This window comes from Mugil cephalus, chromosome 7 (assembly GCF_022458985.1).
Source record: "Mugil cephalus isolate CIBA_MC_2020 chromosome 7, CIBA_Mcephalus_1.1, whole genome shotgun sequence".
NCBI classification, from domain to species: Eukaryota; Metazoa; Chordata; class Actinopteri; order Mugiliformes; family Mugilidae; genus Mugil; species Mugil cephalus.
In genome coordinates this window covers 15977300-16080023 of record NC_061776.1, presented here as the reverse complement: position 1 = coordinate 16080023, position 102724 = coordinate 15977300, and the positions used below count along the sequence as shown (strand labels likewise).

Genomic DNA, 102724 nt, shown 5'->3' with positions numbered 1-102724 from the left:
CAAACGATTCAGAAATCAAATTTGCGTGTGTGATATGAGGTTGAAAATTTCCGCTTGTTACACTTTACAGATGTTGTGGGGTGAACCTTTAATCTGACGGGAGCGGCTGTTTTCACACACTGGTTCAACCATAACAGATTTTTGTGTATCTTCAGTTTCTTGCCAAGCTCCCCAGGCCCCCGGAGATCAGAGGTGACGCCATGTTTGTGATTACATGAACTTCACAGGCTTTTTAAGGGGATTTGTTCATGTTCCACATCGTATTTGTGACTGCAATTAATATAAGTAGGAGGTTTTTTTTTTATTAACAGGTTTATGGACAATGTGCAGATACATTAAACATTGTCAAAGACGTGAATAGATGTGTGCATCAGATTTAGCAGAAAGCCAATTTCCATTTGTAGTCCGAGTTTAATCGTTGATGCCTGTACTTCTAATTCATTAATACCTCTTTTAAGGGAAATCTGTGATTTAACAGTTAAGTTAAAGGTGACCGGGCCCCATCTGTGGTTTTGAACAAATCATTCTCACTTTTGCGTTAAAAATAGATTCACTTATTTCCCTCTCACTCCCGCTTAGAAATAGCTGGTCTATTTCTACTGCTTTACCTGTTGCCCCCCCCCCCCCCCCCCCCCCCCCCCGTTCCCTGTCAGAGCTCAGCGCTGCGATCCATACAGACTCGGTTTCAAGCGTTGTGAAGAGAAACGGCTTAAGTCAGCGTTTTAAAATTTAATTGTAACACTTCTCTTTAGATGAGGGCCCCTGGCCGATAACAGTAACTGTGTCTGTTCGGAACAACGGTCAAGAGTTGAAAGAAAAGCAGCTGTACAAACAGATGAGGACACTGACTCTTTGACTCCCCTCGCTGTGTGGATATGACAGTACGTGACGTGCATTCCTTCACCGCCTGCTTTTTGTGTGAAGGACAAAAGGTGGGTGAGGGGGAAATACCGCTGAGGCGTACTTTCCACATAAAAAGACAAATAAAGTGTTTCACACACCGAACGAATCAAAACAGATTTTTTTTTTTTTTTTGATATGCTGTATGAGAATTTCCTCATTTAAAGAGATTCTCTCAAGAGGAGATTAAAAGTTTCCGCCTTGCAGCAACGACCCACATTCATTTCACCCTGAAGCTACGCTTGTTAATCAGTGCTGACGTTTTAACGAGGTGAGCAGGGGACGGGAGCCCTCAGACCTGGGTTGTTTTAGGGGTTTTGCCTGTTGCATCAAAAGTCTGTTGACCCCGGTAATCCGTGGACCTTCCAGCTTGTTCTCAGAATGAAATCAATGGAAGTTAATGAGTGATCGGGGAGCCATCTGGTTTTTACACATGAAGTTCAGTTTACGCGTGACACCCGCGGTTAGGAAACGGCAGTATAACGTCTTCCGTGGCTCTCGAGGATCTTTCCAGTTAGAAAATCGGTGTCAGTGGGTTTATTTACTTTACTTTGGGTTGAGGGCGACGTGTAGAGAAATGGTCAGTTCACTGGAAGAGAGGCTCTCATGAAAGGAGATGTTGGAGTTTGACCCTTAATACAGTTGTTGTCTCAACCTCGGCCGCATTGATTTTAACCATCATTTTATTTACATGTCTCACAGGAGTCCCCGTTGTGTGGCTGTTCAGTGTAAAATCTTTGGCGTATCCTTTAATATAAACAGACGACAGGGGCCTGTATGTCTGTGGCTGAAAGAGTATCTGCAAGCCACCCCCTTTAACCTACATACTGACCGTAACATTAGGAACAACTTGGAGCAGCAGTGTCTTTAATTCTGATCAAGAAGTCAGACGTGTTTTGGAAACTTGTCTTTTTGTTTTTTGTTTTTTTGTTTTTGATGAAGAGTGACATCTTCATGTGTGGGTATCAAGATGAATCATCGCCGCCTGAGCGTTATGTCACGTTTAACTCGGTTTCAACCTCTCAGTCAAATGCAGAGCGCACCGCAGTTTGCCTCCGCAGCTCCTTCCTTTCTAATAGTAGCACATTTTCAGGTGTTACATAAAATATTTTACCCACACCTTGAGGGTGGTTGCTCTCATGTGACGCGACGGAGCCTCGACGGCAGCAAAGCTCACTGTTCTCCGTGGAACGAGAAGACCATGACTGTGCATATGTTTGACCTTTAATGCTTTGTTAACCTCCTGCTCTGCATGCTGCAGGACAATAATCGTGGATGATAAGCCAATCTGATCTGATTTAGCACAGTCAGGATAGCTTGGTGGACTATAATCACTGTCAGACGTGCGGGTCAGTCACAGGAATCCTTTATTCTAGTTAGTTAAAGAAGTGAAGTAGAGAAATTCCGTTGATAGAAACTAACAGCACAGGACGCAGGGGGATCTGTGATCTCTAGTGGGTCCATGGAAGTACAGCGGGGGGGTCATTTTTTTATATATATTTTTTCACATTTAAATACACATTAACCTGAAAAAAAGTTTATTTTCGATCAGAAATCCACACATTCAGCAACACTTTTATTACACATTCATTCATTCATTATTCACTCTTTTCCTCGTTCAAATACTTATTTTTGCACATTTGCACATGCACTAAATATTGCTGCTGGGAAGCCATTATTTCAGCTGATTAATTGAGAGTTGAGTGCTAGAGTTGTATGTATAACGAATGACTGATTTAATGATTGTTGTATTGTGCTGGGAGCTGTGAACTGAATTGAATCCCCATGGGATAAATAAAGTTTTCTGAACTGAACTGAGCTGAGCTGAGCCCTCTCAAGTCCACTCACAGAACAAGACAAGCCTGGACTGGTACCTCCGAGCCCTCCTGCACACAAAGAGGAGGACCCACCCCTCTCTGCTGACTGTGCCGATCACGTTACATACTCAAGGACTGAACAGCACAATATTTACAGAGTCCGAGACATCGTCTTGGGTGGGGTCAGACTGGGAGATGACCTCTTGGTTGGAGTCGGGCCGGGAGGTGGCTGCATGGTGCCGCCAGCCCGACGCCAGTTGTGTACCTCGGCGTCATCAGGGGTTTCGGCCTTGTAACCACAAGACGCACAAATGGAGGCAGACCCTCCCCAGGCTGATCAGGCCTCTGTGGGCTGATTTGACCTATGTGGTGTCAGAGCATGCTGGAAATTGTGCAGCAGAAGTGAGCTGCTGTCCACCTAACAGCTCTGCCGTCCACACGGCCCCTCGGTAGCCCAAACCACCGCCTTCCACTTCAGCCACAACCAGTGACTGCCTCTTTTGGTGGCACTGGCGAGCTCCTAGATGGTCGTACGTTGGGCCTTTCGATCTGATCTGATTTAGCAGCCTCGCACTGGGACCGGCTTCAACCCTATCCTTAACCTGCAGCCCACCTCCACTGGACGCACCTTAACATTCCAGCCCTGATCCTCTGCTTCTGCTGCTGAGTTGACATACCGCTGCTTTTTCCTTTCGTATGCCTCACCGATGGCTTCTTCCCAAGGGACTGTCAGTTCTGCGGTGAAGAAACAATATTATTAGAAAAGAAGATACGTCTGCAGAAAAAATTTACTTCACCCGCAGATCCTTTTGCAATCACTTTTGCAAGACATGCCTGGCCAAAACACTGCGACTGTCATCCACGAAAGCCAACCAATGAGGCTGGTATACTATTATGCCGAGTGCATGGATATTGTTATGAGCAAAAATGGATCGTTTTGTAACTGGATCAAAAAAAAAAAAAAAAACTCCCCAAAACCATGGAACAGACTCGCTACTCACTGTACCTTGGTCATATTTAAAATAAAAACATGATTATATGAACCTCTGTATTACTTGAATAGGTTACTACTAAAGGTACGTTTGCACATGGCACCAGGCCCAGTTTATAGATAGGAGTCACTGCTCCCTCTCTTTATCAGTTTGGGGGTCCTTGGCCTGAAAAATGTGTCAGGCCTGGTATAAATAATGCTGGCCGTCAACCTGTTCAAAGTACATTAATGTTATTGATGTTAGTATTATTAATGTTGCTGATGTTATTAGCTCACCGACTATCAAAAAAGCGTCACTCTAATCACGCTGGGTGAAAACACAGCGGTCTGTGAGGAAGAAACTGGATACATAAGATGTACAATGAGGACCAAACTCACCAAGCTCTTCATTTGGACTAGGTTCAATGATACAGTCGTTACTATGGTGGAAGCAGGCAGACTAGTGGCTACCAAAGCAAGCAGGCAGTTATCAAACTGTTTCAAGGATGTGATCGGTGCTGATGGCTTTAACTGGAAACGGGGGAGGAGGGGGAGGAACAACAGGCTGCGTAATAGCTAGAATAAACACATTTAAGCCATAAACTAGATGAAGATATGGCAGACAAATATAAAAAAGAGGGCGTCAGCCACTTACAGCCTTAACATTTGTGCCCAAAAGGTTTCAACCCCATTGTCTGGTCATTGATGGGTCATTAGAGTACTACTAATAGGACAAAAACTAAAAATAAGGATCAAAACAAATACCCCTTATTACAGGTGGTTATCTGGGTCACTCTCAGACTTTAGTCATTTCGTGGCAGCTGCGCCCCCCCACGCACAGATAATAAGTTTGTTTTGGACTGTTTGTGGTTCCTAGAGTTTCGGAAAGCCGAATGGGAGGTAGAGCCTTCAGCTTTCAGGCTCCTCTCCTGTGTAAAGAGCTCCCTGTTTGGGTTCAGGAGGCAGACACCGTCCGTCTCTACTTTTAAGTTCAGGCTTAAGACTTTCCTTTTTGAGCTGGACTTAACCATCCCTTAGTCATGCTGCTATAGGCCTAGGCTGCAGGGGGAGGATCCACTGAGGACATGTCCTCTTCTCTCTTATGATTTCTTTTCTATTACTAACGGATGTGTTTCCCTCTTATGTCTGGCTGGCCTTAGGCAGATGGGTCCCTCCATGTGAGCTGGGTACTGCTCAAGGTTTCTTCCTGTTAGAACGGAGATTTTCCTTGTCATCACCTTCAGGCTGCTCTGGAGGCTTCAGGCCTTTTTTTTGTAAAGACAATTGCTGTTGTTATTGGTGGTATACAAATAAAACCGAATTGAATTGAATTAGATAAACAGGTGACCTGGATAAGACATCTGCACAGACATAGACGAATACAAGCATGCGTTTCAAGTTTTCTAAACTTAACTTTAATTTTAAGACAGGACATCAAACTTTGCTGGCATGTTATTTGTGCCACTACAAATTATTGTAGACTCAGTGCACTGGGGGAAAAGTGGGGCCAGATGAGGTCAGGGTGACAGGGTGTATAATATGGACAAGTCATCGACTTTCAGTTCTTCAGATAAAGTGTTGCGTGATATTCGGAATCTGCTTGATTTTGCTGATAAAGGATTTTTCTGCTTTAATATTAAGACTCTGGTCCTTCAACAGCTATGACGCCTTTTAATAGTCATTCTTTCCCACCATGAGCTTCCAGCATTCTCATTTGTTTTCATGTGGATTCAAGGATTTCTTGTAATTAATTGGACCTCCTGCAACAAAAAGCTGTCATAAAAATTATGCAAACAAACAGTAAAAGGTTTTTAATGAGTACAGTAAAGTCATAACATGAATAATAATGTAGTAAAAAAAAAAAAAAAAAAAAAATATATATATTGCAAATCTGACTTTAGATTCTGTTTTATAACGACTATACTGACAATCTCCTATATTAATGTTTTCATTGTTAAATTACAAACCTCAGAATAAGCTGCTGGCATTGTAGTGCACACATTTATGATCTGAAAGTTGTTTCAGTTCATCCATTTGGGGATATCAGTGATTATTACCAGGCAGCATCTCCCCTCTGCACCCCTGCATCACCAATACTCCAACAGAGTGAGATTTTCCACAGGCAGAGTTACACAATAGGAACTACTGAACTGAAGAAGCTACTCGGATGAGCGGCGAAACGTCTCCAAGAAATTCTACAAGTCCAGTTGCCTTTATTCAACGCCTTTCGCATTGCACAATAGGAAATGACAAAAAAAAAACATCAGACATACAAATGAATAAAAAAACATTTTAGAATAATTTCTTGTTAAATCAGCTTCGACTTACTCAGCTGTTGGCCTTGGAGACAGGATGGTTCGGGCCTCTGAGTGCCATGCAGGCTATGTAAAAAAAAATGGAAGTTAATTTTGCTGTAATATATACTTTTTGTTCCTAATTCCAGAAATAGTAAATTACTTTCTTGATGCCACATTCCTCTTTCTTCTCGTATGGATGGGTGACGACATGTTGGCGCCCCATTATATGTTAAATCCACTCGTCTGGAATCACGTCTTGAATCTTCCCAAGTTGCACCACCAAAGGTTAACATGAAATATACAGTCAAAGGTATTTAGGTGATACTTCGATATCTGGCAAAAGAAAGAAGGAGGTGTCATTGGTTCAATTTGCAAATCAACATGAACCTTAGCTCTTGAGTTGGGTAATATTGACTCTGTAAACACGACTCTTACGAGTCACACAAACTGCAGCGCTTACAATTTGGGGATGAATGTGATTTTTCTCCAGTTCAGCACGTCACAGTTTATCTTTATGTTTGAAGTGGCTAAATTATTACTCACAAAAACAGTATTTAACTTTTTGATGTTTAGGCCATTGTGCTCGCAGTAAAGTAGATTTCACGCAGCAGTTCCAAAACATGTCAACGTCTTCGTCATCGCAAGTGGTGACAACTGTAACATCTTTATTTATTTATTTTTATTTCATTTTACTGCTTCAAACACCATTGCCTCTCATGCAAAAGTGAACCGTTTAGATTTTGACACATCTTAACTTGTTTAGCACGTTAACTTATGAAGGTGCTGCTAAAAGATCTGTGTGACCAATGCATTTAGAGAGATTATGATGTTTAAAACCTTAATAAATCTTATAAATCTGATTGAGTAGCTATATAGGACCAAACATTACTTTAATCAAATAATGGATCCACAAATGGCAAAAAAGTTTGAAAAGAAACAGAATAAATCCCCAAAACACAACATCAGATAATCAGTCCTCACTGTGTATATGTGCCCATGCATGTTTTGGTTTTCTGCATCTCCTCTGGATGATTTTAAAGAGTGCAAACAATAGCTGCACGGTTTCAGATCAGTGCCTGTGAGTTTCCATTATGTGGAAATTTCGGTTTTTCTCCCTCTATCTGTGTGTGTGTGTGTGTGTGTGTGTGTGTGTGTGTGTGTGTGTGTGTGTGTGTATTCCTCCCGTGTCCAAGCAAGCGCACAAAAGTACACACACCCACGCATTAGGAAACCTGAGTAAACTGTGCCATTTAATCTTTAGTCCCAGTCAAGTCTGGTTTGCTATAAAAGCCCGAGCTGCGTCCCTGACTGTCTGCTCTGCTGATCTGGAGACCCCGCCGTCCACAATGAAGCCTCTCCTCCTCCTCGCAGCTCTGCTCGGCTGTCTAGGTAAAGACTTTTAATCTTGCACGTCTCATTTAAACCGCAGCCCGGCCAATCAGTCAATCAATCAATCAATCAATCACTGAGCTCAACCGATATCCACCTGTGTTTGCAGCCACCGTCCTCGCGGCCCCCGTTGAGAAGGTGAAATGGTGCGTCAAGTCGGACGCAGAGCTTCGGAAATGTTTGGATCTGGTGCAAGCGGCTGATTCCTTCGCCTGCGTGAAAAAAGAAAGCACGATCGACTGCATTATTGCAATTAAGGTGAGGAAATTGGCATCATCCAGAATGCGCATTTGAAGATGCGCAATGTAAGCAAGTCACCCGATTACTGATCCAAACTCATTCAAACTTTAACCTCATTTTATTTTTATTTATTTATTTATTTTGCCACGAATCGCCAATAAAATAAACCTTTTACCGATTAATAGATCACAGGTGAAAAGGGGATTCAAGTAGTTAGCTTGAGTAAAAGTATCAATAGTACAATGCAATCCACTATTAGAAGCAAAACGTGGAAGAATGTCTGCTATGGTCCCTTAAAAGATTTAATTGACACATTTTTAAAGTGAAACTACGATGAAATTCTGAAGTAGACTACCTGTAAAATATTTGAGTAAATTGATTTAATGTGCTGATCAACAAATATTTCAATTACGATATTACAGAAATGCAATCTAAATGTTGTAATGATAAATAAATGAGTGGTAAAAGAAGGATTTTAATTCTTAAGGAAATGTAGCAGAAGACTTGATAGCTTACAAGACAAATATCACACACTTTGTTTATTACGTCTCATTATACTCATCAGAGCTTGCACTTAAAAACATAAATCAACAGCATCAACAATAATTAGTAATCCATCCCCAGCAGGATGCAGCTTGATACAAACGCACACACACAAATTGTTTAGGAACAGCTATTAAAAAAAAAAAAAAAAAAAAAAAAAAAAGGTATTGACCTGGCCTCCAAATTCTCTAGATCCCAGATTGATCAGGTATCAGTGGGATGCACTAGAACAAGCCAAAGGCCCCCACTAACCACATCCTGTCGCCAGACACTACAGGACACCCCCCAAGGACACATGTCATTGTTCTCTGATGGGTCACAAGAGGCAAAAGACCTATACAATATTAGGGAGGGGGTCATAATGTTATGCTTAATCGGTGTATGTACATTTACTCTTGTTAGTTTGAGGCATTGCAGATTTTATTTAAACTGCTATAAATACCGTTGGGCAATGAGCAGAGGAATCTTTGAAACTGTGTCATATAGTTTGATTGTTGGTCTCCAGGCTGCAGCTTAAATGTTTTTGAATGTACATATGGTATATAACCGAGGCCACATGCTTCCTGTTGGTTGGCTGTTTGGTTGGTTGATGATGTGCATTTTCTATCAGGCTGGTGAGGCAGATGCCATCACATTGGACGGAGGGGATGTTTACACAGCTGGACTGAACAACTATGACCTGAAGCCCATCATCGCTGAGGACTACGGCCCCTGTATGTTTTACTGTCTTTACTAATGAAATGAGCACAAACAGGAGGTTTTTTTTTTAACCTGAACCTGTGCATTTTATAATGGTTTGTTCTTTTGGCACACCTCCAGCTTCGGACACCTGCTACTACGCGGTTGCTGTGGTGAAGAAGGACACTGGATTTGGTATCAGGGACCTCAGGGGGAAGAAATCGTGCCACACCGGTTTGGGAAAATCTGCAGGCTGGAACATTCCCATAGGAACTCTGGTGTCCATGCAGTTAATTCAATGGGATGGCATTGAAGACAAACCTGTGGAGGAGGGTGAGCGACATATTTATACACATTCCTCAGATATAATGGCTTATAGGTGTAATGGTCAGGGCCCTTTTATTTCCTCATAGGAGCAGTAAAATGGACAGTTCGGTGATTTCAGTATTTTCACTGCTATTACATTTTAGATTCAATATTACCCCAGACTGCACATTAAAAAAACGTTAATAAAGCACAGCGAAGGCAAAGACGGCTTGTTTTTGTGAAGACCGAGCATGACCTAGATGACTGCGAGTCTTCACAAACCTGATTTGTGTGTGTGGGTAGGGGCTGCACTGCAGGGATCAGTGCTTCTAAAATCCTGACTCTTTCCTTGTTTTTTGGGGTTTTCTTTCTTTTTGGTTTTCCAGCGGTGAGCGGCTTCTTCCAGGCCAGTTGTGCCCCAGGGGCCTCACAGTGGCCCAAGCTGTGTGAACTCTGCAAGGCAGACTGCTCCAGATCTCACAAGGAGCCTTACTATGACTACGACGGAGCTTTCCGGTCAGTATCAGTCCTTCATTGATGGTTTACATTCATCTTATGGCCAATCTGTACCATTGTGAAGGTATTTGTGAGTTGATTTTTATGTGGAAATGCCCATAGCTGATCTCGGGTCTACTCAACAGGTGTCTGGCGGAGGATGCTGGAGAAGTGGCTTTCGTGAAGCATCTCACCGTCCCTGGTCAGTATCACCGCATTACCTGTTCCAATATGTATGTGGTTTCTTTTCAGTCCATACTTTATCATATGAGAAGAGTTAAAGGGAGGCAAACTAGCTCCTGTTTTCATTATTCAAATGAATTGTACAAGTCACTTTGTGGTCTTAATAAAAATAAACTAAATATGGATGGCCTTTATTTTTTAAAGTCTCTGTTTCCCAATATTGTCCCTTTTCGTAAACAAATTGCGGTGGCGAGAATGAGAAATATATTTTCAAACTCAGACAGAAATATAAACTGTTATGTCACTCTTTCAGAGGCTGAGAAATCCAAGTACGAGCTGCTGTGCAAGGACAACACCAGAGCACCTATCGACAGCTACAAAACCTGCCACCTGGGCAGAGTGCCAGCTCATGCTGTCGTCACCCGCAAGGACCCACAGCTGGAAGAATTAATCTGGAAAAGCCTCTCTGCAGTACAGGTCAAATAAGAACTCATTTTTACAGCATATGACGCAAGTTAGCAGAGTTTCCTGATATGAGAGAGCGTATAAGACGCAACTGAAAAATTTCAAAATGTGACTTCTGTTCCAGTCGCCTCATGCTGTGCCCACTGCTTTCATAATCAATTAGCTTGCGTGGTGTCTTTTCAGGGCTTTGACCTCTTCTCTTCAGCTGCGTACACACCTTCCAAAAACCTGATGTTCAAGGACTCAACAGTGAGGCTGGTGAAGGTGCCCACGGACACGGACTCCTTCCTGTATCTGGGCGCTGAATACATGAGCATCATCCGTTCCCTCAAGAAAGGTACTTAAAAACACAAGGACAACGTGCAGATGAACATAAACACGTCTATTTAGCGAGTTTAGCGAGCACGTGTTTTGCTCATGTTGGTGTTTTTACTTGGCACTTCAGAACCCACTGCAGCCACTTCCAGCTCTGCCATTAAATGGTGTGCTGTGGGCCACGCTGAGACTGTCAAGTGTGACGAGTGGAGCATCAACAGCGTCGCCGATGATTCCACCTCCATTGAATGCCAGAGCGCTCCTTCAGTTGAAGACTGCCTTAAAAAAATTATGGTAAAAGACTATAGAAATCTGTTGAAATATATATATTTTCTGGCGTTTTGTATAGTTTGTCTCTGAACACCTGCTCTTTGATTTGCCCTGTAGCGCAAAGAGGCTGATGCCATGGCAGTGGATGGAGGGCAGGTGTACACAGCTGGGAAGTGTGGTCTGGTTCCTGCCATGGTGGAGCAGTATGATCAAAGTAGGATGCTTAGATCGTACATACAGCCAACGCACAGAAGCCTGTTTAATTTCACCTTTTGTTCATGAGTAACATTTGCATCTTTTCTCTCTTTCCACAGCGCAGTGCAGCCCCACTGGAGGTATAGACAAAATATCATTGTTTTCACTCATCTAGAACAATTACACAGATTATTACTCAAATTAATGTAGTCCAACAAAACATTTAACTTGTCTCACTCAGACAAAAGCCAGTCATACTTTTCTTAATTTCCAATTCTTGGGCAAGTTTCCTGGAGAGCGACCTGTCTTTAGATTCAGATTATTACAAAAATGGGAAGTACATATCGTCGGCTGTACACTAGCTAAAAGAGGTTATGCTTGCAGTGACTGGAAGTTGGAAATGTACCAGCAACTGTTGAATACTGTTTTTCTTTATGATGAATGGCTAAATACTTTTTCAGGAAGCATAATGCAGGTCTTTAGTAGATAAAGTGTCACTAAAATAAAGAGTTTTTTTTTTTTTTTTTTCTACCTCCGAGCTATAAGTTAAACTAAATGAAGTCTTCTGATCCTTCATCCTTCCTGTGTTTACACTGTGCAGCGGTTCCCTCCTCTTACTTTGCTGTTGCTGTGGTAAAGAAGGGTTCAGGGGTGACCTGGGCAACCCTGAAGGGCAAGAGGTCTTGTCACACGGGCATGGGCAGAACTGCTGGCTGGAACATCCCCATGGGTCACGTCTACAAAATAACTCAAGACTGTGACTTCAGTAAGTGACTGTGTGCTTCTTCTTCTTCTGCAGTTTTAAAGTAAAGAATTTAATGTAGCCCAGAGGAACCGTTCCCGGTTCATTCTTTTATGTGCGGTTACTGTATGTTTAGGCCACTCACAGCACTTGGTTAAATTCAGGAAAATCTATGGTGGTTATAGTAATGATATGCTGCACATGTACTGTACAGTACTTCACCAATAAATATTTAACCAGAACCATAATGCTTGATATTGAACCTTCACCAAAGTGGCCTTGTTGCACGAGTAACATCATTTACAAGAGAATAAGATACTCTTTGTTGACTGTGTCTCTTGCTCTCTTCAGCTAAGTTCTTCAGTAGTGGCTGTGCCCCCGGAGCCGACCGCGACTCACCATTTTGCTCTCAGTGTATTGGCAGTGAAAGAGCAGTAGGAGATGAGTCCAAATGCAAAGCCAGTGCAGATGAGCGGTACTACGGATACGCAGGAGCCTTCAGGTACAGGGAAAAAATAGAATTTTTAAAGCAAAACACACTGATTGGACTCAGCAACTCTACAGCAGACTCATTTATATGCTGTCTGATTTGTTTAATGTGTATGCAGATAAAAATGTGTTTTCCAGTAAACTATTACCCTCCCTTACAAACACATGACTATTTTTTTCCACTTCTGTTCATGTAGTATGGGACATGGTGTATTAATTAGCAAAATTTAAAGACGCTAAACTGTCTAGTGGTTTCTCTTAGTGCCATTCTTTAGTCTGAGCTAACAATCAACACGAGACACACATGGAAGAGTATCAACATTTAAATTTAGAGGGAGTCCACTATCATCACAGTGCCTACATCTACCAGGATTCACTGCACTCGGGCAACTTGGTAGATGTAGGCACTGTAATATAATAGTATTGGAAAAAGTTAATTTCAAAGAAAAAAAGGTAATTTAATATACCTTTACTTTACTGTGTTACTTAATACTGTATCTGGGAACAAAATGAACCTTAATAAATTTTTTTCCCCACCAAAACTGAAACTAATTGTTCTGCCAGAGAACCATGCTTAGGTTAGAAACCTCATCTTCATGTTGTGTAACATGATATTTGGAATTTCATCATAGATGCCTGGTTGAAGGTGCTGGTGATGTTGCCTTCATTAAACACTCAATCGTTGGGGAAAACAGTGACGGTAAGAGGCCGACAATGTCGTTACTCTGTCTCTGTGGTGTCTTCTGTCTTATGACCCTCTTCTAAAGTCCTCGCCCCCTCTTCTCACCACAGGTAATGGTACAGGCTGGGCTCAGTCTGTGAGGTCGGATGAATATGAGCTGATCTGCCCTGGGAGCCCCACTCCAGTTCCAGTCACAGAATTCGGGCGTTGCCACTTGGCCCAAGTGCCTGCACACGCTGTGGTGACTCGTCCAGAGACCCGCAGCGCCGTGGTCACCATCCTCCAGGCCCAGCAGGTCAGATAATCCTTAACTGTCAGGGTTGTGGTTACCTCGACGAGGACTTGAAATTTAAATTTAGAGGAAAGTTTTTACTCCACTTTATCAGATTTTTTTATTTTTTTATTTTTTTTGCACGGCCTCACATTTTATCAATTTAGAATTGAATAGAAAGAAAATGTGATATTTCTCTTCTATTTTTATTTAAACATCCGTGCGATTCGAATATTATTTGCTAAAGAAAATCATCCTATCCTGATATTTTTAGAAGCTTGATCTAATAAATGTTGCCATTTTTGCTTTCTTTATCAATTTAATTACTTACTTTAATCAATTCTATTCATTCATCATTTTTAATGTCCAAAAAATATTTATGGAAACTGCAGGGTCGCTGATCAGTCTTTCTCATTTATGGGTTGCGTGTCCTGTTTGTCTCTTACACAACTTGTTAATAATTTTAGTCAGCAGGAAACTGATTAGCAAGAATCAGTTTGTCCTTTTCCTTGCGATTTATGCCTTTGAAGGGAAAGTAATGTTGAATGTTTGCATAGCACTACTTCACTTTAAATGCAACAAATTGGTTTAGCCATTTTGGAAAGTGATCATTTGATGGTAAAAATACAGGATTAACGCAAGCATTGCATTTTTGTTCATCTTATTTTTATATCTGATAAACACAATTTGCCATAAATCTACGGCTAATAAACAAATCTGTTTTAAATTTGTTCTTTTGTTACAGGCTAAGTTTGGACCTAGCAGCGACTCGACATTCAAGCTGTTCCAGTCAACCACTGGAAAGAACCTCCTCTTCAAGGACTCCACTAAGTGTCTGCGGGAGATCGAAGGCGGAAAAACCTATCAACAGTTTTTGGGAGAGGAGTACATGTCTGCTATGAGCGCACTGAGGCAATGCAGCCAAACTACTCCAGGTTTGAACTACCGTGACTTCAAAAAAAGAACAGGGCAACCGTTCACCAAATGTTCTTCTTGCAGCATCACACATTTTTGTCTTTTTCTCTCCCTAACAGAGCTGGAGAAGTCTTGCACTTTCCATACCTGCCAGCAAAGTTAACATCGACACGGACCACACGGCGCCTGAGTCGACTCTCAGTGATTCAGCCTCCTCACCCTTACTTCCTACACTCGACCCAGAAACTGCATTGTGTTTTTTCTTACTGATCTTGTTGCAGACCGGTTGTTTTTAGAAGGACAGTCAGCACAGAGAAACCCCTACTTACAGATCATTACATGACCAATCACATCACATGTAGTTTTTCTCATGCTGTTAAAACTATACCATACACTGCCTTTGTTAGTGGATCATCTGTTTTGTTAACACATGCCTGACTTTTCTCAAATAAAGTCTGTTTAATGCTCTTTCATTATGGGACTGTCCTTTGACTTTTTGCTTTTATTTCTTATCTTTGATATCTGTTAATCAAAAGAGTAGAAAGACTCATTACTATTAATATTATTGTCACATCCAAAGCCTTGTAATGTAACTTTAACGTAAGTTTTGCTGTAATACAACTGGAAAGTTTAAGGGTTTTATGAATAAGGAAAACAAACACGGATTAGTTTGATGAATAAGTCACTGTAAGAGTTAAGTCGCAACAATTCAGTTCATTTCTAATAACTAATCACTTAATAGCCACCGTGATATCACGAGGTGAAAAGTGTCAAACTGCATTTTTCCATCTACATGAACAGTCATCTCTGCAGTCCGCAGTCTCTACCATAAGCTGCAATTTCTCACAATCATCAGCATAAATGAATAATTACACACACATTAGGCGAAAGCTGTTTGCAAGCTAAGAATAACATAGGACTTTTTGTGGACTATTTGAAAAGCCTCCAAAAGTGCTAAAAACTTAGCTTATGAAAATTACTGGATTTAGCGTTTGCTTCAAATAACTGAGAAAGCTGTTGATAGAACCGTGTTTTCATTTTGGAGGCTGTGGTTTGTGTATTGTTGAACTGCGAGAGTTTAATTTAATACAGTGCAACAGCACCACAAACTACACCCTCCTCTAGTCATGAAGGGGGATTTACTGCATGACTGACACCTAATGAACTGGTAACTGAATATAGATGTGATCTAACAGGATAATGAATAAAATGGCCAATGACAGGAGATATGAATTACATCGAACATCTTGTGACAATACAATGTTCTGCTGGGAAACTGTGGGACCTGGCATTCATGTAGATGTTACTTAAACATGTACCACCCACCTAGAGCAGACCAAGTGTAACCAGGTGATCAGGAGTAATTTAGATAACCATAAACTCACAGTCTTGGTACTGCTGGATCAAACCGCTGTCTTCGATAAACAGACTGAAGCATCTGATCGACCTCTCTGGTGCTTTTCTTAACTGGTTAATCTCATTCCTCTCTGATTGACGCTTCTTTGTAAGTCTGGATACCTGTTCTTCAGGAACCCATGAGATTGAGTGTGGGGTTCTCCAGGAGTCAATTCTAGGCCCAACTCTTTTTTAACTTATACATGCCACGGGGAACGTCATCAGGAGACAAGGCATCAGCCTTGTCATCAGGAGACAAGGCATCAGCTTCCATAGTTATGCAGATGATATGCAGCCGTACATCGCCGTGTCTCCTGATGACACACGGCCTACTGATGCCCTTTTTAACTGCAATTTAGATATTAAGTCATGGATGACAGCTTCCTGCAGCTTAACCAGGACAAAACAGAGGTTTTAGTCATTGGCCCTGAACACTAGAGAGAGAAACTTTTATCAAAACTACAGGATTTTAAGATATCACAATCTGTAAAAAAAAAAAATAAAAAATAAATAAAAAAAATTTGGGTGTGATTTTTGACTCTGGGCTTAGTTTTATTCCACATATCAAAAATATAACAAAGATAAGTATAGAAGTATTACAGTATAGCCAGAAACTGCCCATTTCTATCTCAGGCTACCACGGAGGTGCTGATTCATGCTTTTATCTCCTGTTGTCTGGATTATTGTAATGCTCAGAGCCTTGCTCTCCGGCGTTCCTAAAAAGACCATTTCCAATCTACAACTATTACAAAATTCAGCCGCACGAGTCCTAACGACAGCCAGAGGGCGGAAACACATTATACCTGTTTTATAATCTTTGCATTGACTCTTCGTGTGCTTCAGGATCGATTAAATTTCTTATAGTTGTTTTTTAAATGTCTTAGCAGTCTTGGGCCTTCTTACTTGTCTGACTTACTTTTACTATATCAACCCTCGCAAACCCTGAGGTCCTCTGGTGCCGGCCTTTTGACAATACCACAAGTTAGATGTAAGACTCATGGGGAGGCAGCATTTGGTTATCATGGCCCCCGGCTGTGAAACAGCCTGCCGGAGAACCTCAGGGCCGCAGAGACCGTTGATACTTTTAAAAAGAGGCTCAAGACTAATCTTTTTAATCAGGCTTTTACATGATTTTAATTCCTACTAACTCTATTTTATCACCATTTGATTTTTATTTATGTTATTAGTCTTTTACATGGCTTATTTTTACGTGGTTCATTTATGTACTTTTATAACCTATGTTTATCGGGTCAAAGTTGTTTTAAGTTATTATTATTATTATTTTCTTTCTAATTATTTATTATCTATTTATTTTAATTTCTTACCACATCTCCAGTGTTTCCTCTGGGGGGCCTGCCATGCTTGGGACTATTACTGTCTGCCGGTGGGGCTGCCGTCCCTTAGATTCCTTAGGTCCCTTCGGCCTGGGTGGTTGGACACTCTTCACCTAGGTGTGGGGCCCGCCTCTCTGCCCTGGCTGGGGTTATCTTTGTGGTGGCGCTCTTATGGTCAAGGGACTGGGACCCCTCAGCGTGGACGGGCCCCAAAGGTATTGTCCGCCTTGCCTCTAGCCTCAGTGTCCTGCCATGTCTTGTTGACAACTCTTGGTGTGTATATTGGTGTGAGTGTTGACATGTGTGTTGTCTGTTGATGTACTGTTTGATGTTTTTATTTGTGTAGGCACTTTGGGTTGCATGTTTTGTAAGAAAAAGTGCTATATAAATAAAGTTTGATTGATTGATTGATTGAACGCTGGTCTGGAGGCACAAGGGAGACCTACACAATATTAGGTGGTCATTGTTATGCCTGACTGGTGTATGAATCCATATATAAATGTGCTGTTTGTATAGCAGGTGGAGGCCGAGGATATATGTCTGTTGTGTAGATGGTAGGCTTATAACTGGAAAGCTCATACTGAATATGACATATTTGTTATGACGTCAGTCCTCTATCACGAGACGTGAATTCAAACATTAGATTTGCAGCTACAAAAAAATCATACTCCCCTTTAAACAAGAGACAGAAAATCAACTGCATCACAAAGTCTATTTAGTGAAATCATCCTTGTTGTGGCAAGTATGTGGTGTTTTCCCAGTGTCATGGAAATGGCCTTTTAATACATCATTTGTGACATTTATATTGTGTTATTTGTTATCTTTATTAATATTTAGCGAACTTCTTGTCAATAACTCCTTTCACTTGCCAAACCCACCCTACTTTATGCAACATTGGACTCAATTCAATCTGCTATGTGCCTTCATTTTTATAATTGTATTTACTGAAATTCTATTTTGTTTATATCTCCGAAACATTTCTAGGTTGCATAGAGGATCTTAAAGTAACGCAGTTGCAAACATCTGTATGTGCTGCACATGTGACAGAACTGACAGTAAAGCAGACTGTGATGTATCTGTAAATTAAATTAAATACATACGGAATAAATAGGACTGTTAGGAAGTTAGGCCTCAAATTAGGCCGGTCTTTACGCGGATTGTGTAAAATGCATACGCGCATTGTGCTTACTTCAGATAATGTTTCATATTTTCGGTCTAAGGTGATTGTAAAGCATGGGTGGATAAAATGAGTCAAGCTCCAGTATCACATGACCAAGGCAACGGCATCAAATTTTAATTTCCCCGGAAGTCACCCATGCGTCTTGGAGGCGCACCGGCTCCACTCCGCAGCAACATCGCAGTATGGCCTCGCTCTGAGCCTCCTACACGGCAGCTGTGTACACACCTTACCGGCAATCCGTCACCATCGACGCCTTGATCATGGACCTCCGGTCCAGAGGCTTTTTTCGGGGCCATCGGAATTGTCAATAGTACTCCCGAAGTACTATATTATTTGATTTTGAGCACTGTCACTTTTGCACGCCCGGGGATTTAAACCTAAGTGACAGTTGTAGCCATACTCACCCCATCTGCCGGTTAGCTAACTAGCTCGCTAAGTCATTAGCCAAGAAGGGCATCTCTTTTCTGCTGGAGTAAAGGACAAGGAAACTACGACACCGCTACTTAAATTAACAGAAGACTGACCCGAGGCTGACTCCTCGAGTTTCTATCTTACGACACAGTCGCTGTTAATTCTTGGTAAGGATGAAACCAGCTGGCGGCGGTAATGCTAGCTAAGTGGAGCCGAGCTTCATTTTTGTCCGAGGCGCTCAGGCTGGAGCAGGCCCCACTCATAGCGGCTCAAACCAGGCTTCAGCAGGCTCACAACACCGACACGACCAAAAACTACACGTTTAACCATAGTGCCGTGGCTACGTGAACTCTGGGCTTCCTTTGGAGCTACTTGGCTAAACTTAATCTGACGTTAGCAGAAATGACAACCAGGGTGACTCGCTGTCCTGGCTAATCTGCCCTCGGAGCTAACGATGGTTAAAAGTGAGCTAACGATTGTTAAAAGTGATTTTCACTGTGTTACGAGACAGCGGCGTTGGGTTAATACTTTGACCTGAACATGAACATATTATCCTCGTTGGCAGAGTATAAAGTCAAGTTAGCCCCGGATGACAGGTTGAGGGTTTCATGTGATGGAGGAGCTCGCTGGGCCTGTAGTTAAATAGGACACGGCTACAGAGCTAGCCAGCGTTAAACAACAATAGCTCTACTGTGACCTAATCGGCCTCGGCTGTTGCAGCACTGTAGCCGGGAGGTGCTCATCTACTGTTGGTGTGTTTTGGTTTAAAAAAAATATCACCCATCAAGACAGTAACGTCGTGAGCGTGTGGGCTCCGAGGTTAAATGTGAACTCAGCCACGTAGCGTGAAACTAAAGTGAAATGTCTCGTGATGGTGGGACACGTATCGTTAGCCGTTCAGGGGGGAGCCGCCACGCTAGCGGGCCCATAAGTTGAATTTTATCTCGTAATCTGAGCTATCACGCAGTGGCAAGCCGTCTCTGGACTACTTGTCATGTTTAAAAACCGATCCACAGGCCCAGTGGCCGTCGGTGCTGGTTGAAGCATATGGCAGCCTCACTCCGGTTAAAGGAAGCATGGCACCAGCTAGCGGCTATGCTAACCTTAGTTCCCGTGTCAGCAGGTGGACAGAGAATGACACGTCTGCATTGGTTTATTTATTTTATTTTTTTTACTAAGCACGTTTTTAGATTTCTGCTATTTTAACAGCAGTGGTTTAACCAGATTATAACATTGCACTCTGGACGAAAATGGTTCTCGAGTTATTTGAATTTGTTATTTGCACATGCTGCTAGCACGAGAGGGGGCATTGACGCCACTGTTAACACACAGTACATGAGCTTTGACCTGAGGTATCCATTTTCTTACGTTTACTCCAAACCTGTTCAGGCTGAGCAACATGGTGTCAGAGATATGTGTGTAGATCTCTACACTCATCAGTATCTGGCTCCTATTTGCCTTTTGTATGTGTTTAGTTTTTAAGTGATTTAATGTCCATTACAGATCTTATCTGTCAAAAAGTGGGAAGTTTAAATATGATGACACACAGATATGTCCATTACAAACCAATTTGAGCAAAAAATCCTATAGGGTTAGTGACCCCGATTGCTCATAAGACTTCATACATGAGCTAAGCAATATGCAAGTGAACAAGACAGTGGGAGGTGACAGCGTTATCATAGGCGAAACCTCAGACCACACCCTCGCTGCTTGCTTAGATGATTCCACACGTAAAGGATGATGCATGTATTTCGGTATTTGTCATGTTTAGCGAACTGCCAAACCCCAGCGTCTGCTTTTGAATATGGAGACCTTTCTAAAAATAATTAATTGTCCTCTCTCTTCCTCAGGAAGGCTGGCAACACACCTGCCACCCTAATGCAGAACCATAAAAGAACGTGAAATGAACAAACCACCACAGCCTATAACGGGACCCACTTCTGTCCCAAATCCTGCCCCCTCCCCTGGATTGACACAGGTGAGACCCTCTCGCCAGGTAGAGTCCGTTGTTTTGGCAGATTAGAATTTGGTAACATCTGTTTTCCCTCTTTCCTCTCCTCTCAAGGCTGCCTACGGCCCTGGACAGCCCCCTTCTCTTGTTTTTGCCACCCCTACACCACCACAAATGAGCTCTGCACCACAGCCAAGACAGGTATTGTGGACGGCATGGTTTTCTTTCACTTTTTAGGTTTTTGGATCCGCTATTTTAGTGGATATGTATGCGAACTCTGTCTTCCCTGCTCCTTCAGATAGATGTCTGAAATGGCTTCCTCTGCTCAAAGGCTTTGGCTCGATATGTATGCGTGTGTTTTAGGCTGTGTGCCATCTTTCTCCTTGAATGTCAATCTTGACTTCTTTCCTCTTTTCTGCTGTCCTCCCAGTTTGCTGCAGGGCCCCGTACTTTGCACCAACAGGTACTAACGCCCCTCACTTTGCCATACGTCCCCTCTGTCTCTGTAGTTGAATGCATGCTTTTAGAGCCTGATGTAGGGGAATTAGATGAGAATGTCGTAGTATTTATTAGAGTTGACTCTTCCCGAGGTTGAGTACGGTTGAATTTTACATGTCATTCTGGAAATGCATATTTCTCAGTAGCGAGTTTTCATTTTTCAACTGGGCCACAAATGTTTTGAAAGCAGAATTTACCTGGAATGAATTTCTTAAATCATTGCGCATTTGCTCATTTCCACATATTTTTTTTTTCGCCCCATACTTATCTGCAACTTCAAAATATCATCTTGTTGTTTTAATTGTTGTTTAATTGAAATTAAAAGCAATAATCAGCTTTTTGGCACTGACTAGCATATTTTACATGTAGTCTATGCGACAACCAGAATCCAAGAATGCAGCTTTATTTCGTATCACGCTTGGTGAAATAAAATCTTGTGCTCAATTTCTCTGGGAGGGTACAATTTAAAATTGACTCATGCAAATTAAGAGATGAATGTTGGGTGGATTGTAGTGCTATAAAAAGAAGGAATGATTCTAAAATGACATGACACACGGGTCAATACTTTCTGCATCGGTTGAGGCTGTACTCTGATTGGTTCATGTGAAGACATGAGTCATCTCACTGTGAGAACTTTAGTCCAAAATTTCTGGCACAGTTTCGCAAAACAAAATTGCTGCAAGCTGTTGGTCGGTGTGTCTCATAGTGCAGTGTATTAGCAAAGTTTTGGATAAATGGCCACAAATTGGACCGTGATGCCATGACAGGGGTCGACTTCAGAATTTCCTATTAACATGAATTGAAGTTTAAGATCAGTTCCTGCATGCGCCTGCAGCCCTTACAGTAGAGTGGATCCTGCTTCTATGCAGACCTGTACAGAGTTGCATGTGCATCTGTAGTTGTCTGGGCTTCATGTTCATGGCTTTGAGATACACTGCTGCCCCCCCCCATACTCTACTCTCTCACATCTTGTAATCTCAACCGTCCTCATTTTCTCTAGTCCTCATTTTCACCTTAATCTCACTCCCTCTCTTGCTCTCTGCTCATGTGTGCGCGGCTGAAGGGTGGATACAGAGCGTTACAGGTAACAGCTTTTCTCTTCGTCCCTCCCCTCTTAACTTGAGCTAACCTCAGTGTGCCAGGGAGATTTATATTTGCCGTGCGCTGTAGCAGCTGCTACGAGTGCCATGCTCTCAGCTGAGGGGTGTGTGCTGCCGGACAGATTTAACACATAAGTTAGGACTAAGATAACTGAGACCGTAAATGCACGCACTAACAACTTTGCCTTCGCTACGTCGCATTCTTCATTTGTCTTTTCCTCTCACCTTTTCCGCAGAGTTACTATCCAAATCGAGCCACCATGGCCACCAGTGCTCCGAGGGTACAGACGAGTAGTGGCCCTCGACCTGTTGGACCCACTCACGTCTACCAACCTGGCTCACAGATGATGATGATTTCACAGCAACAGCTGAATTTTGCTGGCTCTCCTCAGGGCTACTTCATCCCTCCTGGACAGGTCGGCTTCCATTTTTAACGATGCTCACATATTATCGGTCACACCTCCCCACATGTCGGACGGTTCTGTTTAGGAAATTACATTTGAAAGAGGAGTTATTGTCCTTGAATAGCCCGTGTACCCGCCTCTACAAACTGCATCGCATTGCAGCTGTAATGTTGGAAGTCTTACAAGTTCCTTCATGTCGGTTTAGGGAGTGTCTTTTAGGGTTAGTCAGCCTTAAAATTGTTTACAAACCCCACATTAATCTCGAGGCTTTTTTGAAGGCTCGTGTGGAGTATTTTGTTTCTGCAGAAGATTTAAATTCTTGCCACGTGAAAATGGAATTTCCAGTAAAATGTACTGCAGTCAGTTATCTTATCAGTAGCAAAGTACTACTGGTGTCACAGAGTATTGTGATGGATTTCCCCCCCGACTGATTCTTCTTCTCGATTGTGTGAGGATGTGACTGAAGCGAAGAACTAACTACATTTGAAAATTTTAATGAACAAACTAAGCAAATGTGAGGATATAGTAGACTCACTTCTTCATTTTCTCTATTTTGTTCCTCCAGTACCGGCCCCCATACATGCCACCTACCCAGCAGTACCCAGTGACCAGTGGGACAGCAGGGTTCTACCCAGGAACCAGCCCTGCTGAGTACCCTGGCTTTGGTAAGGATTTTAACCCAAGACCGGCAACAACCAAGCACAACCATAAACCACGAACACGTCGTTTTTCTGTTGAAATTAGAAGCAACTTGAACTGAGATTTTAAGTTGCAGCTCAGCATTTAATCTGCGTCTACGAGGTATCGCTGGGTGTGTCATGGTTTTGCTTGGATGTTTGGCGTCTAATGGCTTTCTGGGCCACAACACAACACTGCTCTATGTGCTGAACTGCCAGTTGCATGTGGTCTGGCTTGATTGTGCTTTGGCTGGTGTTCTCTCTATCTGCAGTTTCACCTGACACTGCCTTACGGGTTCCATGAAATGACTTTGAGACCATCATTTTGAACAGGAGAAATAGCCGGGGTTTAATTTTTTATTTTTTTTTTAACCAGGAACATTGTTTAACTGGTTAGAAGTTGGGGGTGAACGTAAAAATGGCACGCAACACTTTGTGCTGGCACCATTGAAGTTTTTAGGTTAAAACCATCTCGCCATACATCTGCCCTGTGTTTCTGATCCAGTGGTTAGATTTTTTTTTAATATATACATACGTAGTTGTTTGATTCTAATCATAAATGGCGTATACACACACTTAAGAGCTGGATGGCTCATTAAAAAAAAAAACTTTCCAGCAATTCATTTTAAAAAGTATATTGACCTACATATAAACGTAGTCTGCAGCCGGCAACACGAGGTGAGACTACGATGAAGCCACTGCTCATTTCATGGGACCTTCTTAACACCCTGCTTCCTCTGGATCCTCTCATTAACTCATTCTGCATCTGTCTCTTCCTGCCCTCTCTCTCCTTCTTTCCTCCCTCTCCCGTCCCTCACTCCCCTTCCTCTCCTTTGCTGCGTTGGTTCAGAGCCCTCTCTTGCTGCGAGGGAGAGGCGGGGTGGTGGGGGGAGAGGGGGCGGGCGAGAGAACGGCCGTCTCTCTCTCCACGGTGCTCCTCTCACCTCCCAGCGCTACCCCGGTGAGTAGTGTGTGTGTGTGTGTGTGTGTGCGCGCGCTTGTCTGGTGGTCAGCAGGCTTCAGTGGCAAAGATCTCTGTGGCACTTCCTGTATCTAATCGTGTCATAATTGTTTTTTTGTCCCCTTTTGGTTACACAAACATGTACCTGCACATTGTCTACCACGTGGAAGTTACTACAATAGAGTGCACACGGGAAAAAACGTTCATTCCTTTAGTATTTTGAATAATAAAATTCTATCAATGTGCGATATTTGTCTTAAAACTGCTGCGTCTATTAATGTAAATCATTTGAAACACATTCTTTGGGTTTTAAATATTTGTACCAGTGTAGTTTCATGACTCAGATTTCAGATGCGCCTCATAATGAATTCGCTGAAAGTTGATATCTAATCATAAGCCAAGTAATGTTGGCTAAGTTTAACTACATAACTCCTGGCTGTTGACGAGGGATGTAACATCGCAAAGTGCTTATGGAAAACATACTTAGTAGAAATATATGAAGTTTTCTGTGTTTGAGTTTTGATTTCAACAGACAGAAAGTAGGACTTTCAAAAATAAGGTCCTGTACTTATATAGTGACTTATACCCTTTATTAAATACTTTATCTTTTCTGTACACAAAGACGCAATGAGGTCACTGAGTCGGTGTAAAGCAGTATTTAACTTTAAAATTCAAATTGGTTTAGAGGAGGATCTGAATATTTGTGTTAGAGAAACAGATTTTTTATCATAAAACTTGATATTATTTTAAAATAATGTAAAACTGTTCAGATTCCACATCTAAATACAATTATTCTCTATTACGAATAAAAAGCAGCTTAATTTGTACCAAAGAAACTAGCATAAGGTGGTGGCAGCACAGAAATAAACTGGTAAATGAATTGTATATATTATTATTCTTCATATTTGTTCACATCTGTGTGTGTACAAGCAAGTGTTGAGAGTTGCACCTTGAAATCATTTTATAACGACTCACAATTCCCACAAACTGCCTCACAATCAAGAAATGCGACGTCAATACAGCATATTTGACCGTAACCCCATGAATAATAAAAGTGGATCCTGAAATGGGTTTTTATTTTAGTGTGGAGTTTTTCTTTTCTATTTATAATCTTTATTTATTTATTTTTTTCTGCCTTTACAGCAGGAGCTTACTATCCAGCTCAGCCGCAGTACTCCCCATCTGTCCAGCCTACACCGGTCATGATCAACCCCGCCCAGCCGCAGCAACAAGCCCCGCCTCCTCAGCAGCCACCCGCACAGTCACAAGGCCCACCAAAGAGGGAACGCAAACAGGTAGTGAGTCCCAACAAAAGAGCAGCGCTCCTCTACGGTCTGAATGAATGGAAAGTGTATTGTCTGCTCCGTGTGGAACTTTCCCTTTTTACCTGAAAATAATAGCATTTGTCATGACGGCTGGCAGCTATAGATCGGTAGTGGCAGGAAAGTGGCATACCAGCTGTATTTTAATGTCGGATACGCATTTTAACCAATATCGGCTTTGTGTCTGATAGATAAGAATACGAGACCCCAACCAGGGCGGCCGTGATATTACAGAGGAGATCATGTCTGGTGGAAGGTCCACCACTACACCGACTCCCCCACAGGTAAGACATTACTTTTACACGACTGTTTTACGCTAAATAACTAGAGACGGACTAGTTTTATTGACTGTAAGTAATAATGCTGAGTCATGGTGCTGTACCCACTGTGTGCGTGGAGATTAAAGGTAATTTAACACAGCGAAGGACAGAAGCTCTGCTTCTGGAAGAACATTTTCGGTGGACTGTGCTGACTTGTATTTTGCCGCTGAGTTATCTGAGAATCTAGGAGGTGAAGCGAAAGTGTATTCAGTTGAATATGAAGAGATATTTGAGTAGGTCTGTGGGAAGGAAGCACGCCTTTGGAATTCTTTCCATGCCAGCCCCCAGTTTATGTTTCACCGAGGTGATTGTGAGTTTTCACATCTTTGTGCTAACAGCTCATATTAAGCACAGAGGCTCACTGGAAAAACAATGCAAAGCGCTCAAACGAGCTGTGGATGACTTTCTGTGTGAATCTGGTTTAATTTGAAAGATGCTAGTTGGGCGAAATAATAAAGAATAAAATAAACACTACAAAAATAATACAGTAAACAAAACGGGACATTGTTCTTAGTAGCTAAGTTTAATCAATTCCTGTCAATAAGTGAAACTTACGCACATTGTTAAGTAACATCTTTTTGTTATTGCAGACCACAACACCTGATGTAAGTCCTGCACAGACCAATGGGGAAGTTGCGCCGCCTGTTGTTTCAGTGACAAGAAGAGGTGCGTACAAGTTCTCAATATCAGTTAAAATGAAAGGTAGTCGAGGTCAACATTTTTCCTTATTGTCTGATGAATTTGTGTTTCGCATTGTGTCCAGATGAAAACACAGAGCTCGCTGCTAGTGCTGAAACCCCTCCGCCTCCCGCTACAACAAACACGGAGCCCGTTGTGGAGGCCAAACAGGAAACGGACAGCCAAACGGCCCCACCTGTCGAGTTAGCTGCGCCATCTGTAGCGCCCGTGGCCGCTACCGAGGAGCCATCCTCATTGATAAAGGAACAGCCGTCTCCTCCTCCCCTCCGTACAGAAGCGGCACCTGCCACCGCTCCTGCCGAGGTAGTAAACAAAGTCAGTGCTAACGCCGGTGACACAGTAGACGCCCCTGTCGCACCTTCAGCACCATTAGCACAAGAGGCACCGATGAAAACGGTGGAACCACAGGCTGCTCCGGTTCCGGCTTCAGCCCCGGCTCCAGCTTCAGCTCCAGCTCCAGCTCCAGTTTCTGCCCCGACTCCAGCTTCAGCTCCAGCTCCAGTTTCTGCCCCGGCTCCGGCTCCGGCTCCAGCTCCAGCTCCAGCTCCAGCTCCAGCTCCGGCTTCGGCTCCAGCTCCAGCTCCAGCTCAAGCTCCAGCTCCAGTTCCAGCTCCGTCTGAGAAGGCACCAGAAAAAGAAGAAGTGAAAACAGAGGAAAAAGAAAAATTGAAAAAAGAAGAGCAGGTACCCAGCACTAAGGTGGAGCCTGAAGTTGAGGTTGCGGCAACAGTTAGCCCCGTTACCGTGGCAAAAGAGGAAACTGCCGCAAAGACAGAAGCTGAAGCCTCCCAGCGTCCCCCTCCTGTACAGGAGCCTGCTGCCCCGCCGGCCCCGGACGCTGACGTCAGCGCCGCCCCCGAACCTGAACCCACACCGGCTGAAACAGCAGAGCCTCTTCTGTCCAACGGCCTCCCTCAGGAGTCTGAAGAACTGTCTGAGGATATGACCTTTTCAGGCACTACACCCCATGACAAGCCCGATGCGTCTGTATCTCAGGAATCCACACCTGTGGGTAAAACGGAAACACCAGCCCAGGAGGCAGAGGAGGAGAAAGAGAAGGAGGAAGAGTGGAAGAAGAAAAGTGAGGACGTCCCACCTGCCTCTGTTAACTGTCCAGAGGAATCTATGCAAGGTACAGTTGAGAAGTCTCTCATTAGCGGTCAATATATGTGTCATTTAGCTTTTATGTTAATGTTTTATTCTTCTTTGAAGCTGCTACATCTGTGCCAAAGAAGAGGAAAAACATGAAGGAGTACAACAAGAAGGCGGCCATTGGAGACCTCCTGGATGCCTTCACAGAGGTGTGTATCAGTTCAGACGACAACAAGGCTGAGGGTAACACCGTGGTGTTTAAGAGCACGGACGATTAAGACAATACTAACTGTGTTTCCCTTTGCAGGAACCGGCCAAGCCTGTACCCGAACCCCCATCTGCTCCGGTCAATCCTCCAGCTCCAGTTGAAATTCCAGATGAGAAGTTGGCAGATGAGACCTGGGAGGAGAAAGAAGACAAGCAGAACGCAGAACCTGACAGCACTAAATCCACACCAGAGCCAACTGAGCAGAAATACCAGTACAAAGGTAACCAGGGTAAGTTAAATAGAAACTGTCGTGATCATGTACGCCTCGCAGATGAAAAAATGTCTCAAGTGCCGTATTAAGAGAAACCTTAGTCTAAATTCACAGTTTTTAACTGAATATCTGCTGACGCTTCCTTGCTCCAAAGTTATATTCATGATTAAGTTCAAGGATGTACACTCAATTCTCTGCGTTGACATCCCTCAGAACAATGGAAGCCGATAGACCCAGAGGAGAAGAAGCGGTACGACAGGGAGTTCCTCCTGGGCTTCCAGTTCAGCAGCGCCAGTATGCACAAACCCGAGGGCCTGCCGAGCATTAGTGATGTGGTCCTGGACAAGGTAGGTGATGATTAGCTTCACTGAAACAAACTAGAAGCTACACAAAAGTGCCTTATTCTACTTGTGAGTTATTTAGAATGACTTGTTGTTAAATACATTGTACAGAATATACTCTAATGGCCTTGATTGAAATTAAATTTGGCTTTTATTTCAACTTCAGGTGAACAAGACTCCACTGCGTCCTGCTGACCCAGCTCGACTGATGAACGTTGGTCCAGATTTCACTCCCTCTTATTTGGGGAATCTCGGAAGCAGATCTGTGGGAGGACCACGAGGCCCGGTTAGTCAATCTGTCACTGTCTTGCGTGTCAACGTATTTCAACATAATGCCGAATAAGTTTTCTCTGTGCCAACTTAGTATGTGTAACTAACGTTGCTCTCCCGTCCTTCAGCCCCCTGGGCCACGCCGCTCTCAGCAGGGTCAGCGGAAAGAACCCAGGAAGATCATCAGCAGCATGTCCCTTAACGACGACGTGCAGCTCAACAAGGCTGAGAAGGCCTGGAAGCCCTCTGTGAAGAAGTCCGCTCGCAGCCGCGGCCCAGAGGAGACGGAAGAAGACGACTCCGAGCAGGGCAAGACTGCAGCGCTATTCAAGCGCCTGCGCAGCATCCTCAACAAGCTGACCCCACAGAAGTTCCAGGAGCTGATGAAACAGGTGACGGAGCTGACGATAGACACGGAGGAGAGGCTGAAGGGAGCCATTGACCTCGTCTTTGAGAAGGCCATCTCAGAGCCCAACTTCTCTGTGGCCTACGCCAACATGTGTCGCTGCCTTATGGGGGTAAGATGTGTTCACACTTTTTAAACATTTGCTCTGATGATGACGACTTCGGTTTTGTTTTGTGCCACTGAATGATTATGATGGTATAGAAGTGGTGGAGCACACGTTTATCTGACAGGATATACTGAATATTTGTTGTTCCAGGTGAAAGTCCCCACCTCAGACAAGCCAGGAGTTTTTGTAAACTTCCGCAAACTGCTGCTTAATCGCTGCCAGAAAGAGTTTGAGAAGGACCAGGATGACGACGAGATCTTTGAGAAAAAGCAGAAGGAGATGGAAGCTGCCAAAGAGGTAAGAAAGGATTTGTTTTTGGATTTGACTGAACTGGTCCGATGTGACCGAGTGCCACACTAAGCACCAACCTCTGTTTGTCTTTGCCCTTAGGGAGAGGACCGTGAACGCTTGAGGGTGGAGCTGGAGGAGGCCAGAGACATAGCCCGACGCCGCTCACTCGGAAACATAAAATTCATCGGCGAACTGTTCAAGCTTAAGATGCTGACAGAAACCATCATGCACAACTGTGTAGTGAAACTACTGAAGAATCATGATGAGGAGTCTCTTGAGTGTCTCTGCAGACTGCTCTCCACCATTGGAAAAGACCTGGACTTCGAGAAGGCCAAGGTACGTGAAGCATGAAGATGCACAGATGGAAGTCAGTGGTTTTTGTAGACTGTTAAAATTAAACGATCTCCATTGATGACTTTTGTTTTTGTGCCACGTGTCTGGGCCACTGACTATTGCTGATGGGTTTGAGGAACTGAGGAGATTGTCCTACTCATATACGCAGGTCATCAACTTATAGCCAGGGATCATAAAATTCACTGTTTTCGGTTTTCCCGACAGCCTCGTATGGATCAGTATTTCAATCAGATGGACAAGATCATCAAAGAGAGGAAGACCTCATCCAGGATCCGCTTCATGCTGCAAGATGTCTTGGATCTCAGAAAGGTAAATACTCATTGATAATCAACAGCATGTAGCAATAAAGTGACGAATGTTATGAATTGGGGTTGGAAAATTTCAAATGTCTTCCATCTCTGCCCCGTAGAATAACTGGGTACCTCGGAGAGGAGACCAAGGGCCGAAGACAATTGACCAGATCCACAAGGAGGCCGAGATGGAGGAGCACAGGGAACAGATCAAAGTTCAGCAGCAGCTCATGTCCAAGAAAGACGGCGGTGGTGGAGGAGGAGGAGGAGGAGGAGGCGGTGGAAGCAGGATGGGAGGCAACATGGGAGGCCGAGGCCCTCACACACCGGGAGGCGGCCGGGGTAGCCAGCCTCAGGATGAGGGGTGGAACACTGTGCCCATCTCCAAGAACAGACCCATCGACACTACCCGCCTCAGCAAGATCACAAAGGTAATGTCCACAAACTCCAATCTTCAGATTCCTTTTCTCTCACAGTATTGTTTCCCATCACTACAGTCAAATATAGTGTCTGATGTTTTATATTCCGTTTCCTTGTGTTTTCCTGTAGCCTGGTGCTCTGGACTTCAACAATCAGCTGTTGGCTCCGGGCGGCAAAGGCATGTGGGGAAGTTGGGGAAAAGGCAGCAGTGGAGGAAGTGGAGCTAAGCCAGCGGGCGGAGAGCAAGGTAACCCACCTTCTTCTACCAGACAGCATGACTCAGTGGCTGTTTTAAGGGTTCGGACCTCACTTTTCTCCTTTCCTCTGTTCAGACTCTGGACGCCCGGCTACAAGCACTCTCAACCGCTTCTCGGCCCTGCAGCAGTCGGGCTCGTTGATGTCGTCGGCAGACTCTGATCGCAGAGTTCCTCAGAGGTAGATATATTCTCACTGTCGTCTGATTATTTCCACTTCCTCTCTTTCTCCTTCACAGCTGAGATCAAATGTGTGATGAAGCTTATTGGACATATTCACATATCATCCTACGCACTCTTTCTTACTACACAAACTAATAAATACTAGTTGGTTGGATGTTGGTTCAGAGTTAACATTTGAGACCGTTTCCAGGCAGATTTTGACCTTTTGTGACAAACGTTTAAAGTTTGTGTGTTCGGTCTGTCCTGTGAGAGATGAGATAAATTCTCGACGCATGTTTAATGTGCCGCTCTGTCTCTCTGGAAAAATTCAGGTCAAGCTCCAGCCGTGAACGCGGGGGCGACAGAGACAGGAGTGAACGCGACAGGGATCGATTCGACAGGTTCGAACGCGGCGATGGGAACCAGATCAGTAAGAGGAGCTTCAGCAGAGAGTCCCAGGAGCGCGGCGGCAGGAGCGGAGACAGCCGAGCCTCCGTTGAACCCGTGCGCCGCGTTGCCAGCATGACCGACGACAGGGACAGAGGAAGCAGGGATAGAGGAAGTAGAGACAGGGGAAGCAGAGATAGAGGAAGCAGAGACCGGGGAAGCCGGGACAGGGGTCCAAGCAAAGATCTCACAGGTAAAGAAATCATGGACTTCAACAGCATCTATAAGAAAGAAGTTTCACTCTCTTAGAAAGACAAATTAACCTTAGCTTTCCTCTTTTCCTCTCTCGTCTCTGTAGCTAAGCGTGAGAGTGCCCCCACTCCTCCTCCGTCTCTTCCCAAACCTGCTTTGTCAGAAGAGGAGTTGGAGAAGAAGTCGAACGCCATCATTGAAGAATACCTCCACATCAATGACTTGAAGGTATGAGCGTCATTCAGTCACAGACAACAGTGCGAATTATTCATAAATCCGCATACATCGACAAATGAGTCACCTAAACGTTCTCCTCTTCTTCTTCTGCTGTAGGAGGCGCTGCAGTGTGTGGCAGAGCTCAACAGTTCCTCACTGCTCTATGTGTTTGTGCGGAACGGCGTGGAGTCGACACTTGAACGCAGCACCATTGCTAGGGAGCACATGGGTCTGTTGCTGCACCAACTTAAAAAGGCGGGGACTTTGCCCACACAGCAGTACTACAAAGGGTGAGCATCGAACAGAGGTTTCTAATGCGTGGACAGGAATAACTTGGGCTGCGAGCTTGAAGTAAGACTGTTTGTTTGTTTCGTTCGCAGGCTACAGGAGATCCTGGAGGTAGCGGAGGACATGGCCATAGATATACCTCACATCTGGCTCTACTTGGCTGAACTCATTACCCCCATGCTCCATGAGGGAGGCATCCCTATGGGACAGCTCTTCAGGTGAGAGCCTGATGTCTACAGGAATAATGTAATCAAGCCTAACATTTAGGTTGAGGATTGAGTCACAGTCACCTTTGATCGATCGCTCTCAGTCCATAAATGGTATTGGACTCTCGGGTGTAGACTGAGAGAGACACATCCTCTGCTTCTTTATATTTTGTGTGTCAGCAAATGGCAAATATCAGTGTCCTTGCCAGTACTGATTCAGAATTTATGGACATTAGACCTGTTCACCATCTTCTTCTGCAGAGGCTTTGTACTCTGCAGAAGAAGATGGCTTCCTCCTGAAAAGATTGCAAACCAAATGTAGAGCTAGGTCACTTATTTCCAACTCAAAGGGCCAAACTGATAATAAATAAATAAATAAATAAATAAACCTAATTTAAAGAAGACTAACAAGATGAATCCATTGTATTTGTCTTCAGGGAGATCTCCAAGCCTCTTGTTCCTCTGGGGATGGCCGGAGTGCTGCTGGTACAGATCCTCAAGCTGCTCTGCAAAGAAATGGTACGTCTGTGAATCAGCAAGCCAAAGTGCACATTTTAACATTTTTTTTTTTTTTTTATTATTACGTTCTGTGGTACACTAAAAATAAATCATTTAACTTTAATGCAATTTCTTTTCTTCTTTTTTTCCCTCTATCAGACGCCCAAGAAGGTCGGGACTTTGTGGACGGAAGCTGGGCTTAGTTGGAACGAATTCTTGCCCAAGGACGAAGACGTCAACAAGTTTGTCACTGATCAGGTGCGTAAGAGACATTCGGTTTTTAGACGAAAGCAGAGAACGAAAACGCTTTTCGCCTGCATCTATAGCTATCAGCTTTTACAGTGACTTTAAGTCCGTTGTGCGACACTCAGATCCAGTTCCTTTCAAAGTAAAAGCTCTGAAAACCACCCACTAAGCACCGAAAGGCAGACATGGGTGAAAAAAAAACTTTGGTTTGATGTGGAAATATACAAAGTCCAATAAATATCAAATCTGAGGCGACAACCAATGAGAGTAACAGACAGTTTGACATATGCCACACACAGAGTACCCCAAACGCCTCATATCACCACATTCAACATGCTGATGGTGAGTTTGGAGATGCTCAGCCGTGTGTTTTATTATTACAGAAAGTGGAGTTCACCACAGGAGAGGGACTGGAGTCAAAGGAAGTCGCTAAGAAGAAGGTCTTTACTGGGGAGGAGCTCGGCAAACAGCTGGACAGACTCCTGCAGGACAAAGCCGACAACCAGCGGATCAGAGACTGGGTCGAGGTGTGTGGCTTTACTCGTGTTACAGCTCAGGTTTTACCGAGCATCATGCAGCCTGATTTTATTTTATTATTCAGTGTAAAGACAGCACGATTTGATTTGACACGATTTTAACGACTCGTATCATTTTCTTTTTCAGGCCAACCTGGACGAGCAGCAGACCGCTTCCAACCAGTTTGTACGGGCATTGATGACATCGGTGTGCCAGTCTGCCATCATATGTAAGCGTGACTAACATAGCGATGCGTCGGTCATCCAGCTGTGCGAGTATATTTATAACGGGCTGAAGAGTTGATGGTTTTTCTCAACATTTCCTATTGTTCCAGGTGACAACCCGTACAAGGTGGACGCTCAGCAGATCAACCAGAGGGCCAGTCTGCTGCAGAGATACCTGTGTGACGAGCACAAAGAGCTGCAGGCCCTTTACGCCCTCCAGGCTCTGATGGTGCACATGGAGCAACCTGCAAGTGAGTGTCCCACATAATGGATTCTGTCCCTCTATGCGTGCTCTAGGCTCCGTCGCTTTTTTCAAATAACATTGTCCATTCTGTAAATTAAATTGCACATAAAACGTAAGTATTGTTTGTGATTTGACTCATAATCTCACAGAACAGGGCTGTAGATGTTGAACCTGTTACAGACCGTTTAAGACGGTGCTAATGAACAAAGTTGCACCAGCTCCGAGCCAAAGTTCAGGCTTGTTGGTGTCAAATTTTTTGAATTTGAGATCGTAGTCAGAACTAAAAATGGGATATTTACCATGAAATCACACAAAAGGGCAAGACGATGGGAGAAGTTGTTCATTTTGTTGACCGACTGACTGGTCACTTTTCCTGACACTTGGCAAAATATTCTTATGTGTGTGGAGAAAAGTCAAAATTTGATGATGCTATATACTAGATTTAGTTCATCTGCAATAGCAAAAACACTTGGCACAATTATCTTTAAGCCAATATTCAGTCAAGCCTGTGAACCACGTTAAAAACGATCTGTCTACATTAACGCCTCACCTCAGTGCATGAGCTCATATCTACTGGAGCGTTGGTGTTTTTCATTCCCTCCCTGCAGCAAACTGTGGGTGAGGTCTAATTTGCTGCGACGAGGCCATCAATGCCAGCGCTCGATCAATACTGACCTCTGTGTTCTGTCTCTGCAGACCTGCTGCGGATGTTCTTCGACGCCTTGTACGACGAGGACGTCATTAAAGAGGAGGCCTTCTACAAGTGGGAATCCAGCAAAGACCCCGCAGAGCAAACGGGCAAAGGTGTGGCCTTGAAATCAGTCACCGCTTTCTTCACCTGGCTCCGCGAGGCCGAGGAGGAGTCTGACAAGGACTAAAAGACTGAACGCCGCCCCCCTTTGGCACAGCGGGCGCTCTGCAGCCGGCCGTGGAAACTTAACAGACAATGTTGCCCGAGAGGCAGACTCAAATCAGTCCTCAATGAGGATAAATCTTTATTATTATTCTTTACTTTGAGGGATGGACTCAGAAAACAATCATTTCTCTCTACTCTCCCTCTCTTGCTTCCTCATTGTCTCCCCACCTGCTTGTCACAGCAAGTGTCCTCATTGAATAAACTTGAAAACTGATTCAGCAGGATTGCTTGTTAACGAGGTGTGAAGTATCCCACATCACTACGAAACCTTTTTTTTTGTCACATATAAACCAACGGGCTGCTTTTTCATCACTCTAGACTATTACAATAATGCCTGACATCTGAAATGATCTGCAAGAAGAAAGCGCAGGGTGTGAGGGTGTAGGGGGTGAGGGTGATGGTGGGGGAGGGGGAGTGGGGGCCTCCCTGCCTGGTGGGTGTCGTCATGCCATAGTGTGTGTGTGTGTTCAGTCCAAACACGGCTCTTACGTCTTTGTCCTTTACTGGAGTGTGCAGCATGACTGAAGTGTGTTTCTATTAATGATACCGTGGACAAAAAACGGCCACAGACAAAAAATGTACAAAAAACTAATCTTAATTTGATGGATGGAGTTTTTAAAGAAAAGGTTGTCTATTTTCCTGTTTCCTATCATGAACTTGCAGAGGGCAAATGTCGACCTTTGACCTTGACTACTAGGGGGTGGTCTTAATGCTTCCTCTAAGCCATCCTCTCCCATCCCCAGTAGTGAACCACACTGACTGACTTTTCATCTTTACCTCTTCTGTACTTAAACCTGAGCTGATGTAGAGGACACTTAATGACCCAATCACCGTTAAAACTTGAAATCCACAGAAAATTGACTTGATGACATATATAAAGGTAAAAAAACAAAAAAAAAACAAAAAAAAAAAACAAAAAAAACACACACACAGAAATGATCCGAAAGCCTTTTCTACTTTAAGTGGAAACAAATTTCAGGAGCGTTCTGTAAATATATAATTATAATAATAATAATAATGATAATGATAGTTAAAAGAATAACTTTTTTTCCAGTTTTATTTTTCAGAAACAATAAATGGCTGATGTAATTGCAGTGTCTCCTTTTCCAACAGAAGCCACAGTTGTCCAGATGCAGAGAGGTGCTTTAGTTAATCCATTGATTATTAGTTTTATTGGAATTTTGTAAATATTTTTTGTTTCTTTTGCTTTCTTTATTTAAGAAATTATTGCTTCTTTTGCATCGGAAACTGGAAATATGAGGTTACGGAACATTGCAAATAAAGGACTTATTAAGTTGGTGAGCGGAGTTTTGTGTTTGGAACGTGTTCGATGGTGACATGATGGTTTGATTTTTTTTTTTTTTCTAGTGGTTGCACCAAAGATGGTCCGTCTCTATAAAGCACATCAGCCGTGGTCCATGACTTTACTCTTCCTCCTGCTCTCAGTTCACACAGCTCACTATATGGCAGCTTTAATATAATTTGTTGAGTTTCTTCTACACATTAAACTCCACCAATCAGCCACAACATTAAAACCACGACTTTGATATGGGAGGTATGTGGCCCTCCAATTCCATCTACAGCAGCTCATCTTTTGGATCCAACCCCACAAACCAGCCTCTGTTCCTGCTTCCTTGGATCACATTTAAAAGGTAGTGACCGCTGCAGACTCTGAACACATTATTCGCAGTGGTTTTGAAGATGCTCTGACCCATTCGTCCCAGGCCTCTGTACTTTTAGGGGATCCACCGCACAGCTATGCAGCTTACGGGCCTCGGCTGCAGGTGGACTTGCCGTGATGCGCCCGTCGTCCTATCCACACATCCATATCCCAGTCCTGTGTGTCACGCCATTACCTCTGCGCGTGTACGTCTCTCATCTCGTCCTCTCCACTCTTCTTCTCTCCCTCTTTTTCTGTCGTTGACATTGTACAGACAAAGCTGGCTTGAATGTTAAATCTCCCATAAATAGGAAAGTGGTTTGAGTTTTTGTTTATTTATAATTCATCTAGGAAAAAATGAGCAGATGCGATTATATTGACAGTCTTTTTTATTTATTTATTATTTATTTTTTTCAAACCATAGGATGGTTATTGAATTTCCACACATGATCATCATGCGTGCGCCTCTTTGGAACTGTTCACTACTGCGTATAATAATAATAATTATTATAAAGACAATAATAACAAAAAATAAATAAATTAATAAATCTGTTGCAGCTTTCTCCAGGACCAAAGCTGCAGGGAGGAGGGTGAGAAGAAGAGAAGGAGGAGGAGGAGGAGGGAGGGGGGAGAGATGGGATGACACCGCCTTGCGTTGATGACGCTCGCCATCGGGAGACATTTGGACACAGCCTATGTAACCCACATACCGAGCAACAAATGGTGCGTCTGTGCAGGACATGTAGCCTCTGAAGCCGGAGAGTTGGGAAGATGTGTCCTCCGCCGTCGTGGCGTTAATGCTCTGCTGCAGACCCCGCAGCGGGTGGACAGACCGCGCGTATCATCTGTTGATCGGATTGGAGACAATTAAGCGCATTATCATGAGCCGCCGAGGTCCGACCTGCAGGTAGGTACCGAGAGGGCGCGTCAGAGCTGCGTGTAAAAGGGGAGAGCGGGCTCTTCTTCGGTATCGTCCGCGCTGTTTATCCGGTGCAGGTATGGAGCTATTGGTATGCAGATGGAGACTTCACAGAGCATTCCTGGTCTTTCCATCTGCGCCGCTCCTGCGTTATCCCCCCCTCTCTCTCCCCGTAATTGCAGGCTACACACTCAATCAATGGCGGGGTGATGTGTTATTCAACCGTCGCCCCTGTCGCCTGAATGCACCATTTCCAAAAAAGCAACTCATCGCATCTCAGCAGCACCGCAGCCTCCTCCGCTCAGAGCTGGAGATGTTGAGGCTGCAGCTCCATCCCACTTGTTGGTCCTTTAAGCCCCAATCGCAGTCTCTGGAGGGGCCGTCAGACGAGACATCCCCCTCCTCCGGTTGGACATGTTTAGTCATGCGTGTGTTAATGTCAACAAGTCGCACGGCCAGGCCGTCTCTGCAGGGAGGGGACGGAATAATCCAAACACACACAATGTGGGAAAAGGACCCGGAGCAACTGAAGCTAGCTGCACTGGCAGCCACACATGTGCTTGTGTTATTAGGATGAATCATAATTAGCAGCATTTGTCAGGTGCAGAGGAGCAATCAGCAGGTTAAAAGTCACACTATTAAACAGCTCCGGAGAGAGCAGGAAAAGGGGAAGTCATTTCATTAATGAATCATTTGTCGGTGATTTTAATCTGAATTGTGTAAAGAGAGGCTGTAAAATGGTAGGAATCGTCATATGTGAGAAGTTGGAGGGAGTGGATGTTTTGCTTCATGAAAAAAATCTGTCAATCAGTTCAAATGTTCATCTGCTGGCTCTTAAAATGGCAGGAATTAGACCAGCTGCGTGTACATTATCCAGCCCAGAGACCTCTCCAGTGGGTCATGGGATTAATCTGAGGGACCAGGAGGTTGATTAGGAGGACAACACATTTGCCATATACACCGATCAGCCACAACATTAAAACCACTAACAGGAGAGCTAAATGACATTGTCCGTCTTGTGACAATTCAGTGTTCTTAAGGGAAACCTTTGGACCTGGCATTTGTGTGGATGTTACTCGGACATGTGCCACCCACCTCGATCAGACCATAGCAATGACACTGCTTGATGGCAGCAGCCATCCCCAGCAGGATGCAGCCTGACACAGACACACACACAAACAGTTTAGGAATAGCTTGAAAAAAAAAACAAACATGAAAAACAGTGAAAAGTATTGATCCTAAACTGATCAAATATCCGGGGGATGATCCACAGAGACCTCACGGAGACACCACAGGACACCCTCAGAAGGCCCATGTCCATTCTCTGACCAATCAGAACTGTTCTGGAGGCACCTACACAATATTAGACCTGCAGGTGGTCATAATGTTATGCCTGATCGGCGTAAATTTGCATTACTTGTTTGAGACGTTTCTGTAATTTTTTTTACACGTGTCTAAATGAGCCGTCAAAGAGGAACCTCACATTTAGGTGAGACTACATAAAAGGGAATCACTGGAATAGAGCAGACACGTTCCTGATTTGCATATGACCTATTATAATCCGCATGGCTGCAGTTGTTATTTAGGTTAAAGTAAAAGCCTGTGCTCCATTAAGTGTGTCTACGTGATTAAAGAGTCCCGGGGTGGTGAAATCTGTGCGTCTAAACCTCGGGAGGGAGCCGCTCGGAGCTCCACATCCCGAAACATGTGTTTATCAGCGTTCAGCATGAGCGGCGTCTCGTAGGCGTGTTTTACAGCCGAAACCTCTCCTCGGAGGAGCGCCTGAGTGTCACCTGGTCGCGAGGAGCTGTTTGCACCTTCATATCACTTCCTCCCAGAGGCCCTGCCAGCCTGCTTTGGCTCTGACACACATCCGCCGCCGCGCTCGACTTTAATGTTAATGCCTTTAACTGCTGTCAGGGGCCTCTTCTTGCTTAGCTGCTTTGGGAGACAATCTTCTTAGGAATATCTGTCAAGTCACGCACGTGCTTGCAGTTCAGATGAGCTGCTTCTCGAAAAGTCAAACACCCCTTAAGAAAAAAAAAAGAAAGAGGAAAAAAAAAAGATTCCAAAACTCTCTCTCTCTCTCTCTCTGGCTGCTGTAGCTACGGATTTATCGGCCCTATCAGACCAGCCTGCGTGGAGTTAGTTAGGTAGCACTATTGCTTTTAATTAGCAGCTTTAGTCTGGCTGGTCACATGCCATGTGTTTGCCTGGTCGCATGAAGAGTGCAGCCACCGCCCTGACCTCCCTCCACCATTCTAACCGGTTTCACAGGCTTACCGTGGCTTTAGCATCTGTTCAGTAAATTTAGGGCATAGCTGTTTGCTCGTCTGCCCGGTGCTTTAAACCGGGTAAACCCGAGCTGTGATCTTTAGTTGTGCTGGTCCTCTGCGTCGTGACAGCATCTCCGCGAGTCCACCATGAAGCTGAAGTCCAGGGGAAGGGACAGAAGGGAGAGGCGAGGAGAGGAAGAGGTAGGATGATGGGAGATTTATTTTGGCACGGAGGCCGCGGCTGTGTGTTTGTTTTGATTTTTGTCTCCTAAAAAGTGGACGGTGAATGTTCTCTGGGAGGTTATCAGACCGGTCCTGAAACCGACTGCCAGGTTTAACTGGACTCCCGTGCTATTAGAATGAAAAGGAGCCTCACTAAAAACCCGAATCTTTCTTGCAGGTGAAATTCGAGGAGAGTGAAATGATTCCAAAGTCAGGAAAATCTCCAGCAGACTCACGGAAAAGTGTCGGCATCCATGAGTTTGCGGCGCTTGCCAGATCCTCATTAAATGGTGATTACCTTTTTATTTATTTATTTATTTATCTTGAATGTCACGTCTTGAATTTAAACGCCGGTTAACCCTCCACCTCCAGGTATCTCTCAGGCGGTGAGGGACCATGTGACGAAGCCCACCTCCCTCGCTCAGGGCCGGGTCGCCCACCTCATAGAGTGGAAGGGTTGGCCCAAACCTGCGGGCCCTCCGCCTGCCGCCCACTCCCAGTTCAGCTCCTACTGCCATCTGACTGAAGGGGAGAAGGAGGCACGGTTCGCCGCAGGTAACCACCGCCGTTGAATGACTCTCATGTCGGGCATCCAGATTTCACTGCTCAGATTAGGCCCAACACAGCGCGGTGTAAGTAGCCCGTATTTGCAAGTGACTCGTGTTTGTTTGTGTGGGCATGTGCATCCTCTGACTTAGCTCGGTTTAACTCCGGCATCGTCTCCTGGCCGGCTCCCACCTCCTGTCAGGCGCCTAATCCCCTAAAACCCCTTTATGTCGACGGTTCGCTCCGCCCGCCGCGGCTGTCTCTTGGGTGACGGCTCGTCTTTGGCAGCAGATGGCGGCCTATTAGACACTCTCCCAAAACACTTCGCTGTCCGCCGACGGTACAGCAGCTCTCGTTGTGTGGCTGTGACTCATCCTCTCTGGCGCCGGTGACATCGGCGTGGTTTGATGGAGAGAAAGAAAGCGAGAGGGAGGACAGCGGGGTACGCAGCGAGTGTGCATCATGTACGTGCGCATCCTTTCTTTCCTCCTTAATTCTGCTGCTAACTGGAAACGAGCAGTCTGAGGATGCAACCTTGGGGAATTACGGTATGAAACGACAATGTATTGAGAAAATAATTTATTGTCAGACTCAACACGGCAGAGTGGTAATTGAGGCGATTAGGACAGTGTCACACGTACAAGAACGACCTGTTAAATGCAGATATTGATGTAGTGATGTGCCGTCGTTTAATTAGCGTGACCTGTGTTCCCCTTCAGGAGTGGCTGAGCAGTTCGCCATCGCCGAGGCCAAGCTGCGCGCCTGGGCGTCGATTGACGATGACGACGGGGAAGACTCCAACGACGAAGACTCCCACGCCAACGGACAGACCCTCACCTTCTCCAGCCAGAGCTCAGGTACCCACCGTCACCGTCATCGTTTCACTGTTTCACCCCATTGCGCTAGTGATTTCGTCGTTTTCATCTCGTTTCATCTTCCCATCCCATCCCACTCCACCCCGCCCCGATGCCGTCTCCAGGTGATTTGATTCTTTGCTCCTCCTTCAGAAGCCACCACGTCCAGTTCTGTCGCCGGAGCACCACGCCGGCCTGAGCCTGAGCCTGAGCCTGAGCCTGAGCCTGAACCTGAACCTGAGCCGCCGTCCTCCGACAGCCCTGTGTGCTCCAGCAGCAGCAGCAGCAGCAGCAGCCTGCTCTGTGGCAGGCCTGCAACTTTCACCGACCCACATTCATCACAGACCAACTCACCTACTTTACCCAGCGACTGCATGAGCCCGTTCCTGGAGGAGGAGGAGCAGCGGAGGCTGGATGGTCTGGAGGAGCAGCCGCCTCCTTTGCAGGCTCAGCGCAACGAGATGTGCGTCCACAGCAAGACCGAGTGGAGGCCCCGGGCCAGGAGCAGCAGGTTCGACTCCTGCTACTCCACCTCCCACTCCGAGTCTCCCGGAGAGGAGGAAGAGGAGGACGAGGAGGAGGAGGAGGGCAGCGTGTTTCACGAGGTCCGGGTGTGGCACTGCAGCCCGAGGAGCTTCTTCTCCGACCGGGCGTCCTCTGGGGTGGCGTCGTTCGATGAAGAGGAGGAAGAGAGGGAGGAAGTCAAGGAGGAGAAAGAGCTCTTGATGTGATGTGTCGTCCCATCTTTACGTCTCTCTGGGTCTGTGTTGGTTCTGGATATGACATGATATTCTGTTCCGCTTGCGTCGTGAACCTCCCTCCACCTCATCCTCTTCTCCTCCACTCGCTGCCTTCTCTCCCCCTCCCCCGTGCCGAGCTCGCTCCATTCGTCTATCGCTCTGTAAAACAGTCTAATGTTGGGGAGTTGAACCAGAATGTAAAGCTGTTGTTCAAACTGTACATTTTTGTGACGAGTCACGTGTTGCATTGGTTTTTCTATGGATATTTTGTAGTGTTGTTTTCTGTCTGGGTCACGCCGTGTCACGTGGGTTGGGCTATGTTTGATATCGAATGCCTGTATGTCCTGCACACACACATAAATATAAATTTGATTTTTTTGGAAGGAAAAAAAATGTCTGCTGCTCTCTTTTTTTTTATTCGCCCCCTCTGCCGCCACAAACGCAAAGAAACACAGATTGCTCATCTTTCATCTTTCAGTGTTTCTTTTTCTTTAAATTTAATCATTCACTCATGTACAAAAACAAGTTCATGTCCTCTGAAAAATAACAATGGCTGTTGATTTCAAATGCATAATTCTCCTATGTACAGTAGCATGTACGTAGCTCTCGTCCGTGTATTTCCATATGTACAAAGCATATACAGGCCTGCGCCATATAAAGGGAGATACTACAGACTTATTGCTTAACTAGATACGCTGCAAATTAGCTTATACACTCTCTACGCTTGGACTCCTTATCTTATATGGCGAGCACTACTTCACATTCTATATGCGAATGGAAAACACACGCGTGGGAGCTGCACAAAATGATCCACAGAGACAAAAAAAATGAGCTTTACATGAGATCGAGATATGGCTCAAAATTGTTGCGTGAAGCTAAATTACATAACCGAAACAAGGACTCACACACATACACTTTGCTCTACGATAGTTTTTTTTGTTTTGTTTTTGTTTTTTCTCGGGTGGGGGTGGGGGGGTCGGGAATCACAGGGCTTCACACAGTAGTTACATTTCTTGTCAACGTTGCATCGGAGGCCAGGCTGGAGTACTCCACCTTAACGTAAATATCTACAGGCCGCATACAGTACAGTAAATGTGTAAGTGTTGTGTATGTGTGTGTGTGGCCTGTACAACAGCCAGCATCCTCCCTCCATTCATCATGCTTAGAAACACGTTAAATTCACGTAGAGGATGCCGAGGCGGTCTGCGTCGCCCCTGCTGAAACCAGCCCCCCTGTAAAAGCCAAAACAAGGCTACATGTGCAGGAAATTATACTCATGCTAATTACAACGTGTGCTTCACCGTTATTCAGAGCCCTGTGCTGAGCCGCGTGGACCTTAGAAAAGCTGCCGTCGTGTGTCAATGTGTGTCGTTCGAAAATAAAGGAAAACACTGCGAACGGTGCTGTGACGTGTACTCCGAACCTCAGCTTTTACTGCATTATTAATGTTAAATTTATTGCATATCAGCGGAAACATAAACCAACACCACCTATAAACCTTTATATATATATATATCACGAGCCGTTTATCGCGGCCCTCGGGTCCACTGCTCCACTGCTCCGGGCCGAGTGAATAGGTAGTTTTGCTTGACTCCGTACCATCGTGTGCTCATCGGAATAATCTCTTTGTTCTTCTGTGCTTTCTCGTGATACTTCAAGGCTCTCCCTTATTTTGCGCGAGACGCGGGCCTCTCTGCTTTTGGCATCGTGTTTACAGGACGGTTATTTTGGCAATTAAATTATTTGACGGACCGGATCTGAGCATGGCGAGGACACGCACAGACATACGGTACATAAACACACACCACGGGTAAAAAAAAAAAAAAAAAAAAAAGATAAAGCTGGCGACGTTTCTGTCTGTGTTCACATTGTCGGAAAATCCCACGAAAAGACCAAAACTGGAGTTGTCTTATCATCCAAAAACACAACCGTAGTTTTCTTTTGTCGCAAATCCGCCTCCTAATCTAGAAATCTGCGGCTCTAAATAGCTGCAAAAGAAACTCAACGTTTACGAATGGTTTCATTTTTATCATTGTGAGCTGCTATAGAAAACTATTTTATGCCCTCTTTTTTATTTTTTTTTTATTTTTTATTTTTTTATAATATAAAAGCAACATCTCGAACGACACAGTGCTGGTTCTGTAAATAGTCACAAGAATCAAAGTGTGTATTAATCCACAGCTGAAAATAGTCCCAAACAAAAGAGCTAATTACTCTTGTTTGAGTCCAGCTGTCTTAGGAAATTCAAGCTTCACTTACAAAACAATCTCCCCTAAATGAGAGCTGCTCTTTAACCACGTTAAATGGAGAATTTAACCACATTCAACCACTTTTTTCTTTCTTTTTCTTTTTTTTTTTTTATCATCCAGTATTACGTGATATGGTTAAAATCTCTGATATTTCCGAGGCCATGATTGAACTTTCAGACTCCGCTGAGCTACACAGTGGTTGATCCTTGATAAAAAATAAAACCTGGTACCTGTATTACCCATAATGCAACTCTAACACTTTACGCCTCCCAGTTATTTTCATTTTGAAACAAGCAAAAGCTTTGTACGCCTCACTTTCCTCACAGCCACAGACGGGACAGAGGGCGTTGCAGAATTTGGTCTTTTCAAGGGATTTGTGGACAATAGCAAGAATACACAGACCAGCCGCATTAAAACCACCTGCCAATATTGTGCAGGTCCTTGTTGTGCCGCCAAAACAGGTCTGACCCGTTGAGGCATTGACATGGGACTTTTTGGGGGTGTCCTAAGGTCTGGCCCTGGGACATTGGCAGCAGGAAGGGTCTCCACGTTCCAGCACAGAAAATAATGCCTGACGAAATTCTGGACAGTTTAGGGGCCAGCCGAATAAACTTTGGACACAGGAGCCAGGACACTTTCATTGTAATGATATGATTACTGTCAGTGGTTTCACTGCTGTGGCTGATCTGTGTATAATATAAAACCAGCTTTATCCTTTAAAAAGTCATCCGCTAACAATCACACACTCACTCCCACCACAACAAGGTTAGAAACACTGGTGTCTAGGCTGGACTTGGAGGTGAGTGGGACCTCTACAAATGCAAGGAACGTCTACATTCATGAGGCGAAGACTCATGGATCTGATCATTCTGACTTATTCGCGGTGTGGACGGGGCTACCCTCTCCCTCGGGTTCTGACTGGTCCTTGCTCAGAGAAGGACTCTCCTGATCTTGCTCCGCTTCGTCGGGCTCAGGAGTTTGGGTGGGGGGGTCATAGTCACAGGCCAGCTCCGATTCCTCGGTGTGGGCGGGGCTGCAGTCAAAAGTAAACTCTGATTGGTCCTCAGCGAACGAGGGGCTCTCCTGGAGCACCAGCTCGGACGACTCGTTCGTGATGTCGCCCGGGCTGGTTTCAAACTGCAGGTTGGTCTGGTCCGAGAAGTTGACGGGGATCTCTTTGTAGGGGAGGTCTGGCTGGTCCTGCACGTCCGGAGGATTGGGTTCCCGCGGCAACGAGAGCCCCCTGTGGCGGATGCACAGCTTGTGCAGTTCTGTTACCTCGGATACGCTCGTGGTGTTCCCGCTGTCACGGAAACTGGCCAGCGGAGGGCGCACTTTCACTCCGGTCACCGTCACCGAGCCCTCGATGGCCTTACGCAGCTGGAGGCACAGACAGAAGAGGGTAAGTTTTAATGGTCAAACGAACTTTAACAACTACTAAAAAAAATAAAAAATACAAACACACACCTCTTTGAGAGAAACCACTCCAACCAGTCGCCCCATGCTGGTCACATAGGCGTGATCCAGACCCAGCAGAGAGAAGATGGTGTGAGTCTGTGGAAGAGGAGGATACAGGCTCAGAGCGGGGTTCAAGTGCATTTTGGATCTGGACTATGTAAACAGTAACACTGGGATGAGACATCAACATGTCTTTGCTTTTAAACATGGACACTGTGTCAGACAGATGAGGTGGTCCATTAGTCTTAAATGTAGACCACCGTGCACAGTTTCCTGTGTTTTGTCAACAGGTGAAAAAAAAAGAATAAGATGTCAGAAGTTACAGCGTAAAGGTAGAAGAGAGTTAGAATTTTTGATTAATTAATAATTAATGTTATAAGGTCTGAAATGTTAGGAGGTTAATTGGATCGAAATAAATCATCTTTGTTCTTTCCCTTTTTTTATAGTTATGGATCTCCTAGTGGCCACATGAGACATTGTAGCCTTCATACTGGACAAGAGCAAGCGATAAAATGTCTGGTAAAAAGAGGCTTTGGAGAGTCTCTTACTACACTACACTGGTTATGTGTCGATATCGTAAAGTCTGATCCCAGCTTAGGTCAAAGCTCCGCAGCTGTTAAAAATTCAACCGTTGAGTCTCATCACGACTATGTACTAACATTAATACATTAGTCTGTGAGATCGAGAGCCTACAGACAGGATTACATTGTGATTCAATTACATTTCAAAGCATCATTCTGGTGTAATGTGAATCTTCTTGAGTCATCAAGCAATTAAAATGAAAAACACACAATGTTTGCACATTTTCTGGATATTTATAGTTAAATATTTCTCTCTCTATATATATATATATTAGAAAAAGAAGAAGAAGGTCAGTTTTCTGACACTGTACCTTATGCAGAGATGTTTGCTCCACCAGCTGGAAAGGAGCTGGATCAATCTTGCAGTTCTTGAAGTCCACCGGTTCGTCGAGCTGCTGCTCCTCCCACTCCGCAACCTGCGGCGAGAACAGGACTCACACGCTTAAAAGCCCTCATTTATAAAACTCGCTGTGATTATCAGCCGTCAGCGCAGGCCTCACCTCTGACGGGGTCATGCAATCTTCCACTTCAGTGGAGTCCTGGAAAATAAACTTCAGTCAGTCGCTCATTGTTTCTACGAACACAGAAAGCTCAACACAAAGTCAGACCGTATACCAAGACTCTACGTCACGCTGTAAACGTCAGACAGGAGGCGGTCAGTTTGTGTCGGCACAGTACGTACAACATGTAACTGTAGACCTTTAATATCTAATGTCTCCTGGTGCCTCAAAGGTGAAGCTGAGGGAACAGTTTGGTTTATTGAGTCACACAGTGCAGCTGTAGACCCAAATCTATCCCGACAACACCAATAAAACTTAAATAATAAACCCACCCTAAAATAAATTCTCCTTAGCGCACAGTCACACACAGAACACCATTAACAAGAGCTGAAAGTGAAAGCTGATGAAACACTTGACTCAACGCTGACGCTGAAAGGATGGTTAACCCTGCCCACCTCACTCTCTCCCTCTCTCTCTCTCTCTCTCTCTCTCTCTCTCTCTCTGCAAATGCAACTCAAACGCTTTGGTTTGTGCACCACAAATATTTTGGTCCAGCACTCACTACGTGCGTGTCGCAAGGCAACGGTTACTTAGCAACAGTCTCTAGGGCGGCAGACAATCTTACCGCCATGGAGATCCTCACTCGTTTGGGCTTGGGCTTTCTTTTTTCAGGAGGAGCCGGCCCAGCCGGGCTCTTCCAGCCGGGGAGAGAAGGCATCAACACAGCACAACATTAACACAGCATCAGTGAAACTGGACAGTTTTTACCCCCTTTAACGCGGCAGCGCCGCCGCAACATTTGGATCGCAGTCTGACTTCTGCTGGGAGAAAGCCTCTGTGATGCGAGCACAATGTTGCTGAAAGGGTATAATTACTACACCACAGATGAAGGCGAGGCTACACAATCTGTACAAAAAGCCCAATGATAAAACACCGCCGGATGACAGACGCACGGCCAGGAAAGAGGATTTGAACGTCTCATATTTTAGTTTTGTCGTCGAGCCGCCTGGTGTCCTTCCACCGCCCCCTTTCTGTGGCGTCCGGTTCCAGCCCTTCACCGGAGCAACAGCTGCCACTTTACATGACCAGAGTTACAAATGTGCAGCGAAATGAACGCCGAACCTTTTTTTTTTTTTTTACAGCAGACGTTTGGACGTGTGCAGCGGAGGTCCAACCGATAGCGTCACTGCCTGACATTACAACAACTGAATGTGATCCGTCAGTAGTGTTGTTGGTTTTCCTGCCACGGCAAGTCAAAACATCTGCTGTGAAAAGGTTTGTCGTAAAGGTCAGCGTCAGCAGGCGGGACCGAACAGAGTGACTGTTAATGACAAAACAAAAATTTTTTACATCCATAATAAAAGCAAATGAGTGGAAAGACTGTGTCCTTCAGAAAGCTTTTTTCTTTCATGTCATGTAATCTGGCCCCTTTATTACAAATGTATTTTTAGGCCTTTGTGGCAATTAGGGCTGTGACTAGGAAATATTTTCATGACTTATTAATCCTTTGATTAAACAATTAGTCACAAATGACTAATTGTTTAATGAACTTTAGGATGTAATAAAAAAAAGATTGTTCATTACTTTGATTTTATTATTATTTGGATGGATGAATGGAGGGACCTCTAGTTCTCTTTAATAAAGTAGTCTCTCTTTTTTTTTGGGCCTTTTTCTTTTGTTCCCCGAGCTGTGATCTGATTTTATGCTCCTGTCTGCGAACAGCAGGGAAGAACAAAAAAAAAAGGAAAAAAAGAGCACTGTGACTAGTTCACAATGAAACTAACTTGCAACTCACGTTTAGTCAGTTAAAAGCTTTTGATGTGAAGCTGCGGGAGTAGAAAATGTTGGTGACGGTTTAGCTTTCTGCGCTAACGGGTCGCCACGTCTTTGTGTCAGTTCTTTTGGAAATAGATCTGAATTAAGAGCCATTTATTTCAAATGAAAATCCTTCAGATTGCCACTGTAAATTACTGGTGATTCATTCATATATGCCATGATCACTTCCTGAAGTATTGTATATATAATACACTTCTCATGACTTCACTTGTTTAAAATTAAAGGGGGGTCTTCAAAGTTATTTATTTTAGGACGTTGTGTTGAAGACCCATGAATTAATACACTCCAGGTGTCTTGTGCATGGATTCCCCCAAAATTCAGTCTGCCACATCTGCAAAAAAAAAATCTGCAAAATGTTTGGCTGCACAGCATGAGTGAGCATCAGTGAAGCTGAAGGAAGAAAGCGAAAGCCAACACCACCATCGCTCAACATTTGACAAAAAATGCTAAAATGTAGGATGTTCAAATACGTTTGACTGGCAGTGAGCGTGCTGTGCAGTGAGGGAGCAATGAGCTACGGTCACAGCATGAGGAAAAGGAAAAGCCCCGCAGCCTGCGGTTGTGATCCTGCCCGTCAGCAGCAGGCGGACGACGAGGTGGACGACATATATATATATACGCGGACACGCCATCCCATACAGTGCATATCACGCTCTTACACTCGCATTCACCCGGTAGTAAAACCATCATCTCTCGCTCTTGACCTCACCTCCAGCAGCTCCTTGTCTTGGTCGGCACAGGAGAGCGTCTGAGAACCTTGGAGAGAAAACAAACAGCAGTTTTTTTATTAAATCTGTATTTAAGTCCTGACCTTTTTGTGACGGTGTGAATTACATACTGTTTGCCGTCTCCGTGTCGCTAACGGCTGACACGGTTTTCAAGGCCGATTTCAGGGGGAGCTGAACGTTGGAGACCACCGGGCTGAAGGAGGAGGACTCCTCTGTGGAGATCTACGCGGAGAGAAGATTAACAGGGGAGGCCGGGCACGAGAACGTGCAGACAAAGACACACACAGAAGAGACGAATACGAGCACATGCACGTACAACGAACAGGACAGCACAGGTGAAGGCACAGACGACAGAGACACAGAAGACACGTGTTAAAATTCAGATTAGAAGATTACATTCACACAGATTGTACTAACTTACCACAACAGCAGTCCAAAACCACTATCTGTGCCTTTACCTGCTGCTACATGCTTCGCACATGCTTTTTTTTTTTTTTCCGTTTCTACTCTACTCGCTACTTCTACAACCCAACCCAAGCCAGACTTGGACCCTGCCCAGCCCTGGCGCCCCCGGACGCCTCACACCTCTTGGGTGCTCACCAGGAAGCGAACCCCTTGGCGAGCACTGGCGTTGGTTGAGGCGTTGAGGTGGGTGTGGGCGCAGGGCGAGCTGGGGGTGCTGTCGGTGGTCAGGCTGGGCAGGTGGTCCTGGGTGCCGTTGTCCTGGGCCAGCTGGCGGAGGTACTCCAGCCGGCGCTGGCGGCTCAGCTGGAGAGAGAGCAGGGACTGGAGCTGCAGACGCTCGATGGAGCCCAGCAGGATCATGGAGTCTGAAGGAGAAGGCGGAAGAAGGTACGGTTCTTTGGATAGTCGCAATTTAAAATCTAAACATAAAGACGTGTATCTTAGACAAACTTTAAATGATCCAGGAGGGAAATTACTTGGTCACTTTAAATTAGTTGCACATAAAAGAAATATTGTTAAAAAAGAAAGATAAAATCAAATAAGATTGGATTAAAAACAAAAAACAAATAAGAATTAATATCTAGTAAAATAAAATAGAAAACAGTACAGTCAAAAAATGTACAGAAATGTTACCAAAACCATTTTAAAAAGCATAAAAAGACCTGGACTTGTGCACATATGCATTGTCAGTGTCCCCCAAACTGAGTCCAGACCATGGTGAGTGGGTGCTTACCTCTGGACTCCACCAGAGCCAGTGTTTTGAGCTGACCAGTCAGCAGCATCTCCTGCAAATCCCGGTACGGAGAGTTAAGGGTAATGTAGCGCACATCCCTGACCATAATGTCCTCCACACGGATATTATATTTCCTGAAACACAGAGGGGAAGACGGACGTTTGTAGTGGGGACACGCGGAAACACGAAGGCAAACATCCAGAGCACGAGGTCACTTTAAAAGAGCAAAGCGAACCACAGACTCACTCGTGGTGTCCCATCCCCAGTTCAGGCAAATACGGGAGCTTCTTGATGCGAATGATGGAGTCGTACAGCGACGGCTGGAGCGCCTGGGCCACGGCGTTGGCCAGGATCACGGCGATCATCACAGGCAAGATGTGGGAGATCTGACCGGTCAGCTCGAACACTATGACCGCTGTCGATACAGTGTGGGTGACTGCTCCAGACAGAGCTGCAGCGCCTGTGTGGGAGAGATGAGACACGAAGGACGGCCCATTTAGAAAGCCATTCACATCCAGTTAATCTACGCAGATTTAGCCAGTGATCGATAGAAAATTCTAATTAAACAGCTTTATATACGACATTTTAAGTGACAACACTGTGCCATTAATCAGACGAGAGAAAACCAGAAGAGGATTTCTGCACAATGTTTCTCTCATTTATATTGTTTAGTGCTCAATGGGTCACAACGTAGCAATTTGGCGTCGATTTTCCATTTTGCCTTTTGTTCCAAATGTAAAGTTCAATTTATGAGGAATTGATTTTCATCAGTCACCTTCTATGAAGCGCAAAGTGAAATGGATGCAACTTTGCAGCTTCAGCAGTTTCAATAATGCGGGACAGAGAGAAAACGAAACGTATCCTGTGCATTCGCTGTTGAGGCAGATCAGCTTTAAAAACATTAGTATCGCACCGCGGAGTATTAAAAAAAACAAAAAAAAACAAAACGGATTTACCAACTACAGCATATCCGCCGGGAACGATGGGATACACGCTGCCATCAGCATGGATGCCTTCGGGAAACATGGTAGCCATGACCTCTCCAACAAGTCTGCCAAACGCTGCACCTGTCACAGATACAGCTAGTTGTTGATTTAAGTCGGATTTACTGATGCAGCGGGAATCGTCAGAAGACGCAGTGGGTTTTATTCACCGATTAGAAAAACTGGCATGAAGGCCCCACATGGGACAGGCATGGTGGTGGCCACAGCGGACATCCAGAACTGAAACGGAGAGGAGAGTGTGGGCGAGAAATCATAAAAATTTTCAAGATTCAACACTAGACTGAGAGAAAGTTTTAGGCCCACTGGATTTTTTAGATTTATATCCATCATGCAGCATGAACAGGAGAACACCTGAAAAACCATTTCTGAAAACATCCTGCCTTCGTACCTTCATAATGATGAAGAGGATGAGTGTGATGAAGACGTTGACCTGGGGGTGTTTCCAGGCGTGGTGGTGGCTGATGTAGTCAAACTCCTCCGCCACACCGTGACGGCACCACGTGCGGTTGTCGAACAGTGCGACTAGTGACTCGTGCTGCGTCAGCTGGAGAGAAAAAACAGAAAAAAAAAAACAGTAGAAATCAGGGCTGCGTTTAATAGCGAAAGTAAGAGCATTTCCACACGTACAACATGAAGGGAACTCAAGGGACTGGGACTGAACAGCCTTAAGAAAACCTTAAGAGTGAGGCTAGCCGGGAAAAAAGGCTTCAGTTTACTAGGGAGCATAAAGATTGGACTCTGGAGCAATGGAAGAAGGTCATGTGGTCTGATGAGTCCAGATTTACCCTGTTCCTGGGTGATGGGGCATCAGGCAGATGAAGTGATGTCCCATCATTCCTAATGTCTATGATCTGGAGTTGGGTCTTGGTTCAGCAACATTATGAACAAAGAATGAGTTCAGCTGACTACCTGAATATACTGAATGACCAGGTTATTCCATCAATGGATTTTTTTTTTTTTCCCTGATGCTACGGGCATAATCCAAGATGACAACGACAGGATTCATCAGGCTCACACTGTGACAGACTGGTTCAGGGAGCATGAGACATCATTTTCACACATGGGTCGACCAGCACAGAGTCCAGACCTGAACCCCATTGAGAATCTTTGGGATGAGCTGGAGAAGGCTTTGTTCAGTGGTCAGACTCTCCCATCACCAATACAACTTAAAATGAATGCAACAGTGGCTGAAAATATATCTTATGACATTGCAGACGGTGTATATTGATGTACCTCCAGTAAAATTACAGCTGGAATCTGGCTCTTTAACGTAGTATCCACTGAATTATTTCCTTGTGCAAGTGTAAATGTAAATATCAAATCAGAACCCTCGTGTAGCTGACTCAGAGACTGCACTTGGTGTGCTTAAATATACTGACATTAAACTTAATATGCAAATATTTCTTTTGGCACATTTTTCACAGTGCAAAATCTGTAGAGTCACAGCAGGAAATGAGTCGAGTTCGCCGGCAATCAATGGAGATAATTCACAAGTTTCCCACCGACTGCTGAGGAGGCTGATTGAGACAGACAGTTATTGCAGCTGTACACAGCTTGCGCTTCGGTTGTAATGATCCCGCCTGTGACACTAACTATATGCAGAGGTTGTGCGTATGCGTGCCGTGATGCCTGTGTGGGTTGAAGAGAAGCAACAGTATTCCTGGTGAAACAGCTGTCATATCTGTTAGAACGCCTGTAGGTTCAAATCCTTCGAGGCTTAACACTGCCTTTCTTTCTTGGCTCATATTAATAGGCAGAGCGGCTGCAGCGCAGCTAGAGGGACAGCGTCGTAGATTAAATCAAAAAATGCGGGGAAAGTCCAAACAGTAATAATATCCAGCCACAGCTTCACCCATCACAGTCGAGCGGGACAGCTGGAGCCGAGCTCTGAGCCAGTGGCTGTTTACTGATGGAGCTCAGGCTTTTGAAAATGCATCATGTAAAGTGTCACACCGTCTCCCCTTTCTGCAGCGTCTGCAGAGCGACACCCTGACACATGGATCAGGGGGGAATACAGAGCTGCCTGCATACGCATTTAAGATAGGAAGAGGAAACCAGCCTGAGAGTCTATAGCTCTCGTGAACGCAGGGTCGGGCCTTTCGTCATTCAGCCCCCTTCGCTCATTACACCCGAGGCCGACGGTATGTGGTCATAAACCAAGTAACAGGCAGCAGGTATTGGACACATTCCGACTTGAAGGCGTAAGCAGAAATGTCAGTGGATTGATAAAACCATTAGGTTTTTCACGGCGTGTAGCAAGAGTTCAGATGTGTGCGACTGGACCAATTTGTAGCGGACCTGTTATTCCGGCAACACAGCATCGGTCTTATGTTTATATTAAACAGAGACGAGTGCAGCTATCTTGATGTCGCCTAGCAGGCTTTATTCATTTCTATTAGCAACAAAAAAAAAAGGGAAACATGCACTGAAACAAATGTTACTCTCTGAACCAGCTAGAAGGGTTCAAAATCAAAGTAAGTGGCTTGTTATGTGGGATGACAGCTGCAATGGCAACACTGGCACAAACAAGTGTGCGTGCTGCATCTCTCCGTCAAACCGCTCAAAGCACATTTCACTTTCTTTGTGTCGGCTATTAAACTTTTTTTTTGTTGACAGCGCAGCACATTGTATCTGCGCTTACCACGAACCACATACTTTTATTTTGCGCAGGCAAGATGAAATTAAACGTTTGCGACGGAACTCAACCGAGCAACGCAACGGGAAGGTCTAAATGCCGCCTCTAAATACTGCCTGGGTAAATGCGGTTTGTATGAAAGTGATTCATCAACCGTAGGCGTGACAGCTACCGAACAGCTATGAGGAGGACAGAACCTGCACCGGCTCCGGCTCCAGCTCCGGCTTCGTTTAAAATGACCATCAATCATGCCTGAACAGTCGAGGCATGCTTTTGTACTGTCAATAGGAGTGTGAAAGGGTTTTCTCACCTGTCCAGCCATGAACTGCCCGAAGCCTGGGGGGAACGTGAGTGTGGAGACCAGCAGGGTGACGAGTGCAGGATACACCAGGCGCCTGACAGGAAGAGATGGACTGTGGGGTCATTAATGGGTGTGCTTGTCAGCCCCGTGTGTGCATACTTGATTTCTCAGCAGTGAACCGTTTATAAATAACTCATGTGCGTGAAATTGACCCGATCCATATATCCAAGGGTTTTGGCTAAATTTCCCCGGCAACGTTGTGACAATATGACGTGTGAGGCTTATTTTTTAAACACGTGTGGCGGCACACGACCAGGGCTTTACACCAGACATCGTTTTGATGTCGGTCCATTAAATGTGAGGCTACAGCCAAGGGGCGTTAGCTTGGCTTAGCATAAACACTGGGGGGGGAAATAAAGGAAAAAGAGCTTGGCCGCCTCCTTAATTAACAAGCTAGACCTTTTTGGATCATTCATACGATTTTCATACGAAATTACTAGAAGTTGGAAAGTTACAAGAACAAAAACTAGATAGTGTATTAGATTAAAGTAGTGTGTCTATAAAAAAAGAACAACTAGAAGTAGAATATTCTCTGAAATTATATTAAGTATTAAATGAGTTTTTTAGAAACTCTCACTAACTAATTTTTCTCTCAGGCAATATTTCTGTATTTTCTTTTAAGTTTTCCACTTTAATTTGTGTATTTTAAGTATTTTTTTTCCCGTTTTTTTCCTCCCTGTTTTTTATATTTTTCTTTTAACCTTCAATGGTCCCAGTTCGCACAAAAATAAAAATGTAAAACAAATGCGTTTTCTTTCCACGCAGATATTTGAGGAACTTTTTGTTAACCTACTAAGACCCTGCGTCCTCATATGGGGACAGGTTTTAGGTTTGTAGTAGCTTCTTATTCTGCTTCATTTAGACCTGTTGTCCCCATAAGTGGACGCCTGTACTTGCCATCTAGTGGTAGCATACGGTCAATACACGAGTTGGTGTAAAAACATGACAGCATGATAGCGGGCATTTCAGCGAAACTTTTATTTTTATGGTTAAAACTTGTCTATTTGTGCGTATTAACGTCTCTAGTTTGATATGATACGCAAATTTAACAAATCAGTTAGCATCAATTAGCAGGTACCCGTTTGAGGACGTTGGGATTACACGTCCTGCTCAGAGATGATGCTTTTCTTTCACACATCTTAGCTCCTTGGAGAAATTAACAGTAACAAATAAAAGCTGGGGTTTCAGGATATTTAACGTTTTAAGCGGCTTTAGAGGATGCAGTTAATACTGATTTTGTGAACACTGGCCATATCCAGGCTTGTTAGTCACCGTCTCACAGCAGCAGTATTGATCTTGACATCGAACCCTCAGCTGGGAAGCAAATCGGTGTGTTTTTGCAAAAATGTCAAAGAAAGTGTTTTTGTGTAAGACTGGGGTTGGATACTCACTTCCTCAGCAAGAACTTGTTTATAGTCTTCTGCTTCCTCATGCACTCCACAATCAGCCGGTTCAGGTAGACAAACAGAGCACCACCGAAACCACAGGCAATCCTGGAAACAGACGCAGACACGCCGTCTTTGACCTGTTGAAGGTTATACATCCGTCCAACTCTCTATTCCGTCTCTATTAAAATATTTTGCTATCAAACTAATCAGATCTGGCGCGTGCCGATCTGGACGCAGGCTCTGCTTGTAATCAGCGGCACAAAAAGTTAATTTCATGCCGCACTCATCGAAGACAAATCAACCTTCAGACTCCCAACAGGAACGTGAACGTGACAGGGAGGAGGAGCTCACGTCTCTTCAAAACCGCTCTGGCGTCAGTCCAGAGAAACATCCTCACCCGAGAATGGCGAACGCCGGCAGCTCCTGAAGGTCAAACGGGAAGTCCAGACGGAAGCGGGTCTTAAAGAGAGCCGTGATGGTCTCTGAGGAAAAGAAGATGGGTTTCAATCTGCGGACAAGCAACAGCTGGAAACTGGAACTGGAAAAGACAAAAGCAAACTTTAAAAGCACGTAAACAAATATATATATATAAAAAAGCAATGCCTACCTTCCTCCTGGTTCCAGACGGCTAGCACTCTAAATATAAAGGCACTGAAGGTAGCGGCGAAGAAGCCCCTCCAGTAGTTTCTCACCGCGAAAAACGTTGACGTGACCTCAATGCTGAACAGCACCCCTGAAACACACAAACACACAGATACAGAAACACACTTAAACCACTCACCACCACCAGAGTACCATGGATTTTGTAAAAATGGGAAAAGATATCGGGTTGACAGACCAGTTCACATTGTTAGGCAGGTTTCAGGTGGCGACAAGATTATGAAAATAAAGAAGACAAACCAAACAAAAATGAAGAAATTACTAGGATGATGGTGACACATGTTCAAGAAAATTATAAAAAACAAAAAAAAAAAGTTGCTTTTTGTTTTTTCATTATCTCACTTTAATCACATACATCATATATAGAGTATTAAACTTAGACCTGAAACTAATTAATATTTTCATCATGAATAAATCTAATAAAATAAATTGTTTAGTAATTTTATCCATAAAATTAGCTCCCAATTTATTTTTATCATTGGTTTCAGCCCACATCATTACAGCTCTAATCTTTAGGGCGGTTACACATACATTGTTAGCGTTTAGCAATGAGCCAACAAGGTCATTTCCAGGTCACGTATATGATGTTTCTGATGGTTTTAAGTGATCTGTGGCCTGATCAGTGAACGCGTGTCGTACACACTGCACTGATGTCGGTATGAGTTAGTCTCGATGCTCTGAACGCATCAGACAAAGTGTCAATCACGTCCCAAAAACAAGCTTCATGTGCTTCTTGCTGTGTAGCCACAAGCATCTATTCTCTTCGACTCTAACGATGCAAACAAGGAAAGAGATTTAAAACGATTCAATCTAAAGATATTCTTTTCCTGGCATATTTTTTCCACTTCATTACCGTGTCCTTCGACCATAGATGTTGGAAAGACATTGCTATTTTATTAAATGATCTGGAAACAGAGGACAGATTTATTTATACAGTAAGTGCTTGGCAAGCTGAACGACAGAACGACTGAATCTATATGGACTCAATAAACATAGAATAAAATGACATTTAACTGCATCAGATAAATAAATTAAATACACCAGGAAAGTTTGGACGAATCATGGTATCAGAGAAAAGGTCGATAAGTCCTTGAAGAACTCAGTGGAAAAATAATGAAATGAATATTTATTTACATTTCCACAAGTGGGCGAGTCCATCTGCTGTGACTGAGTGGAAGGCAGAAGAGACGCTGAGACGACCATATATGATTCATCACATGAACCATCATCAAAAAAAATATGGTTTAGTCTAAAAAAGTTTAGTCTGCACATCTGGACGAAGTGTGGACAAAGGGGATATTTTGACAAGAGTCTATAGGATTAATATCATGCCATAAATTGAAACTGAAACTGGTTTAGTTCAAAAAAGTCAGTGTCTGCAACCTAATAAATAAAGATTTTGCAGGTCTGAAATCAAGTTTCAAAAGCTTGCAAACTGTTTTGAAGTCTGAGGAAGGAGTTTCAAGTCAGTCCCTGTTCTCATGATCTATTAATTCTGTTTCCAGGTTCAAAACCTTGTAGATGCTGATCTGAAATCTGTTGCCTCTGTTTGGTAAAAAATAGTAATAAAAAAAAAAGTTTAGAAAAGGTGAAACTTTTTCATTCTAAAAGTATTTTAATCCTCTGATGGATGTATAGTTGCACCCAAATTGGACTGTTCTTTCAGATTTTACAATATTATCAACAAGTTACCACCTTTAGAATAATGTGTTTCCCTCACTGCTCTAACTTAAAACTCTGAATTTAACAGGGATCCTGGGTCATTTTCTATTAATCTACTTATTTCTCTTTGCTACAGCCCAACAGCTACAGGCATAACATTATGACCACCTTCCTAATATTGTGTAGGTCTCTCTTATACCTACAAAACAGTTGCGACCCATCAGAGAATGGAGCCTTCTGAGGATGTTAGTGGGGCCTCAGTGGATCAGGCTTGTTCCAGTGCATCCAACAGGTACTTGATTTGGGATCTAGTGAATTTGGAGGCCAGGTCAACACCTTGTGTTTTTTTTTCTTTTATTTAGTTGTTCCTACACCATTTTGTGTGTGTGTGTCTGTGTCATACTGCATCCTGTTGTCGATGGCTGCTGCCATCAAGAAGTGTTATTGCTGTGGGGTGGGGGTGCCTGATCTGGTCTAGGTGGTGGTGGTACATGTCTAAGTAACATCTACGTGAATGCCAGGTCCACAAGTTTCCCAGTAGAAGACTGAATTGTCGCAAAATGCTCTATTGTATTTACTTCTCCTTTCAGTGGTTTCAATGACGTGGCTGATCAGTGTATTTATATTTTATACTGTTTTCTTTAAGACTAAACTGTATCAAGAATCAAGAGTCTTTATTGTCATGAGAACATAACAAAAGGAACACATATAACACACAGACATTTAAATAAAACAAAAATATGAACAACCATAGAAAGAATTACATATATATACACAGAAAAAAATGAAAAAATGTACTTTTCCCATCGATGGTCATAATGTTTTGCCTGACCGGTGTATATTTTTTGTAATCCTTTATTTAACCTATCCATCCACAGATGTTTGCACACTCTGGAGCAGTAGGTGCTCGCTCCAAGCAGCTGTGGAAGCAGAGGATATCAATGCACTAGTGCAAATATTAAGCATTATTTAAGCATTCATGTTGAGTTGCTGGGCACCTTGAGAATCTAAATCGAATCCTCTCTCTCTCTCTCTCTCTCTCCCTCTTTTAACTCTGCTCTGGTCTCGACCAACCCCTGCTGAGAAAAACACCTGCCTCTTTTGCAGCTAAATTATCCACTTTGTTGGCCAGCTCGCCTCTTACTGTTAAACAGCGAGTCTCAATAAAGCTCCGCAGAGCTGAGCTCACTCGGCGCGCTTCTCTTACGACGCAGCTTATCCATTTCAAAGATGTATATTGAAGTGTTGATCACGTCGAAATTAAAGGTCACACGATTATCTGAAACGTGATGAATTTAATCTGCAATCTGGCGGACACTTGTTGAGTTGGCGCGCATGCTGCTCTGAATCAAAGTGACAGGTATACAGACCAGGACTGGCATCCTCCGCTGCCAGCAGGGTAAATATTCTCCTCATCTAATTAGCTCCTTTAATTATTTACCATAATCAGATCCAGTTCAATCAGAGACACTTGAGTTGTCTTACCTCCAATAGGGGCGGCAAAGCAGCAGCCCACACCCACTGCACAGGCGGCCGACAGCATCTCCGTGTTCCTCAGCTCGTTCTGTCGGGGAGCAGTCACATGTATGCACACACACACACACACACACACACACACACACGAGCAAAAAACACACAGAGAGCCGGACATTCAAGAAAACACACACTCAAATCGTCAAGTGTACGTGCAAACGCCGGCAACCAAGGGTAAACGCATGAAAACTAAAAGTCCCTACCAGATTACTTTCACTGTAAAGCTGCCGTTTGTCATGTGATGTGCGAGATACATGCGAGGCCATAATTGAAAAACCAGGATGAAGTCATGGAATGAGATGTTTGTATTGAACCGAAGGCAACGCAAATCGATGCCTTGCTGCGCAGCGGTTCACCGAACACAATCAAAAGCGGCGCAGACAAATGGAAAGCCGTCAATCTATCTCGGGCCTCTGAAATGGACGGCATGGATTATTAATGTTGATGGAACTGGCGATAAAGAAACTGTCCCAAGTCATGCATCCATACCTTGCTTCCCTCAAAGGGCTCTTCCTTTAGCAGTAAAGGTGAGAGGGAAAAAAAAAAAAGACAGAAACATGTGTGAGTGTTGAGGTTACCTTTGTCTTCCTCCGCCTGGTAGATATCCAAACACAAAATCAAACAAGCAGCAAAAGTCCCGATTCCGCAGCGGACTCAATTAACCGAGCTTCCCCCGGACTGATTTTGCTTAGCGGTCTCCATACTGATGTGGCTGTTGTTCGCAAGGATCAGAGGCAGCGCAGAGATAGACATAAGCCGAGGGTGAGGCCTCACATGAGTGCAGGTGAGAGTGAGTCCTGGGGAACGGCAGAGAGTCACGTCAAAGATTTTTAAAAGAGTATCAGCGTGTGGGCATACTGCTACTGACATTTGTGTCTGGTCCTCACTTCATTACAAGACTGTTTGAGGGTTAAGACTCAGCGTTAGGGAAAATGTAAGGTTAAGGGTCAGGGTTAGTAACTTTGTTGAGATGGTCCTCACAAAGATAGCAATACAGTACGTGTGTGTGTGTGTGTGAGCACGTGTCCTCGTACAGACGTCTTTCCGAGGACCAGTTCAAGCTGTAAATCCTTGGAGTCAGGACATTTTTGCAAAGTGAGGACATTCTTTCCTGTTTCAGGGTGAAGACTTGGGTTTAGGGTGCAGGTTACAATAAGGTTATGGTTAGGCTAAGGGGCTGGGGAATTCATTATGTCCTCACAAAGATAGCCATACAACACATACGTGTGTACCGTTGTTCTGCTGCCTTCACACTCACCCGCTCAGTCGATAACAACAACAAGGTGAATCAACATCAAAACCTTGACACTACGCTGCAGGTTTTAGTTAGTTAGACAAAAAATAAGTCCCACTTAGAAAAAAAAAAAAAATTCTTTTCCCCCTTAATAATAACAACCTTCATTTAAAAACTATATTTTTGTACTATATTTAAATTTATTTCATTTAGGACAAACATGCAAAAAAAAAAAAAAGAAATCAGGAAGGGGTCCAACACTTTTTCACACCACTAGACTATCAAACATCACAAATAATTGCTTTACTATGACAATTTACAATGTCTGATGTGGATTTTGTTTCCCTTTTAACCATGAACGAATCCCAAACCTCATAGTTAACCTGACAAACCAGTTCTCAATCTAAAACTCATAGCGTCCACCTCCAGACATGTTTGTTTTTGTTTTCCTTTGCACCTCCATGCAGACGGACGGATGATAAAGATGTAATTCTGTTCGGAGAAGCAGAGGAAAATCCCCTGTATAAGTAGTTCTGCTCTTAAAATCCTCACCATGTAAATCCCACCAAACAGAGCGGCCATGAATTTGCTCAGGAGAGCAGCGCAAAGACTGGCGACATGAACGAAGGGTCCCTGAGAAGGAGGACGGAGAGGACAGAAAGAGAGAGAGAGAGAGATAGAGGGGGATGTCAGTGAACTGGAAAAAAAAAAAAGCACATTTAAACAGCGGAGCATGCTGCATTCAAGTACAGAGCCATTACTCAGAAACACTTGCAAGATTAAATCCTGCAATGATTGACACTTAAATGTCCTTATTACGCCATGAATTTGCAGTGGATCATGTTTTTTTTTTATTTCTGCTGCCATGAATTTATTGAGACTAGAAAAAAGCAAGGTGAAACCCTCCAGGCAGGAGAGTTCAAAAGCTGCCAATCATTCGTCTCCGTAAAGCCGGGAAGACTGCGGCGGGAAGGGACGAAGGAAGAATAAACCCTCTACCTCCTTTCCCAGAGGCATGCCGCTGCCCAGGGCGCAGGTCAGGCCGATGACTTTGGCCACAAAGGTCTTAAAAGTCAGATACTCCTTCAGGACCACGCCCCTGAGTATCGTCTTCATCTCGGGGATGCCCGAACCTGAAGTGAAAAGAGACCGATGTCAGGCGGGATGATCGAGTGGGAAGAAAAGACGAACGGAAAAGAAAGCAATCGCAGGGGGATGGAGGAGAGAAATAAATGAAGAGCGGGGGGTGGTGGGCGGGCTGATTGATATTCATGCAGGTTTCTGTATGCACATCCCATCAGAGGTTTGTGTTATTGGTTTCCCGCCGATGTGACCGCTGGGACGTACGGCTCATGTCCTTGGAGCCCTTATGGTGCAATACAGAGCCAATTACACTATTCAAACGCGTTCAGTTGGACGGTGATTTAGAGACGCGGATGCAGATGTTTGCGCTTAAATTCTGTGTGTGTCTTACCCACAGCCTGAGGCGCCAGTATCTGCGTAAATCCTGCTGAGAAGGTGATGAGGACCACAGGGTAGGTGACCCAGGCGATGTACTGCAGCAGCATGTTGCTGTCCAGTCCCCCGTACATCCACTTCTGTGCTGCACACACACACAAGTAACTTTATCTCAGTATAATGCAGCAAAAAAAACAAACAAAAAAAAAACATTCCTTCTGCCTAATAATTCATGCAGCTCAGTGGCTTTCTCCTCATCCGTCATTCAGCTCTTTTACGAGCAAATTGACCGTTTAAGGTTAAAAAATAAAGAGGAAGAGAAGAAAAACGTGAACGTCATACATCAAAATTAAGCAGGCCGCGTTTGAGAGTCTGCTTCTTGCGGTTTTGGTGCTTTGTCCACGCTGAAGCAGCAGCTGTCACACTGGAAAAATGCATCTCCGAAGACCGCTCAGTAAGGTTTGAAAATCTAGCCTCAGACGGGGAAGACGGAGGATTTAGAAATTGAGATGCATGCTTATTCATTCAAGGCAGATTGGCGTTTCAGGACAGACTCTCACTTTCTGTTGCCTCCAATACTTCGTTTCCAGCAAGTGCTGCTTTTTTTTTTTTATTTTTTTCCAGTTACACAGAGATGCAAAATGAGAAAAAAACTGCGTCTCATTGTTGTTGATATGTTGTTTAATCTGAAGTCGTGGCTCATGAATGCTGCCACTTGAGCGTTTCCTGTGATGTAATCAGTGAAATCACTGTTAAATGACGTGAACCTGAATGGCTGAGCTACAGCGCAGGTGTTCCTCAGAGGAGATAACGCAGTTTTAACCAGATCAGTTAAGCAGAGGAGGTGATGTGTGGCAGTCAGGTTGTGTTTTGGGTTTTGGCCAAAAGCGAATCATTTCTACTGCACTTGAGAAATTCAACACTATCGAGCACGGTTTCATAGGAACACGTCTAATCTTCTGGTACCAACCTTTCTGCCTTTCACACGTCAACTTTATTAGACAGACCCACCTCAGAAAAGGCTCTCGGATATTTTAAGCAGGTTTGAGAAAGAGAGATTTTAATGTCTCGTCATTTCGGATGATTTTATGGTTTGCAATTAAAATATACAATTTCATGTAAATCTGCGAACACCAGGAAAATCTAATCAAGTCTCACACTCCGATACTTTGGTTTGATGCATTGGATGCTTTGCGGCAGTAAGCATCCTTTTTCTTTTAATACTTTAAATATTCATGAAAGCAAGTTCATTAGCTACTGTTTAAGCTCGATGTAGCACAGCGGTAGCCTGCCACTCAATCTGTATAAATATTTTATGATTATTCCACTTGTGATGTCGTTCATTATAAAGGGATTAATGCTTAATGCATCCCATATTCACTGTCTGTCCACCCACTACCCACCTGCCTCTCTAATTTCTTCCACCCTTTCTAGCTGTCCATCTCTTTCCTACCTTCTTGGCAGAAGGCGATGGCGTAGTCCATGACCCAGCTAACCAGAGCCATGAGAAGCCCGAGCAGGATGAGGAAGATCCAGTCCTCCCCGACCCGCGAGAGCAGGAACTTCTGACAGCGAGATGCACACACTAAAGGCACAGAGACAGAAAAAACAAAAAAAAAAACAAAGAAAAAACAAGAGCTCTTTTATAACTATGGGTCTGATGGGACTGTAAAGAGGTCCTTTGATGGTAGATGATAAATCAATACGTTAAATGGCATTATTTTTCTTACAGTTTATACAACCTTTGTGTCAGTTCGTAACCATTTTAAGAGTCTTTCTTGTCACTATTCACTTGTTGAAGCTTTTTAATTATGAGGAACTGCAGCATTTTTTCCTCTGCTGTTGGAGTCTTGGGAGTTTTATGGCTTTTATATATGATCAAGAAGACAACCAGCAAATTAAACTGAGTAAATGTTCAGTTTCTGTAGCTGTATATTACACTCTTGTGACATTCATTCCTTCTAGTATGTGAGTGAAAGGCTGCCTGCATGTTTTTCGTGAGTCATTCAAAGGGAGTCAAGAGAACTTTTGAACTTGACATGCTTTCTGCCCAACTCTTCTTTGTGTACACTTCAGCCCTGTAAACAGATCCTGATAAAAGTCAGACTAAGCCCCTGAATGTCACCCACTGGATTTCTTAGGAGTAGGATTGAAGTTCAAAGTGAAGGATCATGGTGGTCGCCATCTTGCCTGTGCTAGACTCCACGCCCTCCGAAATGAACCAAAAATTGGTTGTTAAAACATGTCAACCTCAATGCTAGCTAGCCAACTAAAGTTACCAAGCTAGGCTAAGCACTTTTCTGCACTGCTAACAGCTGGCTAGCACAGTGGTCTTCTTGCTCCCATGCGCCTGATTTGAACCTCACATTACCTGAGGTCAGTTAGTTAACCTCACCACACTTTAAATATCAATTTACTGTGTGTGTTGCTGAAATTATACCACACACGTTTAAAAGGGCAACATTGTGGTAACATGGTAAAATCCAACTGTGATTGCACTGAGAAATAGTGTGATTTTATCTCTGGTAAAACAGTTTAACCTGCATCGTAGAGAAAATGCATCAAGACTGGACATAAATCCTTGTAATGCTACACACAAGAAAAAATACATTGAGGGAAAACACAAGCAATTAATCTCACACTGTGAGGAAAAAGGATCCAATCTGAAATGAAAAGAGGGGGAAAAACAGGGACTGAAAAAAACACAATGAACAGAGATTGTATCCATTTACCAGGCGCAAGAGAAAGGACAATAAACCGAAGCAGGTTACTATGTGGGGAGTCTGATGAGGGCGAGACCATCGCTTTATCTCAATCCACTTCAAATAGGAGAAGATAGAGACATAACAAAGCTAGGTCATGGTTATGAATTCAATTATTACATTATAATCTATAACTCTGAGCTAGGTCAGCTAAAAGAAGCATCGCTGGACTCATTTCTTCTTGGACTCACTATTCCTCCATATCCAGTTTGAGTGACCGTCCCAAAGCTTGAAAATTCCACTCACATTGCCGATCATTCAAGAAACTGCCCGTCCCAGAGAAGTTGGACAAATGTGCACTACCATATGCTGTCAGTCAGAAAACCACACCAACACACTGGAACCTCATAGAAGGACGATGGACAAACCTCAGGCAAAAAAAAACAACAATCTGGAATATTTTCAACGCACAGATGACACGAAACAGTACTGAATAAGAAATACCCACTACCAAAACAAAAAACACACATCTGGTATCAGATGTCTTATGGACAGTTTCAAAAGACTTGAAATAATGTCTCCATGTAAAAGTTGCTCACGAATATCTATCGATGTTTAAATGTCATGCTGCTGCACAGCGTTAATTCAGAGTATAGTACATAAAAATAAACAACAGTGCTGCAGTATTTCTGGTGCAGAAGTCGGGCCATAACTGGATGCCGAGTCTCCCGAGGGGAAAACGTAGCTCGACTGCGTGCATGACGGGGCAAGCTGTACCATCAGCCAGGCCACCTGCTGGATGGCGCCGTGCCAGGGGAGAGCGTGCACAAGCAAACATACATGCAAACACTTGCGTCCGTGTGTGTGACGGATCTGCGTGAACGCATCACGAGGGGATGTATGAATCTACTCGAGACGTTTCTTTTTTTTCAAGATGCACACTTCACCGTTCTGGACATGATGCTATGAGAAAATCTGGAGAAGTTCCCACAGCTTCTCTCTCTTTATTCCTTTTGCCAAATTGCCCACATGCATGTTTTATTTCTATATTAGTGAGGATTGTCACTAACACAATGCGCTATAGCACCTCACCACGGCCTTAAACAGCACAGGTGACCTAACTTCCGCATACATCCACATTAACACTAAAGCACGGCCTCTTGAAGGTGTGTAAAAAGAAAAGGGACTCTCAGCCAGTGTCCTCACTCCACTGGATTAAAACTAGTCCTCATAGACATAGTTGCACAAGCGCACACACACACACACACACACACACACATCCTGTCTGGCACCTGCAACGGCACAAACTTCCATGTGCATCTTGGCTCGCGCTCACATCCGCAGGCTCAGTGGTGCGTTCACAGATTCCTTCTCCTGATCCCGCAATAAAATCACACCCAACTCCAGACATTCTGTCCACCTCTGATATCCTTGCAATACCTCGCCTGACGCCAGCAGGGCCGTAATTACCGCAATAATGCTGGAAATACAGGAGATCTTGCCCCCCGACAAACTGTGCATTCAAAGATGGACAGCCCGGAGTGAATCATTATCCTTGGCTGAACCTCGGAATAACCCTGCAGACAGAGATCTGAGCATCATCGGCTACGAAACGCCAGAATTTTTTCCCTCCGTGAGTCAAAATAAACACGGTGAGGGAGTACTTGTTTTTAGCTCTCCATCACGACCGTCAGCACAGCCTTTGGCTGCGTGTGTGGGCTGCCTTGTTCAAAAAATCTCCAGTTACTGATCTGAACCACGCACTCACAGTCCATCACCCACAGAGATGATGTTTCCACACAGTGGCATGAGAGGAAAACACTAAAACTCCCACCAGCACCGAAGCACCGAATCCAAAGGCCCTCTCCTCCTGTGCGCCTTACCTAACAAGCCAACGGCAGAGCTGTGGCCAGCCTGGGCTACTCTGTGAAGATGAGTCTAAAAATACAAACACCCCTTGATCTACGAGCACACGCTGCAGACGGCGAACACACAAATCACTCCGGGGCCGGCCCCCGATCCGAGAGTGATTGTTTTAAATGGCTTCCATTACAGCGGGCGAGTGAGGCTGCGCTGATATAGTGTCGCTTTCACCTATGGTGCAATCTATCGCTCTTTAATCAGATCACTAGTCACAAGGGCAGGGAGGCAGAGATGGATCCTGGAAAACGGCCACGCTGGGCTCAGTTATGAAAGCACTTGTGAAAACACTTCTCTCTCCGATTGCCTTGTTTCCATTTCAGAGAGATAATGATCGTTTAGCCTCGTATTGTGTTTTAAGACGTTCATTCAAGAAGGTCACTGAGTATTTTGACTGTTACCATTAAAAATATGTCGTGTTTAAAAGGGATGCTCTGAGAGGTCTGGCCTGGTGTCTTTTTGGAGAAAAGCCAAACTGAACATTAAAATGTGCCTCGTGTCCGTTCAGATTTATTTGTGGCGTTTTCGTGTCAGAGGAGAGAGACACGAAGCAATGGGGCGAGACGGAGGGGAGGCAGGCTGGAAGCGAACTGATGCCGATAAGCTGCGGTGAGGACTGTGGACTCAATTTATGTCTTTTCGGGCCTGACGGACTTAAGAGTTTGAGAAGCAGCAGCAACGACAACAACGGTGGCCTGAGGGTTTATGAAGTGCCTTAATTTCCTCCACAAGTCACATATGTTACGGCTGCAGCTCCCAACGAAATCGACAGGCCAAACTACAAGAAGCTGCTTTGAGAACCGGCATCTGTATCCTGTTCAAACCCACAGAGAGAAAAATAAGCAAAACCCACGGATCGTTTCAGTCTGGGGGGAACAGTCGGATATCTATCCATCACTGCTTTTATCGTTGAGTACATGAGTCTAAAGCGAAGCTCTCTCCTGGTGCCACTCCCTTTATCTGCAGTCATCAAGGAAGTCTAGACATAAAACAATCCGACAGTTCAGATCGGAGCCCTGCTCAGACGGCGGCGGCCAGCAGAGGGGGCTCTCTTCGGCCGACGTTGAGATCACCCTCGTCGGCTGGAGGTCACTGCTCAGATCAGTCACATTCAATCACGTTCACATTCTCCACGTCTCCCTTGCGTCAGTACTTAAAGAAGGCCGCGTTTTCGCACGGCTTTCATGCATAGTGGAGTGCTGCAATCTGCAGCCTAAAGGCTACACACACACACACGCATGCACACAAATCAACTTGAAACACCGCATTAGTCTGACCTTCGGGTCATGTCGGAGGACCCGCACACTCTCTCCCTGCTCGGACAGCGTAAAGAAGGTCTGGTGCTTGTTGAGTGACCGTCACTTACGCTGGCACTTTGCACAGGGGTCCTTCTCGTACTCCAGAAGATCCGCGGCGCGGCTGCGAACGCTGGTGTTCCTCCGCAGCCCGCCGCCGTCCCGCACCCCTCCATCCCGCAGGCGGGCCGCCTCTTCTTTGGCATACACACCCAGCTCCTGGGTGTACCGCCCATACATCTGTGTACATGAAAAGACAGGAGAATAGAGCTTACATACAGGTGGGAAGCAGCGAGGGAAATGTCAGTGTGACGCATGCGTTTTTTTAGTTTTTCCATTAAACGCCGCAGTGAGACGCTCAGCCTCTGTAAACACACTGCGGCTCCAACTCAGAGGAAAACGGAACCAGGTGTCAAGCGAAATTCGCCGCAACTCAAAACTCCTCACATTACTTCGCAGCTTTTCTATAGGAAAATCCGCTTAGCTTTGACTCAGCAGTCATGTAATCATTTCTTTTCAGACAGATGAGCAGACAATGGGCTCCACCTGTCAGCTCCCAGCTGATTAACTCTGCACGGCTGTCACACAATTGACTCCTGACAACGAGAGGCGGAGTTCACGTCGAACTGCGCGCAGTCAATCACGTATAAAGACTGTGTCTCTCGGGCGCAGAGGATGTTTTTGCAGTTTTGGCCGGTGTGTAGTTGCTATCGCCATAATGGAGACTTCCCAGTGTCTGTTTGGCGTCGTTGTGGTGGTTATTGTTCTGGTTTTTGACGTTACTGCTCAGCGTCACTGGATGCCCCCTCTACAGAAATACCAACCTTCTCTTCCTGTTCAGCAGCCTAAACAAGAGTGGGCGGCCCCTCCGTCTGCAGCTCCTTTCGACAAGTGTCAGGTGGAGGAGGATGAGAAGATCCGGTGTGGGGCTCCAGATATCACCGCGGAGCAGTGCGCAAACATAAACTGCTGCTTTGATGGGCGCCAGTGCTACTATGGGAAAGCAGGTATCTGTGCTTTTAAGTGGTTTCTAGTGCCTCTTGCGCCTAATGTACTGGCGGTGACAAAATATCCACCAATCAGCTGTAACAGAAATTCATCCATCGGTCTTGTCACTTCTCAGTGACGGTGCAGTGTACCAGGGATGGCCAGTTTGTGGTTGTTGTGGCCAGAGAGGCCACCACGCCACCCATAGACGTGGACTCAATTAACCTGTTGCAAACAGATGATGCCCTGTGCGCCGCTGTTGGCGTCACCTCTGCCTTTGTCATCTTTCAGCTTCCTGTGACGGCATGTGGCACAACAGTGAAGGTGGGTAGGTATTTAGATTTCTTAACGTGCGTTTTAATTTCTTCACCATTAAGGCACTGGTTGTCGGTTAATAAAAAGTAAAGGATTTAAGCTGCCATAACATGAAGGGATTCTTGGTTGTCCCTTCCAGAAAAAGGAAAACTGAGCATGCGCCATTCATGACAGTCACTGCATTTATTTCCATCAACTGTCAAATCTCTATCGTTCCCATCCCATGAAGTGTAGTTTCTGTCTCAATCTCAGACTAATGGTTGTGTCTCTGCAGGTGGAAGAGGGTTATGTGGTGTATGAAAACCACATGTCGTCGTCTTACGAGGTGGGAATCGGGCCCAAAGGATCAATCACCAGGGACAGCCATTTTGAGTGAGTGCATGTTTTAATAATTTAAAAAAAAAAAGAATAAAGTCAGGGCACCTTTCTGCTTCTCTGACCACTGAGGTTTCCTGTCGTCCTGCAGCCTTGAGCACTTAAGTACAGATTCATGCACTATCGCGTAGATAAATGTCTCACGCTGGGAAACTAAGCTGCAGTTAATTTAACCAGCACTTGGACGCATCTCTTCGACTAATCCCTCTATGGAAGCAGCAATCGGAGCAAAACTCGATCCATCAGTCCACTGTACAACAACGGAACAGATCCTGCATTCACAACTATTCTTCAGGTGGTCTACTATATAAAAAAAAATCTTTTGAAAGACATGGCACTTTCATTCCTTTTAAATTCTTCAAAGTATGCTGCCTTTGGGTACCGTAGACCTCTATGCTTCTTTAGTTATATATTTGGTTTCTCCTATCCTTAAAGGCCATTTCATTATAACTCTGTTCTATTCCAGCCATGTACTTTTTTATTTTCTCTAGTACGTCTTATCCCAAGTGTGTTCCCGTGAGCTCTCAACAGCCGTACACTTCAGTCTTAATGACCACTGTGGTAGTTAAGTAGGCACTTAACTATTTAGTGTGGGTATTGAGACAGACCAGTGAAGCCTTGCGCTCTGCCGACAGGTTATTGTTCCAGTGTAGGTACTCTGGCACGTCTGTGGAGGCTCTCGTCATGGAGGTGAACCCTCTTCCCCCTCCTCTGCCGGTCGCGGGTGCAGGATACCTCAGAGCGGAGCTCCGACTGGGCAACGGACAGTGTCACTCAAAAGGATGCGTGCCGGGTCAGTGGCACAATCTTGATGCAATTTTTGGTTTGCGTATATACTAAACTTTCACTCCTTTAATTGCAGAGCAAGCGGCGTATAGCACCTTCTACACTGCATCGGACTACCCAGTCACTAAAGCGTTGAGCGAGCCCGTCTACGTTGAGGTTCGTCTCCTGGAGAGGTCTGATCCGCACATCACCCTGAACCTCGAGCACTGCTGGGCCACCTCAACTCCAAATCCTCACAGCCTGCCGCAATGGGAACTTCTGGTCGATGGGTATATACACAACAAAAACAAACATTTGATATAAATGTAGCTTGTGTTTGTAGAAAGCCTGATCTCGTTGACTACGCCACAGGTGTCCGTACCAGGACGACCGATACCTGACCATAGTGGTTCCTGTTGATGGTTCCTCTGGGCTCCAGTTCCCAACGCACCACAAACGTTTCATCAGTAAAATGTTCGCGTTTGTGGATCCAAGCACCTTCACGCCGCAGAAAGACGAGGTACAGCCGAGCTCTACAATACTGGTCTCTGCTGAAGTTTCCTTCACCTAATACGCAACATGCCTTCCCTTCCAGGTATTCTTCCACTGTACTACAGTGGTGTGTCATACAAGCAGCGAGAACACTTGTGAGCAGTCGTGTCACCGTAAACGTGAGTATTGTAACCAATGACTTAAACTAGATGGCATAATCCCAAACTTCTGACGGTTTAAATACCTATGATTTGTTGGTGCCACTGCAATCCCTGACCTTAAATATATGAAGTGTCCTGTTTGGAACGGGACACACTGTAAATCGTCGCTGTCCGATGAAAAACATGCATCTCCAAATTTCTTTTTCATACCTGCTTTTGATATATGCTTTTTGACTGACAATTCTGATATCCAATGGAGATGTGTTTTGAATAGATTGCGTCTTAAAGCATCGTTCCGATACCGAACGTGTCAGTTGCTAGGGTAGAATGCAGACATGTTGTATACTGTAGAAAGCCAAAAACATCAAAAGTGGAGATACGCGTTTTTCATCGGACAGCGATGAAATGTTTTATATATATATATAGCACATGTACCATTCACACACCAGTGCCAATTGCGTTAAGCGTCTTGCTCAGACACTTTCGGCATGTGGCTACTTCCAGGATCAAACCGCTAACCCCCTGGTTCATGGATGAGCTGCTCTGCCTGCCCTGCATGGCCCTCATTCATCCCTAAAAGTTATTTATTAAAGCAGAAAAGGAAGGCATCTGATCTGTCCAGAGGCGCTAGAACCAGAGTATTTGACGGATGACTTGATCAATATCGAAGTGATACACTGCTGTCGGCCCATCAGTCTTCAGCACGGTTCATTCTAACGGAAACCTCTTCTCTTGCAGGAAGAGCAGTGGCCACAGGAACAAACGCCTCCAGCCTGGGAGATCTGGTCTCGAGCGGTAAGGTGATCCTGACGGCGCGGAGGACCACACCTGCACCAGACGCCAAACTGAGGCGATGACGGTCGTCTGTCAAATTTTTAATAAAAAGCTTGTAAAAGCTCAGCCGTACAACTGGGTCTTGTCTGAGTGGCTGAATCTGAAAGCCTCCTCTGCTGAGGTGGATTTCATGCGGAGGCCGTGTAGTCGAGCCTGTAAAGTGACCCCTTTCTTCCTGATTTGTGCTGAGAAAGCACGAGGTTGCATTACATCTGGGTACTTTGCTGAACATCTATACTTAAATCTGACAATACAGCAAAAATGCATTCAGACTAGTTATCAGCACTGAAATATCAGTACTGGTGTGATTGTGGATCAGACGTCATACTAGCAGTGATGGTTTTGGTACCGGCAGGGGTTGCTTTGAAACGCTGATCTCTTGCTTGCACATTAAGATGAGCAGCACGACTCCCACAGACTCTATTTCCACATCATCTTTATTTTTTGATAACGGCCCCTCTAGATTCCCGTGGTGTGCTACAACTTGCAACAGCTCTCCTCCGCTGCTCTGCACCACCTCCCTCTTTGTCCCACTCCAACCCCCATCCTCATTGAGATGGGAATCACGACTCCTCCAGACTCGCGCTTTCTGCTCGCATGAGCAGGAGGTGCAGAGGGAAAGCTGAGCAGCCGTATAGGGTTCAGAGTGACTGACGAGCAGAGAGGGACCCTGCTGTCAGGATGCTCATCTCACTCCACTTTTACCTCCTTCCCTGCTGGGAAGCATTAACGGAAGACGTAGCTATGCATTGCGTTCAGGCAGCAGCGCCGCCTCATCTGCAGGCCATGTGGCAAACTCTCAGCTGAGGGGTGTGAGGTGAAGGAACGAGAAGCAGCTGTTGAGTGGATGCGCGTAAACGTATCGGGAGTGAAAATGTAAACAGGTTTCACTACTGATTAAACGTCTATGCAATGAAGTGTTGAGCAAATGGGTTAACGGTGTACAGATGCTTTCTAGGAAATTGCATAATTAAGAATAAAATGTGATGCCATATTCAGCCATGTCCAACTCACCATGTGTATCTGCAAATTGCATTTAATGTGGATTTTATTCAGTCTTAAGGGGAGACACTTTAGATGAAGACATTGTTTTGAGGCTGATCTTCTTCCACAACAGGTCGTTCTGAAGTAGAAAATGTCCAAACCACACGTTTTTACTGGATTTTTGGAAACTCAGGAAATTTTTTGATACTGTATATCTTAGTCCATGAAAATGATTATGCACATAATTGATCTGGTTGTACAAAATTGGTATTTAAGTGGATTAAGTTCAATTTGAAGGTGGGGACACAATTTTTTTTTTTTGTGTGCTGGACTGTTATGCAAACAGTTCTGAAAAAATAACAGTGGTCCCGATTTAAGTAATCAACAGTGAATTTCATAGTGATATTAGTTGAATTTTTTTACTGTAGTTAAAAATGAGGCCTAAACAAGTTTTGCTTCAAACACTGAGCCACAAATCTCCACTTCTGTGGCACTAACACACATCAAACTTTCAAACTTTGTTCACTATATTCTACATTTTATTATTATGAAAGTTTTTACAGTGACCGTTGGCTCGTGTAGCATTTGCAGCCTAAAATAAAACTCGGATCTGGAGCATGTCCAGATTGCTGTACCGGATATGTTTGTAAATGAGCGCACACTTAACAAGATAATGCCTCATTCTCAAGTGCGATGCATAACATTTCTGAAAATATACAAAAATAACTGTCTTAAAGTAACAAGCTGGATAAGTTTAGTGGTTTCTATTCTAGTGGTGTCTCTTCCTAAAGCTGAAATGTAGATATATTGTAACATCATCAGCGTGAGATAACACAATTATGTGAATGTTACACTATCTAGATTGGAAAACAGTGTCTTGATATTGTTGCTAGTCCAGGCAGACGACGGTTATCACACAATTGTTCTTTTGGCTTCCGCCGCCGTTCAGTAAGAAACATACTGTGAATCTGACAAACGATGCTCTCCATCACCAGCGAGAGGAGCTCCGCTGCTAAAAAGCCACCATTGCGCTCACTGACGATGATGATTCAGTATTTTGTTCGCACGGCGCTGAACACTTCTACTGGAAACCCCGAAGTCTAAGAATGAACACGAAGAAACAAGAGCGTGCCGCAAAAGTTAGAGGCCACTTTCGCTTCATCAAAGAGAATTGTTACGACGGTGTCAGTATTTCCTAAATGGCCCATATCTGTCAACGTCTGCAGATCCCGAAGAATGAATTAATGCACGGGGGGAAACGTGTCAGGCGCTGCTGCTTGATATCTGTTCTACATTTTATCATCACGACACTTTTCCAGCTTCTGAATCTTATGTTCTGGCTCAAACTAATTTTCACGCCCACACACAACAGTATAGACACACACACAAACCCACCACCAGCACCAGACAAACTCCCACTTGGACTATAAACGGGACCTGTTAGTATTTCTTACCACAGAGCAATGACGGGCCATCTGGAGCGCGGCCCCCTGGGAGAGCAGCAGGTGGGACCCTGTGGGTTAAATGAGCTGTTACTGTATCAGTAACCAGTTTACCTCCCACACCACGAACAACCCTTTAAACCAGTTCAGCTCCCGCCTCCCGCCGGCCTGCTGCTGACTGGTTTTTCACATCGTAATGCTAAGGAGAGGCAGCAGCAGCGATCATGACTGACTGCGAAAGGCCGAGTCAGTCTATCAAACAAGTCCCTTATTTGAACGAAACGGAAACGTTAAGTCAACTACTCAGACCCAAACCACTCACAGGTGGATGTTTTGTTCACTTTGAAATCTTATACCTAGGCACTAATGTCAGAGATATTCAAAGATAAGTAGTTTTAGCTTTTATAGAATAATCTTCCAGCCGGAAACCCACAGTAATTGCTTTTTAAACATGAAATGATATGAAACTGAACAGCACATCTGTCACGTGGTGTTGATTTGGAGTGAAGCAATGTAAAGATGAGGTGTATACCATGAGGGAATTAGTTTTTGATGTAATATTTATAGCATGGCAGCTGCTGTATCCATTTCATCCTGGAATCATTCGGTTCTTTCAGCCGTTTGAAGGCAACGAGCTGCAAACAAAATACTGATGTTATGATGTTGTCTGTTTAACTGTCCCCAGCAAGGCCACTGTTGTTATGATCCATTTAGAGACATTTTTCTGCCTACCTGGTGGATATAGTGTAAGAATAGTGTTCTTTATCTTCTATCTCTAGTTTAGGGTTTGGTTCCTTTAAGTTCCTGCTAATGCTGTTAAGTGGACCACTTTAACCCCTTTTGGGGCACCTACCCTCGAACCAGCTCCTCACATTTCAACTAGAACCGGCTCTCGGAGCAACCAAGAACGCGGGGCTTCTCTGTAACCAAGAACCTCTCGGGTTCGGGGATTGAAGGCAGAACTATTGCGGCCAACAACAATGGAAGAAAAAACTAAAAACATTCTAAATGCCACTGAAAAAAAAAGAAAAAACAAAGCTTCGATATGAATAGGAAATCAAAGCAGCTATAGATCTGTGGAGGCGACATATTGTTTCTTTGCTCCGTGGTCCTCAACAGATGTTCAGATCAAACTTCAAGGAGCTTCGAAACCAGAGCGGGAATGGGAAACGTATCGAGGGGCGTAATGACGCGGTGCTATTATTATCTTTATCTAATGGAAAAACAAACTTGATTGTGGATGTGAAGTGTTGACCAGGTTTTCATTCACCATCTAGCTGCAGTTTGCCAGTGTACAGATCTTTTGTGTCACAGCAAACAATGACGCCATGAGAGCAGCGCGAGGGAAACACAATAATATAGTCTACAGGCCTGAGTCATGGCACCACTCTGTAAAGCTTAGCGGAGCTACCGACTCACCCCTTCCATATTCGCTCGTCTATCACACAGCTAACACACAGAGAGAGAGAGGGGGACAATCATTCATGCTCACACTCTCACCTATGGCCCATTCAAAATCCCCAATTAACCTAACGAGCACGTCTCTGGACGGTGGGAGGAGAACACGAAAACTCCACACGGATTTATTTACCCGCACTGAAACTATTCACAACTCATTGCAGTGTACGTCAGCCAAGAAAATATCACTGTAAAAACGTAGTAATTTACAAATAGTGCCACCATAATAGTTTGTCCAGCAGAGAGCTCTGACAAGTTAATAGCCCATATATCTTCCCCAGATATGGACTAAAATCTACTCAGCTCCGGCTCGCATTTCACCAACTTCCCGTTCGGAATCGCCAACCGGCTTTTCAGCAAGAAGACAGAGCCAACTTCCCGCTACGCAAGACCCCCCCACTTCACCGCTCCGTCACTCAGGCCATGTGCAAGCCTAGCGCAACAGATGAGCTCAAACGTTCTTTATTATTCAGCAAACTCCCAAGGCACCGCAGGATAATTTATTCACTGCGTGTAGACGGCAAGGACAAATATTTGACAGTTTGAACTTCTAAAACTTTCATCCTTTTATCGTTGATACATATTCATAAGATGATTTTAATCCCTTCTTCTCTTGCAGATGGAGGATCCATCACCGCGTGGAGAGCGATTGATGCTTTAGACCGTTCCGCTGCCGTAGTGGTGTGATTACATAAACGCCCGCTGAGCGAGTATTGATGAGACCAGCGGAATAACTAGAGGACTGACGCGCTCGCATCTGATCTGAACCCTGTGGTCTCCGGGGACGGGAAATTGAAACAAAGGAGAAAGCGAGAGATTTGACTCATCTCGACGTCTACGTGTGCATTAAACATAGGTTGCAGAGGCTGCTTTTAGAATGGTCACCTATGAGTCACGCGGACGGCGCGAAGTAAACACGCGAAACCTTGTCGTACAGATTTGTGCGAACCCCAGACTTCGATCACATTAACAGAGAGCGGCACAAAGGACGGAGGAGTGTGTGTGTGTGTGTGTGTGTGTGTGTGTGTGTGTGCAGGGGTGATGTCAAGGAGACTGTAGCAGGAAAAAAGACGAGGGGGAGTCATGGCTCTCATCCACATAGATTATGTTTGCAACAGGTTTAAAATGAGCATTACTGGGACTCAGAGGGGGAAGATGTGTAGGAATGTCACACTTTTAACTAGTGAAGGACAATTTTGAGGAACGTATGTACTTCCACTGATATTCTATACAGCTTATTTTCGCTCATGCACGCAGGATCCATCAGGAGCAACTATAGGGTCAAGAGTGTGTTGCACAGACATTGAAAGATTGATTGATTTTTACAGGATTCTGAACCGCGTACAGACTTAATGGATTAGTCATTCAACAGACTGGTAACTATTTCTTTTTAATAACTGATTATAGGAGTACTTGGCATTTCACTTTCACTTATTTCCTGAGCTGAAGCTCTATCTGGAAAATAATTCACACACTAGTGAATAAATGGCTACAACTCCTAATTACCTATGTTATAAATTATCCTCTTCTAGGAGGATTTCTGCCATTCATGCATCAGTGATAGAAATAAAATTAATTTGCAATAAGACCATTCTTTCATTCATTCATTCATTCATTTTCTGTAACCACTTGTCCTCTCTTCGACCGAGGTGTCAATGCTAACCACCATTGTTGAAATGTTTTGCGCTGTACCAAAACGCATTTCTATTATTTCTTGTAATCGGTGGGCATCATCATCATTCTAACACTGTTTGAACATAAACTGAGTATCCTAACAGTCACCAAGGGCAGGAATATTATGGCAGGATGCGTTCGTTTGACTAATGTACTTAATGAACTGGCAAGTGAGTGTACATTTTAGTACTATCTAGTACTGCCTACATACATAATGTCTGTCAATGGTACACTAAATGACTATGGTCTATTTTTTGAAACACGTGCGATTAGATTTTTTTTTTCTGCCCGCAGTATCTGCAGTGGACCGTTCAGTGGTGTGCAGGTAACAGAACTGTTTGGAGGTGCTAAGGGCCTGACATGGATTCCAGCCAGCCTCTGTGTGGGAGACCGGGCAGAATGCTGACTACGAGGAACTGGACCCCCTCCCCGAGGAGACCGCGCTTCTAAGGCTGTGTGTGTGCGTGTGCATGCATAACAGAAGCAGTAAAAGAGGAAGAAGCTGAATCTATACACATACGGTGCACATGTACAGATACACCAAACGTTAACCACGGTTCACTTGAAAACCCAAGAATCCCTTAACGTGGCGGTGAGGTGCAGAGCGGCATGTTCGTGTTTACCAACCCAACTGGTCCGTGACACCAAACAATACAAAAGACAACAGAGGCAACAGACTTCGCACTAGTGAGTCCAGTTTTCTTGCTCACTGCTGTTCGGGAGACAATCTGCGTCGGATTTCTGCACACTGCGTACTACCGGCATGTCAGTATTAGCCTGTGTAGATGCATGTGCGTCCACCCTACCTATTAAAATACATGCACGGGGAGTGGGCTGGCAGAACTGCAGAGAAGCACGTGTTGTGTTTTGTCTGTGGTCGGGAAAATAATTGATGTAAGAATTTAGTCGGACAAACAACCTGCCAATACTCTGACGCACAGAGGGAACAAAAGACTGAGATTCTGTTCTTCTGCGCCACTGTGTCCGTACTTCACATGAAACGTTGCAGCAGCGCGGCTTTAAATATTAATCTGCCACAGATATATTGAAGAAGGTTTAAAAGAGCAATGGATCTTGTCAGCTGCGTGGCCGTGAGGTGATAAACACAGACTCGCGTGCACTCTAGCCTGTGAACTTGGATAAGAGAATGCAGCTTGTGTACTGTAAATACATTTCCGCGGTGCTGCAGTGCCCTGTGGTGGAGGGCGGGGTTGGCATTTCCCTCTCAGGTGGATCCTGACTTTGATCCTCGCAGCGGCCAAAATCCTGAAGCCTCCTGCTGCTGGAAGAACACGAACACGCTGTCGCTAACATCTGCTCCGACGGAGACTGACCGCGCGCTCATTTAAGCGCGCCGCTGCGTATGTGTGTAGGCAGGTACACGAGTGTGGGTGCAGAACGTACCCTCCCCCACACCGCGCACCTCTAGCACACTCACAAACTACAGTAACTGCACACGCAGGACCAATGGAGCGAACTTGCCCACGCTTATGAAAAGAGAAAACGCATGCACACACGCCAACCCTATGACACATCCAGACCTCCCACACCTCTGAAAAAGACTTTTTGGAAAAAAAAAAAAAAGCTTCAGATGGAAAGCGGCAACAAGTCACCGCGACGCCGTCTGTCTTATTTTCATCTCCAGTTTACCTGCTCCGTTCCTCCGTCCCGGGGGACGGCAGGGAGGCTCTCTCCCAGCATGCACCGCACCTGACAGTTGTAGGACCCAGTGACCCGTGCACCGAACCCTGGGTTGCTCTCCAGCCGTCAGCCACAGCTTATGGATTGTTCCGGCGTCTCCCCGCAAGCGACGTCCCCAAAGGGACGACTTCTGTCTAAGATGAAACAATGAGTCCGTTCACATTGCGTTCCCCCGTGAGCGTCTTAATGGTTTTGTTTTCCTCTGTTTTGCTCTTCACTTTGCATAATGAGCTGGAGGGGAACGTGAAATGCTTTCAAAGCAATTTCCAAGAAATCAGGTTGGTGCGGCATCAGTACACAACATGTGAATGGCTCTCATTTACATTAGAAGGAATTATTTTCTTTCCTATTAGGAATTAAATCAATTCAATCATTAGTGTCATTTATATATTCAATTTGTGATACTGGGAACATTTTCACTTAATGGACTGTCAAGCAGTGCTAACTGATTAAAACCTTTGTTTTTCCTCCCATTGTCTTGGTAAACATCAGGTGCTGGTCCTTTTAAAAGATTATTGTAAAAAAAAAAATAAAAAAAATCTATAAACACTCATGGGAAATGGCACTTCTTTGAGTACAATGGACATAAATGAAGAGATGACATTTTTGTCCTTCTTCCTCATGGAGAAGCTCTCAGACAAAAGCCTCTGTATTCCTCTATCTGCTCCATGTCATCTGCTCAGTCCTGTTACAGCACCATTGCTTCCTCTGCTGCCAAAATCCACACAAACACATGACTGAAAATCCTCCGAATTGTGCTGATGGCAAACAGTAAAACACAAAGGATCCCTTTGTCAACATCAGAATCCAATTTTGGGCTGCGACTACACCTGCGCGGAACTCGGAGCCCTCACGATTATCAGATTATTTTTGTTTCACAGTCACCTTTAAATGCCGCTCGGAGAAACGCACAGACGCTACAGTGTCTTTCACGTGCCGGACAGAATTTGATCAATAGTGCTGCAACTTTGCACTAACGGCACACACTGCGCCACTGCGTGCGTGAGCAGGAACAAACACACACACATGCTTCTATTTTGGGGAACGGACTGGTATGAAGTGAGTGAATGATAAAGACATTGATCTCAGCGCTATGGTCAAAGGAGAGAGAAAGGGACGGGAGCATGTTCCGATCCCCGGAGACTCAGACTGCCATTATACATTACTATTGATCTTTGCACTGAGACACATGGCACGGCATCGATCTTTAAACCAACGAGTTCAGAACGAAACACCTCTGTACCACCACTTGCTGAAGACCGGCTGACCAACAGATCTCGTGTCCAGTTCACATGTGCATGCAAAAAAAAAGAAGAGAGAAGAGAGGAAGACTGCAGTCAGGGACACACAAATCAGCTAATTAGCTTCAAACCACCAGTTTGCCTTTCTGTCTTTGTCCCTCCATCTGAATATAGATACGAGTATGATGTGCTCCGGGGCATCAATCTCAGTCCTGCAATGACACAAGTGAGGAAAACTGGTGCATGAGGCAATTAATATTCAGAAACACTCCACTTTTGGTTCATAAGAAGAAGAGGGGCGTCTCTGGCAAACAGGAAGGGCTGGGGGGGAAGATGACACAGGAGTAAAAAGACGTGGCTCGAGCGGGGCGAGCATGATCTGCAGGAGAAACACCAGCGATAAGGAAATACAGACACCTTAGAGCTGAGTAATCTATATTTCAGGGGTATTAACATATCCCCAAGTGGCCGGAGATAGCCATACCTGCATTTCTGTGAGCTGCACAAATTAATCTGACATGGTCTGGTAGAATCTAAATTGATAAGGATTAATTAGGTGGCTGGGTGCAGACGGAGCTTGAGAGTGATGCAACACCTGTGGATCAAGGTGAATGAGGGGAGAGCACGGGTGGGATCCCGGACACCACGGTAGCTGCCATAGGGAGAGCGCAACAACAAAAGCGTTTTAACATCTTATTTTGGATTTGTGCTGGATTACGGAACAGCTGCGCAGAGCCTCCGTCCGTTCCGCTACAGGACACAGCTGAGCAGGCTGCAGCTTTGTCTCGGTCCTCCGGTCCGGTACTCGCCCTTGAACGGGGGGGCCTACGATACCCGAGGTATGACGGAAAACGTCCGAAACTCACCAAAGTTTGCTGGTACTGAAGCGTTCGGTTTTCGGCCTTGTTCTTCACCATTGTCGCAATATCCTCATTAAAGACCACCAAAGCCGGCGGGACTCTCAGGGGTGCAAAGTCGCTACTCTGCGGAGGAGGAGGAGGTGGAGGAGGAGGAGGAGGAGGTGGAGGACTCTGCGCGGCCGCCTGCCATCACATGTGCGGCGTGTAACAGGTTCCTTATCATCAGCTCTCTTGCATGATGCAAAGCCCGGTGTGTGTCTGTGTGTGTCTGTGTGTGTGCGTATGTGTGCCAGATGAGAGACACCGGCAGTAGCCTTGAAGCAGCGGTGCCGGTGCGGTGTAAATGCGAGAGACCGCCTCCCTCCTCCACTCTCACTGTGCTGCTGCCTCCCTGGAGTCACTGGACTGGATGATGTTCAGGGGGTGTGCGCAGGTGTTACTAAAGGATTGCGCAGACAAAACACGATATATGATGTTGCTTTTTTTTTTTTTTTAAATTATCATTATTATTATTTTCTTTACTTGCATGGTAATGCTTAGCCACTCGTCTGTCCTTTGCTCCTGATTTGAGTCATCGCCGGATTGACTGTGATGGTAAGTTCTCAAGGCTCCATCAGTGTCACAAAGAAATCATTACACTATCACGTTAGAAGGCTATCCGGACAAAGGATGGCGCGTCAGGAGTCGTGAGTGACGACACAGTGACTTTCTTTTTGTCATCTGACAGCCAACATCCCTCACGCAGGATGTTCAAGGCCGAAAAGCTGTGTTTTACAGGATGTTTGATCTCAGGTTTACTCTAAAATAAAAGCGTTAAAAGTTAAAGCGAACTTGGATCGTACTCTGAAATTCTTACTTCTAAAGAGACAATTCATTCCGGCTCTTTCTTTTAAAATATGAAGAGTGCACCCTAAAGGCATATACATACATATTCTTATTATGGCCTGTGGTGCAATTTGTCCCATTTTTTTTTCTTTTTTTTTTTTTTTTTCCAGTAGGAGCATAGACTGCATGTAAAGATGGACACCTCAAAAGTGTAGAGCCAGAACCATATGGAGCGCCCCCAGGCTGCTGACTGCAGTATAGGTCATAAACCGGATAGTGGATCTGACTTGAGCCCCCCACCACACACACACACACACATTTTCTTTTTCTTTTTTTTTTTTTTATCAATGTACATATAATAGTAGTTGGGGTAGTTTCTTGCAGGCTTCACAGACTCCTAACTTAGCGTAGCATGCACTGTTTTAAACTGACCAAATGAGTGGCTCTGCAGTAAACTGCACAAACCGTTTTTTTTTTTTTTTTTTTGTGAGTGAAATTTTCAAATGAAATAATATTTAGCAGTACAACAAAAGTGTTATGCCAAAAGCTCATGGAGGGTGTGCCCACAATTGAGTCTTGCAGAAGTATGGGCAGTAGCTCCAAATGTTTAATCTGTCATCGCATTTATCCACTTATTTTTGGCTTCGCTTTGGCTTATTTCAGGAAGTGTGGACCCAGTGTCCATCTTTTTACGTGGTCTTTCAGTTTGAGTTGCTCATCTATAGCGATGTCAGCCGAGGAGGTTTCTGGCTTCCCTCAAACACACACTGCCAAAAACTCACCAGCAATGTCTTTCTCTCGAAGTCATGACGCACTCTTGGAAATGACCAGACTTTAAATGCTCACAGACCTCGTGAGCCGTTTCGCGAACTGTCCTCCATATACACACTGTAACTACACCGACCATATGTGCAGGAAGCAGCATGCACCAACCTCGACGAGAGCTCTGTGATAATGTGACGTGAACAGAGCCATGTCTCCACCTGAGGTCTGGATGTGACGCCTGGAGGTGGACAGAGTTCAGAAGGGTTGTGGCAATTTCAAACTGGAATGACAGCTGACAGCAGCAGAGGGGAGCAAAGATTAACAGCAATTACAAGACTGTCTGGTTGAAATCGTAGCAGCAAAATGCTTAATCAGGAAACTCCTATAGTCATCTGGTAAGAAAAACTGGAGACTTGTGAATGAGGAATGAAACGGCTCACCGCGAGATCTGTGTTGATTTATGGAAGAAGGCATTGCTGTTTAGTTTTTCCAAAGATTTCTTTTTGTCTGGCACAAGTGAAACCTAGTCTCTTTATATCTGAGAGAAATCTCTGCAAATGGTTGGAACTTTGCAAGCCACATAAAGACGTAAACGGATAAACGGCTCTACAGGTAAGAGGAAAAGCAATAATGGGGTGAGCTGTCCCTTTAAGACAGCCACAATTACATCATCTAAGTCATTTTTTCAGACCTCTGAAAGCTCTTCTGGGAAACATGGGACTGTTTTCACAGTCTGTGCAGCACAAACATCACATCTGAAATACGTCAAATGTCCCTTTAAAATTTTAAACCTCATGTTGGTGCAATCTGAGCCAGAATGACAGTAACTCTGTCTCTTTGAAGCATGAAAGTGATACATATATGATGGATTATATATATATTATTTTTATATATAACAATAAAAAAAATAATGTAATGGCTGGAAACGCCACTTATTTTCCAAATGTTGTTCTTTTTGGCAGGGTTTTTACGTTCCTCCACCTGTGAAGATAACACCACAAGTCTCTGGCAATTCATGCACAAAATAAAATGACTATAAATAAACAGGCTACAATAAAACGCTTACAGGCACTTTTAAAGGGCATGACTGAGAGTCACCAAATGTTCTGATGAGTATGTGTAAATGATTTCTTCTTTTTCTTTTTTCTTTTTTGTGAAAGTCAAAATCACAAGATATTTACCCAGATGCAAGTCTCGGGAGAGGCTGTATCCAGCACCAAAAAGCTCACATACGAGGGCTTGCGACACTCTCAGATCATTTCCTCGTCTCAGCTGACATGTGTATTATCATACTCTGAGAGCTGGTCTCTTTGAGCTTTCACTAAAGGCTTTTCAGAGGTGCTACATACTGGCACTGAAATCTATTGAACTGAAAGATATGATGCCAAGAGGGCCTCACACCTGAAAGATAACCGCCGTTCCAAGGATTCACTGCTTCTTTGCCAGGAGCCAAAGATCCTTCGTGCCTGCCAATATGTCTCTTCAGCTGGAAGTTGAAATTCTGACGTGTCCGGGTTTTTCTCAAGACAAAGCAAATGATGTGACCTAACCTAAGTGGTCGCTAAATGATTTGATGGCGCATTAAACCATTTAACTGGCCACAGGACAGCATGCATGCAAAGTTCAAACTCTTTGATCCTCTACAGGTTAAAAGACTTAATTCCACTGGGAGGTACGGCCTCAGAGTGGCAGATAAAACCCGCATAAGGCTGCAGCTGATTGACTGTTGGCAAGGCAACCAGCTCAAAGTGATCCAAAGACCACTGAGTGATTTCACCCCAAAATACACCCAATCAAAAACACACTCTTTCACTTACAAATCCCATTAGTCGTGCAGTTCAAGTTCGCATGCACCTTGAGCCTGTATCTCAGCCTCACATCATATTCCTCTCTGACTTTAATGAAAACCGCAGGCTTCATTTATCACGGAGCCGGCAGCCACAGGCAGGCGGAGGTACGATATCGTGGCCCCGGCAGCAGCGGAACTGGGTGCTCTGCAGCCCCGAGCTCCAGCACACTGACCCACATCTCTGCGACTCCGCGGGGTTCTGCCGAAATTTACCACTTGTGCACGGAGGCCAGCTTGGCACCGCGAGGAAGAACAACATGTGTGACAGCAAAATAAGAGATCAGAGGGTTTCCAAACAGACCTCAGAGCCCATATAATCAAAAAGAGTGACGCTGAAAGAAAATGTGTGACCAGAATTAATGGCTTGGTTGACTTTAATGGGATTCTAAATGGTGCTATTGTTGGTAAAGTTGATTTTAATCCCTGACCTAAGATTGGGATAATACAGTAAACTAGAACAAATATATTTTACTCATACAGTAGCAGCATAGGGACATTGAGCGCCTCTTGTGCAGTGTACAACCACCTGTGTCCCTTTCTGCTTTAGTTTCTGTCATTCCTGGCTGGCAGTAAATACACAAATTGCAGAGAAATAACCACAAAATGAAATCAGAACACAAGCAGACGCACCGCAACCCAATGAGACCTTCAATTGCCATTTGCCCTTGAAGAGGATATGGATAAAGTTCAGGATATACAAGCACGGATTTGGTACTTCAGAGACGGAGAAAAGAGACGGAGACGCAAACTGTCAGTGTGCAGTATACTCACGGTTTTCCTTTGGGGCTGCTTTCCTCCTCTTTTTTTCCTTCTCTCCTCCTCGGGCTACCGATTCAAAACCGTCAGCTGCGTCCTTCCATTGCGCCTTAGCGTAATACTGACTGAAATAAAGGGGCGCACAGCTACAGGTTGCAGCGCTCACTTAACGGATGATGCGACCTGGCAGCGGGTCGCTGTTGGGGATCACACCTCAATCCACCGGGGGGGAAACCTCACTGGATCCCAGAGACTGCCCTGTTGCCGATGCGCAATCCATACAGCACCGCGCCAAAGTTGTCAACACGGCGCGTAATTACCGGCTTTGCGCCTCCAGAGCAGCGCACGGCAGAGCACGCAGCTGTTGGCTGGCTTTGGGGAGCATGAGCGACTACAGCCAGCCGTCTGAGAGCGCGGCTGCATGAGACTGTGAGTCAAAAAAAAAAAAGTCTATGTTAAGATGCTACAGTCTCTTCATCGGCGCCTGTTGAGGTGGGAGGGAGACAGCGGGGTACCGGGTGTCGTGTCCGTGATGCAATGCGGGTATAGTCAGAGCTACAGACCGCAGTTTCCTCCTTGTGCGCAGAGATCCAGGCGCCCCGGTCATTATCTGCGGTGATGCAGGGCACATTCGTCTTAATTAGCGGCGGCCGGGGTTGTTTGCAGAAATAAGAGGAGGCATGGACGGAGAAGAAAAAAAGAACATATGTTTAGTGGTCCCCCCTCTTTCTCTGCATCCCCCCTCTTCCTCGCTCTCCCGCTCGCTCCCTCTCTCCTAACATGTGACAACACACAAACGCGCGCACAAGCACTTAAAGATCTAATATTAGGCGTCATGCGTCTTAATCATGGCACTCAGAACCATCCTGGGCGCGAACGGGAGAGGGACGGAGCTCGGTCACTGTCCAGCCCGAGGAGACGGGGACGAACACGTGTGTCTGAAAATGAGGATGGATGGCGCATTACCTATGTTTTCTCTTATCCGTGTCTTTGGCAGCGATTATGCCTCCTTAACCCCCTACATAGCAATTGAATTGGAGCCAGCGCGTCCTCCAGCTGTGTCCGCCCCCCCCAGGCATTAGAGCCCGATGGGTGATTTCGTGCATCCGGCAGAAGACCGTTCACATCTCCTTTTGGGTGATGTATACACCATGTAAGGCTATAAAACGATAGTCTGGTCGGCACTAATGTCACCTTGTCCTGCCTGAAAATACCGCATGCCTGTTAGACCAGGCCACATTACATGGCTTTCCAACTATAATTCTTTCTACAGAGGTTATAAAAGGTCATAAAGAAAAAACGATGACTTGTTTGCATTTTTACAAACATACATGAAAACATTCTGGGTTCCTTCTGGTTAATTAACAATCTTGACTTTGCATTGTGGGTATCTGCTACGTGCATTTTTAAGTCATAAGTCATAGCAGGCTACACACACCCACATGCTAGGCTGTGTAACTCCCGGCAGTTTTGGGAAGTGAAGCCAATGTGCTGTTTTCTATTGGCCAAAGCCTTAGTAAATATACAGCTGATGGCAGCTGTGTAAATGGCTTCTTTCACAATAATAAATTATTAACCTTGCAGAGGCAGATGAATGGCACCGAAGCTAACTCAGGCAAAAACGAAACAACACAAAAAAACAAAAAACAAAATAGTCCTTCGGACATCAATGAAATGCCATTTTCAGTCTATAACATTTTGCTATGCTGCGCAGCAGAGAAGTTGGAGCGCAGCCTGCTCTCAGGCTAGATAACACTAGCACTTCCCACTACTGAATGAGAAGGTGGGAAATTGAGTGGTGAGAAGACAAAAAGGACACACAGCTCGTTCTTATGAGACACCAGAGCAGACTCGAGGCGTTTTCCACCGGGCAGATCTTACACCTTAATGGACCTAATGTGGACTCACCGGGAGCAGCCAAGCAGGGCATGGCTTTAAGCAGTGAGTGGTCAAGACTGTTTAACTTTAGAGTGTTTTAATGGACTTGTTATTAGCTGGCATGTGGATACCCGGTCTCACTGTATGTTTATGGCTTCGTCCAGGACTCCTGCTGCTCTGTATGGTAGCCTCTGAGGTGTGGGACGCGTGGACCAGACCCATAGATTTTGTATGCAACAGAGCTGCCAGGAGGGCTATGAATATTGTCCCAGCAATAAACCGTGCACTGGTGAGGATTTGACTGCCTCTCTCTTTGTAACTTTGAGACTAACATTTATTTTTCTCTCAACCTCCTCCTGGGATGTTGCAACTAATCCTCCCGTCTCTGTGTTGTTACCTGTAGTCACCCGTCAATCTGTCCGTCTGTTGTCCACCCGTCTGTCTTGCAGAGTGACTGTGATGGCTCCACGACCCTCCTCACTTCAGTTCAGCTGCCCTGCACCGAGCTTCACCTAGCATCCTGGGAAACAAAATCAGTATGTCGGCCCATGTATGAATCCTGCATCAACCCTGTTGTTTTTTTTTTTTTTTGCCTTGATCATTTTTGCTTTGATACTGAGTTCAAAACTTTTTTCCGTACCTTTCTATTTCTGGACGTGTTGCTGAAGGACCAGGAGAAGAGAGCAGACGTGGTTGCATCCTTGAGGGTCCTCAGCGAGAGTGTGAAGGCTGCGGCCCTGAGACAGGCGGGATGTGGAGCTTTGATACTTCAGAGACTGGAGAACAACATCAACAACTACGCGCTCATCCTAACACGCCTTCAGCTGAGCGTAAGAAGCAGCCACAGTAACAAACTGCATGCAATCAAGCTCACAAGCACTCCGGGTACTAATTTCCTGTGTGTCTGTATGTGACGATGTTAAATACCGCAGCTATAAATCTGGATTTTCACGATGTCTTGAATATATAAAAAGGCTTGGAAAAGAAACTGTGCTTGTTGGGAACTTTTACTTTTTATTTTTACATCTGACCTTTAAACCAACGTATCAAAACCTGTCACGCATGCACAAGGACATCACAACATGTGATGCATTGGTGGAAAGTCACACGTAGTAATCAAACACATGTTGCCGGGCTTCTCTCTCACTGGTTTGCATCTGATTGAGAGGCATTATCAGTTTCCTCTGGTGTGGAAATTTCCTGGTTTCTCGTAAAGCTGTGTCTTTCTCGACTATCTGTGCCCTGGGAGTGATCATGTTATGCTGCGTGACCCCAGGCCTTTCCTTCCTCAGGACTAGAAGAAGATAGCAGCGCATGCTTTCCTAGTGAGCGAGTTGCTCTCAACAGTGAGATTCAATATGGGGGATTCTTTCTTTATTAACCATTTTAAAAACGTTACCACCGTTGTCTTTTTTCTTTTTTGGGTGAGCAGGGACCAGCGCTGACACCATCGCTGTCTTGTGTCCCACGAAGCACCCAAAGTCTGAGAACAGTCCTGCAGAGCTACAACCAGCTGATCTCAGGCAAACTGGAGCGATTCATCGTTAGCCTGGAAGACAGATGCACTTCCCAGTGATGCAGGAACATTTCTCACAAATAGAAGGTTTAAGTTAATCACCACTGGAGCCCAAAGTCTGTAAAAGAAGTCAGTCAGTCAAAGGAAAACAGGAAAACCGACCTGGTTTTCCTCTCTTCTTTTTTATATTGTATTGTACTGCATTGTATTGATATGTAGACCCACACAAAAGTACATATGCATTCCTCTCTGCTGGTCATTAAGAAAAACTTAAGATGAAGAAGTGGGTGCAAATGGAAATACAGCAACATATCTGAAAGATACACTAATATAAGCATGCTTTAAATGTGCACGTAAACGCTGCATTCGTAGCCTGCAGGCAGCTTCTCGAAGTCTTTCATTGTATGTGAACAATTTCCTTGATCAATTATCCCTGAGAGTTTGTGATCATGTGGCCCGCAGTAGTTTGTTTGGTGTCAGATATGTGTTGTTGCTCCTGAATCAGTGGTACAGAGGTCACGCAAAAAATACATATTATGCTTCTACTGTTGCCTTTCCGGTATGAAGCCAAGTGAGCAGATTTTGTTCATTCTTGTTGCACTTTTGGATCTCATTTCTTGTTTACACTTTTATATCAGAGGTATAGATCTATGCATGTGTTTTACCTTTCCAATACTAGAATTTTACCCTTGGTGAATTTCTGTATTTGACTGCAATTAAAAGGACGTTTTTCCACACTAATTAACAAAAACACTGTTATTAAAATAACTACTATATATTGTCTTAGCTTGTTATTTGTAATTCACTTTTATTGCTTCGCTAATGTAAAGAGTGTTGTTTTTTTTTTTTTGTCAGATATTGCATTAAGCGTTAAACAAACCAACAGGTGAACATAAATCATGGTAAAACCCTACCTGATTGGATAAAGCAGTTACAGGAAGTGGCGTCACATTTCCAATTAGCACAGCGCCATTAAGCGCAGAAGGTGATGTTAGCATGGCTGAACTGCAGCTCCTCACAGCTAATTAACTGAACATCCAACATGTCAGAAAAAGCTCCACTGTTACATTACCGACTCACCACCAGCGCCGGGCCAGAGCCGAGCCATGTGTCCAAGGATAAACCGGGCCCCAAGCTCGGTGTGTTGTTCGGAGTGGTCATACCGACTCTACTGTCCATGTTCAGCGTCGTCGTGTTTTTGCGAATAGGTGAGTAAAAGTAACCAAACAAACACGTGATCAGGATTAAACGTGTTTAGTTTACCTGGGGTAGAGTTAATGCTATCAAGTGGCTGAAGTTGACTTTAGCTTAATAATAAATTTGGAGCAAACTTGGGGAGTGAAGTAGCTCCAGGGTTAGCTGGCTAACATTGAACGCAGGTCGTACTTCTTCGGAAATTTACACCGACTGCAAAGAGGAGGAGGAGGGAGGGAGGTTGTCCCAATGAATGCGTCAATGGGCGTATTTATTTATTGACTTTATGATGCCACTCATTATTTTTTTTTTTCCCCGCGCAACTATATCTAGCTTTTCTCTGTGCAAACATTTATGTATTTATTTTTTAAATTGTATTTTATAATAATCTTTGTCCAATGGATGAAAGAATATTATGTAATTGCCAATTTCTGTCAATTAGAGATTTTGTTTTTCCATTAACCAGCCACTTGCTTAGGCAATAATAAAGTTAAATACTTTACAACATTTCCCAGTTAGTTGCAATGACTTTGATCAGAAGCCGTCCCACATTACCATTTTTTTCAATAATAGGCCTCTGACTAAAATAAAGCAGCACATGTATAGGATGTTTCTTGAGAAATTACTCTTTACATAAGAGTGCAGCTCTATACAGCACTACATGTGTGGATCGGTTGCCGTCGTAGTGTAAATACACGACTGCCACAAGTTAGATACATTATAAAGAAAGGTTATCCCTTTGACTTATTTTTGATTTGATTTCTTTATTGATACAGGCAGGCATGCAGACATAATCATATCACATCCCTTTGGCTTCTTGCAGGATTTGTTGTGGGTCAAGCAGGTTTATACCAGGCCATTGCCATGTTCCTGGTCGCCTACTTAATCATCACAATGACGGTGCTTTCTGTCTGTGCCATCTCCACCAATGGGGCTTTGGATGCTGGAGGAGCCTACTGTATTCTTTTACCAACGATGTAGCTTTAAAGCCTCACTTGGGTGTTTGTGACTGAGCCTGACTAATGGGCTGACAAGAATGTCCCTGCTCTTATTTTTTTTCCCCCCCATGATTTGCTTAATCCATTAATGGCTCAGGTTCCCTCTTGTGGCAAGTCTTATCAGTGGTCTGTCTTTATTCAGGCGAGTTACTGCGTGCAGCCTTAGCTAGCAATGAATGTTGAAATTCCTCAGCTTGGATCGCCAGACATGATCAGCCGAGCCCTGGGTCCGGAGTTTGGTGGCAGCATTGGGATCATGTTTTTCCTCGCCAATGTGTTTGGCAGTGCTCTCTATGTTTTGGGTTTGGTCGAGGCTGTCATGTCCGCTTTTGGAGTCCCAGAAGGTAAAGTCCAATGGGAGATTGAGGGACATCAAGCAATGCAAGTGTACTACTGTATTAACTCTGTTTTGCCGTACCTCAGACGGTGCCACAGGTTTATATCAAGTGTTGCCCTCAGGATACTGGTGGTCCCTGCTTTATGGCACGGTCCTGCTCTTCTTGTGTTTCGTTGTCTGTTTGGTGAGATTCTGTTTTTATTTATTATTATTATTATTATTATTTTTAAAATAAGGTAGCTCATGTGAGCGATTCAGACTTAAAAGATGCACGGTGGGTTAGTGAATTATTTAGCCTATCTTTCCTTAGAACTGTAAGTAAACAAGTGGTTACAACATGTTTAATGTCTAAATCTTTGCTAGCACTGTCGTATTGTTTGTGAAATACATATTTTTTTTAATTATTATGTTTTTTACCAGTATACTAAGGACAAGACTTAAGATACCTATGTATTTTAAATATATATGTGTGTGTGTGTGATCTGTGTCAGTTGCTATATTTAACTGTCTTGTCATTACAGGTGGGAGCCCACATCTATGCCAAAGCCACCTTCATTATTTTCATCATAGTCACGACAGTCCTGGCTTCTATCTTCATTAGTTTTTTCATTGTGGGGCCCTTCCCAGTGTTTCTGCCAAACACTTCAGTTTTAAACAGTACCAGCATGAGGCAGGCCAATTATACGGGCTTCTGGCTCCACACGTTGGAGGGCAACTTGTTCTGTAAGTGACATATTGTTAGACCTGACGGTGAGGCATTTAATAATCTTGAACCTATTTACTCCACAGAGAATGTATTTTAAGAAGGATGGATAAAAAGGAAATCTGACCTAAATCACTGTTGTTGTAAGTGGCCTGTATAATTGATTAAGCCCTCCTGTGTCTCCCTCTAGCCAATTACACAGTAGACTACACCACCGGTGCCGTGATGAATTTTGCCACAGTGTTTGCCGTCATGTTCAATGGATGCACTGGCATAATGGCAGGCTCCAACATGTCAGGTATAACTTCATTAAACAAATAAATTATACTTTGAAGGATAGACGTTGAAACACGGAGTCCTTCTTCAAGTATGTGAAGGAAAAAACCAACAGCATTGCTCCAATTCAAGAGCTGAATCTCATAACCATTACAAAACATAAATCCCATGAATTCTACTAGAATCTGTTGCCCTCCAGACTTGGTTTGTCCAAAATTTGTGGTTCTCATTATCATGTAAGATACAATCATTTATTATTATTTATCATTAGTTCAGCCTGCTACCAATAACTGTAATTCATGTTTGAACTCTCTGTGGTACATTCCTGCTAATTTCACAACATGACCACAAGAAATTTTCAGATTTGTTGTGTCTCACTTGATTGCCAAGTAAGAATCTGACACAAATTTGGCACATCATTCATTCTGAAGTAGTGTTGCAGTGAAAACCCCCTTCAAGGGATACTTCAGGGGTTTATTCTAACTTGAAAATAGTTGACACATTAACTTCGTGAGACCCAAGCTTTTATTTTGTATCCGTTAATTTCTTTGAGGTATTTGGGATTATTTGGACCAAAGATGTATAAAAACCTAAGCATCATCTTTGAATAGGAAGTATGCAACTATGTCCTTATATGTGGACACTGGGACTATTTCATTATTTATATTATAAAGTAAACACAATGTGTGACAAAATATAAAATTGTTTATTTTAATACCTGAACATGGCTGTACAGTGACAGAATTGCAAACAATTAAGTACCAACATCCTCAAACGAGTACTCACTAATTAGCAAAAATTGCTTATTTGTTTAATTTGCACATATCAAACTAGAAAGGTTAATAAGCATAAATAAATAAGTTTTAACCTTTGCTACCACTAGATGGCAGACTAAAGCATCCAGTAATGAGGACAATGGGTTTAAATGAAGTAGAAAAAGCTGCAATAAAACCGAAAAAGTAACGTCCCCATATGAGGACTCAGGGTCTCAGGAGGTTAAGGTGTAGAATATATAAATATAGAATATTTTGTGTGTGTGTATCAACTAAGGGAAGCTGGATCCTCTGAGTATCAGTATATTTTTTTATGTTATTTAAGACTTTTGTTTTTTACAGGCGATCTGAAAAACCCCAGCTATTCTATTCCCAGAGGCACGCTGGCGGCTGTTCTAACAACCTTCATCACATACAACCTGCTTAGTTTGCTGGTTGCATGGTCCTGTGACCGGTAGGTCGTTAAACATGGACTGACATTTCAAGCACAATTAAATAGATAAGAAACCCCAGTAAGCATTTATATGAAATACGTAAGCCTTTCTATATGTTCAGTGTTTATTAATATAATAGTATACGTTTTTTATAGTCTGATTTAGAAAAACATTGTTCAGTTTAGTTAATCTGATTAAAAATAAGAAATTATGTTTCTTTTGACCCATTTCATAATAGACATTTTATCAATCGCCCTCAGATACCTACTCCAAAGGGACTACAGTTTCCTGGGAGACATCAATATATGGCCACCCATAGTGACTGTTGGTATCTACTCCTCCACCATGTCAGCCGCAATGAGTAACCTTATAGGAGCCTCTAGGATCCTCTACGCCCTGTCCAAAGACAACCTGTTTGGTGAGATTCTTCACCATGTGTCCTGTTGCTTCATTTTTGCCATTTAAATTTAGTTTTTGCCCCAGAAATTAATAATTATATGGACAAAGGCATGCACAGTTATTTGTTAATTTGGCTGAATGTGGGTTTTGATCGATGTGTGTTCTGACTATTCCTGTAGTGAGAAGGTTAAAAAGAAGATTAAAAATCATTGTTTAGTTCATATTCAGGGCTAAAGGGTTGATCCACAGTATATAAAAAACACTTAACTGGTTCTTCCACAAAGCTGAGTCAACATTTTGATGATTGGGCCATCTGTGCACGCGGGCCTCCATCTCAAATGTGAGAAGTTGACACTTGTTATTAATTTCATCATGTCTCTTTTGCCCAGTGGAGACATGATAATCTGGAAAGCGCCGTTTGACAGCAGATGGCTTGGAGTGTTGACTTTCTCAGAAGAAAAAAAATCTTCATTGTGTGTTTGGCTTAACGAGTGCATGGTGACTCAGTTGTTTATCTGATATCGAGCGATGAGCAAGAACAGACAGAGAGACTTTGCTTTTGTTCATTTTATAAATCTTCCCAGGTGGTGTCCTGGTCCTGGTGAGGAAAACCTCTCTGAGTGGGAACCCCTGGGTCTCAGTCCTCGTCTCCTGGCTGCTTGTACAGGTAGGATAATATACTGTACCATATGTGAGGAGTGCTTCAATGTCACTCCCCTTGCTCTCACCCTTAGCCCTTTTCTGTTTGGATTGCAGTTTTAAATGTAACGTTTGGGATCCAGTTCAAAATATTTGCTATATATTTGTTTGGTCACTCGCCAAACAGACATTTGTCAGCGCTGCACAGAAAGATGAACAGTTAAGTCCTGTATAATCACATCTAAAACAACAAAAATGGAAAAAGTCCTTCCACACTCTTGTTTGCAATCTGTTTCTAGGAACTCATTTAGTAATGAGCTAGATGAGTTATGTATTTGTAGTTCACAAACCTTTACAAAAAACAGCGTTTGCTTGTTTCTGTTAAGATACGTTGTCTTTGAGGTGAAGGTATAAAAGGAAGTGTACAGCTGGGAAAGATAAATTCACAGCTGTCCATAAAAATAAAAACAGCATTTGTATGTCACTGTGCTCAGTTTAATATTGTCTGAACATTTTTCAAAATGAAGAGGCCTAAAGACATGAAAGGTTTTCTGCAGGGAGACAGAGCAAAATATTGTCCTGTTAAACTAGTGAGTTCCTAATTTCAGCACAATTCTACTTGGCTCTGGTATATTAGGTAGCGAAATGTTTTTTATTTTTTAATTTTCAATTGAAATATTCAGCAAATATGTTGATAGACAGTGCAGTTTGTTTACACCAGTTAAGCTGTTTATCATGTTTTATCTGTTATGGGGTTAAGAAAGGTATGAAGGTACATCATGTAGTCTAGATGTAGTGAGCTTTTATAAATATTTCTCAGTACAATATTGGAAACCTGCTCACTTATTAGAATTAATGCAAGTATGAATTGATATTTATAATTATTCTAATGTAAAATTAGGTCAACAATACAATATTCATAGATGGTCATTTTGAGAATTTCTAATTCTCAGTTTTGGTCATTTTAATCCTGTCTTGAAGGGTTTTTTATTCTTTCCACTAGGTGGTGCTGTTTGCTGGTAAATTGAACACCATAGCAGGTATTGTAACAGTCTTCTTCTTGTTGGTCTATGCTGCTGTGAACCTGGCCTGTTTGGCTCTTGAATGGGCGTCTGCATCAAACTTCAGGTACAGTACATGACATGGCAGCGAAATAAACTTTCTTGAGTTGAAACACTTATTCTCCATTCTGTTTTTTTGTTTTGTTTTTTTCCTTAATGTAGGCCGTCGTTCCGTTGTTTTACATGGTATACCTGTGCTCTGGGGATCCTTGGCTGCCTGATAATGATGTTCTTGATCAGTGCCATTTATGCTTTTGCCAGCATAGCCTTTATGCTCCTGCTCTTGATGGTTATCCACTACCTGGGGCCTGGTAGCAACTGGGGCTACATCAGCCAAGCTCTCATCTTCCACCAGGTAAACAAACTCTATTTTTCCTTGTGCGAGTCACCAGCACGGCATAAGTACAAATTACTTATTTATTTTTATTATGTGTATTGCACCTCATCTATTTTTCACACAGGTGCGCAAGTACTTGTTGATGTTGGATGTGCGAAAAGACCATGTGAAGTTCTGGAGGCCCCAGTTACTACTGATGATTGCAAACCCCCGCAGCTGCACAGGTCTTATGACTTTTATTAATGACCTGAAGAAGAGTGGTCTCTATGTGCTGGGACATGTAAAGCTGGGTTTGCTTGGTAAGAATTGTGGAAATGGGGGATAAATTATCATAAAGTATTGAAAGTGCTGCTTTACAGGTAGTTATGTCCTTTGACAAGAACAGAAATTAACAGAAATATAAAGAAATGTGTTTTATTATAAATTTTCAAACTTTTCGTTATGCTGTCTTTAAAGAAATGATGATGTTGAAGTCTAATATTCATATTATAAGTACAAGTTTGTTTGTCTGTCTATAATTTTTCAGATGCGTTACCCTCTGATCCTCTGCAGAGCCGTTATGACTCATGGCTGAATTTAGTGGATCACCTACAAATCAAGGCATTTGTCAACCTCACGCTTGCAGACTCTGTCCGACATGGAGTTCAGAATTTGCTTTTCATCTCAGGCTTTGGTGGGCGAATTGTCCTTATTTCTCGATGATTGCAGACTGTTTATTGTCAGCGAACCATTGTTATGCATGCAAACTGTTAAAAGTCCTGTTGAAGTATAAACATATTAAACATCTGTTTGCATCCAGGTGGAATGAGGCCTAACACCCTTGTCTTGGGTTTCTATGATGACTGCACCCCCCAAGACCACCTTCAAGGTGAAGTTCTCTTGTCTACAGCTGCTGGCTTAGATGCAGTCTCTCCACACAAAGACCCTGAACAACTTCGCTCTCCCTTCTTTCCCAATGTGCGTGGTGCTGGGGAACCCAAGGACTTTCAGGAAGAGGAGTATGTGTCAGTGATTGCCGACGCTGTAAAAATGAGAAAGAACGTGACCCTGGCTCGTTATTTCGATGAGTTTAACAGGGACGAAGTCTTAGGGCCGGGAAGAAAGATTGGGGGCCACCGTGTGACGGGGCCCTTTGTTGATGTGTGGCCTCTGAATTTGCTCCGACCAGACAGCTGCGGCTACGTCGACATCTGCTCATTGTTCCTGCTGCAGCTGGCCTGCGTGCTCCACGAGACCCGCGCCTGGAACCAGGCGACAATCCGCCTGTTCCTGTGCGTGGAGTCTGGTTGCAGTCTGCAGGAGGAGGAGGAGACGAAGCTCCGGAGGATGCTAAAGCAGCTAAGGATATCTGCTCAGGTGCAGATGGTGGCTTGGGACCAGGTGGTGGCACTACACTGGCAGAGGCAAGGAGGAAGGGGAAGAGGGAATCCCATGAGAGAGGAGTCGGGACGGAATGAGGAGAGGTGGAAGAGACGAGGGGAAAGTGAGAATGAGGATGGTATCTCAACGTTCCCCAGTAATGCTTCTCAGCTCACAGATGAATACATCCATGCTGTCAACAATCTGATTTGTCAGCATGGTGCCCCCCAGCCAGCTGTGCGTTTCCTGTATTTGCCTCACCCTCCAGCAGACAAAAGCCGTTACCGTGCCTACCTGCATCAGGTTGACCTCTTGAGTCGAGGCCTCGGGCCAACGTTACTGGTTCATGGAGTCACTCCTGTGCTCACCACTGACCTGTAGGATTTTATTAAAGACTCTTAATCCAACAAAAACATTAATCTGGTGGGGGGTATTTGATGAACGGTGCCTGTTACCACTAGTTATTTATTGAGCATTATGGTTGTCATTCACAGTTTAACATAACCCTGACACTAGAAAGACCGGTCATGGCTAGATTTTTCATTTGCAACCTTCATCTTTCTCTCATTAAGACACCTGGGGAAAGGTTTTAGGTGTTTTAGGTTGAGTTATCACTTGGAGATTTACCTTTTAGGCAACTTCTGTTAAAGTGATGTCAACACAATGTGGTGTGTTCTTGAATATTGTTGTATGTGTTTATAGAGAAATAAATTAAGTTTTGACCTCCAACGCCTACTACTAGTAAATGATTATTACTTACTTGTAAGTTCTGAAGCAGTTTTTAAAGTCCTCCGCTCAGTTTGTTTTGACCGTTGCGATGGCATAGTGTTGCCTGCAGAGGGCGATATATACCCAGAATCATGACTGGTGGTTGTTGCTGTACAAGGTTTGTCAACACAAGGCTCTTTGCGCGCAGTAGGGCTGTGATTATTTAGATGCCAATTAATTGTGAATCTATACTTTTTGGTACAAGTAACATGATTTATGCACAGATTCATCTTGAGCTGTTTCTGACTGGAACCTGTGTGTGTGAACTTTCGCATGCGTATTCATTTATGAAACGAATGGCTCAAAATGAGCCAAATGTGAATTGCAATTTAATAAAGCAACTGCCGTGTTATTGGATTTAATAACTTCACAATATACTTGGACACAAAAAAAGATTTTGCAGTTCAGAGAAACAGTACAAAGTCCTTTAACCCAGGTTAAGCTGGGAAATAATTCTTGGTAGTCTTTTTTTCTTTCCTTTTTTTTTCGGTGGGGGATGGGAGTAAACAGGTTTCTCCCCAACACCCAGCATTTGTAACAACTACTGTAGTGAACTCTAGTTAAATTTCCCTAGGCAACTCTGGTGTTAAACCTGTAAACCATGTGTGGTATGTGATATTCTAATTAAATGGTCATAACACCTCCTATATGCAATCCAAGAAAAAAAATTGCATGATCGCTCTTTACCTTTGAAACTGGACCACTCCTTTTACCCAGGTACTTGGCATGAAGCCATAGCTCCTTTGTGGATTTGTGGACTCCTGTCTCTTCTTGGAATCTCGGACTGAATCCAGGATGTTGAGATCAGAAGGTTTCTTGTAAAAGGTTGGAACCACGGGTGGGTAAGGTGGAGACTGCACCTATTAAAGAGCCAGCACCATCTGTGGCATATGTCACGTTTGGTTAGAGAAGAGTCCATGAGTTTGTTCAGAGGAGTCCTGACACCCGCCTACACGTTACTGACAAACAGCATGAGGGAGGGAATGTGTTCACAGATAGAGGAAGATTTGGCTCCATCTAAGAAGCATTGGACCGTAGGATATAATAGGCTGTGTCTTTCTTAAAGATGAACTGTATTGGGAAGCCACAAAGAATCCGTAGTGCACCTGTAAATGGAGAATGCTCGGAGAGTCTTGTGGCATGTGTAATGAGAGTTATCTGTCTCTTGTGGCAGTGCCAACAAGTGGGAAGATGGAGAGATTGACTCACTTCCGACTGGCTGGGACTGTAGGAATCATCAGCAGCAATCACCATTGCCCTCTGGTAGTCAGACAGAGTTAATCACATAATGCAGGTGCAATTACTGCATCCGTCAGAAGAAGAGAGTGAACGGTTTCCATCAGGAAAGTGGTACAGCAACATTAAAACGAGTACAACCAGACTAAGGGACGGCTTCTTACCCAGAGATGCGAAAGCAGTCGTCCCCTATGGTAAGACACCAGGGCCACATGATTTTTGGGTGACACCACGTAAGTCTCACATCCCATCCCCCCGCGGAACTCTGTCACACACTCACCTTCTCATCCTCTCACCTTCTAACCCCCACACTGACGACCAAACAGATCCGTCTGACGTCAGCAGGAAGACACAACATTTCATAGATTGGGACTTTCACGCACATTATTACATTATCTACATTTTAATGTTAATACTTTCTCTAAGGTTGTTCATACTGTATTGAAATGTCTGTGTTGTATGTGTGCCTTTTAGGTCAGGAGGATCTGCATAATGATAATTAAGACTCTTGATTTTTGATACAGTTTAGTCTTAAAACAGTATAAAATATAAATACACTGATCAGCCACATCATTGAAACCACTGAAAGCAGAAGTAAGTAACATTGAGCGTTTCGTGACAACTCTATGTTCTGCTGGGAAACGTTTGGACCCGAAAATAGCGTGGATGTGGATGTTACTTAGACATGTACCACCCACCTAGACCAGACCAGACACCCCCACCCACAACAATGACACTCTTTGGTTGCAACAGCCACCCACAGCAGGATGTACACAATAATAGTTTAAAAAAACAAAACAAAAAAAACATGAAAGACAGTACAAGGTGTTGACCTGGCCTCCAAATTCAGCCAGACACCACAGGTCACCCGTGTCCATTCTCCGATGAGTCATGAGGAGGCCTGCGCAGTATTAGTCATAATGTTTTGCCTGATCGCTGAATGTGGTGAAACTTATTCCTGTATTTTTTCATGACAGACTTGAACCCCATCAGCAGCTCTTTTTTTAACCAGATTTGATGGCATTAATTCACCTTCCCTCTTCACGTAAGAGTGCACTGAAACAGTACGCTCTTATTGTCATCTCCAGTAACAAAAGAGGAGCTGAAAAAGAAGCGGAGATTGAGGTGTGAAGTGGTACTTGTTGCCTGCTGACGACTGCCTTTCATATCCTGCTACCATATTTGGACTCCCATTCTCACAGAACCATAACGTGGGAGTGCTTCTGATCTACATTAGAAGGCCTCCACTGATCAAAAGGACGGATTGAGCCATAAAGGGGCCACCCTGTTTTCTGCCCGCAATATCTTCAAACCTGTAGTGAAGTCGGAAATGTGACCACCCGCAAAGCCAAATTCAGACTCACTGGGTTAGAAAATGGGCTGCGAAAACATGTTTCTACTGGTTCACGCTGACCAAGAGGAATAACACAGCTCCTCTCTGAACTGGTGACCTTCCCTGGAGTATAAAGCCTTAATGGAGGATTTCATATCCTCGGCACTCATTTGGACACAATATTCACAAGGTAGTTGATGCTATATATATGAAGGGCTTACAGATGGGAATGGTCCGGAGTACGCTTGTCTCTCCTTATGCCGTCCAGCCACGTGACCACCTGCCACCTTTTCCCAGATTTCAATTTTCTGGCTCCGCAGCAGACACAGTTTTGGCACGCCCCACACTCAATACCAGCCTTCACACTTCCTCACTCCATTTCTACTGTCTGATGCATCAGCTGTCACCTGGTTTAGTTTGGCACGAACGCCGACTTGGCTGATGCAATTTCTCACTGGCGCGAACCTCTTATTCGCGGTATGCAACAGCTAGAACGCATCTTGTGACAAAGAGACGCTGCCATCTGTGGCATACGTCACGACGGCGGCACAACTCCATGTTTTTCATATAAGTGCACTGACGCTCGCCTACACCTCACTGACAAACTGCATGTGGGAGGGAGCGTGTTCACAGATGGAGGCAGTCTGCGCTCCAGGCGCTATAAGGGGGGGATGCCACGTTCCCAGAAAGTAACTTGCACTCTTCTTCACAAGTGCATTAAACCGAATACAACAGTCCTACGTACTACCTACGAAAAGAAAAAAAATAAAATAAAAAAATAAATGCCCATTTATTATTCTCTGCAGCAACTACTTTTAATTTAGTGAGTACTCCTAGCCCACTTGATAAAGGAACTGAATCACTTCCGACTGATGGGATAGGCCGTGGGTTGGAGAGCGTAAAGTGCTGTCAAAAAAAAAAATCTCTCTCTTTTTTTGTGGACTATTAGGTTCGTATTTGTGTTTAGTGGCAGCGCCAAAAGAGGGGATGCATAAGTGCCCTCTTGACAGATAGTGGGCTCAATTGCAAGCGTTTTTATTTTTTTATTTTTATCTTCAATAAAATGGATGCCGTGGGCAGTGAAAAGGTTCATTCACAGGCAGCTGTACTGGCGTGCATCCAAAAAGTTTCAGCAGCTCCGGTAGGCAAGAATAACTCGACAGAATAGGACTGGCTTCGATGTACTTGAAGTTCTTCAACATCTGTTCGCAACCTACACACAAGCTACCTTGCGCGCAGTTTAACGATTTGATGAGCGAGAAATAGGCCTTGCTTTTCTGGGACCTAACGAACAGCGACTACCCTAAAAATGATTTCACGTACAGCCAGATGAACCTGAGTGAATCGGTTAGTAGTATGTCGTAATTACGACAACCTTCGGTTTGACGAAAATAAAACTGCAGCAGCTCTAAAACAAGTAGCATGCTAATAACTTGTACAAAAGTCGTCACATTTGTCTGGGGAAACTGTCTCAGGGCTGCCCATACGTTGTTGCTGCGATGACGAGA

General features: G+C 44.2%; 7 protein-coding genes and 1 non-coding gene across 24 annotated transcripts; 7 read left to right on the top strand and 1 right to left on the bottom strand.

The window, feature by feature from the left end:
• Positions 1-7238: 7238 nt before the first annotated feature.
• On the top strand, positions 7239-14635 carry tfa (transferrin-a). The gene is made up of 17 exons (XM_047589528.1): positions 7239-7373; positions 7483-7631; positions 8767-8869; positions 8976-9167; positions 9527-9656; positions 9782-9837; positions 10132-10295; positions 10467-10620; positions 10729-10892; positions 10986-11082; positions 11183-11203; positions 11665-11829; positions 12157-12307; positions 12927-12994; positions 13087-13271; positions 13993-14182; positions 14282-14635. Exons 1-17 carry the CDS (start codon positions 7331-7333, stop codon positions 14323-14325), a joined length of 2076 nt encoding a protein of 691 aa, XP_047445484.1. The 5' UTR covers positions 7239-7330; the 3' UTR covers positions 14326-14635.
• A 3573-nt stretch (positions 14636-18208) lies between these two features.
• On the top strand, positions 18209-36171 carry eif4g1a (eukaryotic translation initiation factor 4 gamma, 1a). 8 transcript variants are annotated; one of them, XM_047589043.1, is made up of 32 exons: positions 18209-18649; positions 20337-20460; positions 20548-20634; positions 20864-20896; positions 21995-22015; positions 22268-22447; positions 23001-23100; positions 25217-25371; positions 25587-25679; positions 26306-26381; positions 26479-27546; positions 27627-27715; positions 27814-28003; positions 28199-28332; positions 28493-28612; positions 28725-29114; positions 29259-29405; positions 29499-29735; positions 29958-30062; positions 30163-30474; positions 30593-30710; positions 30796-30898; positions 31212-31519; positions 31625-31746; positions 31852-32024; positions 32115-32240; positions 32666-32747; positions 32886-32984; positions 33356-33499; positions 33636-33717; positions 33823-33963; positions 34653-36171. In XM_047589043.1, exons 2-32 carry the CDS (start codon positions 20386-20388, stop codon positions 34832-34834), a joined length of 5292 nt encoding a protein of 1763 aa, XP_047444999.1. In that variant the 5' UTR covers positions 18209-18649; positions 20337-20385; the 3' UTR covers positions 34835-36171. The 8 variants fall into 8 exon arrangements, with proteins under 8 accessions (XP_047444999.1, XP_047445005.1, XP_047445000.1 ...); XM_047589049.1 differs by having other exon boundaries at positions 20333-20460; positions 25217-25368; positions 27814-27994; XM_047589044.1 differs by having other exon boundaries at positions 20333-20460; positions 25217-25368.
• On the top strand, positions 29803-29879 carry LOC125011506. The gene has a single exon (XR_007113196.1). It is a non-coding gene; the product is annotated as a small nucleolar RNA SNORD66 (small nucleolar RNA).
• Positions 36172-36962: 791 nt separating the features above from the next.
• Positions 36963-43897, top strand: fam131aa (family with sequence similarity 131 member Aa). Of its 3 annotated transcripts, none has more exons than XM_047589062.1 (5): positions 36963-37439; positions 40128-40239; positions 40322-40504; positions 41215-41352; positions 41503-43897. In XM_047589062.1, the coding sequence occupies exons 2-5, from the start codon at positions 40149-40151 to the stop codon at positions 42078-42080; spliced, it is 990 nt and encodes a 329-aa protein (XP_047445018.1). In that variant the 5' UTR covers positions 36963-37439; positions 40128-40148; the 3' UTR covers positions 42081-43897. The 3 variants fall into 3 exon arrangements, with proteins under 3 accessions (XP_047445018.1, XP_047445017.1, XP_047445016.1); XM_047589061.1 differs by lacking the exon at positions 36963-37439 and adding an exon at positions 39544-39928 and having other exon boundaries at positions 41506-43897; XM_047589060.1 differs by lacking the exon at positions 36963-37439 and adding an exon at positions 39551-39928.
• Positions 43898-44152: 255 nt separating this feature from the next.
• On the bottom strand, positions 44153-87258 carry clcn2a (chloride channel, voltage-sensitive 2a). 8 transcript variants are annotated; one of them, XM_047589055.1, is made up of 25 exons: positions 85991-87258; positions 68563-68731; positions 64028-64159; positions 62591-62714; positions 62116-62249; positions 61669-61749; positions 60372-60395; positions 59835-59913; positions 56635-56760; positions 56425-56509; positions 56031-56132; positions 54589-54691; positions 52032-52187; positions 51793-51862; positions 51596-51706; positions 50886-51099; positions 50640-50773; positions 50027-50271; positions 49552-49663; positions 49423-49469; positions 47503-47571; positions 46878-46916; positions 46689-46793; positions 45806-45892; positions 44153-45718 (listed from the first exon to the last, which is right to left on the bottom strand). In XM_047589055.1, exons 2-25 carry the CDS (start codon positions 68725-68727, stop codon positions 45203-45205), a joined length of 3060 nt encoding a protein of 1019 aa, XP_047445011.1. In that variant the 5' UTR covers positions 68728-68731; positions 85991-87258; the 3' UTR covers positions 44153-45202. The 8 variants fall into 8 exon arrangements, with proteins under 8 accessions (XP_047445011.1, XP_047445010.1, XP_047445008.1 ...); XM_047589054.1 differs by having other exon boundaries at positions 62591-62719; positions 85991-87257; XM_047589052.1 differs by lacking the exon at positions 85991-87258 and adding an exon at positions 81787-84489 and having other exon boundaries at positions 54589-54673; positions 62591-62719.
• Positions 69156-72492, top strand: LOC125010434 (zona pellucida sperm-binding protein 4-like). The gene is made up of 8 exons (XM_047589059.1): positions 69156-69498; positions 69615-69802; positions 70068-70165; positions 70804-70961; positions 71031-71223; positions 71306-71453; positions 71529-71604; positions 72325-72492. Exons 1-8 carry the CDS (start codon positions 69210-69212, stop codon positions 72441-72443), a joined length of 1269 nt encoding a protein of 422 aa, XP_047445015.1. The 5' UTR covers positions 69156-69209; the 3' UTR covers positions 72444-72492.
• A 496-nt stretch (positions 87259-87754) lies between the features above and the next one.
• On the top strand, positions 87755-90152 carry thpo (thrombopoietin). The gene is made up of 5 exons (XM_047589063.1): positions 87755-87916; positions 88018-88142; positions 88303-88389; positions 88522-88683; positions 89286-90152. The coding sequence occupies exons 1-5, from the start codon at positions 87808-87810 to the stop codon at positions 89427-89429; spliced, it is 627 nt and encodes a 208-aa protein (XP_047445019.1). The 5' UTR covers positions 87755-87807; the 3' UTR covers positions 89430-90152.
• A 153-nt stretch (positions 90153-90305) lies between these two features.
• On the top strand, positions 90306-98608 carry LOC125010433 (solute carrier family 12 member 9-like). Its single transcript, XM_047589058.1, has 14 exons — positions 90306-90577; positions 91387-91521; positions 91768-91905; positions 91985-92082; positions 92420-92621; positions 92792-92899; positions 93993-94104; positions 94345-94502; positions 95068-95150; positions 96126-96250; positions 96346-96538; positions 96645-96819; positions 97047-97193; positions 97320-98608. Exons 1-14 carry the CDS (start codon positions 90412-90414, stop codon positions 98258-98260), a joined length of 2781 nt encoding a protein of 926 aa, XP_047445014.1. The 5' UTR covers positions 90306-90411; the 3' UTR covers positions 98261-98608.
• Positions 98609-102724: the final 4116 nt, after the last annotated feature.

Coding starts and splice junctions, on each gene's coding strand:
- fam131aa (XM_047589060.1), top strand. CDS start 39,875: ATGAAGCTGAAGTCCAGGGGAAGGGACAGAAGGGAGAGGCGAGGAGAG. Junction 39,929..40,127: donor AGAGGCGAGGAGAGGAAGAG/GTAGGATGATGG, acceptor TCTTTCTTGCAG/GTGAAATTCGAGGAGAGTGA. Junction 40,240..40,321: donor TGCCAGATCCTCATTAAATG/GTGATTACCTTT, acceptor CTCCACCTCCAG/GTATCTCTCAGGCGGTGAGG.
- clcn2a (XM_047589050.1), bottom strand. CDS start 81,837: ATGGTGAAGAACAAGGCCGAAAACCGAACGCTTCAGTACCAGCAAACT. Junction 62,720..64,027: donor CATCGCCTTCTGCCAAGAAG/GTAGGAAAGAGA, acceptor GTGTGTGTGCAG/CACAGAAGTGGATGTACGGG. Junction 56,510..56,634: donor CGTCTGGAACCAGGAGGAAG/GTAGGCATTGCT, acceptor TCTTTTCCTCAG/AGACCATCACGGCTCTCTTT.
- thpo (XM_047589063.1), top strand. CDS start 87,808: ATGAGACACCAGAGCAGACTCGAGGCGTTTTCCACCGGGCAGATCTTA. Junction 87,917..88,017: donor GCAGGGCATGGCTTTAAGCA/GTGAGTGGTCAA, acceptor GGCTTCGTCCAG/GACTCCTGCTGCTCTGTATG. Junction 88,684..89,285: donor TAACACGCCTTCAGCTGAGC/GTAAGAAGCAGC, acceptor TTGGGTGAGCAG/GGACCAGCGCTGACACCATC.
- tfa (XM_047589528.1), top strand. CDS start 7,331: ATGAAGCCTCTCCTCCTCCTCGCAGCTCTGCTCGGCTGTCTAG. Junction 10,893..10,985: donor ACTGCCTTAAAAAAATTATG/GTAAAAGACTAT, acceptor TTTGCCCTGTAG/CGCAAAGAGGCTGATGCCAT. Junction 13,272..13,992: donor CCATCCTCCAGGCCCAGCAG/GTCAGATAATCC, acceptor CTTTTGTTACAG/GCTAAGTTTGGACCTAGCAG.
- eif4g1a (XM_047589043.1), top strand. CDS start 20,386: ATGAACAAACCACCACAGCCTATAACGGGACCCACTTCTGTCCCAAAT. Junction 26,382..26,478: donor TGTTTCAGTGACAAGAAGAG/GTGCGTACAAGT, acceptor CATTGTGTCCAG/ATGAAAACACAGAGCTCGCT. Junction 28,333..28,492: donor GTGATGTGGTCCTGGACAAG/GTAGGTGATGAT, acceptor TTTCAACTTCAG/GTGAACAAGACTCCACTGCG.
- LOC125010434 (XM_047589059.1), top strand. CDS start 69,210: ATGGAGACTTCCCAGTGTCTGTTTGGCGTCGTTGTGGTGGTTATTGTT. Junction 69,803..70,067: donor CATGTGGCACAACAGTGAAG/GTGGGTAGGTAT, acceptor GTGTCTCTGCAG/GTGGAAGAGGGTTATGTGGT. Junction 71,454..71,528: donor TCACGCCGCAGAAAGACGAG/GTACAGCCGAGC, acceptor CTTCCCTTCCAG/GTATTCTTCCACTGTACTAC.
- LOC125010433 (XM_047589058.1), top strand. CDS start 90,412: ATGTCAGAAAAAGCTCCACTGTTACATTACCGACTCACCACCAGCGCC. Junction 92,083..92,419: donor TGTGTTTCGTTGTCTGTTTG/GTGAGATTCTGT, acceptor TTGTCATTACAG/GTGGGAGCCCACATCTATGC. Junction 92,900..93,992: donor GGCAGGCTCCAACATGTCAG/GTATAACTTCAT, acceptor TGTTTTTTACAG/GCGATCTGAAAAACCCCAGC.